The sequence below is a fragment of the Crocodylus siamensis genome, chromosome 3 (genome assembly GCF_052110815.1).
Source record: "Crocodylus siamensis isolate JL-2025a chromosome 3, ASM5211081v1, whole genome shotgun sequence".
NCBI lineage: Eukaryota > Metazoa > Chordata > Crocodylia > Crocodylidae > Crocodylus > Crocodylus siamensis.
In genome coordinates this window covers 27415937-27550577 of record NC_143397.1, presented here as the reverse complement: position 1 = coordinate 27550577, position 134641 = coordinate 27415937, and the positions used below count along the sequence as shown (strand labels likewise).

Below are 134641 nucleotides of genomic sequence, written 5' to 3'. Positions count from 1 at the left end.
CATGGAATATTTTTCTAAGGTGAAAAACTTAACTAAGAAGTGATTACATAATAAGGGGGTGCAATCTACGCCATCAACTGTAGCTTCCAGTAATGATGTTCTGTTGTTTCTTTACAGGATCACAGTGTACTTAATCTACCTTTTCCTGGATTTTGTTAATAAATTTAAAGATAGCAATGCTAATGTGTCATCATAATTTCCCTAAACCTTGCTAAAAAGCCCACTCCTTTTTGACAAACACAATGCAAATAACTATTACACAACCTCCTACATTTTAGACCAATGAAAATATGTGTATATGTATCCATGTACACATGTATTATTCTGTAGGCTGATTTTGGGTGGATTATATGTTTTTAAATAGCTAATTGTATACATAGGAATTACTAGCAGAAAACCAAGGTCATCTCAAAGGTTGTCATAGATATGCAAGTTTTTTGGAAAGATGCAATAGTAAAGCAGACCTTTGCATCTAAAATTAAACTTTAACTAAAATAAACAAAACCTCTGATCTTGTTTTAAAGGTCTGCTCGGAAATCACAGTGACTGCACAAGTGACTTTGCAACTAGCTATCTTATAATCATCTGGCAAGCCAACTATTTAGTTTTGCCATCAGTATATGTGATGCAGCACGGTAAGCTTTTGCTTCTTTTCAATTAATTAACCTGTATTCTGTGCCTAATTTGTATACTGCATTGAGAAATTTCACTATATATTTTTGGAGATATTCTAAGTGATATACTCTTGATATGTCACAGACTCTGGATAACAGATCAGAACTTCTACCTGCATACAAGTAAGGAATGAATCAAGTACCATGGGAAGAGTTTCCGGAGTGTTTTGTCTCTTTTTGAATTTAGCCTGGGATTAACAGCTCAAGAAAAGAAAGTAATTCTCGGCATTTCTCTGCTGCTAAGTACATGGCAAGATGCCTAATGCCTGTCCCCAATTTTTTACTCTGTCAAATCTGGATTATACATTTTTTTAAAAAATCCCTCCCATGGATGTTTAGTCATTGGAGCTTTGTATCCATTTTAATCTTATATCTGTACAAATAAATGTTTTTAAAAACCTAATTGAAAACATTTTTGTTTACATGGCAAAATGAAAATACCACCCCCCACAAATATTTTGGGTTGACTGCAATATTTTTTATCCAAAATGGAAAAAATAAAATTAATAAGAATAATTTTTCAGCCACAATTATTTGACAGAATTGACTCATTTGAAAATTATTTGTTTTGAATTTAAAAGGTAAATGAAAGGTCAATGAAAAATACAATTAATCTGAAATATTTTGTCCAGTTTAAGTAAATCGTATTTCCTCAAAACTAGTCTATAATATGATCATCCAGCAAGTCCATGTTGAGTAGTCTCCAGGGTTAGGGTTAGAAACAGCCAGCATTTTCCTGGGTTTTTTGGTAATAGTCCCATACAGCAATAGCCCCATACAGAAAAGTATACAAACACACAGTTAATTTAAGTGTAGTGTGTGAATAGTCTCACTGAAGTATTATGGTCAGAGTGTAGCTGATACTGGTTGGTTAATGATAATGTTCTATTGTTTTCATGCTTTAATTGAGCCAGACTTTGTCTGAGCTTGTCCTCCTTGACACAAAATTCCTATCAGGAACACCTCTAAATAAAGACACTAGAACCAAGTTGTTATTGATCAGGTATATAGATATTTAGAGGATATTTTCTTAATAAAAAAAAAATATGTGTGCTATTTTGGATTCAGTTCTGTTCCAATTCAAGTAAATGGCAACATTCAGATTGTTTTCCATAGTGCAAGTTTTGTCCCTAAATTTTGAACAAATATATCATATGCCCAGTAATGTATCTGGAATGTGTCCAGATAGTTCTGTTATGTTGTGGATCAAATTGTATTATTGCATTTTTCCAAATCAAAATAATTGTTCATACATTATTAAGAAGATGTGAACACAGGAGTATATACGTTATAATTTATGGTGGTCTTGTGCTACATATTAATTTTCTACAGCTGAACACTGTTAAACTATGGGAAGTACTATTTTAATCTACTTCATTCTGCTGTGCATTACAATTGAGAGCAGCCATGGATGCAACTGTGACCGTTATCCATGGAGCTCATGGTCCAGCTGTTCAAAAACTTGCAATTCTGGAACACAGAGCAGGCGTAGGTACGTGTGAAATGTCTCATTGCTTCTCCTTATTAATTTTTCTGTTACATATCAACTAGTAGAAAAGTACTACTTCAGGGTTGGGACATCTAAAAATACCTGAGGATTTCCAGTGCACAGTGTAAAAAGAATTGCTTCTTTTTTTGGAAGTTCTTGTTTCCATAATTTACAAGGAAAAAGAACAAATTCCCTCTAAGAATTCTTTTCCCTCTAAGAACATTTGGATAATGAATAAATTTGAAAAGTTGACAATCTTCCAAAAAGTGCATTAAAAAGACTCAGAAAAAAAAAATTAAAAAAGAATTAAGATGGCTCCAAATCAGGGGCAGGCAATTATTTTGGGCGGAGGGCTGCTTACTGAGTTTTGGCAAGCCATTGAGGGCCACGTGACAGGCAGCCAGGGGGAGATAAATAATCATTTTCTAATTTTTTTAGAGGACCTCCAGGCCAGATAGAATGGCCTGGCAGGCTGCATCTTGCCTGCAAGCTGCATTTTGCCCACCCTTATACTGGCAATGATGGGCTCAATCTATGTGCTGGTCCTGCAAGCAGTGTATATTTGCGTGATCCATCCATTCATACCGATTCAGGGGTGATGTGGTAAGCTCCATAGACCAGGACCCTCTATGCTGCTGTTAGGTCAGGGCAGTGCAGTGCCTCTGAAAAGTATAAGGAAGGCAAACTGGGCAGGTTCAGAATAAGTTCCTGCTGTAGCAGTGGTCTCCAACCTTTTTAAGTAGGATATCGCCTTTGGCATTAAAAGTAACCTGAGATCTACCATGCACCACCATGAGCCCCACCCCAGCCGCCCAGCAGCTAAATCTGTGGGGAGAGAAGGAAGGGGACAGACTGAGGCAGAGGGAGAAAAAATTATTTGGGGGTGTGCCTCCCCAGCAGGTAAGTCCCACCGGGCCAGGGGCCCACTCAATTTGGCCCTGCTCCTACCCCTGCAACACTGTCCCTCACTGTGGGGACCTCGATCTTGCCCCTGCTCCTTCCCTCCCCCACAGACAGACCTGCTGGGCTGGGGTGTGTGCATGCACGCAGGCACTTAGCCTCCCACCCCAGCCTCGGATCGACTCCAAGAGACTCCGAGATCTACCAGTGAATCGAGATCCACTGGTTGGTGACCACTGTACTATAGTGTATTCTACACCAGTGCTTTAAGGTAAATCTTTTTCAACATTGAGCAGCAAACAGCTGGGGCAGCATATCATAGAACAGGATTCTCTTCTTTCTTTATTTCCCAGAAGTTACGTTTTTTGATATAATGGTTTGAACCACAAAATCTCAGGCTGCTGAGAGACATTCATTTAAAGGTGTGATGGGATCTGATCCCTGAACCCAACAATTGCACCTCCTGCCATGCCACACAGTTCTGAGATGAGATCAGGTCCCAATTGCTCCATGCTTGCCAGTGCAAAGGGAGCCTAAAATCATGATCTACTGATCATCACTTGGATCTGGGCCCACTGGGGCTTGAACCAATCCTAGTGGGTCCCCAAAGCCTGCTGACAATCAATCAGTTGTTGGCTGGATCTGGGACTGCACTGGGGCTTCAAGTAGCCCCAGTATGGAACCTGCTGGCTAATGATCAGCTGATCATTGGCTAGCTCCAGGACAACACTGGGTCTCCAACCACTGATTGTTGGCCAGTGGGGTCTGCACTGGTGCCAATCTGAGCCCCTGGTGTGGTTCACCCTGCTACACACTCAGTTTAAGGTATGATGAAAACCAGCCAAAGAATTATTATGCATAATTTGTGGAATAATTTTGTGGCTTATTTCCTGTTTATTGCACCATTAAGTGTGTGGCTGGGTTACTATTTAAAATGCAATTAATTAGTTAATCACAACTGCCAGGGTTCTCGGATGGATGTGGCATTCAACCCAAATTTAAAGTAAGTTAACTCTAGGTCCCATCTTTGAAGCATGTGCCCATTTTTTCTCTGGCCTGTAAGTAACTTTCCCACTTTTATATTTTAGGCAACTAAATATGGATGAGTATTATAGAAAAAACTTTTGTGACCAATTATGTACAAAGGAAGAATCCCAGGCATGTAACCAGCAGGCATGTCCTGTCAACTGCCAGATTGGAGACTTCGGACCTTGGTCAGAATGTGACCCATGTGTTAAAAAACAAGTAGGTAGAAAATAAATTAGATGGGTGATTATAAGGAAATACTGAGGATGATTTATCTGTGGTTCAGATGATGAAACATGAGCACTGAACCAAAAGGAAATTGATTTGCATCAGGAGCAATCTTTTATAAATTAGCATTAGGGGAAGAATTGGAGAATACCAACTTAGAAAAATAGATCACAACAGAAAGAACAAATTTTTGGATACCACAAATCACGCTTACACTTTTCCTGTCTTTTGTATGAGCATATCTATGACATATGTATCAGCTTCCCTTGCCAAGGGACAGTACCACTATGAGAAATGAGTCTTCCATGGAGAAGGTCTTTTCAAGTTTACAGGTCCTTCTGGGTCCCCAAAAGTGACAGTACATCATATATATTCCACAGTAAGTTTCCCTACATTTGTAGGGCATACAAACCACATTATAACGATGGGCTCAGATCTCAGATTGTACTGGAAAGTTAAGAAGAGTCAAAATGAGTCCAAGTACTGCCATGGCTGGCAGGGAAAATTAAGATTGCTTATCTCAACATTAATTCTAACTCTACTTCCCTGACCAGAACTTGGGTATCTTGTGAATCCCATTATGCACTTGTCTGTATCTTTAGGTACTAAAACACCCCAAAAGTTTTGGCTTGCCTTGTCAGGAAGTGCTGCTAGAGTGGAGCAGGTGTGCACAAAGAAGCATGAGGTGGCTGGCTCATTTCATGGATACCACAGCCTACATGACATTTCTCTCCTGGGGGGCAGATTACTTATTTAGCTTTTAAGCTTTCCTTTAAAGCATGTGGTCTGATGGCTGCTTGGGACAGCATCTGGGACTTAAGTCTGATCTAGTATGGAAATTCTTATAGTCAAGGGAGGGTAAAATATCTCCATTCTTGGGTACTCATGTTTCCTGCTGCTCTTCAGCCTGCAAAATATTGCCTTCCAGTAGGATACACTGAGAAATGTCGGGAGTCAACCAGCATGGAACTTTCACAGGAAGACGATTTACTTCAAGTCTGGTCACCATTCCCATTTTTCTTCTCATCTGTACACTATTATACAGATAAGCAGTCTGCACAGTTATTGGTTCAGGAGTCCCCACACAATAAGCACAATGCCTCTTCAGATAAAAAATGGGAACATGGATGAAATCGTGTGTCTGGCTGGTCAGGCTGAAGCTCAGCTCATTGAAATCTGTTTGCGGAAGTTGCCATCAGATAACACTTTCTGGCCTCTAGCAGCTGGCAGAAAGAGGGGCTACAAAAACTGAAAACTGAGCAGAAAAGCACTGCAACAACCCACAAACAAACTGCAGGGATGTAAGTGAACACTTGCACATAGGTAAATTGTTGACCTCCTTTGTTTGCTCTTTTTCGCCATTAGATAGCTATCGATGAAATGCTCCTCCATTTTTACTAACTTCACATTTTATTGTGCCTAGTAAAAAAAAATTGCTTGCACTGATAATCTCCATGCTCCATGTTCCATCTCCATAAAAACTCCCCTTCAGCCTCATGTAAAGCTCTTTGTGGCTTTGGTGGAGTTGCTGTGGAAGGATGCAAGTGGATTCAGTTCAGCCGTTGACAGCAGGAAGAATAGTGGCAAACAAGCCGTGGGAGGAACATGGGAACAATCTACTTAAAAAAGGGACAGCTGAGTCATACAAAGATGTGATGCCTTTCCAAATTATTATGTTAGGAAGGGGGCTGTCATATATATATAGTCACTTTTATGTTGGACAGAGTGAGACTGGCACAGTCTGCCTTCATAAATCTGCATGCCAAGTTCTGAATTAGTGAGAAAGATCCAAGTAAATCCCAATTGTTTTCTGGAATCTCAACCTCTTCTTAAGTCTGTTCTCTGTCTAGTGACCTGAAGCTTTCAAGGTGAGGATCACCCGGTACTAAAAATGAACCAAAACATAAAATTTAGCTTTTGGGGGACATATGTGACACTGTGACAGACCTGTTAAAATTATATACATGTTCTAAGAGGTGAACAGAAGAGATCCCCTAACAGCAATGCACCTTGATTTGAGAATGGAAATAGATGCTGCCCTCATAATAGTTCGGGTAAAAGAAAAAAAAAACCAACCTGTTTTCAGAATGTTTTTGGCCCAGCCTACCAAATACACAAGGGAAGCATCGAGTAAAATACGCAAATGAACTTTTGGATCCTCATCTGATCCAGCTCAAATCACAAAATATCTTGAGGTTCTCCCCTCCCTGTACTCTGCACAATAGCTAAAAGCAAGGTGGTTTGAAATAGTATGGCTTGAGACAACTTTCATGGCCCTCATGGAAAGTATTTGTTCCTGATTTTGAACATCTGGAAGTATATTCAAGCCAATCTCAGAAACTCAGTTTTTTTGCCTTACCCCAGATCCAGGTTATGCTTTGACTAGAATTATTGGGGATTTACATCCTTATCCCTGGATTCTGTGGGAGCATCAGATGTTTAGCTGCACTCAGCTGTGTACGTCTCTTCCTGTTGCTCACTAGCGCCCCCCAGAACAAGTAGCACATAAATGCCCCCATTTTTGTCTGCTTTCAGTTTCGGACAAGGTCTCTGCTACGCCCATCTCAGTTTGGGGGCCAGCCCTGTATTGAGCAGTTGGTGGATTCCCGGAGATGCTTCCCAACTAAACTTTGCAACATTGAGGAAGTTGACTGCAGAAACAAGTTCCAGTGTGAAAACGGTAATATTCTTCTTAGCTCCATAACTTCGAATTTACACATACACCCAAAACATTAAACATTGAAAAATAACATTGATATACTCTGTGTACCCTATGTATTTATGTGTACCCTATGTATTTATGTATTTATTGGTGGAGGAGAGAAGGGAGAGAACAGCTCACCAAGCCATTTGTGTATAAAATAGAAACTTCAATGTCAGTGCATCTTCCACCTGTTTTCATTGTTGTTGCAATAAACTGCAAAAAGCCAGGGCACCTTTTGTCCCAGAATATCTGGTGTGATCTCTGTTTGTCTAATGAAGAACACAGTGCTCTAGAGTTTTGTGGATATAGAACACAAAGTCCTAGTAGGAGGAGTGTCTTTGTTCGAGCCTATATTTAAAGATTTAAGCTTTGTTTGAATATAATTTTGCTTCATTTTTACTAAACCTGTGCAAAGGGTTAAAGGTCGCTTATTTAGGTTGATGTTTAACTAAAATGAGCTCAATTGAAAGCAAAGTAAGTTCATCCACATAAGGTTTACCAAAATCTTAAATTAAACCAGTGCAACTGGGCATAAATACAAGCCACAAATATATAGTAAATGCATGAAAATGCTTGTTGCCATTTCTTTGAAACAGGTCGCTGCATTGTCAAAAGTCTAGAATGCAATGGAGAAAATGATTGCGGTGACAACTCAGATGAAAGGAACTGTAGGCGGATAAAGACTGTGTGCAACAGGAGATACGAGAGCATCCCCAGTGCGCAGTTAATGGGCAATGGGTACGCTGCTTTTGCTTGAGTTTTGTAGATTAGTTCTTTTTTATCTAATTAACTCTTATATAGCTGAGATAGCTACTAGTGATACACTAGTGATTCCAGCTGGATCAAATACGTGATGGCTTTTTTGTTAAAAGTTTAGAGAAATTATAAGAACTTGGCTGCTAAGGCATGCCTCTGCCCCTTATATAGAATAAAATAGAGAGCACTTCCAGAAGCCTTGGGCTTCCACCTGTCCCTTTCAGCAGTGAGAGCTCACACATCAGAAATTTGTCAGTTATATGATGTCTTGGCCATGCTTTGAGATGGAAAATGTCCCCAGAATTTATTGTTCTGCTTTACCTTTATATTTTTTTGGTTAGACTCCTATCCCACCTTAAATGTTTTAGGATTGTTTTTGTTAGCTACTGGGTATTCAGAAGTGTGAAACTCCACTTTTCTGCCATAAAGCACTTCTAAAACAAAATCAAATCAGAAGGCTGTGAATGTGTCAAAGGGAACATGTACAGCCTCTTCAGGTATTTTCAGCCTGAGGTATTCTGGCAACACCATGAAAAATGTTGCAAGATCCTGGATTGACAGGGATAGATAACCATGGGTGTTTATATATGTGCTCCGAGAGATTGGTGGGGTGTGGGGGGAGGGAGTACTTTAATTAAAGCAGCTCCAAGAGCTGCTCTAATTAAAGCGCCCCGAGCGTCATGTATATCAGCATCCCCACACTGAAAAATGGCAGGGATACTGATCAAATCAGCTTTAGTTAAAGCAGCCCTGCTGCCTTTTTTCAGCATGGGGACACTGATACACGTGACACTGGAGTCTGCTGGAGCATGGTAATTACCATGCCCAGTAAGCTCGGTTAATTCAGTCTGCTCCTATGTGATGTAATTACAATGCATCAGAGCAGCCTCACTCCACATCTGTAGGTGCCCCATAATAGTAAAACTGCATTTTGACATACATTCATGAATTAAGGGTTCCTTCAAAACAAGTAACATAAAATTGGGTCAGATCCTTAGCATAGACCTGTATTCAGGGGAGGTGTGACAGGCCAATGGCACATAGTGTTGTGTAACTCTAAGAGTTGCACAACTCCTGCCTCCTCTGATCCACTGGGAGGACTTCCCTACTGCTCACCTGTCATGCCTTGATGTTGTTCTAATCAAAGGGTTGGGAGGCTGCCCCAAGGCCCAGGGGGAGTCCAGTCCACTACCAGTCTGCCTTTATTCAATCCGTTGTGGCCTTTCTGGCTCTACTGGTGCCCTAGGACACCATATGCCTTATGGGCTGTCTTTTTGGCCTCTGCCTGCCCCTATAGCCATGCCTATGCCTTGTCGATGATACACAATACCTTGTCAGAGAGGTTACCCAACTCCACTGCAACAGTTGTCCTTCTCAGGCCTTAACACTTTTGCAGTGGCTTTGGCCTTCCTGACTTTGGCCCCTTGTTTTTCCTAGCAGTAGCCCTTTTAGCCTAGTACCTTGGCTTCTGGGCTGCAGCTCTAATCTCACCCCTTTTTGGGGCTCTGGGCCCAGGCCCTGCTTTCACTCCTCCTGGGCTTTGGGCCCCCTCTGGCCCTTTTTTCACCCTTCTCATGTTCTGGGTCCCCTTTATCCTCCCTCTTCATTCCTATCAGGCTCCAACTGTGGTCCTCCCAGATTCAGGCCACCTCTATTGCCCCTCTTGGACTTGAGCTTTGGCCCTCTTGGCCTCAAGCTTCTTATGCCTTGTGCCCTGTCCCTGGCAGGGCTCTAAACCTCAGGGTGCTCCTCAGTCACTCCCCTGTGGCCTCGTCTTCATCCCTTACAGCCACACCTATTCTGCTGGTTAAAAACTAGAAAAAAGAAGGCAAGCTAATGATTTAACAAAAACCTCCCCCACTCTGGGTAAACAAACATTTGAGTAGCTCTCGTCCCCTGGGGCTCTCGCCTCTCTGCCTTTGGAGTGCTTTGGGGGCTGCTGGAGGATTCTCATGCAGGTGCTCTCTCCAGAGACCTCAGCTCCTTGCAAGACGCCTTCCTCCTCCCATTTTCTCCCAGGCATTTGACTTTTCTGCCCCAGAAGCGCTGCCCTGCCTGAGTCAGGTGACTTACTAGCCCACACAGATGTTCCTCATTGTCTCTAATAGGTAACGTACCCTTGCACAGCATGCAGCCTGTGCCTCTGCTAGCCTGCTGTGTTTTCCCTTTTTTAGTAACAGGAGCCTTTGGCTCCCTGTTACAGGAGGATCTGGAGGGGGTTCAGTAGTATGGTCACACCCCCTCCCAAAGTTTAGGTCACCTGCCAGTAGCATTAGTTCCCTGCAGCCCTGACGCCTGGGTCTCCTCCAGAGTGTGACGTGGGGCTGGAGCCTTGCCTTGGCTTGGGACACCTGTGGGAAGCAAGTGAAGAAGTTGCGGGGGGGATCTGCTTACTGCTACTACTGATCTGGGGGTTGGGGAAACCCCAGGAATGCCCCTGCTCTCCTCCAGATGGGAGCTATGAGGAGCTGTTGCATGGGTTGCTGGGCTGGAGAAGCAGCAGTGGGAAGGTCCCTGTTCCCTCCTCTCCATTCCATGTTCTATGTTGTCCTAGTGACTCCAGTGGCAGGGAGCAGCTATGTGGGGTGCCAGCCAGGGATAGTGGTGGTGGTTAGTCTTTGCTTCCAGTATCTGCTCCTGGCCCGCAAGAGATATTTAGGTTGGGACTGGGTAGGGGGAAGGAGTGCCGGAAAGATGGAGAGGACCCATCTATCAGTCCACAAATCTGCATGCATAGCTGTCCCCGCCCAAGCCTGGCACCCCACTGCTGCTAATGGAAGCCCCCAGCTAGTGCAGGGCAGGAGATGGCATGGTACAGTCTGTCCAACTGGGTTTGTGGGAGGTGAAAGAGGGGGCTGCATCACCTCTACCATGCTGGTAACATGTCCCACACCCTCTTTTTGGGATTCCTAGATATGCCCAAACCTGCATTATCCTCAGTGCAGTTGTAAGTACTTAAATTAGGTAGAATCTCACACTGTATATTTTTTCTGTGACTGTTCGATTTATTTCTGGAATGTACTGTCTCTCTAGATATAACCTTTTGGCAGGAGAAAGCTGTGGAGAAGTCCTTGGTAACTCATTCTACGGGGGCAAATGCACTACAGTAAAAAGCAATGACACCAGGAAATTATTCCGTGTTCCTGCAAATATTGAGACTGTCAGCTTTCAGGTACTACATGAGTAGTAAAGCCATCAAACTGTGCCACTTACTTGAGACCTTCTTTCAATGGTCATAATCCATGTTATGCTCATGAGACTTTTAAACTCTGATGTGCTTTTTAGATCATGATGTAAAAAAAAGGAATTATATAATTGCCACATACATGTTTGAAGGGCCTTGTTGAACCCAATTGGAGCTCTGAAAACAGAAAAAGGACAAAGGCAAGATACCAAAGAGCTCAGTTCAGTGGATGAGATCTATTTTTGTCAAAAGTGCAGGGATGGGAGAAGGGGGGAGTTAGTAATGATATAAAAAGAGTGATTAATCCAAAAACAGACATCCAAGGGTGCTATGAAAATGGTTTAATTGTATTCACATTTAGATGATTTGTAGGTTGAGTGGCCCTCTGAGATCAAATGTAGAATAGGGGAAGCAATGTGGTTTGCTCCCTTTCTCTGCAAAGCTATCTTGATGACAAGGCTTTCATATGTACTTGATATCCACCAATAGAAGGGTAGAGCAGACTTCAGAAGGCCAGAGACATCTGCTAACTCAGGGGTGGACAATTATTTAGGCTGGCAGGCCCCTTAAGGAGTTTTGGTGAGCTCTTGAGGGCCAGGGGGAGAGAGCTGACCCGGTCTTGCCCCCCCCCATCATAGCTATTTATACCACCCAGTGCAGCAGGGGGATGGGGGTGAGGGGGAGGTGAGAGACACCAATTTATCCTATCTGGCCCCATTCACCCTACACCCACCACCAGGGGGGCCAGATGGAGTAGGTGGGCAGGATCTCCATGGAGAACAGACACTCCCTGCCTGCTCCATCTGGAGCACCCTTGGAAGCAGGTGGAGGCAGATAGACTGGGTTGCCTGGGCAGAAGGGCCAGGTCCAGTAGTAGCAGGAGATACATTGGCAGTGGCACCCAGACTGTGAGGACAAGAGTGAGCTCCTGACATGAGTGCTGCCAGGAAGCTGAGTCCAGCCACCATGCTGCCCCTGCCCCAGTCCTACACCACTCAGCCACAGACTACAGCTCCTGGCATGCATGAGAGATAGATGTTCATATTGAAGCTGACAAGACAGTGATATGTCCAATAGTTATCAAGTAGAACATCCTCCATTCTCTCTTCTGTGCTTTGAGGGCAAGACATTTTGCCTCAAAACTGGCTGCCGCTGGGTTGAGGTTGTGGCACTATTGGGGTTGCTTAGCAGCCAGCTCCTCCCAACCCTTGATGTTGGCCTCCATTTTCTTGAGGTTCAAAGTGTCCTTGTAGTGTTTCCTCTGTCCATCACAAGATCTCAGGCCGCTACTAAGCTGGCTCTAAGCACTGGCATCTCCTTGACTATTTTATGGTTAGAGCCAGTGATTGAATGGATATCCATATCACATGAGCTATGCAAGGAACTGATGACTACTGGACATACTGCTGTCTTGTCAGCTTCATTGTGAACATCTAGCTTCCTTCAAAACACCAAAAGCAGACAAAAACAATGTGAAGAACCCTCAACACCAAATCTCTTCAAGACTACAAAGTTCTGCAAGGATCTCCAACAGTGTAGCCTCTATCTTCTTCTCTCAGCTGGCTTGTATCCAGTCATATCTTGTCTTACTAAGAGCTGGAATGCTGATGTGTCTCACTAGCTCCCTGAAGATGATGGGAATTCTTCTTTCTGGTCATTCATTATCTTGGTTATCTATCAAGATGAAAAAATTCTATGTTGTGAAAATTATTGTTATCTTATGATGTCTTTGACTGAGAGAGACTGATCTCATTGGATGTGGGTATCCATCCAGGAGCATATAAGATAGCTGTGGTTTAGGGTACCTTTTCTAGCTCCTTCCCCACATAGGGTGAGCAGAGGGTAGCTTGAGTAAGACTGCTCAGTCAACCCAGGTGCAAGATGACCATCAGGCTACCACCACCTGCATGCAGATTTGTGTCTAGAGACTGCTGGATTCACTGGTCCCATCTCTGTCGCCACTGGTCCATTGCCGCAGGGCTTTTGGAGGTTGGTGCAGGAGAGTGTGTTGTTTCCTGTGGTAGAAGCTTGCATGTGACTTAGTTTACTTAATATGAGGAAGTTGCTATATGGAAACAATAACCTTGACAAAGTGGAGATCTGGGCACAGTAGCAAGGGATAAATTTAGGTGATGAGAGACCTCCATCTTGCTGCGGTTTTCTTCTGACTTGACAGTTGTTAAGATCCTAACATCATCATCCATCTGATCTGCAATTGAGGATTTGTGGTTGGACCATAGTTTGTCTGGAACCTCCCCTCAGGCCTCTTCACCATAGCTGACCCTGCCAGGAGTGTGAGACTCTGAGCAACATAGCTCTAAGGATCACTGGGAAAAACAAGTGTCTCCACCACTACAAGGTCTCAGTACACAGAGAGACACACATCCAAAAGTTCAGTAACATGTATAAGCATATGCAATCTTCTTTTTGTGTTTTGTTGATTGAAATACATTGGAGAGATTATGAAAGCAGCCTTGCTCTTAGTAATTCAATTTCCCCTTATGTTCCCAACTGAAATCCAAACCTGTGGTTGTGGGCAAAACTGGATGCAGACAAAAAAGAGGAGAAAAGCAAAGAAAACAACCACAATAAAAATGAACTGAACATTTTCAAATGTTCAAGGATGTTTTGTTTTGCCTATGCTTGACTTTTATTTGAAAAAGTGGGCTACTTTATGCAACCAGGTTGTCTTATGCTTGGTATGCACAAGGGAACACACAACTGCAAAAAGTTTGGGTATCCTTGAATACCAGTGATTTTGAAAAGCTGGTTGGAAATTGTAGCTGTAGTTCAGCCTTTTAAGTCTTTTCAAAGTGAATAATGCCCTTATCTTGAACAGCACCATTTCTCAACCTGTGGGTCATGACCCAAAAGTGGGTTGCAAACTTTAAAAATGGATTAACAAACTTTAAAAATGGATTCTCCTTTAAAAGAGAAAACCGTGGGAATCCATGACTTTTACCTTCCAGGCTGGCAGAGTTCCAGCCTGCAAGGAGTTGCTTGAGGCTCCCCCATGTCCCACACACAGCCATGCCCTACCCCACACTCTGGAGGATTGGGGCCTGGGGGAGGGGGCAGCAGGTCGGGAGTGAGGAGCACTGGGTTAGGACTGGCAATTGGTGTTTACAAGTGGGTCCTAGTACAAAAAAGGTTGAGAGCCCCTGTTCTACAGGACCCTTTTTCCCATTCACTGACACTGATATGAGCATACAAATGATACATTTTTTTTTCATAGGCATCTTAAGCACCATTCTTTAAAATGTGTCCCTTGTGAAGCAAATAATCAATTCACCATTTGTTAAATATGCATCCACATTGTTTCTGGAAAATTTCAGATCGTTGTTGCTTAATAGTTAGCTGTAACAACATCCCTTTTGAGTAATTTGTTTTTCCTTTCTGTAATTTTAGGTGGAAAATGAAGAAGATGATGTAAAATCAGATTTCTACAATGATTTAATTCCTCTGAACTCTGAGTCTGCTTCAGGTAGTTCATCCTCTTTCTCTGGTAGAAGCTCTTCTGGGATCCCATTTCTTTTCTCAAAAAAGAAAAAAGTAAAAGTTACATCATCTTCCTCCTTCAAAGAAGCTATTGAAGCATCCTATAAAAAGGTAGAATAAACAAGCCTCCTAATTTTGTCTTTTCCTTTTATCTCCATCTGTTTAGTTCAGAGAATGATGGATATGTAAAAGGTCACATTTCATCATCAAGGTAGCACAAAAACCCTTTTAATGACAAATTACTGGGCTTGTGATAAAGGCAGTTGATACACAAGGCTGACATGGCTATTAAACCAGAATATTGCTGAATTAAAGAACATTTATTTGAGGTTCTTAAAGATCCTAATTTTCAAAACATAGGTTATCACCATAAATGGTGATATATTATAAGAGGAGCTTTATTTTGTAGCCCAAAAATACACTGAATTTGCACACAAATACAAATTTCCCAGCTTTACTTAGTATTTTTGCCAAAAAAGAAGCCTCAAGGTAGATCTAATTGTACCTAAAGAAACACATAGCATAACAATGATCGAACACTATAAAAACCTTCTTGAGCTGAGAATAACCATTCAGGTAAAGCATTCCAACCTCAGCCTAAACCTGGCCTTTGGTTCAGAAACTCAGATACTATGGAAGAATAATTTAAAAGGTCTATTTTTTATTCTACACTGAAGGAATCAAAACTTGAATTTTTTTCATTAAACTGAATTTTTCTTTTCTGGCTAGCTCTACTTCTAACTTTTTGGTTTGAGTAATCTGACATATTTCCCCATCCTTTTATGTGTCCCATAGATTTACTCTAAGCTCTCCCCAATTAAATAATAAATAACCCTTTCATCATTCTCTTTACTAAATATAAGGAAATCTGGGGCAATGTCTAGTTTTGCAGGCAAAATTGGAATGTCTTGAAGGCCTTTCTCTGTAAATTAATTGGTTAACATTTGCATAGCCCATTACATGATTTAAACTGCTTGGTGTTAAATATTTCCATTATTTCTTATCACTCAGCTCCTGTTGAGCCTATCATAATCATATACCATTTGATTATATGGTCTGATGGAATGTGCTCAGAACATTTGGGGTCAGCAAATGCCTGATCCAAAATTCACTAAAGTCTATAGAAAGACTCATTTGGCTCTAGATCAGGCCCCCTAGAACCATTTGATCTGCCAGATTTTACTGGAATATCTGGCAAAAGTCAACTGGATAAGATAGTGTGTGAATTACTTAGTTCAAGAAACAATTCTTCACAAAGGCATTTGATGTGCAGCAATTTTTTTGCTGCTTCTTCCATAGGTGTCTGTTTCCAGAATGAATTAATAATATTCTAAAATGAAAAATGCCAACATTAGCATAAAAAATAAAACATGTGGCTTATGCTGGTTTTTTTAAAAATAAAATGCTTTGTCCTTAAAATGAAGTATATATTAATATATATTTTAATGTCTTCAATTAAGATAAAAGCTTCTTCCCTAAATGTTATTTTTTATACTTCATGAAAAGAACCTGAGCAAACTTGTAGGATCGTGATAAGAATGTATCTGCTTGGGATTTTACATTTATGAAGAGTAAACACATGCTTGCCAAAGGACTTACTATAATATTAGTTTATGAACTGCAGACAAGAAAGACAGAAACTGTCCCTAGGAGAGTATAAAATGTGTTTGTCTCCTTGGATAATCTATAAGGGACTAAACAATTGACAGTTATTCCACAAAATGTGTGTCACCGCTTTGTAAGTGCTTCCTATTATGCTTTTAATTGAATATATGGCCTGGAGTTCCTGGGGTTGAGAGCCCTGTCAGCTGATCAGAGCTCCCACCTGAGAGGTGGACTTGGGCCCCTCCTGAGTCTGGGAGCTCCCAGCTGATGCTGGCTTCCCATTGTGAGAGCATGGGAGTCTCATGGGGCTTCCCACTGTGGCTGGGAGTCCCATCAGTTGACAGGACTCCCAGCTGTAGGGATGCCCCAGCTGTAGCTGTGGCTTGGGAGACAGCAGCTGATGTGAAGTCCCAGCCGCAGGGGTGCTCCATGAATCCCCACAGATGTGGGACTGCAACTGAGTCAACTGACCACAACCAAGACACAGTGTCAGTTCTGGTCTCACAGCCCCTGGCTCATGAAGCATGCCTGCAGCATGGACATTGCATCAGTTGTGGTGTCCCAGCTGCAGCTATGTCAGTATGTCAGCTGTGGTCTCATAGCTTTCTCCACATCCTTTTTGAATTGCGTAGCCCAAAACTGGACACAGTACTCCAGCTGCAGCCTCACCAAAGCTGAGTACCGAGATTTGCTTGAGAAGCATCTATGGATGCAAGTCAGCGTTTTGCTCGCTTTACTAGCTGCAGCATCACACTGAAGGCTCATGTTCATCTTGTAGTCAATCATGACCCCCAAGTCCTTTTCATCTGTAGTGCTAACCAGCATAGCACTACTGAGCCTATAAGCATGGTGCAGGTTTTTCCTCCCAAGATGGAGAACCTTGCATTTTTCAGTGTTGAACACCATCAGGTTCTCGTCCGCCCATGTCATGAGTCTATCCAGATCTGCCTGGAGCACCCTCCTGTCCTCAGGTGTGGATGCTTTACCCCAGAGTTTGGTGTCATCGGTGAACTTGGCCAGTCTACTTCTGACACCAATGTCAACATCATTGATAAAAATGTTAAACAGTATAGGCCCTAGGACAGAGCCTTGTGGGACCCCCACTGGTCACAGTGCACCAAGATGATTGGTTAGCCCAGGTCAGCTAATGAGGCTCCCAGCCTCGGCCCCATCAGTTGAGAGGGCTCCCAGCCATGGCAGCTTGCTTCTTGTTGGGCTCCTCCTGCACTGGCAATAAGGTATGATGGGATCAAATTCACGATCCCAGGCATACTTCCTGCCATGCCTGTATGGCATGGCAGGAGGCCCAATCCTGTGGATCACACATTAGATCCCATTGTGCCTTTACCTGCCTGTGTAGAGGGGCCCTTAGTGTTTCTCAAATTAATACTTTCCCTGAAGCTCTCAGTGAAATCTGACATTCCCAGCATAGGAGTGGTGAAGCTGACGGGATATCAGTTTTGCTGAGTATCCTGGATTCCTTAGAGTTAGGACTTCCAGGTTTCCTGTTGCATAGCCCAATTTGTAGTATACAAATTATGATGAACACGTTCTCAGCTCTTCTACCTTTTGTCAGAAACTTAAGTGTAACATTGCAGATTAGATTTGGGCCTCCTAAGGTGTTATAGCCAAGAGCCTGGGAGTTCTGGCATAGCTTGCTCTTCTGGAGTTGAACACTTTGAAAATAATGTGTCCCTAGCCCTGGGACATTCCTTCTGGTTCCTTCTAAAGCTGCTAAGTGCAGAAGCATGGGTCCTCACATCTAGACAGTAGAATGTGAAAATAGCTGTGTACAAATGACAGCCTAGATACTTAAGTTGTTTATGTCCAGAGTGATAAATCACTTGTTTCTACACTGCTTGACTTCTTCCCAACCTTTTCCCTGTCTTGTCTATTTATTTTATACATTCTTAAGGGCAGAGACTGCCTCCTTCTGAACTATGTAATGCCTAGCACAGCTGATATCAGATGAAATTCCTGAAAGTAGGCACTGTCATGATACAAACAAATTAAAAATGAGAAGACAATTGCCCTATTGACACATTGTACAATGAGCCATATTCTATCAAATCTAACAATGTGCTTGTTGTCTCAAATGGATTAATCACTTGATTTTACTCAAGATTAAATCAAGTGAAATATACCAGCCCATTTTGCAGTATACAACCGAGTATGAACATATTATTAGCTCTTCTACCTTTTGCCGTGAATCAAAGTGTAAAAACATTCTATTTCTCTTTGTTTTTTATTTATAGAATTCTAACTTTATCAGGGTCCATAAAGTGATTGCAGTTTCAAACTTCACAATGAAGGAGTCAGATCTACAGCTCTCTGATGTCTTTCTAAAGGCACTTAACAATCTGCCTCTAGAGTATAACTATGCTTTATATAGCAGAATCTTTGATGACTTTGGAACTCATTACTATGCTTCTGGATCGATGGGTGGCACATATGACCTTCTTTATCAATACAGCTCTGAGGAATTGAAGAACTCAGGTATGTAACCTTTGGTGAGAAAAGTCCACATGACAGGCAACAATTTTTTCCTATCATTCTGCTAATACTGCCTCTGAGGAATGCGCTGCTCCATATTTTCTGAGTTAAGGCGCAATAGAATAATCCTTCATTTTTCTCAAAGTAAAAGGAATCTAACCCAGTAAACCATGGATGTCAAAGTTGCCTCAAGCCCTGAGCTGGATCTAAACTATGAAGCTCATCCTAGGCTTGAGCCACAGGGCTAGCTGCTGCAATGTGAGTCCATAGGCAATGGCAGGGGGTCTGGCATCACTGGGCCAAGTGGCAGTAACAGGGAACTGGCAATGGCAGGGCTGGGCAATGATGGGTCCTGACTCGCTCCCCTTCCTCTGGCAGTCATGTCCAGCAAGGCTTGGGGGCCTCAAACTCTGCAATAGTCCATGCTTCCTCATCATACCCCCAAGTGCTGGGTCCAGCCAACAAGCTTCATGCTTGACACCTCAGTTGTAACTATGTACATATTTCTAGAACTTAGAAGTGAAGTAATAGCTTTGGCATCTCTTGTGGTCTTCAGATCAAGACCAGATGCTTTTCTGGAAGAGACCCTTCTGTCAGGGTGGAGTTATATGTTACACTCAGACCATACTAAATCTGTAGAAATTTAAGTGGTATTAAGACAGAATGTGCTGTGAGAAATCACATGTTAGAGGTTAATACTGTTTCCTGCCTACACAGCTCTGACTTGCCACTAGAAGGTTGATGAGCAAGGACATGGCTAGGAGCCAGGATGCCTGGGCTGTGTCTCTGTTCTAGGTTGGCCACGGCTGAGAGTAATGAATCCTAAGATCCTGGAGAACTTCAAATTGCTTGTTTTATCTCCATGAAGCCAACTAAAGTTACCCTAACATGAGCTAGGTAGCACAGCCCAGAATTAACTCTTCTCTGAAGTGTTATAACTTTGAGATGCGCAGAAGACACTTAGAATGAATTAATGATCTTTAACTTATGGATGCTCACAATTTAAATCCCATTAGTATGGTCTGAGTGTAACGTGTAAGTTCAACCTCAGACACAAGTTGTTGATCCAAAAACAGGCATAACTAAGTAAAACCTTATGCTCTATATTATACCAGAGGTCATATGAAAGATTCTAGTGGTGCCTTCTACCCTTAAAACTGAAAGTGTAAGAGAATTATTAGAGATCACGGTTGCCAGCAAAATTCTTAGTAGGATAATCAAATCATTTAATAGGAAAGAACCATTCTACAAAAATGGAAACCTAAACCTATTTGGTTAAGAGCTGTCATTCACAGTTGTACTTGGATATTTTGTGGGTATTGTTTATTAGTATTGTGTAAACAGAAGGGTAAAGGTTGTATCCTCAGCATCAGTAGATCCTTAAAAGGATTTGGCAAATATGACTCTGTCCAGTGCTGTTGGTACATGGGGAATAGAGTGGGGTCCATTCTGGGCTGAAGGCAGTAACTCAACACCAAAGTATCCCATAGAACCTGAAGTATCCCATACAGCATTATATTGTGGGGATAGTAATATAGCAAAGGATGCTGCATCCTTCTATCAGCAATATCACTAGGGTACCATCACCGGTCACCCAAAACACACTATTATCCAGCAGATGACTTGTTGGCCAGGGCACAGTGTGATATGAACATAGCTATATTGCTTCCAGATCAGGAGCTGCCACAGACTGCAACTGCTCATGAGTCCTTACTCAGAAGAATTATAGCTGTATTTCCCTGATGCCAGGCAGCATCATGTTGTCTCACTTGCTAAATTCAACAGCAAACTCCTTGGCATCAGTTTTTTTCAGTTCCCGACATGTAGTCTTTCAGGATACCAAGACAGCTGTGATATTTGGGACTGCCCCTGAAAATTCAGGACAGTTGGTTGTTTTAACAATTATGCCCTATAGAACAGAAAGCTTTTGATAGGAGTAGATTTGGCCTACTATGCCTTGCAGAGGATTTGAATAAGTAAGCTGTCCTCTTGCATGCTAGTAGTTGGAGGGGAGAGGCCAAGGACATTATAAGGGATGGCATGGAAAAACTGCCCAAAAGCCATGGGAGAAGTATAGAAAGCGAGCTGAGGATGGGAGATTGTGAGAAGTGGGAGAGGAGGAGGAGGACCATGAAGGAAAAGCTATTGGCCGCAGCAAACTTTCAGAAGAAGGATGAGAAGGTTGAACCTGATGTGGAAGGTTGAAAGAAATGAATGAGATGTTTAACCTGAAGAATGCTATGACTTGCATGACTGCAATAGACTGGGTAGATGTATGTGTGTGTGTAGGGAGGGGATGATATGGATTCTGGTGATGCTGCTCAATGTTTTAATGTTTTTGCTATTTGATATTATCTAGGTTTGACAACACAACAATCAAATCAATGTGTTCGGACAGAAACAACTAGGCGTGTGTTTTTCAGAAAGAAAAAGAAAGTACATACTACCTGCACCACAAATAGACTGACTGAACGCCATGAAGGTGAATGTACAGTTAGGTACTGGTTGAGGTAGTGTCTATACCCTTAGCTGTCAGCAGTCAGGCATGCAGGGTGAAATCCTGGCTCTTCTGAATTCACTGGCAGAACTCCCAACAACTTGGGGAGGAAGCAGGGCAGGTTTTCACTTTTTATATTCTAAGTTAGGCCTTGAGTCCATTCTACAGAGTACACACACACACACAAAAATACTATAGCCCAAAAGCTCCTCCCTGCTTTACACTGGCCTATCTTCCCCTGGCAAGGAAGTGTGTGTAAAACTAGTATAACTATCTAACCACAAAGGATCTTCATGGTCAGCCCAGTTTCACGAAAGTCACATAAGTATCAGTCTGTCCACAAACTGATGTCCACATCAGTGAGGACAAACTTCCCACTGACAAGCCTCCCATTTCCAAGGAGAACAAAATGACTGACGGGTATAACTTCATCTCCCTGCAACATAACTTGGCATTTCTTTGCTACCAGGAAATCACGTTTTATCTTAGAAAGAAAAGCCTTGGTATTTATGAGCAATAGGAAAGTCGTGATTATGTTTGAAAAATCTTAATTGAAGCCCTATTTCAGGTTCTATGTTGCAGTCAGCTGAACGATCTATTTCACTAGTGAAAGGTGGCAGGACAGAATATGCGGCAGCTCTGGCTTGGGAGAAAAAGGGGTCTTTTCCAGAGCATATTGTATTCACAAACTGGTTGGAATCAACAAAGGACAATCCTGTTGTGGTTGATTTTGAGGTAAGAGTAGAGACAACCCCTGCATCTCCCATGATGCCACATGACTTCCTGATTTGTATTTACACCATCCTGCTGGATATGTCTTTAGGAATATATATATAAGGCCCTGAATTTATATATATTAGTCCCTAAGACTAGTTAAGATGACAGGATGATTATTGGTAATATAGATGAATGGATTTTTTCCTACCCCTCTGGCTCATGTTCAGCACTGTGCACCTAGAAAAGTAGTGCTCAATCTTTTTGCTCCACAGCCCAGTGTGTCTGCAGGCTGGATGTGGCTGGTGGACATGATCTGGTACATGGGGCAAACAGAGGAGGAAACCAATCCAACTGTTTGGAGCAGGGGGCAAGTGGTGCAGGGGACAAGAGCAGGCTCCCAGGCCCTGGCCCTGGCTCATCTTTGCATATGAGAAAGGGCTTGGCACAAGGGAGGAGGCATGGCTCAGCCCAGTCTAGCCACATGGATGGGGAGTGGGCATGGCCCAGCCCTGACCCTTCCCGGCAAGGATTGAGAATTTGGCAGCAAGGGGATGATGAGTGGCACTGCTAATTGCCACTGCTCCCCCGCCACCAAATTTCCCAAGCTGTGGGGAGCTCTGCAGGCCATGTGCCAGGGCTCTGTGGGATGGATTTGGCTTATGGGTCAGGGGTGGAGCACCCTAACCACAGAGTATAGTTATATAGGCCATGGTGTTTATAAAAATTTCTTTTGGTTATGTTGGGGCTGTGTAGCTGTCCATAGGAAGCAGTTAATACAGCTATACTGCAAGGAAATGCCCACTTCATCTTCTGTATTATGATCCCTTTCCATATCCTTTTCTTTTAGTTGTCTCCCATCCTGGACTTGGTAAAAAACTTCCCGTGTGCTGTTACTAAACGCCGCAACCTCTGGAGAGCCCTAATTGAATACATGGACCGATTTGACCCTTGTAAATGTGCTCCCTGTCCCAATAATGGCAAACCTGTGTTATCTGGAACAGAGTGTCTGTGTGTGTGTGAAGCTGGAACCTATGGGAATAACTGTGAGAAACGAGCACCAGATTACACATCAGGTATTTATGGGAATATTGTATCAATGCAAATCTGATCCTTTCTTAAACCCACACAACCATGAACAACTGGTGCCTCTGAGGACTGGGGTGGGACAGTGACGCCACACAGGCAGTAGCGGCGGCAGGGGTGGGCTCAGTGGGGACCACCCACAGGTGTCAGCAGTGATGTCGGGGGCAGAGGCAGGCCCAGCAGGGACCACCCACAGGCAGTGTCAGTGGCGTCAGCAGTGGGAGGGGGGAGGTAGCAAGTGATGACCCACAGGCAGTAGTGGTGGTGTTGGCAGTAGCCAAATTTGGGGGGGCACCAGCACTCTCGGAGGGCACATGCCCTCCCCCCACCCATGCACCCTCTACATGTTGCTTAGGCACATAACTGCTTTAATGTAAAAGCTGAAGAGCAGGTCTGACTGTGGTATCTTTATACTGTGAGAAGTGTCAATATTTTGATTTTTTTATATTGTTTTCATTCCACACAGTATGAAAAATTACAATTTCAGTATCCAACAGGTCAAGCTTCTTGAGTGTCATTTAAAAAATCAGACTAAAATTTTATTTTACACTTATGAAAATACTTAACTTCATAAGATCTGAATAATTTCATTGTGTTCATACTTTATCATAGAATCATAGAGAAGTAAGGCTGGAAGTGACATCCAGAGGTCATCTAAACTAGCCCCCCTATCTGAGGCAGCATCATCCCTGTCAAAACCACCCCATATAAATCCATCTTCTAACCTCTTAGCAAAATGTCAGTCCGCCCTGACATAAAACCAAAGGCACCAAAAACACTAACCTGCTACAGGTAAAGCAGGGGGACCATGGTGGTCAACATCCTGCTACTGCAAATGTTAATATATGCTTAAGAGATCCCAGGAAAAGGATCACACCCCTCAATACAGAGAAAGGCAAAAATCCCCACAGTCCATACCAGTCTGACCATGGGGTGAAATTCCTTCCTGACCCTAAATATAGTGAGTGATTGGTCTGACCCTGAGTTGAGCGCCAAGACCCTCTAGCCAGGAACCTCCAGATGTAAGTCCCACCAAGAACACTATCACCGTGTAGTCAAAATTCCTGTCTTTGGCTGCAGCCAACACCTAATACCTCTGAGGAAGGCTTTAAAATAATAATAGTAATAATAATAATAGTAATAATAATAATAATAAAAACAGACATGTAGTAGCAGAGGGGGGAAAAATCCCTCCAATCCCTATGTGGCAGCCAGCAAAGCCCAGAAGCATGTGAAATACCCATAGAAGAACACAGCTACTCCTAGATCATCCCTGACTGGGACTTTCCATCCTCTCTTGAACTCCAATGATGACACGTGGACAACTTCCCTAGGCAGCCTATTCTACTTCATTGTTCTAACAGTGAAGAAGTTTTTCCTGAGATCCTACTTTGCTGCATCTTCAAGCCATTATTCTACATCCTACACTCTGCAGCAGGAGAGAGAAGGTGCTTTTCCTCTTGTTGATGTATTTGAAAAATGCTATCATGTCCCCTCTTAGATGCTTTTGCTAAAAGATGAATGTGTCTAGTTCCTTCAACTTCTCCTTGTATGACATGCCTTCCAAGCCCTTTATCTTTTTTGTCACACATCTCTGGACCATCTATAACTTCTACATGTCCTTTTAAAAATGTGGAGCCCAAAACTGCATATAATATTCTAGATGAGTACTAAGTAGAGAGGCATTATCGCCTCCTATGTCTTTTATCTATACATCCCCAAAGTGCATTTGCCTTCTGTGTGGCTGAATCACACTGCAGACAGGTGTTGACTGTGTGATCTATGAAGATTCCCAGATCCTTCTCCATAGTTCTGCCATTCATCCAGAAGTCACATACTTTGTATTTTTATTTATGATTATTCTTCCCAAGGTATAGCACCTTGCATTTGTCAATTTTGAATTTCATTCTGTTAACTCCAACCTCACAGTCCAATCTGTCAAGATCCTTTTGAATCATGGTGCCATTCTGTAGTGTGTTTGCAACTCTACTTAGTTTCATATTATCTTCCAACTTGCTCAAGAATCTTTCTATGCCAGCATCCAAATCATTAATAAACATGTTAAACATTTCCTGGGCCCATAAACATGGGCCCAGGAATGACACCTGTGGGACTAACTTAAAAATCTCCTGCCATATGAACATTAATCCATTTATAATTGCCCTTTGCTTGCAGCTATTGAGCCAGTTAGTCTTTCCTCTTTATAGTAATTTTGTCCAGCCCACATTTCTTCAATTTGTTTATAAGAAGTTGTATGGGACTGTAGCAGGGCACTAAGGTGCCTGCCACCTGAAAAGCAGCAGAATGGGCTCAGGTGTTGGTTGCTAGGGGCAACCAGGAGGAGCTAAGGGCCCACACCTGGTCAGTCAGCTGACCGGAAGGGGCAGGGCCGACTACTATAAGACCCAGACTGGAGGCTGTGAGTGCTTTCTCTCGGCTGGCAGCCAGGAAGAAGGAGTACTGCCTGACTAAGGGAAAGAGATCGGCCCTGAATGTGGGAAAGAGAATAATGCCTGAATGTACCAGCTGCTAGTTACACGGCTGAGAGATGTGGTGTGGTTTGGAGAACTTTTAGTCAGGAGGTTTAGCTTTGTGTTATAGCCCAGGGGCTTGTGTTATTGTTTGTTGTTGTTGTTGTTGTTTTGACTGGAGGACCGGGTGAGGCTATTAGGGGTTGGAGGAGGCCTCATAGGGGCTACACGGTAGCGTGGGGACCCTGGTGCCAGAGAGGGCACAACATTCAGGGGTGCGCTGGCCCCAGCCCTGAGAAGGGGAATAGAGGATTGGGGGCCAGGTAAGGCCGAGGCCACCTGAGCCCCACAGGAGTTTTAAGACCCGAGGAGGGAATTTGGGGGCCAGGCAGGGCTACAGCCACCTGAGCCCCAGAGTGGGCCATTGCAAGAAGCCCTGGGTGGGAGCAGAGATTGACGAGTGCCAGAGAACACGGTTGCGAGGCAAGCCAGAAGCACCCATGGGGTGCGGAGAGTGAAATCAACCAAACAATGTCCAGTACATCTGCGAGGCTTGGGGCGTGGTACAGGGGTGGTTGGAGCCACGCATAGTCCATAAGGCTGGGGTGCACCAAGTCACCCAAGATAGAACAAAGACTGAGATACATCAGAGCACTGTGTCAGAGAGGACTAAGGGCAGCCTCCCTTATATATTGTAGACATCAAAGATGTGGCGGGTGAGATGTGAGGGTGCTTTTAATACCACATTGGCATGGGAGGGGGTGCTAGGGGAGTTCACAGCCACCCTTAGGACCCTGTGCTGCTACAGGGACCTTATCAAAAGCCTTGCTGAAGTCTGAATACACTATACCCATAGCATTCCTTTCATTCATCCAAATGGTTACTTTGTCAAAGACAGAGATTAAGTTTGTTTGATGCAATTTGTTCTTAGTAAATCCATGCTGAGTGCTTGTGATCAACCTTTCCTTCTCCAGATGCTTGCAAATAACCTTCCTTAGTATATGCTCCAGTAACTTCCTGGGTATTGAGGTGAGGCTAACCAGTTTGTAGTTTCCCAGTCCTCCTTTTAGGCTTTTTTAAAGAGGTGTATTACATTAGTCCTTCTTCAGTCCTCTGGTACCTTGCCCATCTCCCATGACTTCATAAAGATCATTGCCCAGGGCTTTGAGAGATGCCCTACCAGTTCCTTAAGTATCCTGAAATTCAGTTCATCTGGTTCTGCTGATCTGAATTCATTCAAACCCATCAAAAGCTCTCTGACTGTCTTTTTTGTTATTTCATCCCTCATCTTGTCCTCTTCTTTATCCAAATCTTTATTAGGCATATCTTTGCAGCTTATTTTTTTGTGAAAACTGAGGCAAAGTAGGTGTTGAGTAGCTCTGCCTTCTTTGTATCTTCTGTTAGGAGTTTCTGCTAGGCTTTTTTAACAGTGGACCCACAGCTTTCTTAGTCTTTCTTTTCAGACCAACACACTTTTAGAACCTCTGTTTGTTGTCTTTCACTTCCCTTGTTAGGCACAGTTCATTCTTTATCTTTGCCTTCCTGATTTTTGTCCCTGCAGGTTCTTGCTATTTTCTGGTACACTTTCTTGGTGACCTGGCTATTTTTCCAATGTCTGAAAGTTTTTTTTCCTTCTGCATTTGAGGTATCCTAGAAGCCCCTTGTGCAGCCACATCGGTCTATTGCCATTCTTTCTGAGCTTCCATCATGTCAAAATTGTTGGGCTTCTGATACTGTGCCCTTTAGAAGTTCCCAGCCCTCCTGGGTACCTTTATTCTTTCCATGACAATGTTAACTCCTTGAGTCAGTTGAAATTCAGCTTTTTGAAATCTAGAACCCTTATTTTGTTGACCTCATGCTTTCCCCAACTTAGGATCTGGAAGTCTATCATAATGTGATAACTTCTTCCTAAGTTCCTCATCACCTCTTACATCCTTCACCAATTGTACTGTCTTGGTTAGAACAAGATCTAAGATAGATGATCTCCTATTTGTGTCCTCAGCCTCTAGGAAGAAAGATAAAGTTTATGCCACACAGGTTAAAAACCAGCTCAGCATTTTATGTTTTCCTGTATTGTTCTTCCAGCAGATGTCTGGAAAGTTGAAGTCTCCCATCAGTACCATCTCATAGCTTTTGGATAATTTTGCCACCTCCTTCAAAAGTGCCTCATCCACCTCCTCTCCCTGATTTTGTGGCCTACAGTAAATTCACATGATTTTATCAGTGCTGCATCTTTCACCTTTGATTTCCACCCAGATGCATTCTGATCTACTACCTTCTTCTTTCTGAACCAGGGGAAAAAATGGGTTTTTTAACATGCAAGGCAACACCACCTCCATTCCTCTCAACCCTGTTCTTCTGAAACAAAATGTAACCTTCAATGTTGATATTCCAGTCATAAGAGCCATCCCACCATGTTTCTGTGATACCAGTTAGATCTTAATTTTATTCACAGGCTGCAACTTCTAGCTCATCTTTATTTCCCATTTTTCTTGTATTTGCATACATGGATCATATGTATTTTGTATTATAACCTATTCATTTCCCTTTTATACCACATATTGCTGTTCTGTGGCTCTCTAGCTCCTTCCCAGACTTGAGCTGCTTCCTCCAGTCCTTTCCCCACTGGATTGTTTGCTCTGTTGCTAGTGAGTTTTTTGTTCACCATCCTCCATGGAATCTAGTTTAAAGACCTCCTTACTAGTTTGGCCAGATGACACCCAAAGATGCTCTTTCCAGTTCTAGTCAGGTGGGTCCCCATCTCTTCATAGCAGTCCTCCTTCCCAGAACATCCCATTGCTGAAGAATCCAAAGCCTTCAGGCTGACACCCCTGTCTCAGCCGCACACTTACTTCCAGGATATGATGGTCCCTGCCTGATCTCTTGCTATCCATGAATAGGATCAGTGAGAGTGCCATGTGTGCTCCAAGCCCCTTAATCCTCCCTCTTAGTTACCTCTGGCCTCCTCAGGAGTATCATTGGTGCCTACATAGACAAACAGGAAAGGATAGTGGTCTGAAGGATGGTGAGCTTTGGTAGTCTCTCTACAGCATCCTGAATTCAGGCTGCAAGCAGACAGCACGCCCCCTAGGGACTCCAAATCTGTATGACAAACTGGTGCTTCTGTCCCTCACAGAAAGGATTCACCAACCACCACTACTCCTTCTCTTCCTTCTTCGTGCAGTAGTCCTAGAGCCCCCATCTGGGGACCCTGCATTCAGCTGTGTTATTTTGTTGTTATATCATGTAACGATTAGGCTATTGCATAATTTCTTGCAGCACGATAGGAATTTCCTGTTGTGTTTATATTATAAAAAAAAATTAAAACTATTTAAAATCTTTATTATACACATTACAATAGGAAAATCCATTTATAAGACCAGTTACTGACTACATTAATTGATTTGATTCCTATTTTGAAATTGTTTATGAAGAAAGATTGGCAGCCAACCAGCAGCCAGCTAGCTGGGGAGCCTGGGCAGCCAGGCAGTAAACCCAAGGGGCCTTGGGGGCTGGGTAGTTGGCCCAGGAGCATCTGCAGGCCAGAAGCTAGCCAGCTGGGGAAGGCTATCAAGTAGAGGGACTGCTTGCCTACCTACTGGCATGCTGATGAATAATCTGGTAGTAAACCAAGCAAACAGCCTTGATCACTATTGGCTGATAGAAAATGGTCAAATATTTCATGATAGAACCAGCTTTAGTTAAAAATTCTTCTAGAATTGCACTGAATTCATCAGATCCATATTTTGAAAATGTATTTAGGGAGTGAAATTCTATATAGTGAATGTATATTTAACTCTATGTATACACATGTACATTATGTATTTAATGTATACTAAGTATTAATCCAGGAATTTTAACCTTTGGTTTGTATGAATAGCATATTTACAAGGAAATGCTTTTTCACACCATGTTTCTTTAGTATCTATTGTAATAATTATAAAATGTGGGGACAGAATCAGTTTACTTATGTAGGGTTCATGCCAAAGGAAGAGGTCCAATTTGATTGGGTTTAGACATCCTGTTTCCCTTTTAGGCTATGGGATTCTTATTCACCTCTGAAGTGTGAACTAGAAATACAAGAGCCACCTAGAACTAGACAATAAATACTAATGTCATAGGTATGTCCAAATTGCAGCTCCTCCAGAATATCCACCCATTGTCGAAGAATCCAAAGCCTTCAGGTTGAGAGCCTCATAGTTGCCTTTGATCTTTCTGGAAGTATCATTGATGCCAACATAGGCAATCAGGAAAGGGTAGTGGTCTGAGGGATAGATGACCTTTGGCAGTCTCTCTATGACAGTTTAGGCATCTGACTCCAGTTGCACATTAGGGTGCTGACAAAAGTGAAAATTTTCCCTTGATTTGGCCACAGAAAGTGGCCTGTTACCATGACCAAACACAAGTGCATGGCTGGAAACCACTTCAAAAATGGCCAGTCAGGTGAAAATCTGAACCATATTGCATGAAAGTCCATATGAAGATGTTTCAAAACATAGGATCTTCTGTAACTTCTGTCTGAGCTGCCTGCCAGCCTGTCACTGTTTTTAGAATGGGAGTAGGAAAGGGAATGAAGGGAGTTCAGTCTGGGGGGTTTTCAGCCCTCACTGGAGGGTGGAGCAGATGTATTGGGCCCCCCCACTCTGAGGTCAGGGGGCTCCAATACATGCACCCCAGCCTCCACTGCTAGCTTTGGATTCCCTAGAATGAGTTCCCTTTCACATCTTGAAAACAGCATAGGCTGGGAGAGAGCAGGGGTATTGCCAGGGAAACTGGCTACAGGGTCCCAGTCAGCAGCTAGATTCCCCTCTCCCCTGGAACCAACAGTGAATTTCTGTTTGGTCTGGGGGATCTTGTAACTCAGAACACTTCCTACAAAGCATTTTCAGTTATAGCAGGAAGCTGCACTTTTGTCTGCACCCTTAGATGCCATTATTTAGTTGGGATCCAGAACACGTGCTCTTGCTACTGAAGGTAGGTGCCTTCCCAATACTGAGGCCTACCTTTGCACAGTAGTTTAATGATTAAATCAGTCACCCAAGATCTAGACCTGATGCTCTCCCACTTCTTAGATGAGTACTTAAACCAGGAAGCAACTGTGCAAAAAGTGAATAGCCCCACAACTGATGTGCTTGAGCAGAACTCAGTGATGTTGATGGGGGTTAAGTCTAAATCTAGGTGTCTAGGGAAACTCATAGTTAGGCAGCTACATAATTTGTGGGGTCTGCCCCCTCAATTCCGTAGTGTCAGTGTGGCCACAGTCGACATTTTTTGGCATGACAGCCTCCCCTCCCCCACCATACCTCTGGCCAAGGTGCCCCAGAAGTCCCACCCCTTGCTGGAGATTGACAGATGGCCATCTGTCAATCTCCAGCAAGGGGTGGGACTTCTGGGGGCCCTCAGCCAATCAGAGGCACGAGGTACTCTGTCACACTTCACCACGAAAATCATCCCATCCCTCCCTCCCTTTTCCCCCTGTGCTTCAGGACACCAGGCTTCCCATCTCTGTTTTCAGCTCCTCTTTTTTCCCTCCTGCTTGCTGGCCACTTTCCAGCTTTTCTGCAGTCCCTGCACTTTTTCATGGGGATCAGACTTTTTCACAGTTGACCCACCAAATTCACGGTTTCTGCAAAAATCACAAAATTGCGAATTTAGTAGGTAGCTGCTTATAGTAACATCTGAGTTTAAGTATCTATTCAATTTTGTGTCTGCTGGAGCAGGGATAATCTGGATTACACTTTGGAGTTTAGATGCCTAGTTCCTTTTTTAAGTACTTATTTGCTCAAAAGAGTTCTGATCTAGAATGTCTAGAAAATAGACACTTGGGCTGCCTGCAAAGGTGGGGAAAAAAAATCAAACAGTATTTTAGTTTAAACTGGTGTGCCCGGAAGAGACAGAACCTTAGTTGCACCCGGCTTTCTTAACATCTGTATAAACTGGGTGCTTTAGTGGGGCTATTTTGGTGCTTTTATTTAATAGCTGATTCAATCATCTATTAGATAAAAGCATCAAAAACCCTGCTGATGTATCCAATCTATACAGATGCTGCAGAGCTGGATTGAACTAATGTGCTACTGCTTCCAGTAAAGCACAGTTTTGTGTTTTCTTTTTCCATGTCTGTCAGCGCCCTTGGTTTTGAATGTGACCTGAAGCCAAATTGTAAGGGAAAGAATAGTCAGACTTCCCTGAGGTTCAAAGCAGTTCAGATTTGGTTTTGGCTCATCTCATCTTTAACTTTAATATTTTATAAACAATATGTTCCCCTGCCTGGTAAACCTCATAAATCCTCTGAAATAGTGACAATTAAGTGCTATCCAAACTACCTAGTTGGGCCAATACAAAAATATCACCCTAAAAAATTCTTGCCTCTCAATTAATTAAGCTGTTACATACAAAGTAAGGAAATACTGCAGATTCATTCATTTGCTAGAGTTTACATTCATCTGTTCCAGTTGCAGTAGATGGACACTGGAGTTGCTGGTCAGCATGGAGCCCATGTGATGGGTCTTTCAAGAGAAGAAGGACCCGTGTCTGTAACAACCCATCACCAATGAATGGAGGAAAGCCTTGTGAGGGTGAACATGAGCAAGAGGAGGACTGTTATGTTTCATTGTTTGTGGACAAGTAAGAAGATGATAGGTGGAAAATTCTACTTACTAGTGGGGTGCGGGTTAGAAAGCTTTCAAAACTTGACTAGGGATAAATTTCTTGTCTGGGTTTCTTTGGATGAGTCTGAAAAAAGGAAAATATCTGTAAATCTTTGCAATTTATTACAACTTTTGTTTTTGTTTGCATTTTCTTACCAGGGAATTCCAAAAGAAGTATCATATACTTACTTTAAAATATTTTGTATGGGTCTCTGACTGAGAATCTTCATTATTTTTTCTTCATCTTTATACAACTTCTTTTCCCACTTCTGAACCACATGAGTCTGAATATCAGTGCTTCCTTTCTATGTGCTTTAGGTTTGAATTTGAAATCTCAAAGATAACTCAGTTTTTGTCAGTGAATTTTTATTTGGTACTGCTTTGCAACACTGTGAAACAGAATGTTTAGAAGGTTTTAATGTAAAATGTTAACTCCAAGCCAAAACCACCCTCACTTTCTTATTTGAGGGTTGTGTGAAAATGATGAACATAGCCATAATTCATTACAGGGATAGCTCCTCTTGTGGCAAAAACAGTGGATAATATACAACTAGTCATTTTATTTCTGTTGTGATTCATATATAGCATATTCTTTTTGAGAGTCTTGGACATGAGCACTTTAGTTCTACATGGTGCTCTCCCTCCCTGACTAAGCACCACAACCTGTACAGCCCTACATCCATAACATACAGCGCACATTTAACCACTGCTGGTATTAACAGGCAAAAGTTAATCTATACAATACCTAACCTAACCAAACTGTGATGAACCCTAAATTCTGGCCGAACCACTTAAACTTACAGTCATTGCTAAAAAAAAGGCAGCCCAATGTACCATCTTTTTTGCCCCAACTCTTCTAATCTATTATGCCAAATTCTCTGGTGGTCTGAAGAACTTATGCCAATATAAAATCTTCTTTCCTATAATGCTCACTGTTGATCAGGCTCCTTTTGGTACATAGGTTAATGAAGAAGTTGACGGAAAAGGACCACAGTACTGCTCTAATTTTTTTGGTTTGGCTAATGCTGTGAGAGTTTACCCTCTTGTTTTTGAAACCAGTGCCTCATATGCATCCTATACTGCAAATTATTGTTTTTCAGAGGGGCTCCGTGTATAAATGATGATGAAGCAAGGAAGGAAGTGGATGTTTTCATTGGTGAACCTGAATCTGGATGTTCTAAGCCAGTCCCACCAGAAAATGGATTTATCAGGGTGAGAGGGCTGTACCATGTAAAATATGTGAATGATAGGGCATGTGGGAGCTCTGGGAACTTCCAAGATTACCAGTCTACAGAATTTCTGGTTTTGGATTTGCAAACCTAGTTCATCCACAGATTATACTCTGATTTCATCCATGTCATGACACCTCGCACCAACTAGAAAACACCATTCTGTCTTAATTAATGAAACTGTTTTCTAGATAGTCAGAAGCTAGAATTATTGCATGTCTGCAAGGGGCAAGCAGGGGAGTGTATGCTTAGGAGCAACCAACATGGGTTCGTTAGAGGCAGGTCCTGTCAGACCAACCCGGTGGCTTTCTATGGCCAGACCACAAAATCCTTGGATGCAGGTGTCGTGGTGGATGTAGTCTTTCTGGACCTTAGGAAGGCCTTTGACACTGTCTCTCACCCCATTCTCATTAAAAAATTTGTATCAGTGCCTACACAGTCAGATGGGTCACAAACTGTCTGGAGGGCAGCACCCAGAGAGTGGTGGTGGATGGGTCACTTTCAACCTGGAGGGATGTGGGCAGTGGGGTTCCCCGAGGCTCAGTCCTCGGGCCTGCGCTGTTCAATATCTTCATCAGTGACTTGGACGAGGGGATGAAAAGTACCTTGTTCAAATTCACAGATGACACCTAAGATGTGGGGAGAAGTGGGCATGCTAGAAGGGAGGAACAGGCTGCAATTGGCTCTGGACAGGTTACAGGGGTGGGCGGATGAGAACTGGATAGGATTCAATACTGAGAAGTGCAGGGCACTGCATCTAGGGAGGAAGAATCAGCAGCATACCGACAGGCCGGGGAACTCCCTTCCCATCACCACAGAGGCAGAAAAGGATCTTGGAGTCATTATAGACTCCAAGATGAACATGGGCCACCAATGTAGGGATGCAGTCAGGAAGGCCAACTGCACTTTGTCATGCATCCACAGATGCATCAGGTCCAAGGAGGTGAGCCTCCCCCTCTATGCAACACTAGTCAGGCCCAGCTGGAGTACTACGTCCAGTTCTGGGCGCCTCACTTCAAGAGGGATGTGGACAGTATGGAGAGAGTCCAGAGGAGGGCCAGTCGCATGATCAGGGGTCAGCAGGGCAGGCCCTACAAGGAGAGGCTATGAGACCTGAACCTGTTCAGACTCCACAAGAGAAGGCTGAGAGGGGATCTGGTGGCCATCTATAAACTTGCCAAGGGAGACCAGCAGGCAATTGGAGAGTCCCTGTTCCCCTGAGCACTACTGGGAATAAGTAGGAATAACAGTCACAAGCTGGCAGAGGGTAGATTCAGACTAGACATCAGGAGGCGCTGCTTCACTGTCAGGGCAGCTAGGATCTGGAACCAATTTCCAAGGGAAGTGGTGCTTTCTCCTACCCTGGGGGTCTTCAAAAGGAGGCTAGATAGACACCTTGCCAGGGTCGTTTGACCCCAGCTTCCTTTCTTGCCCAGGGCAGGGGGTTGGACTTGATGATCTACTCAAGTCCCTTCCGACCCTACCAACTATGAAACTATTTATTAGTGGTTGATAGCAGAAAGCTCCAAAATCTAAGTTGGCAACTCATGTTTTACATAGAGGTTTTTTCTTAGCTGAAAGGTGTCTTTCTTACTCCTTTTTTTCTCATATTCTTTTGTATATTTTCTTTTCCCCTGCCTTCCCCCCTTCCCCCCTATTTTCTTCAATGGCTATACTTCTGCCTGCTTCTAAATATTTCATAACTTCAATTTAAAAAAATGCATTGTGTTGGCTACACTAAGAAATAAGATAAGGGCAGCACACAATCATTTGTGTACTGGAGTGACTGGTGATATCTTAATATTTCTTCCAGTATCAAATTGTAACAGAAAAAGACTGAAAAAATAAATCTGCTGCAAAGGGGCTTACAGAGTGAATGATTTTAAAAGGATAAGACAGCACTCATTTTAAGATTCTGATGAATGTTCATTGTGTGTATATGAGTCCTGTGTCAGTAAAAAAAAAAAAATGAAGATGCAGTTGTATAAAACTTTTAATTTTGGGGAAATCAATATTTTTTATGTTGACCTGACAGTCTTTTACCAGCCCTTTCCTAGCATGCCAACAGAAAGCTAGATGTACTGCATACTATTGTATATAGACATACTATGAGACTTCCTCTTCCAGACAGCCATTCCCCATCATAGAGCTCTAACAGAGTAATAGTTTCATAGTTGTTAGGGGCTCAAAGGGACCTTACAGATCATCGGGTCCAGCCCCCCTGCACTTGGGCAGGAAAGACTGTTGGGATCAGATGACCCCAGCAAAATCCGCCAACTTCTAAAGGCAAGATAATGTGTATAGGTTCTGTTTCAGGCAGCATTTAATGGCCACTAATTTTGGGACCACCACATGATGGGGTAAACAAAATTAGAATATTAATAAATGGATAGACAAATTGTTATGACAACTGCAGTATGATGAAACTTTTAAAATGCTATTTTGACTATCTTTCTCTTGTGTCAGTGTCCATTCCACTTACCCAGAATATGGTTTAATTGTAGAATGAAAAAAATTATTATGCTGTGGGAGAAGAAGCTGAGATTGCCTGCATGACTGGATATGATCTCATTGGGTATCAGTTCCTTAGGTGTCTACCAGATCAAACCTGGATCCAGCAGCCCATTGAGTGCCAACGTAAGAAATTGGAGAACAGTTAGGCTTGGCAACAGGAACAAATATAGGAAATACAAATAGTTCAGGTTTTCCTAACAGAATCTGTTAGAAAGGCTTAAAAAGAAATTAATCCTTGTTTTATAAATGTTGGAAATGACAAAGTCCTCTTGGGTTGTCAGATTTGTTCTTTTACAGTCTATCAGTTGTTCCAACTTTGGCCGCTGACAGACACTAAATTAAAAGCTCAATAAGATCTGATACGTGATCCCAGCAGTTGTTTCTGCTGCCATGCCATACATGCTTGGCAAGAGGTACAATTGTGGGATCGGGATCAGATCCCAATTGCACCCTATTGTCAGTGCAAGGGGAGCCCAGGATCATAATCCTGGGCTCCCCGTGTACCGGGACATGACAAGCTTAGCTCCCCTGCTCTCCTGTGGCTGAGAGCCATAGTCGGCTGATCTGGGCTTCCAGTCATGGGAGTACAGGGGAGCCAGAGGCTCTGTGGGAACTTTTTTGCACATGCTCTGGGAGTGGGGGGAGCCGCTCTAATTAAAACACTACTGTATTTCCTGTATCAGCGTCCTGGTACTTAAAAATGGCAGCAGAGGTGCTTGAACTAAAGTTTGTTCAATGAGCTTTCGTTCAAGTGCCCCCACCGCCATATTTAAGTATGGAGACACTGATACACAAGACATAGGAGACTGCTGGAGTGCAGCAATTGCCACCTTCCACCAGACTTGATTAATCAAGTCTGCTCTCATGCACTGGAATTCCAGCATGTTGGAGCAGTCTTCACACTCATGTATAGGCACCCTATGTGCTCCCATGGCTGGAAGCTCCTGTCATCTAACTGGGGCTTCCAGCTGAAGGAACGTACAGGAGGTAAGGCAGGGGTAGTCAAAATACAGCCTGTGGGCCAAATCTGGCCTGCCAACTGATTGGTTTCAGCCCACAGGCAGGCTCCTGCCAGTTGATTGCATCTGGTCCATGGCTGTCCCTGTGGCACTCCACTTGGGGCTAAGCCTTGACTGCTCCTGCCCAGGGCAGCCTGAGCCATGATCCTCTCCATGCCCACCCATGGCCCTGGTCTCAGCAAGCATGCATAGCTTCCCAGCAGGGGTGCTCCCAGTGTGGCTGCAGCCTCCCACATACCGCTTGGCTCCCCCCACCTCCAGCAGCCCCTCCTGCCTCTGCTGCATTACTCCAGGCAGCAGATAGCACGGGGAAGTGATGGCAGCTGTAGGGATGTGTGACAGGCACCACATGCCCAGCCAAGTTGAGGGGGAAGTGGCAGCTGGGCAGCTCCTGCCTTAGTGTGCAGGGCCTCCAGCTCCAGCTCCTGGCCGCCTTCCACCCTCTCCAACTGTCCAGTGTGTTGAGTGGAAAACTATACGCTACTCAAAAAAATATAAATCAGGTGAAAAATTACTTCTGAAATAAGATTAAAATATGTTATAGTAGATGTTTGATTTTTAGTATATGATTAGTTTTTAATCTATATATTATTAAAATGATATCTTTTGAAAGATTTTGTGTGTGGCCCTCAACTCACCAAAACTCGGTAAGTGGCCTGCCAGCCAAAATAACTGTGCACCTCTGAGCTAAGGTCTCTGATTCACTGTCCTGGCTGGAAGCCCCAATCAGGTGACTGGGACTCAAGGGCTCTGGTGTGTTCCTAAGGTTGGGAGCACTGGCCATGTATTCAATTTAAGACATAGTGGGAACCAGCCACAAAGGGCATTTTTACACATGCAAGCACCACAGCATTTTGCCACTTAAAGAACTGCACATGACACAGTGCAGCACATGTCAGCTCGCATGCGGAGCAAACTCTGTTAATCAAGTCTGCTCTGAAGTGGCAGATCTTCAGCACATCGCGGAACCAAAAAGTATAAATGCCCAAAGTTATTACACATGTTTTGTGTGGCCACAGTACTTAAAACCTGATTAACCAGTTAACCATGTCTTTAGCATAACGTCTATCAGGATCTGTATGATCTATAAGTAACACTATACTGTTAGGTTATGTAGAAAATATAAGATAAGTATTTTCTAGAGCCTTTGCCAGTCTAAATTTAAATGTCATTGACAATAGGCCTTATTTTTCATTTCCAGACTTATCTTAATAGGGCTTACATTTTTAATAATTATATTGAACAGCATTCTCAGGAATGGACAGATACATAAGGCAATATAATGTGAATATTTTTAAAGTGTGTTTGGGGGACAAAACTCCTTTTTTTCCATTAATTTTAACTGCATATGTGTGTCTAAACCATCCATGGTGCTTTATAAACCTCAACCATGAGGTCCTTGTTTAGATGTGATTACAATTTAATCTAATTTAAAAAGAATTGCTCTCTCATTGTCAAATTTAGGATTTCCAATGTTTTGCAAGAACTCAAAGCAGCAATCTGGACTTGAATTTTAAGGTTGAACAGAGTGAACATCATGAATTTAAATTAAATATACATGAAATATTTCAACTGCCATTTACTTTAATTTTGACCTTTAACTTCATAGACAATTTGAAAATAAATCTGGCAAGTAGAATTTAATACCTGTAACATGTTGCAAAGAATGTCCTGTCAGGGGTCATTTTAAATTGTCAGTGCCAACATATGTCATATAACATTAGTAGAAAAATAGTATAATTTAATTATAAAATTAATAGAATTTCCATACAAGTCATCGATAGAGAAATATTTTATATATGAAATGTTGCCACTTGAGTGAGTTGAAAAACTTTAAAAAATCAAACATGACAAAAATGTGCAACTTCATTCACTTTATTTTCACCATAGATTTATAACTCACCCATTTATGACATGCTGTAAAGACCACGTTTATTACAACAACACAATATGTATTCAAATCTTATCTTCACTACAGCATTACTCTGCTCTAAGCCATCAGTATCCGATGTTGTTGCAATCTCCCCATTTAAACACGAATACAACATGGGTGAAACCATCCAGCTAAGATGCCCAGCTGGCTTTGTTATCACTGGACAACCATATTACACTTGTGGGAAAGACCTGTCTTGGATCCCTCCTATTTTGAGAACACTTACCTGTGAAAAAGGTTAGTACCCTGTTAAGCAATTAATACATCCCTGGAAGCAACTAGTAAAAATGTATCTCAAAATGCATTGGAACTATAACTCTCTAACTGAACGTACTACAGTGAGTGTTGGGTGGTACATTTGAAGGCCAAGAAAGACGATCAAATTCATCTGTTATATTAATCTGATTAGACTTCCTGCATGAGACAGTGCCACAGAATTTCATCCAGTAATCCTGTATTCATAGCATATCTTTGTTTAATATAAACTCTACCAACTGAACACTGTAAAAGCAGAAGAGGTATAGTGTTGAATGTTACCTGCATACTACTGAAATTTTAGCAGGGGTGCTCTTACCAACTTTCCCAGTAGTTTCATATAGTTTGATACACTCTTGTGGAACTCCACACAGAAGGCTTTGGAGATGACAAAACAGTTGTCCATCATGAGCCTCTGGTTTAGACTTGAACTGAAGGAACTGAACCACTTCAGTTACTGTTAATCTTTGAAGTTTCTTAGAGAATGAGTAAGATATAAGTTATTGGAAGCTGGCAGTTGGCAATAAAGAACAGGTTTGGCTAGTTTCTTGATTTGTGTCCTTAGAAATTGAGGTTAGAGGCTGCAGAATAGTTGGCATTATTAAATATTTTCAATAACATAAGCTGTTGTGTTTTGTATGCCTTCCTCCTGTCCCTCCCTGCAATAAATTATTTTGTCTCTCTGGTTACATCCAAACTACTCATTTTGTTTACGTACTCAACAACTTTTTTGTCAACCAGTCCAGTTTTTTGCTGTTTTTTTAGTACTTTCCAACAGGGTTTTTTTTACTGACTTATTTCAGGCCATTTTTTTCCCCTCCCTTAAAAAGGAATTGCCTGTTTTTTAAAACAGGAAATGACAGTTTCCCTCACTAAAGAGAGAGGTTCTTTTACAAACAACTCAGATCACATAGACTTTTTTCTTTATTAAAATAAGGAGCCTTGAACACCTTAATATTTAATAAGTATAGCTTTACCCTTAGGTGTCATATGAAATAATACTTAAAAGAGGATATTTTTTAAAAAAAGGAAAAAGTAAGATGTCTGATTATTATTTAAGTTATAGTCTTGAAAGTTAAGCTTTGGACTGGCTATCATGGTTCTACAAAAGAGGTAAAGAGTGATCTGCTTCATTTTGGAAAATGCCATGTGGCAATTTATATTCAAAGAATGGGAGCCATACTACGCATTATCATCTCTTTCCATTCCAATGAAAATGCAGCACTTAATTGTGCACATGTCTCCTGCTGCACAGATGCTGCTGCAAAAGATCTGGAAGTAAGTTTTTAATTAACTGGATCCTCAAGGTATCCCTTTACTGGTGAGTTCAGTCTTCATCTTCATATTTTGTGTACTACAGTATTCAGAAGAGCTTACCAGTACTCAGGTTGTGGAGCTCATACAAAGGACCTTTCAGTACCAATGACCAGTCCACAACTGCAACCTTTCCTATTTTGATATGAGGTTCACCATGGTTATCTAACCCAGGGATGGTTTGAGTATCTTGAGAAGAGTGTTTGAAACAACTCAGTACTTTTCCAAAAGGTAAACCAAGTCCGAGGTAAACCTCAGATTCACGCTTCTCCAAACCTGAGCAGTGTAATCCACTTTCTTTGGGGAGTTACCTCCAAGCCATTTGATAGCACCTTGAATTAGCACATAAATCTACCCTCCACCTCTTTAGTGATGCAGACAAGTGAAAATATGTGACAGCTTCATCCTTTAATCTTGAATTGGCCATCTCAGAAACTGCCTAGGCCCTTTCCTGACAGGCTGTATTGGAATGCCCTTTGCTGTCTGTCTCCAGGGCTGAACTGCAACTTATAGCTAGCATGATGGGCTAGTTAAGGGGAAGGCCTTTCATTTCAGAACTTGTTCTATTTTACATTCTATACAAGTAAGAATTTGAGGAGGTTTGTGAGGATTTTTCATTTTAATTTCTGTAATTATCAGAATATTACTGTGATGAACACAATGCAAACATAATAACAAAAAAAATAGCCATAAAGACAAAAAAAAAATCAGTTGGTAAGAGCATACAGCATCAAGACTGGCATCATTTTTCACTTTTGGAAATGCTTTGAAATTCTGTCTTTTATGTAATGCACTTTCTGTTTGTATTTACATTTTTAATGTTGCTTCTAAATATTGAGATTATACCTGATTCCTTGGTAAAATAAGGATTAGACCCATTGTCTGCTCTCATGGGAAACTAGGCTAAAGTCAAATAAATACCCTCTAGTTTTGACAGCAGCATTTTAAGATTCTGTTTATATATAATTTATTTATTTTTCAGATGAGCAAACTAAAGCTAGAGGTAATTGTAGCCCAGGACAAAAACAAGTTGGATCTCAGTGTGTTTGCATGTCACCCTCAGAGGACTGTGGGTAAGTTATATACTTAACACAGCTATTTGATTAATGGAACAGTAGTTTACTGTGATTGTAAAATAGCACAGAACAATAAGAACAACCTTAGGATAATCACAGTTTATACAGACTGAAATACAGCTACTATGCCTGTTGCATTAGCAATAAGGTTCTCCATGTTAAAATGCATGCAAGGTCAGCATGTTAAAATGTAGTCTTTCCATTCTATGCTCTAGCATCTGGCACTAAGGACTTACATTCCTTCCTTTCTTCCTTTTTCTTCTAATTTCACCTTTACAGACTTCTAAACATCCCACTCTTTAGTGGTCTTATTAACCTGAATTACATGTGTGAAATCTAACCAATCCTGGTCATACTATTTTCATTATACTTCCATGTATTTGGGATTTCTATCCTTTCATTGAGTAAATATGAATACAGTTTGTTTCCACCTCAGAGGTAGTCATTTTCATAACCATATCCTCATTTCTGTTTGGTACCCTATGTAGCAGGCACTGAGGTGCATGCTACTGGTGGAGCAGCAAGTAAGGAGACCAGCTGCGTGTTGCCAGGGTAACGGGTGGGAGTCAGCTGACCGGAAGGGGCAGGGCCTGGCTCCTGTATAACTCCCAGGCTGAGGCCAGGCAGGCAGTTCCCTGCCAGCAGCCATGAGGGTAGGAGCTCTGCCTGGGTGAGGAAAAGGAAGAGGCCTGAATGACTGAACAATGTGATACTGGTGAGAGGGGGAGAAGTCCTGGAGTGGCTTGAACATTGTTATAGCCAGATGGCTTAGGTTTATGTGATAGCCAAGGGGCTTGAATCTTCTTTTTACTACCGGTGGTTTGGGTGAGGCTATTAAGGGTTGGAGGAGGCCTCAGAGGGAACCCACGGTAGATTGGGGACTCTGGTGCCAAAGGACTCAGCATTTGGGGTGCACAGACCCCAGCCGCAGATAAGGGGTGGAGAGTTGGGGCTAGGCAGGGCTACGGCCACCTGAGCCTACCTAAGCGCGGGAAGCCCCAGAGAAAGAGGGCAGTGCAAGAAGCCAGGTAAGGCTGAAGCTGCCTGAGCCTTGCTATGGGTTTGAGACCCTGAGGAGGAGAGTGGGGGTGAGGCACGGCTATGGCCACCTGAGCCCACCTGAGTGCGAGAAGCCCCAGTGTAAGAGGGCAGCGTGAGAAGCCCCAGCCAAAGGGGGCAGCGATTGATGAGCGCCTGTGGGGCATAGTGGGAGATGAGGGGCTGCAGCTAAGACTGAACAACATCTGGTACATCTGGGAGGCTTAGGGCATGGGTACAGGGGTGGCTGGAGTCATGGATAGCCCATAAGACTGGTGTGCCTGGAACCCCAATATAGGAGCAACACATGGGGTAGCAGGAGCACCGTGACCAAGAGGATGGAAAGGCAGCCTCACTTTTAATATACACACATACACATATATATAGCCTTTCTATCCTCTTGGTCACAGTGCTCCTGCTACCCCACATGTTGCTCCTATAATGGGGTTCCAGGCACACCAGTCTTATATTCAGCTAAGCCTTTGGCCACTCCACTTTTTATTCCATCCTTGATGACTTGCTAAGTCTAGCTGGCATGTAAAACTAAAACTTTACACAACAGGTATTTGGTTACAAAAGATATTTACTCACTGCACCCATAATAAATTACTCTGAGCTTCACTGGTTTGGGTTTGGAATGAGCTACTTGTCCTCCCGTCCATATATAAATAAGATGAAATACCGTGGGCTTGTAAAGCCATCTGTAGGAAAAGATGAATGGGAGTAAGGAGCCTCTAGAAAACATCAAACAGGAATTATAAATCAGAGGATGGTGTGTCAAGCAAAGCACTACAGCTACTAAATGAAAAGATGGACTCCCTGGAATTGTAGAGCACTGGAATACCCACAAAAAACATTGAAATGAGCTCAAGAGTCCAAGTAAGACAAAGACCCCTGTCCTTTACTTTTCTTCTTTTTTTAGGAAACATTGTATACACAATATAGTGTGCAGTGGTCCCTAAGCCTTCCAGGAAACATGCTGTTACCTTGGAGAAATTTGGTGTCTTTTCTGTTGTGAGATGATAACTATTAGAGGTGTACAAAATGGGCCATATTCAATTTGGATTCAGATTTGGTCCAAATCGGGGACAGTGATTCTATTTGCTGATTTGGATCACTATCCCAATTCGATTAGGCCGAATCTAAATCTAAAGATTTGATGCTGTTTCTTTGAATCAGCAATTTGGCCACAGACACAGCTTTAAATGTTTTTTCTACATATCTTGAGGTACCAGGCATGACTCTTGAATGCTACGATGATGGGGCAGATGAAGCGTCCCACAGGAGCATGGGGCCCTTGCGTGCTTGGCAGTGAACCCAGAAGTAGAGCAGAAGTACTTTTGGTCCACTTCTGGGTCTGCCGCTGAGCATGCTGAGGGGGTGGGGAGCCATACCCCCTGGCTCAGCAGTCAGCTCCCAGGGGACCCAGGTCCCTCCCCCCCACCAGACCCAGGTGGCACCAGTCTCCAAGCTGAGGGGGAGGCATGGGGGTGCCCCACATGCTCCCTGGCAGACCCAGAAGGGGACCGGAAGTGCTTCTGGTCCACTTCTGTGTCTGCTGCTGAGCATGCTGGGGAATTCCCCCATGATCCTGTGGGACTCTCCATCTGCTCGAGCATCTCAGCATTCAGGAACCACCTGGTACCGTGAGCTGTGTCTATGTCTGAATCACTGAATCTTTATGAATCTCTCTGAACTGATTCAAAGAGTTTTGATTCAGTTCAGACAGATTAAAGATTCTCCTGATTCAATTCAGATTTGGAGATTTAGCTACCAAATTGGGCCAAATCTTTGCCCAGCTGAATCAGTGACCAAAGCTTTACACCATGCTAGTAACTATGGATGTGTGTGCTTGCTGTAGTGTTTGGTGCATGGCTATTCTGATATGTAGGAGTATCTCCTAGTTCAGTAGATCTTGATTCAAACCTTGGTCTACCACAACCATTTTGTCAGATTTGGGGAAATTATTCAGTCTCTCTGGGCATTTCTACACATGTGCTTTAATGTGCAAAAGCCTATTTTATTGCACAGTAGCGCACCATGGCAAAAACCATGCTAATACATTAACACACAGTAAAATTAGGCTACTGTGCATTCAATGTCACAAAAAAATATCCACTTTTACTACTGTACATTAGGGGAGGTGAATGCACACTTAGTTAGTACTAGGGCTGTGCAAAGCTTTGGGTGGTGATTTTGATTCAGAGGAGTTTTGGCCTAATTCAGTGGACAAATCTCTGAATCCAAATTGAATCAGGGCATCAATTTTTAAAGATCTGAATCAATTAAAAGCTCTCCAAATCTCTGGCAAAGATTCAGACTGCTCTGATGATTTGGGCAGTCCTCAGTGCAGCCACTCCATGCTGGTAAGTACTAGGAGTGGGGAAGAGGGGAGCTGGGGGAGGGGACCATGGGGGGATCCCTGCCAGCCCCCCCAGCCCTCACCCACTCCCCCTCCAATCTCTGTCCAATTCCCCTGCCCACCCTAGCTCCATACTTTAAAAAAAAAAAAAAAAAAGCCCCAGTGCTTATCAGGTGTTGCCAGGCAGGGGCAGCAATCCCCACTGCCCCATACTACATGGGGGGGGGCTCTGCACAAGCCCTCTCACTCCTCCCCCTGCTCCCCTGCCCCCCCCCCACCCCACAGCTGCCCTGCCTGCCAGGGCTCTGGCCCTTTAAGAAAAAAAAAAGCCAAGAAGAGCCCCAGGACTCACTACTTCTGGTGCAGCCTCCAGGCTTTGGGGGCTCCTGCAGAGCTCCCCACATGGCATGAGCAGCAGGGGGCAGCGGGGATTGCCCCTCCCAGCAGGAGTGGTGAGTCCCAGGGTTTCTTCAGGTTTTTTTTCTTAAAGGGCCTGAGCTGGTCTGTGTGATGGGTCTGGAGGCATGGGGGGGGGGAGGGTTCAGGGGCTCATACAGAGCCCCCCATGCAGCATGGGGCAGTGGGGATCAACCCCCCCACTCCCACCTGGCAGCACCTGCTAAGCCGGGGCTTTTTTTTTTTTCCCCAGGTGCTGGGAGCTGGGGCAGGTGGGACAGGGCTGGGGGAAGGGTGTGGGATGGGTCTGGCCTGGCTGATTCAGAAATTCAACTGCTGCTGTACCTCTGAAGTAGGTAACCGAATTGAATTGGGACAGTGATTCAAATCACCAAATTGAATTGCTGCTCCCAAATCAGCCAAATCCAAAGCGAATACTAGCTGCTTCACAAAGGCCTAGTTAGTACCTCCATAGGGTTTATCTACACATGCATCTACTCCAGTCTAGATTTACTGTAGAGTAGGCTACTGCACAGTAAAGGTTTTTGAGTAGATGTCTACACATATGGAAATTAGGGAGAAGATTTGTTCCCAGTTCCCTGAAGCCCTTCAGTGCACCCCCATGGCCACTGGGGAGAACTCCAGGCTCCCCCTGGGTGCTAGCCCAGAGGCTGGCAGGGAGCACCGGGCCAAGAGACATCTCACAGTGCTTGGTGGGGAACAAGCTCCCCAGGGAGCTCCCAGCATCAGCTCCATAATCACAGGGCTGCTGCTGAGAGATGCTTACTTCCCATCCTGAGTCCCATGGTCATGGGGCTTGGGCTAGAAGAACTTTATCTTGGGCTGGAAGACCAAGTATCTCCCAGCTCCCGTTCCACAATTGTGATCTGGGAGCAGGAGGCTTGAAGTTCCCGGCTGCTGGGGCAGGGGGACATAGTCCCCTCCTGGCCCCTGTGGCAGGGCCTGCCCAGCAGCAGGCAGCTCCTGGGGGCAGGGAGCTGTCTTCTGCCCCCTAGTAGACAGCTGACAAGGAGCAGATATGGGTCTCTCCCAGGTGTCTACATGAGCACGATAGCACCATTATTAATACCAGGTAAATTTGTTACTTGCATTAGCAAATAGCAAACTCACTCAGAATTAGGGAGATTTACTGTGAAATAAGCATGGGCACATGTAGACCTATGTGCTTACTTCACAATAAATTATTCTAATTTGCCATTAAGCATCCCATGTAGATGCACCCACATTAGAGGTACTAAATTTAACATGCAGTAGCAAAGGCACATTAATGAACATGTAGACACAACCTCTGTGTCTTGGATCCTTATTACTAAAGTGGAATAGTAATTACTATTACTTTCCTGCTTCAAATTGTGAGCATAACTTCATGAAAGTTGGCAAGAGGCAAGGATTCTTGTGGGTAATATTTTTTTTTTACTGAAAAGAGAAATTCCTAGGGGTAGCAGACAAGCAAATCATAGAAGAATGAATAGCTTGATTAGTGAAAAAATAAGATGTTTCAAAAGGAAAAAGTAGTTATCATGTGTAGCATGAAGAAAGATTATCCAGAGTCAAGTAGATTTATAGTATGCCATGCAGTCTGTGGCAGTGCATTTGCAGTGCCTGCCACATTAAGGGCTGAGTCAAGCAGTCAGTAGGTGCTTGATTGCAGCAGCCATTTTAAAACACTGGCTGCCTATATAAACACAGCAGTTGGCTGCTGGCAGCCAGACAGAAATGTCACCTGGCTGAAAGGCTGTATAAAACATCTCACAGGTAAGAGCAGGAGGCTCTTTGTCCTGGGCATGATCTAAAACTGCACCCTGCTGGGGATGGGTGGTCTGGTGGGGCTTTTAGTGGTGTGGGAGCCCTCAGGAAATGACAGGCCAGTTACCTCCCTGGTGAAAGGCGAGGAGGGGTGCCTTAATCCCAGCCCCCATTTTCGGGTGGGCTTTGGAGGCAGCTGTGGGAGTAGTGGGGCCAGGCATAGCAAGTGGAGTGCCACCTGAGCCCAGCAAGGATACAAGACCCCAGAGTGGGTAGCACCTCCACGTGGGAGTAGTGGGGGCCAGGTATGCTCATGTGTAGGAGTCCAGCAGAGATGTCAGAACTCAGAGACCCCAGAGGAGGTAGTGTGGGGAGCATAGAGTGTGACCTCACACAGAGTAGGGCTGAATGGGAGTAGGTCTGAAGGGCTGTGCATGATGGGGTCTGAGTAAGGATGAATGGGAGTAGGCTTGATGGGCAGTCCCAGGGGCATGTTGAGTGGGGCCAAACTGGGAGTAAAAGCCTGAAGGGCAGTGCAAGGGCCAGCCCCCGGAGTAGTTGATTGTGAGGAAGAGGAGAAGACCCCAAGGTTGGGGTGTGATGTAGAAGCCCTAGAGTGGGTGCAGGAGAAACCCCAGGAGTGGGGAGTAGGCCAAGGTATGTCTTAGATGCCTGAGGCTTTAGTTGAGCCAGAGGCTGAGTAGGGTGGCTCAACCAAAGAGTTAGAGGTGAGTCCTGACCCTGGTAAGTCCTCCACTGCAAGGAGGTTGAGTGTGGGTCAAAAGGAAGACCTAAAGGTTAAGCACAATGACCTGCTGCTCCAGGGAGGGAGTGAGCATTCCTTTTGAGGACCTGGAGCACCAGCCGTGGTGTACATTATGATTGCATAATGTGGATGCCATCTGCAAGGCATGGGCTGAAGTGTAGGGGAGGTTTGGAGCTGCAGATAGTGCCCCTCTGGCATCGGGGCATGTAATGGATAGTCTTCTACATTTTCCACCAGTTCACGGGAACAGCAATGTTATGGCAGGAGAGACTGGATGAACTGCCCCATAGACAGGTGGGTGGGCTGACATGAGGCCCGGACCAAGCATGCCCCCTATCACACAGTCTATATTAGTATCTAATCCTTGGTTCTTAGTGTCCAGCTAGCTTCCTTTTTTTTTTTTTTTGTTCTTAGGCTCAAAGATTATGATATACTGAGATGTTATGCTGATGAGGATTATATTCCTGAGGTAGATGTCTCTACAGAGACAGACATGTAGTTGTTTGTTATAAACGTGTCCATCAATGTTGATGGAATACTTAGAATTTGAAGTGCATCTTCTTTGCTTTTCTCATTATTTTTCTCTTCTGATAAAGGTTTTACTTTTGTCTTGTGGCAGCCGCTACTCAGAAGATGTCTGTGTATTAGATGCAGTTTTGGAACGTTCCTTGACGAAGCCCAGCTGTCAGTATTTAGCCGAAAAATGCCTCAAAGAACAACCACTCCATTTCTTGCATTCTGGCCCCTGCCGTGCTGACACTAACCTAAAATGGCCTATTGAGAGGACAAAACTTTCCACAAGTAGCTCAAAGAAATTGGCCTGTGGATATGACACGTGCTATGACTGGGAAACATGTTCAGGTATGACTTCTGCATGCTGTGATTTGCCTAGTCCTTAAACAGTAACAAGAAAATGCAGAGGCTGCTTCACCGTTCTTGGAGTGAGAATTATAGCCCTTTTGATTCGCATCTGAACTACCCTTAATGAAAAGAGGCAGGGGGAGTTTTCTTTACCCCTGGTGTGACTCGGGTCTGCATTTTACTGGGCATGTCTACACAATATGCTGACTGCATGGTAGCCAAATAATACTGTGCAGTAGCATATCACAGCACCACCAGTGCTAATATGCTACTGCACAGTATTATTCAGCTACTGAACAGTAGCATCACTTAAATGCAGTAGCACCAGCAAACACCTTTTTATTTAGGACTTGTATAATCAGGAGCTAAATAATCAAGTACTAAATAAATGCTCAGTAACCACTGCGTAGTAACGTCTTGTGTAGACACACCCACTGTCTTTCAGTTGCAAATGGTTTAGATCTGGCTACACCAGCTGTATTTCATATGGAAACCCTCTTAACAAGAGAATCAGTCAAATATCCAGTCTCTGTGCATTGTCATAGTTTCACAAGGGAGACAGACTTAAAGACAAAAGCAAATATTATCTAGTTGTGATTTCCCAGCGCCTTGTATCCAAAAATCACAAAGGGTGCATCCATACGAGTGCACACGTATGGGTTGCAGCATCTCAAAGTCCTTTGAGACCCTGCCAGAGGCACATGTGGGAACAAAAAAATTCTCCGCATGGCTAATTTGCAGTGTGGGGGGAGGGGGGAAGCGGAGCAGGGCACAGTCCCCAACTGTGCCCTGAGGCAACCGGAGGCTCAGTCCTCCATAGAGGTAGTGTGGCAGAGCATTGTTTGTGCCTACCACTTTAAGGGCCTGGCAGCTGCCAGCTCCAGGTGCCTCATGAGGGCAGCCATTTTGAATCTGGGGCTGCCCATATAAACAGGGCAGTTTGGCTGCTGGAAGCCAGGCAACAACACCGCCTGGACAGAGGGCTGCTGGTGTCATCTAGAGGTAAGGGAGGAGGTGTAGGAGATGGTAAGGAGGCTCCTGGTCCTGGGTACAACCTAAAACTGCACCCTGGTGGGAGTGGGTGGCCAGGTGGGGCTCCCAGTAGTGTGGGAGCCCCCAGGAAATGCCAGGCCACTTACTACCCTGGGGAAAGGTGGGTCTGGAAGGGGGACCCCAGGAAGAAGAGTGTGAGGCTATGGACTTGCGAACCTGTCTGACATTTCCCCCAACTGGTCAATGCTGGGGCCGGGACCGGAAGGGTCAAAGGGCCAAGGGGCCCACCGCAAGGAACACCCAAGAGCTGAGGGCCTCGGTTTCCAACCGGCCTGGAGGTGGGCCGGGGGGAGCAGCTCAGGGAGGTTGCCTGTTTGCTGAGGATGAAGGCGGAATAGGCCACCTGAAGAGAGGAATACAGGAGGGGTTCAATAGTAGGATTCTGGGGCCCAGCATGGTGATGATAAGAACATCTAGATGCCATCTGCGAGGCTTGGGCTGCAGTGTAGGGGATGAAAGGAGCTGCAGATAGCGCCCCCTGGCATTGGCGAAGGAAATGGGCAGCCTCCCACTTAATTACGTCATTTGACTAATTAACAACAGGGCATGGTGGGCAAGAAGGCAGGGGGTTAGCCCAGAAACAGGTGGGTGGGCCACTGTTAAATCAGCGCTGAGCAGGCCCCCAGTTACAGGTAGCCAGCCAGAGTGTCTCTATGGCTGGTCTTCACCCCGGTGCTTAAGCACACTGCCTGCCCGTGCAGTGGAGGCAATATGCCAGCTGCAGGGGGTGGACCTGGGCTTCTGATGGTAAGAAGTGGGTGGGGGCTGGAGGAGGGGACCAGGGACCATAAAGGGAGCCCTGCTGGCCCTACCTGCTTCCCCAGCCCCCAGATAGGGCCCTGCTTGGCCCTATCCCCCACCTGCCCCCCAAGCCCCCCATCACTGCCCTGCCTGCCTCAACTTCTGCCCACTCTGAGCCCCCCTGATAGCTGCCTCCCTGATGGCTGTCCTGCCCAGCCCTATTCCTTGCCTGTCCCCCCAGCCCCCCCCATCACTGCCTCACCTGGCCCCATCCCCCACCTGCTCCCTGAACCCTCCCCAATTGCTGTCCTGCCCATCTCCATCCCTTGCTCCCCAAGCCCTCCTCAGTCGCTGCCCCACATGGCCCCATCCCCTGCCTGCCCCCTGAGTCACTCCAATTGCTGTCCTACCTAATCCCAGGATCCTGGAAATTAAAGCCCTGCATTCACTGGCAGTAGCAGCTGCCATTGGGGTCACTGGGGCCTTGTGGCAGAGTGCCCCCCCCGTGCAACACGGGGCCTGGGTGACAACTGCAGTGGCCCTAGCTTCCTGACAGTGCATAGAGCTGTGCAGTACCCTGCTCACCCTGGATGCACCTGTGCAATTTGGCAGTGGCAGTGCAGTTGTTAGGCAGCCTGGGTTAGGCCCCACTGCCCCACACTGGGGTCTTGTGGCAGAAGCTGCCCCATACAGTGTCCCCATAGCAGCTGCTACTGCTGATGAGTGTGGGGCTTTTTTTTTTTTTTTTTTAAGTGCAAAGAGGGCTAGGGCTGAGGTGGCAGCCATTGGGGAACTGGGGGTGCAAGCAAGGGTTGGGGCTGAGTGGGGCAGCCATTGGGGGGGTCTGGGGGAGTGGGCAGGGGGTGGGGCAGCCATTGGGGCTGCAGGAGCCAGCAGGAGATGGGGCTAGGTGGAGCAGCAATCCAGGGGGCTGGGGGAGCAAGTGGGGTTGGGGCATGTGGGCCCTGCAGTGGGGGTGGTAGCTCCTGTGGGGGCCTGTGGTCACTGTGGGGGGGGAACTGTAGCCCTGTGGGGGCAGTCTGTGAGCTGTGCAGGGGGGTTGCACCCTGTGGGGGGCAGAGGACCTACCCCTCCTGAGCAGCACCCCTGCCCAGTCTCCCCACAATCCCCCTGCAGCCACCTACTTCCCCCCAGCACACACCCTGTGTGCCCATCTGCCAGACAGGATGAGGTGACTGGCAGGAGCTGTAGCTGCAGGGGTAGTTGTCCCCACAACCTGGCTAGTGAATGGGTCACAGGGAGCTCTAACTGCTCTACGTTAAGAAAACTAAAGGCAAACAGCAAAACATAGGTATTTAGAATTTATTTTATTATGATGAGAGAGACACTGGCAAGCATCCAAATTGCTTTAACACTGTAGATATAGCAATAAAATATTGCGCAACTGATCTCTATCTGTCTGTCTAGCGGTCTTTTGTTTTAATTGTGAAGGAACATGGATTTTGTGGTATTTTACAGAGTGACTTTAGGTTGTTTTTTTTTTTTTTATCGGAGATTTTTCAGTTTTCCAATAGGGAACATCAGACTGCTAGGGAGGCAAGTGGCAGGACCCAGTCAGGCGAGCCTGCTCAGAGCTGGCACCTTGGACTCAGCTGGAGGTGGCTGACTTCCTGGTCAATTGGGGCCAGGAGGACTTGCTTTGACAGCTCAAAGCAGTCACCACACTGGGAATATCTTCCAGACAATAGCTGCCCGGATGGCTTTGTGGGGGCACACATGGCAGCACTGCTGCACAGAGGCCAATCCTGCAACCATAGTCCACTGGCAGCTGGCCCAGAGAGGCAGATGCCTCTACTGGCTGTGCAGTCTCTGTCCGGGTCTGGCAGGTGCGCAGCAGGTCATAGTCAGGCAGCAGCCCCTACTGCCAGACTGCTGCAGTGGATAAAAGGTGCAGGGAACTCTCAGGGCTGCTTCAGCAGTCCAGCTGGCACAAGGGGTAGTGTCCCTGGGTACAATTGGCTGGGCCCCAGAAGCTCATGATGGGGAGTGGCCCTGAGGTACTTGCCAGGGCAGCTTTTTGTACTGATGGGGCCAGGACAGGACAGCTTTTTATACTGCTGGAGACAGCACAGTTTCTGGCCCTGAGCTCTAGCTCTCCCTGGCTGCAGATTCAGGAGGAGCCAGGCAGGATTAATTTGTCCCAAGTGGCACAATTTGCCCCACACCAAAGTGCATGTCCAAGCATGTGTGCTGACGCAAAAAGCCCTGGCTCAAATTTGCACCACTTCTATTTTATAGATTGATAAATGGAACCTCAACAGATCATCCACCTAGGGTTGGAAGGGACCTCAGCAGATCATCGAGTCCAACCCCCTGCCTAGGCAGGAAAGAGTGCTGGGGTCAGAATGCCAGCCAGATCCCTATCCAGCCTTCTCTTAAAGACCCCAAAGGTAGGGGAGAGCACCACCTCCCTTGGAAGCACATTCCAATTTTTGGCCACTTTTACAGTGAAGAAGTTTTTTCCTGATATCTAACCTAAATCTGCTCTCTGTCAGTTTGTGACTATTGTTCCTTTTCACCCCAAGAGGTGCCCTGGTGAACAGAGCATCTCCGATCCCTTGCTGTGTCCCCCTATTGATTTTTGTAGGCAGCCACAAATTCACCTCCTCAGCCTTCTCTTGCGGAGGCTGAGGAGGTCCAGGTCCCTCAGACCCTCGTCATAGGGCTTGTTCTGTAAGCTCCATACCATACGAGTGGCCCTCCTCTGGACCCTCTTGAGTCTATCTACATCCCTCTTGGAGTACTGCATCCAGTTTTGGGCACTGTACTTCAACTGTGGTAAGACCAATGCCACAGAGAGGGGAAGTATCACCTCCTTATCTGTTTGTCATTGTAGCAGGGCACTGAGGTGCCTGCTACTTGTGGAGCAATAAGTAAGGAATCCAGCTGCAGGTTGCCAGGGTAACTGGTGGGAGTCAACTGACTGGAAGGGGCAGGGCCTGGCTCCATATAACCCCAGGCTGAGACCGAGCAGGCAGTTCCCTGACAGCAGCCAAGGGAGAAGGAGCTCTGCCAGAGCAAAAAGAGGGGAGAAGCCTGACTGCACGAGCAGCTCCTGATTGCTGTTATGAGGTGGAGAATTCCCTGGTAGGGATTGAATGTTGTTTAGCCGGATGGCATAGATTTTATGTTATAGCCCAGGGGCTTGTGTTTTTTGTGTTTGCTGTTTACACTGGAGGACTGGGTGAGGCTATTAGGGGTTGAAGGAGGCCTCATAGGGGCTCCACGGTAATGTGGGGACCCTGGCGCCAGAGTGGGTGCTGCATTTGGGGTGCACTGACCCCAGCCCTGAGAAGAGGGAGTGAAGAATTGGAGGCCAGGTAAGGCCAAGGCCACCTGAGCCCAGTGGGGGTTCAAGACCCTGAGGAGGAGAGTTAGGGGCCAGGCACAGCAATGGCCACCTGAGCCCCAAGGCTGGGAGAAGCCCCAGAGCAGAGGGGGCGACGATTGACGAGTCCCAGAGACGGGCACAGTTGTGAGACAAGGCTGCAGAATGCCAGAGGGCATGGTGAGAGATGAGGGCTGTGGAGAGCCTGAGTGCCAGAGAGGGTGCAGAGAGCAAGACTGAACAATGTCCAGTACATCTGCAAGGCTTGGGCTGCAGTGGAACGGGAGGAAAGGAGCCACAGATAGCACCCCCTGGCATCAGGGCAGAAAATGGGCAGCCTCCCATTTAATTAACATCCTCTAATTAAGCAATTAACAACAAGGCATGGCAGGCAAGAAGGTCTGCCATGGCCCATAACAGGTGGGTGGCGTCACTAGTGGACAGACCCTGAAGAGGCACACCTGTCACAGTCATGCATCTTCTGATGCATGATAATGTGTGGTTAGCTTTGCTGATGAGCTGCTGCAAGCACATGTGCCTTGCATGTGTGGATGTGCCCAAACAGGTTAATGACCTGAGCCTTATTACGTGAGGAACACTGCAGCTGCTTACTCCAAAATTAAGCTTAGTCCCTGTTATTTTCTACATCCCTAGACTAAACATGAGCCAACATCTCCAGCAAATAAACTTTTTGCATCTTTCCATTGGTGGTCAGAGCACAGACCTGGATATTTAAGGTGAAACTCTCTCAACCTGCAGTTGATACAGTCACTTACAGTACAACAAAAAGAACCATTTCACTGGGTCTCTCTGATATGACTGTCATACTGCTGTGTATGGTAATTATAACACAGTTAAAAAGTATAAATAAAAATATACATAATCCTAATATAGAAATATAAATAACCCTAACATTTGTGGATCTCATATTGAAGTACATCATAAATACTCAGCAGTTATTTATGCTGGTGTAAAGCCAGAGTTTCTGCTTGAGCTTCATTTATCTTATTCCAAACTTCTATGGGTTGTTCATCAGTAAAGTTACTCTGGATTTAGATGTGTATAATTGGATCAAAATCTGGCCAACAATAATTTGTGCAAGCAAGGGTTTTTTTGTCTGCATCTCTCTATCACACAGTGAACTGAGATTACTACATTCATTTCATATTGATTACCAAAAAACCCCAAAACAAAAATCCCCAAAATGACCAAAGGAACTTGAACTTTTTAAAGCAATGACTGACTACCTATAACTTTGATAATGGAAGACAGAGAATGGTGGCACCTTAGAGATTGGTGCAGAGAGGCATAAGCTTTCATAGGCAACAACCTATTTTATCATGCTATAATGGACTTGTGGAAAACAGAGGTTTTAAAAAAAATGGAATTTGAAACTTGCTTTTTGCAAGTCCATTCATCACTTTTTGTCCATTCAGCACAAATGACAAAGTGCCACCCTGACCTTCCTTCTGCTTGATTTCAAAGTAGTACAGCTAACTCCCTTTCTTTGAGGGCAAAAATCCAGTTAGGAATCTGATCCTCTGCTCTCTGATGGAATAGCATATATCCTCTAATCCCATGCTTCATGCTTTAGTCTGTGCAGCATATCAAATATTCTGTAAGGTCTTTCAAAATTACTATGACAGTAAAGGATTAGGTAGCAATGCTTAATACATTTTCAGCATTATAATTTACAACTGGAACTGTATTCCAGGATGGCATGTGTTAAGAGACTTTTTTGTACTCTCCTAAGAGGATTAATGTATAAATGTTGTGCAATAACCTGCTGTTTACTGTGTCACCATTGGTTTTTCTGTAATCTTGAGAAATGTTTGTTGGCTGGCCCAGCACACGCACTGGCCTTGCTAGGACAGGGATAAGTGGCAGCTGTGTTTATTCTTTTCATTTTCAGGGAAAGATGGTACAATTTTCAACCTGACTCTAGCATTCTTATTACTGGCGAAAGACTAGAATGGTACACAGGAGACTTAAAACCCTCTATCTAGCTAAAGGATGATTTCACCAGAACAGGGTCTACAGTAGACCATGCAAGGCTGCCTAAAAAAGATCTGTTGTAAACTGTAGCAAATGTCTTGGCCTCAAGGGTGTTTGTGATGCCATCTGGTGGCCCAGTGACACCTGTCCTGCTCTGGCCCCTTCGGCTGTATCTTCCCTTTACTTACTCACATGTCACACCTTGGTGGAAATTATGGTATTGAAAGAGGTTACCCCAGAGTGAGCTTCAGTCCATCAATTGTCTTGTGTTCTATGTGCCCGCCTTGCCTTCAGGGACTAAATCACCTTAGGGGCATTAATCATGGCCTCTGTCCTCCCCTGTAACCATATCATGCTGCACAGATGGTACTTGGTATCACTTTGGAGGAGCCCCCTGGCCCCAACACAAAACTTGACTGCCTCAGCCCTCAAAACTTTGTTGTGGCTTCAGCCTTCCTGGCTTTGGCCCCTTTTCTCTGGCTCTGACCCATCAGCCTAGATGAACTGCCTCAGACTTTGACTTCTGGCCTCCAGTCCCATCTTGCTCTTCTCAGGGTGCTCAGCTCCCTGTGGTCCCTGACCCAGGCAAGTCTGCTATCTTGCATCCCATTCCACTGGGGTTCCTGACCCAAGCCGGGCCATTCTTGTGCCACTCAGGCCATCAAGGTCTCTGACCATTGCTGGGTACTATTCTGGTGGCTCTCAGATGCCCTGTGGCCTCCATAGCCACAACTCAGTCCTCTGGTCTTAAACATAATACAGATATAAGCAAACCACTTCCCTAACTGAACTTTACCCCCTGTCTAGGTCAATGTCCCATCACAAGCCGCACTTCCCCTTTAGCTGCTTTTTCTAGCTCCCCTGGGTAGCATAGGTGTCTGTGGGCCTGTTTCCTGAAGCCCTGTTTTCCCAGGATCTCCTTCCCCCAAAGCATGCAGGGCCGTACTACCTTGTTTTGTCTCAGGGCCCTAGGTTTTTATGCCTCTAAGCCCCTTCCCTTCTGGACATGCACAGAGGTTTCCACTTTTCTGAATGGCCAGCTTGTGCTCCCATGCTGCAGCCCCATGCAGCATTCTTGGCTTGCTCCACTCTTTACCTAAAGTGAGAGGTGCATTGGGCTCCCTGTCACATAGGATCTGCTGTAGGAGCTAAATTGTGAATGTCAGAGGTAGAGCATACATCACTGCAGTATTTAAGGCAGCCTGAGAAAATTTGACATTATTTAGGCAGCCCAAGTGTGTCCATGATTATCTGGAGGCCTCTCCTGTCCCCAAAACTTACTTGAAATGGGAGGGCACAAGAGTGGTATAACTTGGTCCACGTACGTGAGGCGATACTGCACAGTAGTGTTAGTGGGCACTAACCATGATGCGTTGCTACTACACAGTACTAACAAACTACTGTGCAGTAGCATCTGAAAAAAATGTGTGGGGATGGTACTGTGCAGTTTCACCAGTTACTGTGCAGTCATTTAGTACTTGCTTATGCAAGTTCTGAGTCATTGCTGTGCAGTCCACCGCTCAAATATATGTGACCACTATCACCTTTAACTCTGCCACAAGGTTGGCTAAGTTGAGAGTAATGAGTTGAGAGTAATATGTTGATTGTGAATAAAGCCCCAAGCTATTAAGAAATAGAAATTTTGATAAACTTTTGTATTTAAACATTTCCTAAACATATTGTTTCTGCAGGATTCAAACCAATGTGGGTTGGCTATGCAATACCTTACTAAGATAGATACTGTCCATTTGTCACTTGAAATCCATACAATCTAGTATCTTTTTAATAGTATCAGCAATTTAGCATTAATGATTCACACATTCTCCAAGGAATATAAAATAGGAGTTTAAAATATAATCGGAGCCAACCTTGATAGTCTTTAACAAGTGCTGGGAAACATTATACAGCAGGGGTGGGCAATTACTTCAGCTGGAGGGCTGCTTAATACATTCTGATGAACTGTCAAGGCCTGCATGAGTAGCCCTGCCCCTTGACAGTTGTCCTGCCCCTGGTCACTATAGTGGGACTGGAAGTTCCACTCCCTGACCTTTGCCACCAGAAGTACTCCTTTTGGGAGGGAGGGTGCTGCAATCTTTGAAATGAAAAAAAAACCAAAACAACACCAAATCATATACAAAAAATTAAAACATCTACCATAACTTATTTTAATTTTATTTTTAAATATTTTTGTACTGAGTTATGTGTATCAGTGATGTATATCTAGAGGCAATTGCATAATAGCTCAAAATACAGTCTTACTCTTGTGTGGGCAGTAAGTGGGTATATGTGGTAGGGTGTGGTTGGGGAGTGGGAGTCTGTGTGGGAGAGCGGTATATGAGGTGTAGGTGTGGAGGGGTAGGGGGTATGTGTTTAGGGTGGGGGATGTGGGAGGGTGTGGGGTTATGGTGGGTGGGGTAAGAGAGACAGAGAGAGAGATGAGGCCGGGCCACTGGCTCCATCACGTGCAGCTCTCTGCCTGCATGTGAGCCTCACGCAATGCAGCCAGGAAGACCCTGCATCCAGGCTCTGTGCTCCTGCCACCCTACCCTGGAACCCCACTGGCCTCAGAGCACCAGTATGACTCTGTGCTGCCAGCTGCCAGTCCACACCCCCACTGCCTCCACTTCCTATGCCCCACCCCACCCCACTGCCACTTCCTACTGCTCCCCTCGCTGCCACTGCTGCTTCTCACTCACCAGCCGCCAATCACTCTGGCTCCAGCCCACCCCAGCCAGCCCCATGCATTTCCCGGCTGTGTGGGCTGATCACAGCTGTTTTGCCCCCCACCTCTCTATCCAATCATATCTGACTTTCCACTCACACAGAGGGAGAGTGGGGAACAGCCAAAAAGTCATCATGGCTAAAAGCTGCAGAGGCTTCTGGTTAGGGGCTGGTTAGCGGGGTTGGGGGCCAGGTGGGCCTTGCTGCTCGGCCACTGTATCCTGCTGCTGGCTCACCTTGGGTCCTGCTGTCACTGGCACCTTGTCATGTTTGACAGGTAGTCACATGCAGATAATAATTAATTTTATAAAAACTTTTAGGGACCCTGTGGGCCAGATAGAATGGCCTGGTGGGCTGGATCTGGCCCATGGGCTGTATTTTGCCCACCCCTGTTATAGATACAAGGTATGGAAACACTATATAGGAACAAGTCATCTTGAATAAACACATTTACATCATTGTTAAGAAAAGGAAAAGAGAATACCAGGTGTTTGAACATACTCCTGTTTTAAAAAAGCAGAGGGGAGGGAGAGAAACAAATAATAAATAATATAACAAATACTAACAAGATTTACCACATGCTAGTACCAGAGAGCTTTAGGGGGTGCTTTAATTAAACCTGCTTCAAAAGCCACTCTAAAGTGCCTGGAGTGTCATGTGTATCAGTGCCCCCACTCTGAAAAATGGTGGCGGGGCACTTTAACTAAAGCTTGTCGAACAGAGGCTCGGAAAATGGAGGCTTAAAACTTTTTTTTGCTTCTGTTCCCATGTCATTAACATCCTGGGCTTTATAATACCATCATCCTGCAATATCAATATCCTTTTTTGGTTCTTTCAAATGTAACCAAATATTAAAATACACACACACGAAGCATTATATTTGTAACTAAATTTAAGCCTATCCTTCCACAGGGTCACAGTGCTTCTGCCTGATGCCAAACCAGTGTCCAGAGGCTCAGGAGCAGCTTTATTGTGTCCGAATGGAATCTACGGGTAGAAAGAGGACCTCCGGTCTGTGTGTGCTAGGAGCAATGAAGTGTGCTGAAATGAGAATAGAAGTATTGCATCCAGGAAAGTGTGTGGGCTAACAGAAAGATACCCAACCTCCTGGGCCAAGGACTAGGCAGCCATTCCAAATGAAAGGCTGACTAATTCAAGAAGGCCAAATAAATAAAAACCTAATAAGGGGGCGGGTGGGAGGGAACACAGCTGGAGCATTCTGAATAAGCGTTGCAGAGGTTCTCAGGGAAATGAGCCCTTCATCCCCCACACACTGCTACTCTCAGTATTACCTTTGTCCCTGTCTCCATCTCCCAGCAAGCATGCTGGGGCTGCTGAAAATATTGGAATCCTCCCAGAGTCTGAAATAGTTCCCACAGGTGGCTCTTGAGAAGGGAATGGAGGAAGAGGGGTGGCAACTATCTTGTTCTCTGGTTAAAAAATACTTCGAGTTTTGACCCTCATTCCTGTCCTTAACAGCTATGTATAAACCAGGGAGAAGACTGGCAGCTAGTGAACAGTTCTGTACCTTTTCTTCTCTAATGTAGAAGGATTCTGTGAGATGAATATATATATATATATATATATATATATATATATATATAAAAATCTTCATATCATATGTATGAGTCAGGTCCCAAAATTATGATTTAAAAAAACATATTGGGGCTTCTTTTGTTAGCCCTCTACCTTCTAAAGGCTTTAGGATTCACATATCCAAGGCTTTGTTTCTTGCTGGTTTTGCAGCCATTCAAGTAGATACTGTATTCAAAGCAAGCAAGCAATAATTCCAATAATCGCTTGGCCCCATGAACTGAGCTGTATAAATATAACAGCAAACAACACAAGGCTTGTGATAAAACTGCAAGAATTGTCAAATCCAATAAATCCTTACTCTCATAATTGGCAATTGGGCTGGGCAAAGCCCCAGACATCTTCCAGCAACAAGGGCATGCTCTAGTAGTTACTGAGACTTCACCAGTTTCACATGTGTATCCCAGAAGATATTAACCCAGTAGAGCAGGGCAGCAGCAGAATCTCTGAGAGTCAGTAACCACTGAATCACTGAGCCAGCATTGGCTGAAACAAAATTGGGGTAAGGAGGTCATTATGCTAAATGGTGCAAAAGTATGCTTTATGTTTCAAATGTATTATGAAGACAACAGTTAAAATAAACAATTAAGTATCTTACCTTCATAAGTTTCAAGTTTTTCGTATTCTCAAGGACATCCACAAATTTCCTATTATTATTACAAAGGCTGTTTTTTGTCCAGGAAGGATTACAGCATTCTCAAAATTATAGATTTTGTGTTAAACTTAGTGCCTTCTTGCTCCACAGACTCTTAATTCTATAGGGCTGCTTCTGTCTTTTTGGGTCTCCACATGGGGTGAAGACTCTGACCTGCTCTGATCTGCTGAGTCTCAAGCTTGGCCTTTTTTATATAATCCTGATCCATGATGTTTTAAAGAAATATTCTAACTTGTGATAATTTTTTATGTTTTCAGCTGCAACGAAAGCCTCAATTATTTGCTTGAATTTCTGAGCATCAGGGAGCTCATCAACTGCTACTCTTATCTAGCATCTTTTTTTCTCAGCATGTCAAAGTGCTTTGCAAACTGATACTTAAGCCTTTGAGATGTGCAGTTATCATTAGTTGTCATTAGTTGAATTAGTTTCTTTTTTGAGGTAGGAACATGAAAGCACAAAATTAAGAAACTTATCTATGGATGCAGATGTTATTACTGGAAGAACATGGACCAGAACCAGAAATTAAATTCTGACCCTACTGAAGTCAACAGAAATTCTGCCTTTGACTTCATCAGTCAGGATTTCACTCTATACGTCCAATGCTCTGCTTTGATCATAAGAGCATCTTTCCTTCATTTTTTTCCCCCAACAAATTCAATACAATCCTCAGCCCAGGTTTTAACACAGAATTCCAGGCCAAAATGGAGTCATTTTTTTTCTGGTCTGACCTTGGGCATAGCACATCCTGAAGAATTACACTCAGTAATTCCTGCATCAAACACATCCTTTTGTATTGAGTTAGAACCTGTTCTCTGGGAAATTGGCCGATCTCATGGTAAAGACTTTTTATAGCTGAAAATCTAGCACATATTCCCAGACAAATTATCCAAATGGTTACTTACCTTCTCCGTTAAAGGGTGGTGCCTTATTTCTAGGCTGAATTCTTTTGGCTTCAGTTTCCAGCCCTTTTTCTACTAAATAAAAGGCTCTCTACCTCTATAGGTACTTACTAGGCATTTGGGAAATGGCTAGTATTTACTTCAGATTTGGCCAACTTGGGGGACAGTGATTTGATTCAGTGATTTGAATCACTGTCCCAAATCAATACAGCCGAATCAGTTCAGCGATTCGGCTGCCGCTGAATCGGTCAAATCTCTAAATCAAACAAGCCTCATCTCCTGCCCACTCTTCCAGCCCCATCGATGGATGCCCTACCCAGTCCCAGCATCCTGGCACTTAGAAAAACAAAAACATAACCCCATTTCACCAGCTGCTGCCAGGCGGTGGAAAGGCAATCATCACAGCCCCACACCGTGTGGGGGGCTCTGCCATGAGCCCTCAGAGGCCCCAACAGCCACTGGAGCAGCCGGTGAGTGCGGGGGGGGGGGGGGGGGGGGTTGTTTTGTTTTTTTTAAGACCTGGGATGCTGAGGCCAGGCGGGGCAGCCATTGACACGGCTGGGAGAGTGGGTGGGGGATGGAGGCTAATGGGACAGCCCCCGACACAGCATGGGGCAGTGGGGATCATTCTCCACCTGGCAGTAGCCAGTAAGTGCAGGGCTTTTATTTATTTCTTTTCTTTTTTTAAAAAAAGAGCCAGGATACTGGAGCTGGGCAGGGCAGCTATTGACAGGGCTAGGAGAGTGGGCAGGGGTTGGAGGGGTGCTCAGCGGGGCTGGGGGAACAGTCAGGGGATGGGGTTTGGTGGGGGTCCACCCATAGTCACCTTCCCTCACCCCCTACTTACCAGCATGGAGTCTGGGTCCAGCTCCCTATGGCAGCAAGTGGGGACTACCTGATTCTTTCTGAAATGCTCTGAATCTTTTCCAAGTCAATTCGGAGAGCTTCAAATCAATTCAGACCTTTTTATTGGTCTCCCATTTGGATTCAGATTTGGAGATTCGGCTGCCAAATTGTGCTGAATCTCCTCCAAATTGAATCAGCACCCAAAGCTTTGTACAGCCCTAGTACTTACAGAATAATGTAGTTGAGAATGAAAATGCTGATCAAGCTGTAAATTTGTAAAGGAGCTTGAAAACCTCATGTTCTATTTATAATAATTGAATATGTATCCATTTCAGAAAATCTAATTGATCTAGCACACCCTGTCTCTCATGTGCATGCACACATACATGAACACACATTTGCTTTCAAATCTGTCCACTCACATGGAAGTGGCTTCTCTCCCTGCCAGTCTGAGTATCTCAGACAAGTAATATACAAATAGGCCATGAATAGATGAATAGCTACTACTAGATCTCCTTCCATATTAAAAAGAACAATACTGTAAATTGAATGACACCAGGACACACCACATTTACAAATACTTGCGCACATAACTTTGCCAAATATAGGCAAGAATAAGAAAGCTGCTGAATCAGTGGGCTCCCAGTACAAGATGATTAGATAACAAGGAAATGGCAAGCCGTGGAACAAAGAATATGACTTGCTATTTTGCTCTCCTTAGGACTGTTCTTTTACAAATAGGTGTGGCACCCCCACACATCTCTACAGTGCAGTCAAAGGTAAAAACTTGTTACCACTTGGTACCCAAGGAGCATAAAAGAACCAGAGAAAACAGTTGCTGCTAATATTCTTTGGAGCTTGCAACTACAAAGAAAAGGCCTCTCCAAGTCTGCTCTCATTAAGAGGGAGGAGAGGAAAGATCACAAGTCTTCTTTAAGAGTACTCAGACTACTGTAAGAAGGCAGAACAATACATGCTTTGCGGTAGAGGTAAGTTCATTTTAAATTTGATCCTGACCAGCTGCTGGGGAAGTTACTGGGAGGTACAAGTATAAATGAACAAGACAAAAAGCTTTGTTGAACTATATGACGTTTAAGGTGAAAAAACTGGGACAGAGGTAAGCAGTTTAAAAAGAATTGTGTATATATCTGCCTAGGCCTTTATATGATATGTTGTTTAGGGCAAAAACTTATTTGTCACTGAAGTGTTACCTTACAGAGCACAGGTACTTATAAACAATGAATAATAGTGTACCTGAATCTACCACACTCTCAAATGGAGAGATATACATAGCCATGTGTAACAGCTAAAAAGGAGTAATTTGCCCTTGGTCTGTTTGGGCCAGAGTCGCCTGTCACAATCTCCCCTGGTCCCTGCTCCACCTCCTTTTATTGCCTTGGTCTTAAAGTTTACATTTGGGAGGTGGGTAGTGGCACTGGGGTCATTTTCACTACATATTGTTCACAGCTGCATGTGTACATTTTTGTAAGGTGTAAATGTGTAAAACCAAAGGAGCATGATAATATTTCCTATTTAGCTGTTGTGGCAGCATGGGTAGCCTGTATGAACCCTGACTTCTTCTTCACCACTTTTCTGACCCATTCTGGAAGGGACCTGAGTCACAGGAGATAACTCCAGACTTACCAGAAAGGGAGCCCAGGCTGGAGCAACATAGGGGACAGCCACACCACTTTTTAAGCTCCCTCCGGGTCGGACTGGGCTGTGCACAGAAGATAATATCAGCCCAGCACACTGCTGTGGGAAGTTTAAAAGAAGAGGAGAAGGAAGGAGGAGAAAGAGAGGAAGGAGGAGAAAAAAATTTGCTCTGGGAGGCTAGAGCCCAGTCGGCAAGGGGAACTGCTGGAGAAGGGAGAACCCCAACTGGGGCTAACTAGAATAGAGCAGGGAGGGTTCTAGTTAGACCTGGCACTACCACTTATTCTTTTCTGTCATAGCAGCTCTGCTCTCTTGAGGTTTGACAGAGCGACTGAGTCAGACAATTAAGAAAAAGAGGGAGTCGTTGTAGATTTTGTTTGGTTTTATTATTGTATTCTGTTTTGAAGAAAAGGAGAAAAGAAAGAAAAGGAAGAGGAAAAAGATATAGTAGTGTAGATGGGCCAAGTGACCCTTTTAGTTCCGCCCCGAAGATGGGAGGTAACCTGGGAGACAAAGATATGTTGGAAGAGCAATGAAAGGACCTGGACTGAAGCTTAAAGTTTGTGGCAGAGGACAAGAGTCATAAGTCATCATCTGCAGTGGCTGGTGAGTGGATGGAGTGTAGGGAAGGCGAAGCCCCACGTCATCCTCAGTGGTACTGTGTGTAACCCTGGACGGGAGCCTAAACAAGATTTCATTGAACCCCTCCTTTAATGTAACATCAAGGCATGGCAGAAAAGTTGGGGAAGGGGCCTTATCAGGAGGTTTCATAGCAATCTATCATGCTAGCTGAAGCCTTGACAGCTGTTATTAGCACATAAGCATGAAATATAAAAACCTATTTTTTTTTTAAACTTAGCTATGCCCTTTATATGACTTGGGAGTACTTGACATGTCTACGGTTTCTGAATAGTTGTCTTGGATAGAATACAATGAATAATACTGCGTATAAAAGAAGTTTAACAGAATCATAGAAAATTAGAGTTTAAAGGGACCTCAGTAGGTCATCTAGTCCAACCTGCTGCTCAAAGCAGGACCATCCTCATCTAGATAATTCCAGCCAGGGCTTTGTCAAGCCAGGCCTTAAAAACCTCCAAGGATGGAGGTTCCACCACTTCTGTGGGTAACCTGTTCCAGTGCTTCACCACCCTCCTAGTGAGAGAGTTTTTCCTAATATCCAACTTAAACCTCCCTTTCTGCAGCCTGAGACTGTTTCTCCTTGTTCTATCATCTGCACCCCTGAGAGCAGTCTAGCTCCATCCTCTTTGGAACCCCCCGTCAGATAGCTAACGACTGCTATCAGATCCCCTCTCAGTCTTCTCTTCTTCAGACTAAATAAACCCAGTTACCACAGCCTCTCTTTATAAGTCATGTGACCTAGCCCCCAAATCATGTTTGTTGCTTTCCACTGGACTGTCTCCAACTTGTTCACATCTTTTCTATTGTGGGGGGTCCAAAACTGGTCACAGTACTCCAAATGCGGCTTGCCAGCGCAGAATAAAGTGGAATAATTTCTTCCCATGCTGGCAACACACCTACCAGCTCAGTATGCTGTTAGCTTTCTTGGCTAGAGACAGATATTACACACAAACCAGTTTAAGTGATCAGAAACTGGTTTAAACCTGTAACAGAATAGACATTCAGTCCACATAAACCAATTTGAAAATGACTGAAACTAGTTTGAGATAAACCTGGTTGAATGTAGTATCAGACTTAACTGATTTGGTTCAAACTAGTTGATGCAATGTCTGTCCCAGACCCCTTCCTGTTTAACCTAAACCAGAGTCCCTCACCATCCTGGCATTTTCTCTGGGCTAGATGGGCTATTCTCTCTGCTCCAGAGAGCTGGGCTGGCCCCTCCCCTCTGTTCTCTAGCTGGAGCAGGGGCAGGGTATGGCCAGCCCCTGGCCTGCTGTGGCCCCTGAGGCAAATTCCTCCCTCTGTCCCCTCTCCCTCTACTGACCCCTCCCTTTGCCAGCCCTAGCTATGCTTCCACGGCTTGCCTGCAGCCAGGCAGGGAGGGGGATAATTCCACAGTAGGTCCTGGAGGGCAGAGAAAGAGGCAAGCTAGTCCCCTGTGTGCAGATCCAAGCCCTGCACCTGTGAGCCCAGAGCTTCACCAAAGAATACAGAGAGCCACACTTACATTATAAAATAGAACCTGTAAAAAGGTGGAAATACCTAAAAAAAGTCTTTCTGAATGCCTGGCTGTAAAGAGACACTCTGCCCTCAGGGTCATGTAAGACTTATGCAAGGCTTTCTGTTGTCTTCCTAGTTTAGATTTTAAGTTAGACTAAGTTGTGTATGCTGTGTTTTACTGGGCTGTATCTTAGCATAGGAAAGATTTTTGGTAGTTCCCTGTTGTATGCTTTGCAAATTGCTGTGTTCAATATAAGCTTGCATCAGAGAAAGGACTTTTTCTCCATCCCTACTCCTCACTCTGCCAGCAGCTGCCCTTCCTCCCCTCCCCCCCGGCTGGTGGCTGGCATCCCTTGTGTCCTGCTAGCGCCAGCTGGTGCTTGGCCATGCCCCATCCACTACAGCAGGGAGGGGTGGGAGCCTTGGAGGGTGTCTCTCTTCCCTCCCTTTAGCAGTGGCTGGTAGGCATGCTTTAGTGCCCCCTCAGCTTCTGCTTCAGCCACTGCAGACATGTGGCTGCATTTCCTGATTTTACTGTGAATGTCAGGCTAGTTATTAATCAGCTTAAGCTGAGCAGCCTAGACTAACCTGCAAAGAGTGAATCAATTCAGGCTCAGGCTTTTTGAATGTCTGTCCCTAGCCCTTGGCAGCAAGAGCACACTGTTGGCTCGTATTCGGCCCCCAGCTCCTTTTCTATAGAGCTGCTGCCCAGCCAGTCAGCCCCAGCCTGTACTGGTGCGCAGGATTGTTCCAGCCTAAGTGCAGGATTTTGCACTTATCCTTGTTGAGCCTCATGAGATTTCTTTTGGCCCAATCCTCCAATTTGTTTAGGTCACTCTGAATCCTAGATCTACGCTCCAGTGTATATATTACACTCCGCAGCTTGGTGTCATCTGTGAACTTGCTGCAGCTGCACTCTATGCCATCTTCTAGATTGCTAATGAATATATTGAACAAAACGGGCCCCAAGACCAACCCTTGGGACACTTCACTCAATACCAGCTGCCAGCTAAACATTGAGCCATTGATTACTACTTGTTCAGCCCAACAGTCCAGACAGTTTTCTATCTACCGTATAGTCAATTATAAGGAATAAAATGTCATTCTGAAACTGCCAGATCCCCTGACTTTTCAGATTTGTTGAGGGGGAATTATTTTACTAAGGCTCTTTGCTCGTTTTTGGAAGCATTTGGTGTTAGGTCCCTGAGCCAGTATGTTAAAAGCTACACAAATCCTGAGTCTGAGGCTATATTGCAATTCCTAAATTCCTTGGAAAATAAGATATCTCTGCATCTGAGCCAGGGTCAAATATATTTTAATTTTTCAATTCAATCCTGAACTGACAAAAAAATTATTCTAATTAGAGACCTAATTGGAAACATGGGCAGTGAGCCAGCCTTGAGTTTTCATTGAAAGTGGATTTATTCCAGGTGCAGCCACAATTACCACTTTATCTCATCCATAGATGGACCTATATAGATAGGCAATATGTACAGTAATTGGTTAAGAAGTACCTACACAGTCTAAGTGTAATAACTCTTAAAATAAAAATGAAAATCGGAAAGAAATCCTGTGTCTGGTACTAGCTGTGTGACAGCTCATTCAAATCTGTTTGCAGAAGTTACTCTGCCATTAGATTACATTTTCTAACCCTTAGTAGCAGGCTGAGCTGGCATGAAGATGGAAAGCAAGAACTGAAAGCTGAGTGGAGAAGCATAACAGTAACTCATAAACAAGCTGCAGATACATTAGTGAGCAATTACTCACAGCTGGACTGAGTATTTTTGTAACTATTGGCCTCTTTTGTTTGCTTGTTCTTTGCTGTTAGAAATCTATACAGGAAATGGTGCTCCATTTTTACTTGCTTTAAATTTTCATGGTGTATGTTCTGCTGCTGCTAGCAAAAAAAAATGCTTGCACTGATAATCTGCTCCAACCCACGCTCCATCCATAAATTTCTTCCAAACTAGTCTAAATCTCTCTGGCATTTTTTTTTTTACTCTAGGATTTGAAAGAGGGGAGGGATTTGATTTCCAAAACACATACGGAATAAGCTAAATGCAAATGAATGGAAAGGTTGATGTAAATAGGCTCATGAACATGAAGAATGTAGAGATAAAGTTATGGACGGTGTTATGGATAGGCAATGAATTAAATTCTTCAGGAAAGCATAATCTTGATTACAGACAGATATACATAGTGGGTCTGATTTCTGACTTCAGTGGCATACCTGCTGGGTGGAGTAAGTCTGGATATGGGCTCAACAGCTGACAGCAGAAAGAATAGTGGCAAACAAATCTTAGGGGAAGCTGCATGTAAAATGTGGGAAAAGCTTACTTGGTTCAAAGAACATATCCATCATTTGAAGATGTATGGCTTGACTAGAAAAGGGTTCATAGTAAATTACAGCTGGAAAGTCTTCTAGTCCAGCCCCTGCACAAAGCAGAAACATCTCTCGCTAAACCATCCCAGAGAGAGGTAGTTAGCCATTTTAGTATGAAGTCAGGCAGAAGTCAGGGTAGATTTGCACCTTATAAGCTAAGTCAGAGCTTAAGCTTCTGTAAGCATAAGCTTCTGTAAAATGCTGTGAAGGGACTGCAGGAAACAGAGCTTCTAAACAGAAAAAAATTATATGAATACAAAGGGTAGGGAAGGGGGGAAGAAAGAGGAGGGAGGACTGCTAAGAGAGGCAAGATGGGTAGAAGAGGGAGAAACAAAGCATTTAACCCTTTGAGGGAATTAGGGGTTATAAAAGCTAATCCAGGTCATGGGATAAGAATTCATCGTCTTGGTTTAGGGATCCCTCACTGGCCAGCTGAGCGGGGTATAGGCCAGTCTGTGGGCTGGATCAATCCCACAAAGGCCCCATGTGCTAGATGCAGCACACAGGGGCAGACCAGTTTGGTCACCACATGTAGTGCATACCCTCAACCAGCCCCACATATCTATTGCAGCACATGCACTGGCTCCAACTGTGCATGGCACACACACCATGCATTTGCCCTAGCCCTAGCACACAACATGTGGGGCCAGTCCAGGGTGTGCACTGCATGTGGCACCTGTGATGGTGTTTGGGCCCGATCCAGACCAATCCCAGATCCAGCACATAGAGCTTGTCCAGTGTCAGCACTTCATGCAGCACATTCCCACGTGCCGGCTCCAACACACAGTGGGGCTGGACCAGCACACCAGTTGGAGACCCACAGACAACACTGTAGGCCAAATGATTGGGCTCCACCTGCTAAATCCAGCCTTACCTTTGACACTCCTGGTTTAGACCGCATTTAATACAATGCAGTCTGTGAATGACTTCTTGTTCCGCAATTTCCTGTTTATGTTTGTCTTTAAAGTTTTGCTGTCTAAGAACAGCCACTCTGAGGTCAGTGATTAAATGTCCAGAGAGGTTAAAGTGATGGGAAGTCTAGGCTTGTGTGTCTTTCTGGAATTGATGTTAGATCAGTCTTTACTCATTCTTACATATAGGGATCACCCTGTCTGCCCAGTGTAGACAGCAGAGGAGCACTGGAAGCAGATGAAGGCATATATGGCATCGGTAGAGGTCCAGGTAAAGGAACCTGAGATGTTATCATCTGGGTTTGTTGGTCCAGTGGTGTTATTGTCTGTGTTCTTGTTGGGGCCCAGCAGGCATCTGTATGTCAAGCAAGATCTGGTACCTTGATGGTAGTCTGTTGCTGAAGAGATGCTGTTTGAGGTTGTGGTGGCTGCCTGTAAGCCCAGAGAGGTTTGCCCCCCATGGCTACCTTGAGAGGGTCATCATTTTCCAGGAGGTGCTGGAGATCATTAATGATGTAGCTAAATTGTTTAAGTTGGGGCTTGTAGGCAACAATCAAAGGGATTCTGAGTGATTGTTGTTGAATACAGTTGTTTTTATTTCCCCTCCTACCTTGTGTTGTCTGATTATTACCAATTAATTCTTGATTGCTAAGTGGGGCTGGGCTGTAGGCCAATGCTTGCTGACAGTAAGCCCCCACATCATTCATTAATACCTATGGATGTGAGTGACTGGATTTGACAATGGGGCTTAATACCCAATGATTGGTAACACCTGTGAGGCTTGGGTGTGGCTAGAAGGGAGAATGAAGCCATGGAATTAGTTCTTAAGGTCTTGAGCAGTAATGCTTGTGTTCCTGAGTATCAGATCTCACTTGGGGAGCCCTGAGGCAGCTTCCCTTTTTCCTAAAAGCATAATTACATCAAGGCATGACAGGAAAATTGAAGAAGAGATTGCCCAAAGAAAAGGAAGATGACAAGTTCTGAGGAGGCTTCGGGGGTGTCACAGGGTGGGACCCCATTACATAAGGCCATTGCAAACTTTCACAGTTTGATGGAGGAGTGGAAGTTGTCAAAGTCCTGGCAGAATTCCTCTAGAGATTCTTTCCCATGCATCGATACAATGAAGTCATCAATGTACCTTAGGTATGCCAGGGGGATGGGAGGGCAACAGCAGAGGTAGCAGACTTCAAGGTCTGTCATAAATATATTTGCATATTGGGGGGCCATATGTGTGCCCATAGCAGTGTCATTCATTTGTGTGTATAGGGAGTCCCCAAACCTTAAGTGGTTATGTGTAAGGACAAAGTGGGAGAGTACAATGGAAACAGATGCCGCATCCTCATTGAGAATAATTCTCTTTATCCCTGCAATCCATTCTCATGGGGAGTGCTGATGTACAGAGACAGTAGCCAATATGGTGGTAATTAGAAGCTTGTCAATGGAAGTTAGTTTCTTTAGGAAATCAGAGGTATCTTTCAAATAGCTGGCAGCTTCTGTAGTCTCTGAAAATAAGGTTTAGTCAATGTAGCCAGAAACTCCCTTCATGACAGTGCCAATGTCAGAGTCAGTAAGATGCCCTGGTTTGCCAGGTTTGTAGATAGTATCATAGTGCTTAGGGTCAGAAGGGACCTAAACAGATCATCAAGTCTGACCCCCTGCCCCGGGGGCAGGAATGAGTGCTGGGGTGATAACACCCCAGCCAAATATCCATCCATCCTCCTCTTGAAGACCCCCAAGGTAGGAAAGAGCACCACCTCCCTTGGTAGTCCATTTCAGAGCCAGGCAGCCATAACCATAAAGTAATGCCTCCTGATGTCCAGCCTGAACCTCCTCTCTAACAATTTGTGGCCGTTATTCCTAGTAATCTCCAGTGGTGCCTGAGAGAATACAGCCTCACCCAATTTCTACTGGTCCCCGCCTGGTGAGTTTGTAAACAGCCACCAGATCCCCTCTCAGCCTTATCTTGTGAGGCTGAATAGATTCAGGCCCTTTATTCTCTCTTCATAGGGCCTGCCCCTTGACCATATGAGTGGTCCTCTTCTGGAACTTCTCAACACTAGCCACATCTCTCTTGAAGTGCGGCACCCAGAACTGGATGCAGGACTCCAACTGTGGCCTGACCAATGCTGCTTAGAGAGGAAGGATCACCTCTCTGGACCTACTTGTGATGCATCTGTAGATGTATGACAAAGTGTGGTTAGCTTCACTAACCAGTTCCTCACATTGGCGGCTCATGTTCATCCTGGAGTCAACAATGACTCCAAGATCCCTTTCTGCCATTGTGTTGACAAGAAGGGTGTTCCCCAGCCTATAGGTGTGTTGCTGGTTCCTTCTCCCTAGATGCAGCACCTTGTACTTGTCTGTGTTGAATTCCATCCTATTCTCATCTGCCCACCTCTGTAACCAGTCTAGATCTAGCTGGATTCTGTCCCTCCCCTCCAGCGTGCCCACCTTGCCCCACATCTTGGTGTTGTCAGCAAATCTGGACAGCATGCATTCCATACCCACATCCAGATCGCTGATAAAGATGTCGAACAGTACAGGCCCCAGGACCCCACTGCCCACATCCCTCCACGTTAAAAACAACCCGTGCACCACCACTTCCTGGGTGCAACCATCTAGCCAATTTGCTACCCATCTGACTATATAGGCATCAATGCTGCAGTCACCTAGTTTTTGAAGAGAATGTGGTGAGAAACGGTGTCAAAAGCCTTCTTAAAATCCAGGAAGATGACACCTCAATGCCCTCATCCAGGGACTTTGCAACCTTAAAGGAAACCAAGTTAGTCAGGAAGGATCTGCCCTCAATGAACCCATGTTGGTTGCCCCTGAGCATTACCTCCCCTTCTGGGCCCTTGCAGATGGGATCCTTGATAATTTTCTCAACGGTCTTCCCAAGGACCGAGGTAAGAGTGACTGGCCCATAATTGACCACACTGGTCCTTTACCAGTCCTCTGGTACCTGGCAAGAGCCCCACATGCGCTTATAATGCCATGCCAGGGGCTGCTCTATGACCGCCACCAATTCTCTCAGCACCCTCAGATGAAGAGTATCTGGACCTGCTGATTTAAACACATCCAGCCCCTCCAAAAGTTCCCTAACTAGGTTGTCCCTGACCCTAGGCACGGCAGTGCCTGCCCTGGATCCATCTGTAATCCTACTGGGGGAAATGTCCCTGTCCCTGTTCAGGAATATGGAGGCAAAGAATTTGTTAAAGAGGTCACCTTTTTCATTTGCTGCAGTCCTGTAGGGGCCCCACATTACCTGGTGCCACCTTCTTACTCCCTATGTATTTGAAAAAGGACTTTTTGTTATCCCTAATTCTGGTTACTAGCCCTAGCTCCATCTCTGCCTTAGCCTTCCTAACAGCCTCCCTGCAGTCACGAGCAATGGAGGTGTAATCCTCCTTGGTAATAGCCCCTTGCTTCCACTGTTTGAATGCCTCCTTTTTTGCTCTCAGGCATTCCTGGATGACTTTGCCGAGCCATGGGGGCTTCTTAGCACTCCTGCCCCCCTTGGGACACATTGGGACTGACTCCCTTTGAGAGGATTGTCTTCTTGAGGAACGACCACCCATCTTGGACTCCCATCTCATTGAAGCTCCAAGACCTCAATGCCTTTCCTCTAATCTTCTTAGCTCATTGAAGTCGGCCCTCTGGAAGTCAAGGACTTTTGCCTTACTGCTTGCTTTCTCCACCCTGCACTGGATAATAAATTTCAGCAGGTGATGATCACTGTCGTCCAGGTGATCAAGTACCTGCAGACCCCTCACCAGGTTGTTGCCTGTAGCAAGGGCCAAGTCCAGCAAAGCATTTCCCTTGGTGGGACTATGCACCTCCTGGGTTAGGTGGAGGTTCTATATCCCAGCTAGGAAACTACATGAATGGTTGGACCTGGCTGACTGCTCCTCCCAGCAGATGTCTGGGTAGTTTAGGTCACCCATGACAACCACATCACTTGACTTTACAGCCTCCGTGAGCTGACCTGAGAATTCCAGGTCCAGCTCGTCCTCCTGGTGAGGCAGTCTGTAGTAGACACCCACTATCAAGTCCCTTTCCCCATAACTCCCTTGCATTCTTACCCAGAGTGCCTCAGTTTGCCCCTCCTCTGACACCATCCTGATCATTGAGGATGTGTATTGCTCTTTTTCCCTGCTCTGTCTCACCTGTACAGTCTGTAGCTCTGGATGTCTTGGGTAATGAGTTAAACTTGCCTAAACTGGGCTCCTAGGAGGCGGAAGTATTAATCACTTCTAAGTTTTCAGGGGGAGCTTCTTTAAGAGTTTATCTAATTTCTTCTGGTGTTGTACAGTGGGTTCCTCAGTCAAGAGTTTGTACAGCTGTGTTGGAAAGTTGTCTTTTACACTTGTATTTTTGCTGTTTTGCCCATGACAACAGTGGTATGCCCCTTATCAGCCTATTGTATGATGATACCAGGGTATTTTAAAGGCTGAATATAGCTCTCTGTTTTGCAGGACTAAGGTTGTAATGTAAGATTTTTTTAAAACTAATCTCATGGTGGGTGCAGAGGAAGAAACAGTTTATGTACAGGTCTAGAGTAGGACTGGATCCAGGTGGAATCTAGGACCTGTCCTTCTTGTGCTGGGTATGGCTCAGGTATGTGGTGTGTTGATTATTGTCTGGCTTCTTGTCATGGAAATATTTCCTTAGTTTTAGGTGGCCAAAAAATGCCTCAGCCTCTGTACAGCTGCACCTTCTTGAACTGCGTAGTGGACAGAAAGAAAAACCACAGGATAGTACAGACAGCTTATTCAGGCTGAGGGTGTGGTTGGGTAGATTTATAATGTTACCATGGATTGAAGGGTTGCTGTTGAAGCATGTAAGTTTAGAGAGTTTTATTTCCCTCATCTTCTTTAAGGAGTGAAGGCATTTGTGATGAGCTTCTACAGAGATCAGTAAATGACTGTTATGTCCGGCTGTTACATCTGGTTTTGTATGCTATTTCAGTTCTGCAAGCCTGGTGTTGATCTGTGGCAGTCCCTGAAGAGGTAAGCCCTCTACTTATGAAAACTTATGCTACATATCTCTGATTTAGTCTATGTGGTGCAAATCTACCCTGCCTTCTGCCTGACTTTAGACTAACATCGTTAACTACCTCTCTCTAGAAATGGGTTTGCCACTTAAATGATTAGTTTATGCAAAACCTGACTGATGTTAAAGTACTGCAATATTTGGCTTCATAAATTTAAGTACAGAGTTTTCCATTGAGGTGAAAGAGAATACCATGAAATCATATGTGATCCTAATTTTCATTTAAACGGCTTTCATGTGGCTGTGTCTAACTGCTTAAAATTTACAAGTGAGTACCCAGCACTGAGCAATAAAAATTTAGCATTTTAAGAGGTAACATTTCAAGAACTGATAAACTGTAAGAGACTTACAGAAGAGATTTGAAAACCAGCAATATATACACTATTATCCCAATATTCCTGTATCAACAAAAATGTGAAGAACTAGGACAGTAGTTACCTTAGCAACCTCATTAGATTCAAGGCACACCTCAGAAAATGTCAGCTCTTAGCTTTTGCTCCTTATTTGACGATGAAAAAAATAATAGAGCAGTTCTTCTCCTGCAAAGAACTTGGAAAGACTAAGACAGGTGAGAATGATTTTGTCACTATGGGATCCTATTTGAAATCTGTGAGTTTGTGAATCATGTGTAGATGCTTACACACCTAACAGTGCTAATACTGTGTGGTAACCCTAACAGTATTTCATGGCACTCCACAGTGCTGCTGAGAATCACTCAAATTCTGGTTAAGAAATACTTGACTAGAAATTTCTCAAATAATCTGTTCTTACATTTCCTGCTCAGCCTTCTAAACTCAAGAGAATAATGTTTGGTGACATAAGACACAGATCTTCTGATCTTGCCCAAAGCATAATATTCATTGAGTTTCCCCATTACTATATGGAAACCCCGCTACTAGATGCTACACAGTAGTTAAAGTCAGGGTGGATTAAAACCCAGCAACTTACACTGTCCCCATGGAAAGCATTTGTTTTTGAATTAACAGTCAGTAGCATATTCCTTCCAGAGCATCATAGCTCTCAGACAAGACATGTAAAGAATCGTTATTTTGAACACTGGCATGATGAGAATCCAGTCACTGGAGGTAAATTTTGTTATTCCCTCCTGTCCCTTGTTTTGTGGTAGTAGCAACCTGTTCAGAAGCACTCGGTTGTGTGGATCTTTTCCAGCTATGCATGAAGGTGTCCTAGCTAGAGAATGAGTAACATTTGACTACCCACATTTTATCTGTTTCAAGTTTGCTTGAGGGCTAAAGGCAGAAATTACACATAAACTGGTATAAGTGACTGGAGACAGGTTCAAATCTGTAACACAAGTTCAGTGCACATAAACTGCTTTCAAAATTGCCCAAACCAGTTTAAGATAAACCTGGATGGATGTAGTACCAGACTTAACTATTTAGGTTAAATCAGTTTAGAGAACTTCTGTCCCAGATCCTCTGAAGATTCAAGTTAACTTACAGTCCCCCAGCAGCCCAGGATGCTTTGCACCTCCCAGCAAACCCTCCCTCACAAAGTGAGCAGAAGCTAGCTGTGGTTCAAGCTATCTATCTGTTCCAGCAGAGCACGGAGTCATGCTCTAGCACCACCCAGCTTCTGTTCACTTGCTTATCAGTTCAATCTACACAGCATAGACTAACCTGCAAAAATTAAATCAATATTTCCTGAGGCTTTTTGACTATCTGTACTTAGCCCAGGTCCCTACTACACCCACCTCAGTTAGAGTAGAGCCCTGTACTGAGCAGCATGTAGATTCCCAGTAGTACTTCTGTATTAAATTTTGCAACATAGAAGAAATTGATTGCAAAAATAAATTCCAGAGGGCAATGGTAAGAATACTATCCAATTCAATCCCTAACTGCTAGCAAGATGCTAAAGATAATAGGCTGCTTATTTGAAACAAATGGCACACTGTGTGCATTCTGCTTATCAAGGCATTTGGTACATAATTGGAGCTTCCTGTGCTTGTGACTCTTCCTCCTGTCTTTCTTGAAGCTAGGAGGAGTTTGAGCCAGATCAACTTTTTGCTCAAATATCTTGTGTGATTTCTGTTTGCTAAAGAACAGATTTGCTGGAGATACTGGTTGCACAATCTGCTATTTATGTATAAGCAAATTGTTAGAATTTTAGGCCCTAAGTGCAAATTTATATCAATTTTACCATAAAAATCCCTCTGCACATGCCTTTCTTTGTCTAAAGCTGGGATAGCTCATATAGATTTAACTTCAACCTGCTCCTCAAGTGAAATGAGCCAGGCTTATGTTTTATAAATATGTCCACATACTTTTCTGGTAAATTTTGAGTTAAACCAGTGCAATTCTGAAGTAAATCATTAGAGCAGAAGCTGAGATGTTTCCTACTGGAATATTTGAGGAATTACTATCCTATGCTAATTTATATTCTCTGTCTAGAAAAGGCAGACAATACTCTTTGGTTTCCCCTGTTTTCTGACAGAGAGAGCTATTGTAAGAAAAATGGGGTTTCTTGCTGCTGTTTCCCTGCAGCAGGTTGCCACATTGCCAGACATTTTTGGAATGTAATGGAGAAAATGACCAGGGGGACATGAGAGAAACTGTAAGCAGAGAAAGAACAGATGCAACAAAAGAACTTCCCTAGCCTTCAGTTAATGACCTATGAGTAGGCCACTTTTGCTTGCCTTCTTCATAGATAATGTTCTCATAAATTCTTATGTGCCAGGGTATGTGATTTAGGGCATATATCTCTGCTTTATTGTTCAAGGATCACTGAGAATTAAGGAGTCCGACAGAGATCTGAGCCACGGTGTTTTAACTCAGTCATTACCGTTGTGTAACATGAGTCTCCAAACAACACAACAGCTGGTTCCAACTGGCTTTTGGGAGAAGATTTGAAAGGTATATTCCCTTGCATCTTCCTTGCCCGGCCAAATATAACAACAATGACAAAATTAGCAATAACTCTCACCACAAACTACCTATTCAGTTAGTCTCTGAGGTTGCAAAGACCTGCAGATTTCCCCTGAGACATCACTCCACTGATGTCAGGTTGCAGTAAGTCCATTAGCTCTGGTTGTATCATATCCTTTGGTTTATCTCCATTTCTTGAGATTAAGATTCCTGCTGGTTTAAGACTTTCTCAAGTGAAATGACCAACTCAATGCCTTTTAGTGCCCTTTCTGCAGAAATGGGAGATACCACTTGCTTTTCTGGTATGTGTCACTCTGAGCTGACAATTTCATATGACCATGGGGCTGCTTTTATGACCTGGTCCCATGTGTGACCATTGTTTCCCTTTGTAAATATACAGAATATCGTTTTTATGAAATGTTGGCAGTTCCTAGGATCCAAATTCCTACTGAGATTTTTGTTTAGCTTTATCTGTTTTTTTAAATATACACAAGTCTCCAGTGACTCTGACATCAGTTTCTTGCAGTGGAGGCATTCTTGTTTTCAGTTTTCTGTTGAACAAAATCTCAGCAGATGGCAGATCTTGATTCAACATGTTCTTCTCCAAGTTAAAATGGTACAAAAGGTATCTAAGTCTGATTCTGCACTTTTATGCAAGTTTTTGTTAACCTGTTTGACTGGGGACTGAGGACTGTTGGTAAACCCACAATTCACCATAAATTCCTTTAATTTATGTCTTCTAAACTATGACCTGTTGTCACACATTGCTGTGGCAGGTATAACGTGTCTAGAGAAAGTATATTTGATGTACATGATCACCTATAGTGATTCTTTAGTAAGACTGTCTCAGGCAAGTAGGAACAACAGTATCAGACAAGAGCAGACTTTCCTTCCACTAATACAAACAAACTATATGCTGTACAGTTTTGTCTGTACAATCAGCATGGACTTCAAACATAGAGTCAGTTTAAATGGAGGTGCCAACCCCAAATTAAAAAAGAAATTAGAACTTGACCCATTTGGGGAGCAGAGGAAAGGTGCTTCAAATATTTAATAATACCAGCTACCTGAGACCAGAAGAGGTTCTGGCTTAAACCATCCTTTGGGAGTAAAGGCTAGAGATGCCACAGACGTCTTTACTGTGGCACTCACAAGTAGAAATGAGTAAACCTCAGCAGGTTTAGAGGTTGGTTTCAAACAGCCAATGGTGAACATATGTAATTTCTTCGGATTTGAAGTCTTCTTGGATCAGGCTTTTAGTGCTTTTTAGTTTGAGATTGGCTGGAGAGTCTGTGAGGAATATCTTAGCTGTGGTATTTCAGGTTTTTTCCCCTTCTACTCCAACTGAAGTACAAGGGTGCAGCAGTACACAAAAGAGACAAATGGAAATCCAATCCAATCACGGTTAACAGAAAGTTTTTAAACTTCCCACAAATATGTCTTTTAAGTCTTCTTCAGTTTGAGCATCTCTGAACACTGTTTTGTTGAAAGTTTAATGTTGAAAGTTGTAGCTGTAAGCTTGTAAGCCTTTTCAAAGGCAGCAACAGTGATTTATTTCTCAGGACCCATTTTCATATGAAAATACCTATTTGGGCATACAGCTTTCTAGCAGGCTCTAATACCTGTCCTTCATTAAATTATTTTTTTCTTATAATTTTGCTCTATGTTAAGCATTCAAGTGCATGGCTCCTGGAAAAATTCAGAACTTTATTTCTTAATAATAATAGGCTGTAATAGGCCAGCATCCCCTTTGGGTTAGTTTATTTTGCAATCCTGCCACTCTAGCTGTAAAATGAACAGAATGAGGAAGGATTCAATTTTCACAGCACTTTAATTCCTCTGCACTCTGATTCTGCTGCAAATACTTCATCCTCTCACTCTTGTAAAAGCTCTTTTGGGATCCCATTTTTCTTCTCGAAAAAAGAAAAGGGTAAAAGTCGCGTCATCTTCCTCCTTCATGGAAGCCATAAAAACCTCCCATAAAAAAATAAACTAACCACCTGGTTTTATTCTTTCCTTCACTCTCCAACTGTTCAGTTCACAGAATGGCAGATCTGCAAACTGTCACCTTTTATCATCAAGGTGGTGCAAAAACTTTTCTATGCTAAATTACCTGCCTTGTAATATTGAAAGCTTGGTATGTGGGGCTGACATGGCTATCAAACTAGTGTGGCTGAACTGAGGAACAAGCAATCCTGTTTGTTTAAGAAGAAAAACAATCCTGATTTTCATTACATAGGTTGTCATCTGTCCCTTTAAACGACTTACAGTAGTTAGAGCTAAATTTTATACTCAAAACAAACCAATGGGATTGCCTATATCTCATTTTACTGATTTTGGTGCCAGAACAAATAACTTGATGATAACATGCCCTAAACACTACAACTATACAGAAACATACCGTATCATAAAATACCTCTCATAAGAATTTCCTACAGTACAGATAGCGGGTCAGGTAAACCGGCATCTCCCGTCATGTGAGCCAGGCATTGGTTAGAAATATCAACCAGTTTGGCTAACATGTTGTTGTTATGCCCCACCACCCCAATAAAGGTCTGTTGTCTCCCAATCAAGCTCAAATATTACACCCCAGCCCATCCACATGGCAGATCAGTAGTCAAATCCTTTGAAAAAAGCTATAATCCTGATCAATAGTACAGTCAGAAAGATTGTGCAAGGTCCGCATACCTTACAAAATCAAAACAGTTCTCAGTCTGGTAGTCTGGACTGTAGTCCACCAGTCAAATTCACATGGAAAGTATTTTACAGTATTGAAGACATGGGACTGCTCATTTCGGATTCTAATAGAACTGCAGTCCATTATAACCTTATTAATGAGCTCTATGCATAGTAACTATACCAATTTATCCTGGAATGCTTATAGTTTGACGTGCACCCTCTTTGTTTTTCCCATTTTTTTTCCTCTCCTGATAAAGGTTTTATTTTTGTCTTGTGGCAGCCACTACTCAGAAGATGTCTGTGAACTGCGGGCAGTTTCTGAACATACTTTGACAAAGTTAGCTGTCACTAGCTAGCTAAAAAATGCCTCAAAAAGCAACCATTGCATTCCTTGTATGCTGGCTCCTGCTACTAACTTAAACTGGGCTACTGGAAGAACAAAACTTTCCATGGTAGTTTAAAGAAAGTGCCTGTGAATGTGCCACATGCTATGACTGGAAAGCAAGTTCAGGTATCGTTTCTACTGATGTGGTTTAAATTTTACACTCTGGAAAAAATACAAAAGCTGCTTCACTGCATAAGGAAGTTATGGCATGTGAGATTCTGTTCTACATCTTCCAATGTGTCCCAGCTTTCCTTTATGTAAAGAGTGGGCAGGTTTGGGAAGCTTTCTAGTCCTGGACATGAGATAGTGAGACCTAGACCCAAGGCTGCTCTGTCTCCCACTGTTGCAAGTGATACAGAGCTGCCATATGGGGACACTCTTGCAGAAGAGGACTCCCAAGCTGAGTCAGCTCTCTGTCCCCAGTGCATTGCCACAGTCTCAAAAAGAAGACAAAACAAGGAATAGGACTTGGTCCTGCTTAACTGAGGAACACACAACTTCTAGTATTATACTGGGTAAATCATAATGAACTGGAAATTTGAGCGGCAGTAAATTATCTAGGACAGCATACCCATTTATCTTGTGCTTTGGGCTTTAGTCTGAGACATATACAAAAAATTCTATGTGATGTAATTACTGCATTAAGTCAGACCACTGCTTAGTAGCACAGGTTTAGACAATAGTGCTTAATGAGCTTTTCATTATATAATTTACAAATAACCATAGAAAACCATGTTTATCAAGGGATTTAATGAACCAATTTTTTGTGCTATCCCTGAGAGGAGCATAGTATAAATGTTGTGCAACTCTGCTGTTTACTGTGTAACAGGGCAATAACAGCAGTGACTTTTCCCGTAAATTGGAGAAATGTTTGTTGGCTGGCTCAGCACATGCAGTGGCCTTGCCAAGCCAAAGATAAATGGTAGGACATATTCACTTTCGGATGTGGAGATTATGATATTCATCCCACCTGCCAGCCCCTTTGTGCTGGCTAAAAGAGATGGAGTGGAATAATCGTAGACCTATTATAAAGTCTAATTTAAGTGTATGTATAATAGGCATAGTTATAATAGTGGACCTTCAGGACAGCTGTAATCCTGCTTCATGACAAACCTTTTGCAAGCTCCATACTGGAGGCTTTATTATGTGTGATAGAGGCTGGATCACTGCATGTGGTGCTGCAGATTCCACATGGTATAATGGCCCTTAGGGCAGCCCCAAAGAAGAGTCTTTGATTTAGAGCCAGTCCTGTTTCTAAGGCAGCTTAGAAAGGGACAGATACAAAAGTGGCTGGAAGGCAAAACAGCATCTGTTCTTTCCCTTTTAGGCCTATAATTTGCATGCTGCACCTCTTAGGAACAACTTGGGAATTCTCATTCTAAGACAGAAAAGAAGGGCAAGGTGGAGAAAAGCTAATTTAAGTAAATATAATCCCATATTTTCAAATCTTACATACAGATTTATATCCTCTTCAGAAAATTGCTTCTCTATAAGCAAGAAGATAAATTAGTAGTAAAGTATTCCCTACACCTCATGAGTTTGAGGTCCCCTTTTTGAATGTGAACACATAAAGACTTCAGGTAGGTGGGAAATCAGGATCACATAAAGAAACAGAAATAGCCAAGAAACAGGAGCTATTGGGTCCAAATATGGTATTTGTTTTATGGCTGGTAGGGTCGGAAAGGACCTGAGCAGATCATCAAGTCTGACCCCCTACTATGGGAAGAAAAGGATAATGGGGTCAAACGAGCCCAACAAGGTGATTATCCAGCCTCCTGTTGAAGACCCCCAGGGTAGGAGTGGGCACCACTTCCCTTGGAAGTTGGTTCCAGATCCTAGCCGCCCTGACCGTGAAATAGTGCCTCCTTATGTCTAGCCTGAACCTACTCTCAGTCAACTTATGGTCGTTATTCCTTGTTATTCCCAGCAGTGCTCGGGAGAACGGGGACTCTCTGATTGCCTGCTGGTCCCCCTTGGCAAGTTTATAGATGGCCACCAGATCTCCCCTCAGCCTTCTCTTGTGGAGGCTGAACAGGTTCAGGTCTCATAGCCTCTCCTCATAGGGCCTGCCCTGCTGCCCCTGATCATGCAAGTGGCCCTCCTCTGGACCCTCTCCATGTTGTCCACATCCCTCTTGAAGTGCGGTGCCCAGAACTGGACACAGTACTGCGGCCTGACCAGTGCTGCATAGAGGGGGAGGATCACCTCCTTGGACCTGCTCATGATGCATCTGTGGATGCATGACAAGGTATGGTTGACCTTTCTGACTGCATCCCCACACTGCCAGCCCATGTTCATCTTGGAGTCTATAATGACTCTTTTCTGCCTCTGTGGTGATGAGAAGGGAGTTCCCCAGCCTGTAGGTATGCTGCCAGGTCTTCCTCCCTAGGTGTAGTACCTTGCACTTGTCAGTATTGAAACCCATCCTATTCTGATCTGCTAACCCCTGTAACCTGTCCAGATCTAGTTGTAGCCTGTCCCTCCCTTCTAGCATGCCCACTTCTCCGCACATCTTAGTGTCATCTGTGAATTTGAACAAGGTACTTTTCACCCCCTCGTCCAAGTCACTGATGAAGATATGGAATAGTGCGGGCCCGAGGACTGAGCCCTGGGGAATGCTACTGCCCACATCCCTCCAGGCTGAAAATGACCCGTCCACCACCACTCTCTGGGTGTGTCCCTCCAGCCAACTAGCGACCCATCTGACTGTGTAGGCATTGACACCACAGTTGCCTAATTTTTTAATGATAATGGGGTGAGAGACAGTGTCGAAGGCCTTCCTAAAGTCCAGAAAGACTACGTCCACCACAACACCTGTATCCAAGGATTTTGTGACCTGGTCATAGAAAGCAACCAGGTTGGTCTGACAGGACCTGCTTCTAATGAGCCCATGTTGGTTGCCCTAAGCATAATCTCCCCTGCTAGTCCCTCACAGATGTGCTCCTGGATAATTTTCTCAAAGAGTTTCCCCAGGACAGAGGTAAGACTAACGGGCCTATTCTTTCCTGGGTCCTCCTTCCTCCCTTTTTTGAAAATGGGGACCACATTGGTCCTTTTCCAGTTCTATGACACCTCACCGGAGCACCACGAGTGCTTGCAAAGTTGTATCAGGGGTCCCTCAATGACCACTGCCATTTTCCTTAGCACCCTGGGGTGGAGATTATCTGAACCTGATGATGTGAACACGTCCAGTCCCACCAGACGTTCTCTGACTAGGTCCTCACTGACCCTAGGCCTGGCTGTGCCTCCCCTAGGTCCGTCTTGAATCCTGGTGGGGGGGGATGTCCCGGTCCCTGCTCAGAAAAATGGAGGCAAAGAATTTGTTAAAGAGGTCAGCTTTATTGTCTGGTGTGACCACCAGTTTTCCAAGCGTGTCCTGCAGGGGCCCCACATTACCCAGTGCCTTTTTTTTACTCCCTATGTATTTAAAAAAGGACTTCTTGTTATCTTTGATCTGGGTCATTAGTCTCAGTTCTGTCTCCGCCTTAGCCTTCCTAACAGCCCCACTACAGTCTTGAGCAATGGAAGCATAATTCTCCTTGGTGATGGCTACTCCCTTCCATTGGGTGTATGCCTCCTTTTTAGCTTTCAGATGTTCCTGAATGCCTTTGGTGAGCCATGGGGGCTTTTGAGCACTCTTACCCACTTTGATTTGCAGTGGGACTGTCACCCTTTGGGCTCAGAGGATCATCTCCTTAAGGAAAGACCACTTATCTTGGACTCCCAACTCCCCTCCCCTCAAGGACCTCAGTGCCTCCCTGACTAATCTCCTTAACTCATTGAAATCAGCCCTCCTGAAGTCAAGGGCTGCTGCCTTGCTGAAGGCCTTTGAAACTCTGCGCTGGATGGTGAATTCCAGTAGGCGATGATCACTATTGCACAGGTGGTCAAGAACCCGCAGTCCCCTCACTAGGTCATAACTTGTGGCCAGCACCAGGTCCAGAAAGCCATTCCCCGTGGTGAACCCATGCACCTCCTGAGTTAGGTGGAGGTCCATATCTCAGCTAGGAACCTGTCTGAGTGGTCAGATCTGGCTGACTGGTCTACCCAGCAGATGTCCAGGTAGTTTAAGTCACCCATGATAACCACGTCCCTTTACTTAACTGCCTTCACGAGCTGACCTGAGACTTCCTAATCCAGTTCTTCCCCCTGGTTGGGTGGTCTGTAGTAGACCCCCACATTAAGTCCCTTTCCCCCCAACCCCCTTGTATTCTAACCCAGAACACTTCAGTCTGCCCCTCCTCTGACCCAGTGCTGTTTGTTGAGGACGTGTATTGCTCTTTGATGTAGAGCGCCCCACCCCCACCTTTCCTCCATGTTCTATCCCACCTGTACAGTCTATAGCCCTTGATGTTTACCACCCAATCATGCATTGAATCCCACCAAGTTTTAGTGAGCCCCACTATGTCCGGGTTTGTGTTAGCTAGCAGGACAGCAAGTTCCTCCTGCTTGTTCCCCATACTACAAGCATTAATGTAGAGGCATTTAAGGCCTCCTGAGGGCGTATGCATGCCCCCCGCCCAACCCAGGACTATCCAGACCCCTTTCTGTTACCTGGGTACTTCTTGTGCTCATTACCTGTCTTGGCTGGGACGTGTCGTCATGTCCCCCTGTGGCCCCATCCCGCAGCAAAGCTAGTTTAAAACACATCATACGAGATCAGTCAACCTGGAAGAAAAGACGCGCTTGCCTTTAGGGGAGAGGTGAAGCCCGTCCCACCTGAGCATGCCCCCTGTGCAAAAATTCAGGTTGTTGTCAAGGAATCTGAGGCCTGCCTGGTAGCACCAACTCCGAAGCTGCCTGCTGACCACTCCGATGCAGGCCTCATGGCGCTGTTCACGTCTACTTACTGGGAGAATACCAGCTGCACCTCTGTCTCCTTGAGCTTGGCTCCCAAGGCCTCGTAGTCCTTCATGATGCAGTCTGGACTGCTCCCCACCATGTCATTTGTTCCCACATGGATTAGGACCATGGGGTACTGGTCCAAGGGCTGAATGAGGTCTGGGATCATGCCTGAAACATCCTGAATCCGAGCCCCAGGCAGGCAGCAGACCTCACATGCCATGGGGTCAAGGTAGGCAGATGGGACCCTCCGTTCCCCTCAGGATGGAATCTCCGATGACATGGACTTGGTGTTTCTTTCTCATGGTGTTCTGTCTATGTTCAGACTGTGTCATGTGTAAAGTGCCACTGTCCCCCCCGCCCCCCCCGGAGGCATCTTCCTTGACTTTGACCCTTCTAAGGCTGCCAAGGCCTCAAATCTGTTCCCCTGTTGTACCGGGGGAGCCACCACCGTGCTAGCCCAAGCAGCCCTGGTTCTGGTGGCCACCTTCTTCCATTCCACAGCTGTGCATGTCTCCCAGGAGGTTTGTCTGTTGGAAGACTGATCCTGCAGAGAATGGAAATGTCTCAGTTTCATCCTCTGCAGCCCTGATCCCCTGTAGCCTGCTCACTTCAGCCTTGAGGTCCCTCACCTGCTCCTCCAGGGCCCAAAATCAGGCACAAGAGGGACAGGCAAGGGAGCCTCCAGACCCCTTTCCCACCACAGCCTCTGGGTCCCAGCCAGGCAGCCCCCCACAGGCAGGGGGGCAAGGCTATCCAGACCACCAGTATCTGGGGGAACGTTTGTTCACCAGAGCACCCAAAGGGATGACGAGGTTGAACGGTTATAAACTACTGCAAGATCATTTCAGGCTGGACATAAGGAAGAATTTCTTTACTGTCCAAGCCCCCAAGGTCTGGAACAGCCTGCCATCATAAGTGGTTCAAGCACCTACACTGAACACCTTCAAGAGCAAATTGGATGCTTATCTTGCTGGGATCCTATGACCCCAGCTGAGTTCCTGCCCGTTGGGCTGGGGGCTGGACTCGATGATCTTCCAAGGTCCCTTCCAGCCCTAATGTCTATAAAATCTATGAAAGGGGGCACCAGCATCACCATGGGCTCTGTCTGGGTGGAGGCCTCAGAGGAGCCTAGGGTAGGTGACACCACTGGAGCGGGATCCCTAGCGGCCGCCCTCCACAGCCTTACCACCAGGTCACGATCCCTAGCAGCCACTCCCCATGTTCTTACCATGTCCATGAAGCTGTGAGTCTTCTTCTCTTTCCTGCTGTGCAGACTCCTTCCTGGCTCCTTCTGCAAGCCTGCCTTGCATGAACACCAGCATGCCCTTTCAGAGAGTGCCTGTCTGCACACTCTGTTTGCATGCACTGCCTGTGCATGGCTCAGGAGTGCAGCTCCCTGCCAGCTCATTTAAGAGGGATCTGGGACGCTCCCCCTCTGGATCCTCTGCAGCTGTGCCAGCTCCCTTCACCCGCCTCACTTACCTTGTGGCATCAGCTGTGGCCTCTGTCACTGTTGCTGATGCCACCTCCACAGCCAGTAAGTGTGGGTAGGTGGGCACACGTGTGCTGGCTGCCCATGTGCTCCCCCTCAGCTCCCAAACCTCATTCTCCTGATGCATATACAGAATAATTTTCAATGTAGTTATTTAGGCTAAATACAGTCAAAAAAGCCTGTGGCTGAATCAAATCAATTTTCACAGGTTATTAAATATATTTCATAGACATTGGGGCTGGAAGGGACCTTGTGAGATCATCGAGTCCAGCCCCCTTGCCAGAGGCAAGGAGTCTTCAGGGATCAAATGATCCCAAAAAGATAAACATCCAAATGACTTCTGAATAACTCCAGAGGAGGTGCTTGCACCACCTCTGGGAGGAGTCTGTTCTAGACTTTGGACACTTGGAATGTAAAGAAGTTCTTCCTTATATCAAGTCTGAATCAGCCTTCTAGAAGTTTGTGGCCATTGGACCTAGTTATCCCTTGGGGAGCCCTGGGGAACAACTGTTCTCTCAGATCCTGATGTACCCCCCCTGTCCCTTATGTACTTATAGGCAGCCACCAAGTCCCCCCTGAGCCTTCTCTTTGCCAGGCTGAAGAATCCCATATTCCATAAGTATGATGCTGTTTTTTTCTCCCAAGGTGAAGTACCCTGCATTTCTCTATGTTGAATGTCATCAGGTTTAGGTCTGCCCATTTTGAAAGTGTGTCCAGGTCAGCCTGTATCCCCAGCCTGTTCTCTAGCATGGCCTCCTTCCCCAACCTTTTGTGCTGTCTGTGCACTTTGCCAATCCGCATCTGAGTGAATGGAGGGCGGATGGAAAACTGACTCAAAGTAATCGTTTAGGAGATTGGTCTTTTCAGACATCAGCTGCCCCATTTGATCTTGCATGGGGTGAATATTGCTTTTGTTCTTCCTCCAACTTCCCACATACCTGAAGAATGACTTTTTGTTACCCTTGATTCCAGTGGGTAGCCTGAATTTGGCTGCTGCCTTGGCTTTTCTGGACCGCTCCCTACTGGTACGGGCTAGTGCTGAGTAGTACTCCTTGGTGATGATTCCAGTTTTCTATCTGGTGTAGGCTTCTCTTTTTTTGTTTCAGGAAACCCACAAGTTCCCTGTTGAGCCAAGGAGGCTTCCCTGCCCTCTGATTGCATTTCCTGTGGGATGGGATGGACTTCCCTTGTGCTTTGAGGATTGAGTTCTTTAGGAACAACCATTCATAGACTCCACTTCCTAGGGGGCCATGGTCTCTTAGTTCCTGACTGACCAGTCTCCTGAGTTTGTGTAAATCAGCCTTCCCAAAGTTGAGGATTTCTGTTTTACTGAGGTATTTCCCCACCCTGCATTGGACAGAGAAAGCAATCAGGTTATGGTTGTTGTCACCAAGCTTACCCTCAATCCTCAGATCGCTTCCCAGATCATCCCCTTTGGCCAGAACCAGATCCAGCAGTGCCTCTCCCCTAGTTGGCCTGTAGACCTCTTGCATTAGCTACAGGTTATCAATGCAGGTGAGGAAGTTATGTGACCAGTCAGACCTGGCCATGTGCTCATCCCACAAGAGTCAGGGAGGTTGAAGTCTCTCATGACTATCATATATTAGGAATGTGCAGCCTCGGCCAGTTCGAGATCCAGTTCTTCTTCTTGGTTTGGAGGTCTGTAATAGACTCCTATGAGTATATACTCTTCTTTATGTTCCCCCCATATTTTAACCCAGAGGGTCCCAAGATGCCCTCCATGGTTAATGCATTCATAGTTTCATAGTTTCATAGTTTGTAGGGTCAGAAGGGACCTGAGCAGATCATCAAATCTGACCCCCTGCCTTGGAAGGAAAAAGTATTGGGGTCAAATGACCCCAGCAAGGTGTTCATCTAGCCTTGTCTTAAAGACCCCCAGGGTAGGAGCCAGCACCATTCCTCTTGGAAGTTGGTTCACAGAGGTAACTATGTGTAAAGACACTGAAAGACAAGAATCTCACAAAGCATAGACATTTTGGCCAACATTTGCTTGACTATACCACAGCCATGATAACAGCTACTTTATTAGTGTATAATAAATCTCTTACAGTAGGGGCTGATTCCTTTTGAACTCACTCAGCTTCTAAGGCAGAGGCCCGGTCTTGAACTCAAGAATCCCATCATTACTTTAAACAGGTCTTCATTTGCACTTGCTGTCCTCCTGGCAAAATTTAAGAAAGCAAAATGATTCCTCAATTTTTTTCAGCTCAGCAGGAATAGTTCTTGTATTCTGTAGGTCCCTGGGCAGCACACTTCTGTATTTGGCTGTAGCTGGCTTTAAAACCTTGTGACTTAGTGCTGACGGTTGACTTTGGTTTTGTAGATAGATAAAGAAGTTACAAATGAGATTAGGGTTCTGTTAAAATTTAACTAGATTAAACAAAAAATTCTCAATCTGAGGATCGGTATATTCCTTGTTTTAAGGGGACACACATAAACTATTCTCATAAATGTCTGGCTTACAGATATCTATGAAAGAAGATTCCATTTGTTTTGCAGACAGCCGTCTCCTTTCATAAATTATTACCAGATTTGGGATTTAGTGGTTTCCTCAGCTCTGTAAGACACACCAGGGTAAGTCTGCATATTTAAAAAATGTGATCATTCATGTTTATTGTGTGAACAAGTTAAAAGTATGGTGGATAGTTATGGATGGAATTTTCAAAGGCATCTAAGGGCATTAGGCAACTAAGTACCATCCCTTAGGCTCATTTAAAAATCTCATCCAAGAGAGTCTATTGCAACTACTGATCCTTTACTTATAACTGGACCAAACCTTAACATTTGGTAAAGAATCTGGCATGGCATTCTCTACCCTAAGTGCTAAATCTGCAGGGTAAGTCAGTGATTCAGTCAAATAGAAGGTAGGGTAGATTTGCACCTTATAGACTAACCAAAGTATATAGCACCATTTCAAAGCAGTCATGGGGAACAAACTGGTCCTGGCTTACAGACAACACCCAAACCTCAAATGGCATCTCTCAAGCAACAGGCTTCTTAGCTCCCAGTCTCACCAAGGCACCAGACCTTGCAATGTGCCCAGGTTTCTTCTGTGTCCCAACATCAGTACAGATCATGTCATCACTATAACATCCAAAGTTTGTTTACTTGCACCTCTACCAATGCAATTACCTACTTAGTGTGCCCCTCTGCTGTCTATGTTGGATAGACTGGGCAATCCCTACTTGTGAGAATGACTGAATACAACTTTGATATGAGTTACAGAGACACATGCAAACCTCTGGCAGAACACTTTAACCTCCCTTGAAACTATATCACTGCCCTGAGGGTTGCTGTTTTTAGACAGCAAACTTTTAAAAACCAATCTGAACAGGAAACTCTGGACCAAGAAGTTACTCACAGACTGAATAGTCAAATATAGTTTAAATAGGGATTATGGATTCTTATCCTGTTACCTGAGTTAGTTTTGTGACCCATTTGTTCCTATGACTTTACTGGTGGTTTTCTCATCTCTGCCAGCACTGTCTGTCTCATATTCTGATTTCTGTCTCCTTCTTATACTCTGCTTTTTGCACATAGTATCTGATGAAGTAAGCTTCAGCCTATGACATCTTGTGGTATATATACCTAAATAGCTACTTTATTTAGTCTATAAGATGAAAATCTAGCCTGCCTTTTGCGGTATATAGCACAGCCACCACAGTCACTTTCATTCAGAAAGGTTAGAGGAAGGAGAAGAAAAGGTAATGCTACTCTTTGAATAATAGTAGTGGTCAGCTCACTTACCAAGCAATACACAAAACTTGGGTTTTAGGCCTTTCTCAGCCTTGGAGGATTTAAATAATTATTTTCTACTTCCTACAACAGAGCCCTAACCACCTGATTATATAATGGTCTCCACAGTGGACATTTATCATCTCTCCTATTTAAGAGGCACAGCCATTTTACAAATAAGAATACAAGAATCATGGAGCCAGAGAAAGAAATAGAAATAGTTCAAGAATGAGCCTGACTCTGTACCCCAGTGATTAGGTCCTTAATTACAATGGTAAGAACTGCTGTGATAGAAGTTATTATTTCAGAAAGACTCCCTAGTTTAGACAAGTTGGGAATTGGGACATGGTCCCTCAGTTAGGTAGTAGCCACTTAGAGAGAGACAGAGGGTCTGCAGAATCTGGTGTACTGCATCATGGCTAAAGTGTGGTGCTTTGTTCTTTTCATTTATGTATGCCTAGATTCTGGGTGCTTCTGGTTGTCATCCAGTAACTGTTTAATGTGAAATGCACAAATTTTTTGTGGAGCAATGACCAGAACCTTCTGATTCCCCTTTTTGGTGACTGCTCTAACCACTATACCACTAGCTCCCTTTGTTTATTGTCCCCCTAGCCCCATGAATCCTGTATCCCTGATACCCAGGGAGCATAAAGCAACTACAGAGAATACTTGGTTCTTGGACAGCTGACCCATCTGTTGCACCCTCCAACCATGTTCCTGTTGATAGTGGGAAGATGGATGATCACAGAGCCTCCTTTAGGGATATTTAGCCTACAGTTTGGGAGAAATATAAACTCACTTCATAAAGACTCCTGTGCCCAATTCCCTGAATGGGAAGAGAGCTGAGAAGTTGATAGCACGAGTAAATCTCTTAACTTGTTCTACATCTCCATATGTATGTATGCATGCATGTGTACAAATTGCAGGCATGTATAAAGACAAGGGAGTGTGGTTAGCTGTTATTTAAGGTAAAGATTAAATGTAAAAAACTTCTTTTTTAACTAGTCCCTGATGTGACCCAGGGGCAGCTGACATAGTTAATGAATTCTGAGCATGTATTTGCCTGTGAGTAGAATACAATGAATAATACTTTTTTTTTTTTTTTACTGCAGCTGGACACCTTCCAGCTATGGACAAGACTATTTTAGTATTCTTCATTCTGCTGAGCACTGCAACTGAAAGCAGCCTGGGATGTAATTGTGAGCAATATGCATGGAGTTCTTGGTCCAGGTGTTCAAAAACATGCAATTATGGAATTCAGAGTAGAGACAGGTTGGCATAGATTACTAAGTTGCTTTAATGTATTGATTTTTTAGAGGTCTGTTTTGTTTTAAGTTTTCAGTCAGGAAGAGAATCACTGTGCTATAGGAAGACTTATAAACACCTAAGAGTTTACAGTAAAAAACATGTGCAAAAATTCTTATTTTGCCTTTGGAAGTGGCTGCTTCCACTGATTGCTAGGTCACGTGAATGATTCACTAATTACTATATTTATATGACAATTGAATTTTAAAATCTTCTATGAAGCATGCTAAACATTGCAGTTATTCAATATTAAGAATTAAAGTGGGACATAAAAGTATGTGCATAAGCCGACTTACTAACCTTTCCTGTACATGGGAACATGATTTTAAACATGTTTCATAAGATCTACGAGAATTTTTGTTTCAAGATGTTTCTCTTTGCCTTTTTCTTTCTCTCATTCTTTCCTGATTGTAAACTGCTGAAAACTAAAACTGATTTTCAAATCATGTGTCTTTTTATTTTTGGCTCCCCCTGTAAGTGTAGCAGAAATGTTATAATTGCACCATACCTCACTAATGGTAATCTTATTTTTCAGGCAAATAATATATGATACTTATTTTATAAAAAATTCCTGTGACAAACTTTGCACACTCTCAGAATCCCGGGCATGCAATGAACAGGCATGTCCTATCAACTGCCAGCTTGGAGATTTGGGTCCCTGGTCAGAATGTGATCCATGTGTTAAAAAACAAGTAGGTGGAAAATAAAACTGGTTTGAAGGGAGTGGGAAAACAGATGTTATGATCCACGTCATGAGAGGTGGTGTTAATTGTAGTGCAATAAACCAGCTACTGGCCTGCAGGGCATATGGTGCATATGGTCTGCAGGTCCCTGCAGCTGCCTCTCCCATTGCTGTGCTGTCAGAGAACCTGGGAGAAGGCTGCACACCCTTCTCCTTGCAGGGGAAAGGAGAGAAATCCTGGGGGAGGATGGAGGTGGGGGCTATGTTGTCATTAGTGCAGACCCCATGACAGGGCTGTGTGTACCACCAGTGCTGCCCATGCAGCAGGACTCAGGGGGATCCTGGGTGGCCACATGATGCTGCCTGAATAGCTGCGGGGGTGGAATCCCACAGCACATAGCTCACATGGCGTACCACTCAGGGGCCACATGCTGATGCTGCATGAGGCCCCCAGCCCCACTGAAGCTGGACAACTCTGCAATAAACCATTCCTCCATTTGTACATAGTCAGCAAGAACTGGCTGAAAACCACAAAGAATCAAAGAATGTTAGAGATGGTTTTCTTAATGAGGGTCTTGTTACATGTTAATTTTAGGTGGCTTCTGGAGCTCTTAACCCCTGGAGTGGCTACATGTTAGCACCCTTTAAGTGTCTTAAAGAACTCCTTATTCAGCTTTATGTTATGCCACTCCAGAGCAGGTTTATCTCTAATCTGCCTAATTTTGCTCCTGTTCCATTAACTTGTGGCCACTCTCCACAGCTTTTCTATCCATGCTGAAGTCCTTCAGCATCCCAGGAAGCAATGGGTGAGTGGAGATGCCAGGGCACAGCAGGGCCAGGCACAGTGCCTCACTCCCCAGGGAAGTGTGGCAGAGCAAACCCCACAGCCCTGGAGTGCCTCACACCACAACTCAGACTGGCTCTGCTCCTGGTGGGAGCAGAGCAGAGCAAGCCAGTCCAAACAGAAGAGGGAGAAGGGGGAGGGAGGGGACCACCTCCTCATCACGGCTCAAACCAGGAGGCACTGCAGCTGCCAAGTACCCCAGAACTGCAGCACTTGCTCTGCCCATTGGGCACAGCAAGTCTGTTTTTTCTCTAGCTCCTAGTTCTGCCCCTGCTCACCAAGCCTCTAGTGGTAAGTCACAGCTGTGTAGGGGAGATGCAGGCAGAGCAAGTTTTTCACCTCACTGTGCGACTGTTCCATGAAGCCAAACAATACTAAGCCAGTTGATATATGTTTAGCTTACAGCGTAAAGTCTGATAAGGCCCTTAATGTTGTAGTCAAGATTCATCATGTCAGCGAAAAGTTCCTCAAGAAAGTCAACAGTCTGAAAATTCCACCCAGTTCTGGAGTGCCACTTTTTCCTACAGTGCTCAAATCAAAAACCTGCAGCACCAAGCGTCTAGTTCAGTGACCACTTAAATTATCTTCTTCTCTTTAACTGAAGTTAGCGTATCACTATCATTTGAAATGGAGCAGAGTAATGAGGATAATCAGTTTTAATACAGCCACATGTAAAGTTATGCATCTAGGAACAAGTAGTAACTGAGGCGTACAGAATGGGAAAACGTATTCTGGAAATTAGTGACTGACTGGCATAGAAGGCATATAGAGGATGAGTAACTGAACATGAGCTTCCTGCATGAGAGTGAGACAAAATCAGTTAATGTGATACTTGAATGTGTAAATGGGGGAAAGGTAAGTAGGCTAAGGGAAGTGATACTACCTCTATATATAGCAAGGATGAGATCAGTATTAGAAATGCTCTATAAAATTCTTGTCGTCTTGCCCTCACTTTAAAAACAGTATTTGAAATTGAAGAAAGGGAAGAAAAGAACCAACAAAAATGATTTAGGCTTTGTACAGGATGCCCAATCTGGTAACCTTACCAGAAAGAATATCAAGAGATGACTTGTGTAAGTCCCTCCATTGGGTAACCTAGCACAGACACGTATGACAAGAACAAATAGTGGAAAGCTGAAAACATACCAGTTCAAATTAGCCAAACAAAGACAGGCTCCATGCTGCTGGATTACCATGGTTGCATCCCCTGGAGGCCCCCAGGACCCCAGGTAAGGCTGGGGCCAGCCTCCCCTCCCCTCCCCCACCCAGGGCGACGTGCCATACACCAGAGCGCATATCCACAGGCATTTCCCAGAGACAAGCAGCAGCAGCACATATTGAGCAATAGAACAAATACCTTCCCTGGGTGATTCTGAAGATTGTATTCTGATGAAAGGAGGCATGATGTTATGCACTACAGCAACATATGACATTTGTGCTACTATTAGGTAAAAATGACCAGGCTTATTGCATATTTATGAAAATGTAAGTTGTAAAAGGAACTATTTGGCCATATTGATATGTAATTGCTATAAAAATAATGTTGAATAAATCATTCAAATAGTTATATTTAAATAGGAAATGGTTAAGATTATACTGCCTTCTAGCTTAGATTTTAGAGGACAAATAAGGGAACTCTAAACTGTGGCTGATAAAGGTCCATCAGAATTACTGTATCAGAATTTAGTATTGAATGCAGCCAATTTGCTATCGCAGCTGTCTATTCTTATGAGATCTCCCTTCTAATTCTGCAGTTTAATGAGCATAATTTTGGGGAAATCATATGACTATGGTGGGGGAGTGGTCTCATCCACACCAACTAAAACTTCCAGCCTTTTAGAAGTGCATTGCTCAGTAGGATCTAAGAAAAAGGCTATATAAGAGCTATGTAGTTTTATTATCTCTTATTTCTAATATATATTGAACAGTTTATGTGGACTAGACAGAAAACTATCAAGAGCAAAGAACAATCTTGGGTTTTCTCCTCTGCTTCCTTTCAGTTTCGGAGCAGGTCTCTGCTACGCCCATCTCAGTTTGGGGGACAGCCCTGTTCTGAGCAGTTGGTGGATTCTCGAAGATGCTTCCCAACTAAACTTTGTAACATTGAAGAAGTTGACTGCAGGAACAAGTTCCAATGTGAAAATGGTAATCCTGATATTTAATCTACAACCTCTAATTTGAATTACTGTAAAAATTCAAACCATTTTGTAATGCCCCCTAGAACAAATGCCAGGACTTAATTTGGCCCATGTCATAAGCAAAACCAGCTCCTATCATCGCAGTCTTATCTAATTTATTTTAATTAAGTCTGTCTGGCAGTCCTCCATAAAAATTTCAGTGGACATTATGCATACTTACTCTGGGACAAAACTTGAAAAACAAATTCTTAAAAACACTACCTATTATTAAACAGATAGCTTACAATATTTTTTTTAATACAAAGAGGGTTGTGCAGAAGAAACATCCTCTTCTGCAATTTCCTTGATCACTCTGCCTGATACATTTACTCACCATTCAAGACAACAAGGTATAAACACTAGGTGGTGACATCGCTACAGACTGAGGTGGGGAAGAAGTCTGGTGTTAAAAGAGAAACAGTTCTTGATAAATTAACCCACCTTTAAATCACAGCAACTGGGAAATGTGATGTTTAATGAAGATCTTTGTAACCATCTTAATGAAGATTCTTGTAGATACAACACTATGGTCTGGATTTTTCACTCCTATGTTAAAAGCTGCAGGAGAGGATGGGCTTTATTTAGAAATAACCTAATTCTAGCCCACTCACACATTTCCTTAGTCTGAGGCTATGAGCACATATAACGTTTCTTCCAGGGAAAGCTTTTTGTCCCAGGAACCTACAAATATACACGTCCATTGTCTCACTTCAAATATTTGTTCAGTATGTGGGATGAAATGTGTTAATTCTTTTTTCCCTGGTACATTGTGGTGTGCCTATAGACTTGTCACGTTTCAGGCACAATCACGTCAGGATGTGTACTCTCACAGGCCACCTATTGGCAGAGGAGCACCAATGTAGTTTGGAAGAGCTATGCGTGTAAATGCCTGTGCTGCTCGTATTTTGATGCAGGTCAAAACCTGTGACTTTCAGGACTACCTCAATTGAGATGTCTTTGCAGCCTAAGATAATTTCCAAATGAAGCTATAAAAAAAAAAAAAACACAGCCAGAGCAGGCACAGATTTCTGTACTACTCCTGTAGTATCTTTAAAATCAGAAAGAGCAAATCTCCTCAGAAGAGACAACATAACAATGTGGATATTTAGACCAAGTCACTTGGAAGATATAATGATCTAAAAGGGGGGGGGAAGCAGGGGGGAAACATGGGTAACTGGTGCCTCCCGAGTCTGGGGGGGGCACCAGTGAGGCACAAAAGGATGGGGGGGTCCCCCAGTGGCCAGCTGGTGTCTGGGGGGGGGGGGAGTCCCCCTGTGGCCAGTCGCCAAGGATGTCAGCAGCATGGCGGCAGCGGAAGTGACAGCATTTCCACTACCAGCACTTGTGCCACCAATGTGCTGCCAGAGGAGCCAATTTTTTGAGGGGCACACTACCACTCTCTATGCCCCCCTACTGCCAGAGCACTTGCTCAGGGAGGGCACCAGTGCTCTTATGGGGGGCTTGTGTCCCCCCACCATGCCCTCCCTGTATGTCTCCTATGGGTGAAATTTCTCTAAAGTAAATGCCAAGGAGATCCCACACCCAAAATGCTCAGCTATAAGTAGACCATGCATAGAGCTCTGGGGAGGGCTGTGTAGGCAGTCTTTGCATTCCCCTATTACCATGACCCTGCTGTGTAGCCAGCAAGTGCCTGGTCTACTTAAAATCATACTATCCACTAGTGGTCCCCAGAGGACAATACAGCAGGCAGAGAAATCTTTAGGACAATAAGACATCCAGATGCACCTGTTCCCTGAAAAAACCTTCAATCTGATTAAACAACCACTCTGTGTAGGGGATTTCTATAGGACTGGCTGCAGGATCAGTCTCTAGGAGTTTTACACATCTTCACATTTTTTCCCATATTATTGACCAGAATTGCAGTTTTTTTAGCTCTGAAGGAAAATCATTGTACATATACTGTTTCTCTGAAACAGGTCGCTGCATCGCCAACAAGTTGGAATGCAATGGAGAAAATGACTGTGGGGACAACTCTGATGAAAGGAACTGTAGACAGAAAAAGTCTGTGTGCAACAGGATGTATGGAAGCATCCCTGGTGTGCAGTTAATGGGCCAGGGGTAAGTTGTTCCTGCTAACCTTTTCATGCGGACAGTCTTGTTATTGCATTCAGTTCTGCAGACAATGAAAGAAGGATGCATTTATTGCTTCCCATTGCACCAAGGGCAAAGCTATATCTTCAGAAATGTTTGTTAAGAGATGAGCTTTTATGGAATCATGCAAAGATGTCAATCACAAAAGCAGAGAGATTTTAAAAATGTAAATTATTTTGATATCTTTATATAATATCCATAAATCACATAAATATATAAATCATCCAAAACTATAATAAATACTGGTTTTAATATTATACTCATAAATATAAAAGGTGTTGAAAAATAATTAATTTTTATCGTCATTATAAGGGATCCAGGTTTTCCATTTCCCACAGAAAAACAGGAAAAACCTGCAGATTTTCCCTTTTAAAAGAGAGAAAAAAGAAGATTTTTCATTTTAACAGAGATACCCATGGATTTTCCACTTTTGCAAAGTGTTCTCTTCAGGCTGGCAGAGTTCCAGCCTGCAAGAGCTTCTTACAAAAAAGGCAGCAAACCCTAAGCCCTGTCCGAAGTGGGTACGTGAGGGGGAAGTGGTGGGGCCTGAGATTCAATGATGGAGGGCTTGTCTCAGGATTGCTTTCCCTCCTGGAGCCTTTGAGGCAAGTGGGGCTTGCAGGGGGCTGGTGGCCAGCTGGAGCCCCACCCCCCAGGAGGACTAGGGGGACTGCAGGTCAGGGATCAGGGGTATAGGCGGGGCTGGGGGGGCAGCCCTGTGAGGTGGATGACTGCCAGGGCTGGGTCAGGGGGGTTGGGAGCTGTGAGAAGAACAAGCAGGGTGGTTGGGGGGCAGCGTGGGGGTGTGTAAGTGGAGGCTGAGGAAGCAGAGAGGTGTCCATGGGAAGCCACATGTGGAGGGCCAGCTCAGCCCAATGGCGTGTGCACCAGGAGCTGTGCACCATCAGGCTGGGCAGGAAGCTGCATATGGAGGCATGGGGTCACACACCATCAGGCTGGGCAGGCTCGTGCTTGCCTCCATGGGTGGCTTCCTGCTCGAGTGCTGGAAACCCCATGTGGAGGCATGCATCCCGCCCAGCCTGATGGCACATGGATCCTAGTCCATGCACTATTGTGCTGGGTTGGTCAGCTCCGTGCCTTCACGTGGGGCTTCCAGCACTCCAGTAGGAAGCTGATGATGAAGACACAGAACCTACCCAGCCCAATGATGTGAGGCTCCTGCCTGCAGTGCTGTGATCTCCATATGCTGGCATAGAGCCAGCCTGGTCTGGTGTGAAGGTGTGCACCAGGAAGCCGTATCGGCTCCATGCCAGCACATGCATGCCCTGGGACTCAGCCAGAGGTGAACACCACTAGGGGCTCTGCCTGCTGCAGCCATGAGTGCCCCACAATCTGCTGCTGCTGAGCTGCTGGCATTGGGGCTGTGAACCACAAACCCACTACACTTTCCCATACCCCTTCACAATTCCCACAAACCCCACACCCACCCACAACCCCCCCAACACCTTCAGAATTCTCCACACACACAAACACCCCATACCCACCCCCTAACCATACAAGGTACCTGCATATATTTCTAAATAAGGGTCAAATTGTGTTATATTTCATTAAACTAATTAATTTTATATAATTTTTAATTTTCCTGCTTATGACTTTGAATTTTTAAGCACATAATTCCCTGGGGTGTACAGAGTGGTCTCAGCAGGAGCTCTGATTTTCCATGATGAAAAACCGTAAATCAAATGCCAAAATATATAGGTATTTAGAATTTGTTTTTTTATAATGATTGAGGCATTGGTAGGCTTCCAAATTGCTTTAAAACTGTAAATATATCAATAAAACATTGTGTTCAATTGATACCTATATATGATGGCCTTCATTTTAATCATGGATTCTGAAGTTTTAAACAGAAAAGTTGGAATTTTTTTTTTATCAGAGAAAACCAGGATCCCTGGTTGTTATCCTTTTGGCTGGGAGAAAAGGATAGGTGGCTCAGTTTCATCTATTGCATGCCAACTGTCATCTTACAGAGAGAGAATTAAAGTCTGTTCAGATATATCTCAGATTGCTGAACCTAAAAGAACATCAAGTGTTTATGAGGGGGTCAAAATAATGGAAAAATATTCTGTTCTTACTGCAAGAAATACCATATATAAACATAGTTTCATAATTCCCATGTCATATTAAGACATGGCTTTGTATAATGGAACAAGGATAGTTTGACTAATATATGAGTTTATTTATGCACTTGACATAAATCAGGACTTTAAATTTACAGTTGGCAGTTTTTGTTTCAAGAAATGTAGGGCAAAGGTCATTGACTGGAACTTGTTCAGGTTTGTAAGTCATATTTTATCCTTGGTTTCAGAAAGTTATGATTTCATGGCAATTATTGTACCAGGACTTAAAGTTCTTAATAAACCAACATAAAAATGACATCCTGTTCCAAACTCAGGGTTGGGGGGTGGGGAGGCTATATTAATGTAATCACTAAATTGGTATGTAAGCAGTGAAGCTTCTCCCACAAAATCAATGTATTATATAAGAATATTCTACCTCCTCAGTGCAGTTAATGTTTTTTACGCCATGTATTTGTACAGCACCTGGACCAATGGGGTTTCTGATCCTAGCTAGGACTGCATACACTACTGCAATAAAAATAAGTGTATTTCTAACATGTTCTTAATGAATTAGGAATTGTTATTGAAAGTCCTTTGAAAAGCCTATAAAATGTACATAGTTTCCTGCAGATAACTCCTGGATATTACTTTCCCCCTAGATTTAATCTTTTGGCAGGGAAAAGCTGTGGCGAGATTTTTGATAATACATTCAATGGAGGAAAATGCATAACAGTAAAGAACAATGAGACAAGAAAAATATTTCGTGTCCCTGCAAATCTTGAGACTGTCAGCTTTCAGGTAACATATCAGGACTTAAAATATCAAATACAGCACTTATCTAAAGGATCCTTATAATGATTCAATAGCATATGATGTGCCTGATTAGACAGTGATATACATTAACTCTTAGATTCTCTCTAGTTATGATTTGAAGGGAATTTCATCTAAACTCTTCTATCTTGTTATGCATCACTTTAGTGCAGATGGATTGTTTGTAGTATTCAGGTTTGATTTGACAGTAGCCCATATGAAATGGTGCCTTAAATGATCCTTGCCTCAAGCAGGAGTTCGGGCTAGATGACCTCTCAAGGTCCCTTCCAGCCCTACTTCTCTATGATTCTATAATATAAATAGATTTATTGGATGAGCACCATGTATATATTAGACACTGTAGGTACAGTCTTCAACAGTGTGCAAGGTCCTACCAGGCTATTATGGAAAAATTTTGGAACCTTCTTAAAATAGTTTGGCAAAGTCCAGCTGCTTTACAACCTCCAACTAAGAGAAGAGAGAGAGTAAATCAAGCCCCCATAAAGAAATCTAAGCAGTTTTTCTCACATCCCATACCAAGCTCTTTGATCATCACTATTATTAAAGAGAATACAACACTAGACCATTACAAATCGATTCCTAAGAAAAAGAGCCCAAACAGTTAGAATTGTTTGGTAATAAGGCATACTCAAGTCCATTCAAGTCAGGCTGAAGGTTGAGGGCTCAGTAGGAGGATCCAGCCAAGTTTATTCAATGCTGTATCTTGAACAAAAGACAGCATTAGAAGTGGCTATGCAGACAACATTTGAAAATTGGAAAACCAAAACTGCTCTTGATTTCCAGGACTATTATGATGATCTTGGCTCCCCTTTTAGTTTTTGGATACTCTTTGGGATCTGTGGGAATTAAGGGTGTGCCCTATTCAATTCAGATTTGGCTTTGGTCAGAATCGAGGACAGTGATTTGATTAGTTGATTCAGATCACTGTCCCTGATTCGATTTGACCGAATCCAAATCTGAAGATTCGATGCTGATTCAGCGATTCAGACATAGACACAACTTTAAATGTTTTTTCTACATACCTCAAGGTACCAGCATGGTTCATGAATGTTGTGGTGCTGGGGCAGATGGAGCATCCCACAGCCATGCAGGGGAACCCCCCTGCGTGCTCGATGGCAAATCTGGAAGTGGACCAGAAGAACTTCTGGTCCACTTTCGGGTCTGCCGGGGAACATGCTGGGAAGCCCCCACAAACACCCCCAGCTCAGCGATCAGCCATGGGGGAACCCTGCATGCCCCCCCAGACCCAGGAAGCAACAGTTGCTGAGCTTGGAGGGCGCAGGGGGGGCCCACCTGTTCCCCGCATAACCAGAAGTGAACCAGAAGTGCTTCTGGTCCACTTCCGGGTCTCCTGCCAAGTGCGCTGGGGACCCCTCCGCACTCCTGTGGGACACTCCATCTGCCTCAGCATCTCAGAATTCACAAGCTGCCTGGTACCTAGAGGTATGCAGAAGCTGTGTCTATTTCTGAATCACTGAATCTTTCTGAATTAATTCAAAGGGTTCTGATTTGATTCAGAGAGATTAAAGGGTCCTCTGAGTCGATTCAGATTTGGAGATTCAGCCACTGAATCGGGCTGAATTTCTGCCGAATCAAATCAGGGACCCAAGCTTTGCACAGCCCTATTGCGAATGATGAGGCCACATAGAGAAGTTCTGAATCCTCATAACAGGAATGCATCTATGAGAGAACCATGGAAAAAACTATAGAGCATCTATGACCAGCCGTGGAGCAAAACTTTTTGTTTTGTTTTATCTCAGAAAGTTCAAAAACCTATTTTTAAAAATAAATCTATGTTTCTTCAGGTGGAAAATTTAGAGGATGATTTGAAAACACAATTTTATAGTAAATTAACTACCATGGGAGAACGTGATTTTAAGTCTGGGAAACACTTCAGCTACAGTGGATCTTCTTCTGGGATCCCCTATCTTTGGGGTACAGATACACACACAAGTTCCTCATCATCTGCTGCCTTCAAAGAAATTATTGATGCCTCTCATAAAATGGTAAAATAATACATCTCTCTGTTATCCTTATAATACTTATGTGTCTTAAAGATTATAATGACAGGTATACTATGGGACAGTTTTATTTCTGACCACTTGAAAGTGACCTTCAAGATGACTTTGTAGTAAATGAAATGGGTCAGGTCTGATTTGATTCCAAAAAATGAACTGTAAATTCAAGAAATGTATATTACAAATTTTCTCCATTTCAATTTTGGTTTTTTAGAATTCCAACTTTGTTAGGATCTATAAAGTGATTGCAGTCTCAAACTTCACTCTGAAAAAGGAAGATTTGCTGCTTTCAGGCACATTTCTACAAGCACTTAATAACCTGCCCTTGGAGTACAACTATGAGCTTTATAGCAGAATATTTGATGATTTTGGAACTCATTACTACACTACTGGTTCGCTGGGTGGCACATATGACCTTCTTTATCAGTACAGTACAGAAGAACTGAAAAACTCAGGTATGTAATCTTTTCAGGGAAAAGAAAAAAATGCACGGCCAGTTTAACAGTAGTTAATGTAGTTTGGTTTACTGTATGCAGTACTATAATGCTGTGCTTCTGTCAACTAAATTGGCTATAATTTTTAATGGAATGGGATAGTTAAAACAGAATGTTTGTAGTAGACATTCAGGTCCTCCTTTCCCTTGTACGGGAAAGCAGAGTTTGAACCATCATCTGGAAGTGTGGAAAAGATGATATATCTAACACCATTCATTTGACAATTCACAAGCCTTTCTACAGCAAAGGCTGCATTCTGCCTGGCACTAAGGACAGCATATTTACCTTTGCTCATACTACTCCAGTTTTAAGAAGCAACTTAAAAAAACATTGCATGCAAGGGGAATTGCTTGACTAATATCTGTATGATCTCAGGTCACGCTTTCTGTGGAGCTGGTTGGCCACACAGATTCTCCATCAAGCCATTATGCTGTTGATAGGTACTGTTCTTATTCTGCTGGGAGGTGAAAGTTTGGCACCACAAGACTGAAAAGCTCTGTTCTGCTCATAGGGTATCTCTGCATTGCAGACTGCTTGTTTAGAGCAAGCTCAGGGACCAGAAGCAGTTTGGGCAAGGTAATTTACCCTGCATAGAAGTGTGGTAACCAATACATAGTTTTTATGTGGTCCAGTCTCTTGATGTTATTCAGAGCCTTAGCCTCTTGCTAAGTGATCAAGGATCACTTGCTTCTTTCTAGCCTTGAGTTCAATTGTTCTGCTACCCCGAAGGTCATCTAGTGTGCTAATGACCAGGATTTCTTCCTGTCTGCTTGCTCTGACATCACCCTGCTCTTTGCAACCCCCTCACTATAATAAAACACAGATTCTCTATCTTTGTCTTAAAAACCCTTTATCACTGAGAGCCACTCTGTTAGATCTATCATAACTCCTAATTTAGCAGACATTTCTCTCCCAGTTAAGGTAGCCTTCTTTGTCCACTTACCCATTTTTGTCTCAAACACATCTGTACTTTCTCTGACACAGTCCACCACGTGAGGAAAACAATCTCATTGTCAAAACCTGTAAGGCCATTAAATTATCTTTCCTTTCAAAATTTAACTCCTTGACAATGTATAAAGTAAAATGCACTTTGATAATGGCTAGGATGGTGGCAATTTGTGTTTCACTCAGAACTACATCCGTCTCATAATTTTTGTTACTTTCTTTTCCCACTGCTGCAGTGTTATTGTGTCTTACCTACCTATCCCACTTTGATTTGTATTTTAGCATGTAAACTCTGAGCAGGAACTGACTTTCATTTTCTATTATTTCAAGGGCTACCTTAATTCTGGCCTGTTCTACCATTCGCATGTGCATCTGTGTGTATACATTATTTAGATTTTTATCTTTTGTCTTGTGATTGGCTAAGCCTATCCTGGACCTAAAAAGCCTATCATATAACACACTGATCATATGACCCTTGCAGTCAACCCCAAAATATACTAGTGTCATTAAATCTCTGAACATTGAAATTCCTCCAGAAGCAGCAGAAAAGTTTTTTACTTTCCAGCTGATCTGCTGTTTGTATGCGAACATGAAACTACAAAAATTTGCTATTGCTTATGATTTCACAATGAAAGTTCCCAGCAACTTTCAGGCTGGGAGATTGTTCCCAGCTGCAGTTCCTTGATCATGGAGTGGGGGTTGGGGACTGGGAGCTCCCTGATGCCAGGGCAGAAGGAGATTGTCTCTGCTCAGGCTCCTGTGGTCGAGCGCACTCCAGCAGCAAGCAGCTCCTGGGAACAGGGAGAAATCTCCTGTCCCCTGTTGCCCAGCTGACTGGGAGCAAATTTGCTGTACTGGGCAGTAATGGGCACAGATGCTGTAATGGACAGTAGCAAATTAACTGCTTGGTAAGAATCAGCACATGTAGATGGTGACGCTTACTATGCAGTAATTAGCTCTACTGCAGAGTAAAGCATCTCGTATAAACATGCCCAGTGATTTCTAAGTGTGTCAGTCCTGTGCACTCCAGCACCTCTCTATTTGGTATTTTATCTTCCCACTTTATTTTCAGGATCTTACTCAGGCATCTTATGTGGTAGCTGTTCAGTCTCTTGATGTACCTAGTATGTGTTGTCCACGTCTCTGAACCATAAAGCAGGCATGACAGCATACAAGTTTCTTAAATTCGCATCTTCTCCTTAATTGATCATTTGCTGTTACTACATGAATGTTTCTACAATAGCTGAAAATTCTTGTCTAAGTTTCCAATTCTTAGTTCAGTCTGAAGGTCAAGATTCCTGCTGATCATAGAAACCAAGTAAAAGCTGTCAGCAATGCCAAAAGATTTACCCTTCAGAGTGATGTCAGGTGTTGGTTCTTCCACCTCTTGGTACATGATCACAGGCTTCTTGAGACTAACTGCCATCCTGAAGCTCTTGCATAACTCAGAAAATCTGTCCACAAAATTTTGTAGGGAAGATTCACTGTAGGCAACCAAGGCCACATCATCTGCAAACAGGAAATCACTCGGAACCAGCTCTTTCACCTTGGTTTTCTCTCTAAAACTTGAGATGTTAAACAAACCTTCATCTAGTCTGGTTCAAAGATAAATGCCATTGTTGCTGTCCTTGTTTTTGTTTTTGAAGGGGAGATCTGATGGGCACCTGATGTTCTCCTTTTATATTAAGGGGTGGGTGTTGGGCGTATTATGAAAAAGCAGGAATGAAAAGTAGATGTTAGAGAGCATGGGTGCTAAGACACACCCCTGTTTCACTCCATTGTCGCTGTCAAAGGCATTTCATTTTTTGTTTTCATACACTGCAGTTGCCTTCATACCTTGATGTAATGATGTAATGTGGTAAGCAAATGATATTCAGCAGTTTGGGGGAACAACCCAGTTTCTTCAGAACAGTAACAAAGCCCTGTCTGACTGTATCAAAGACCTTCATCAGATCAATTATAGCTATGTAGAGTGGTATTTGTTTTTCTGTACACGCCTCTTGCAATTGCTTGACCACAAATATCATATCAATGGTAGAGAGTCCTGACCAAAAATTGCATTGACTTTCAGGAGAGATTTTTTCACCTACAGATTGCAGGCAAGGGAGCATAATGCAAGTGACAACTTTCCAGACAATGTTCAATAAGGAGATACTGCTATAGTTGTCACAGGCACTTCTATCCCCCTTGTTTTTGTATAATTGTACAAATTGAGCATCCTCGAAATCTTGCCAGCACCACTTCCTCTTTCCAACAGAGCACTATAAATTCACAGAGCTTTTGACATACTTTGTTGTTGGCACATTTGTAGAGTTCAACCAGCAAGCAGTTGTTGCCAGATGCCTTGTTCCCAGGGATCAATTTACTGGCTTTCTGAAAATCTTCTAATATAGGTACATTGTCCAAATCTATCGTAACTTCCAACTGTGGTAACCCTTCAAGCTCTTCATGTTTGATTTCAGTCTCACTCAAATACAGGGAGTCCTCAGACTTATGACACAACTGGTTCCTGAAAACTGCGTCCTAAGTCGAAATGTTGTAACTTGGAACCAATTTTTCATAAGAAACAATGTTATAAATGGGAGATTGGTTCCTGAACCAAGGCCCGATACCCTATTTTCACCAAAAATACCCCAGAATTTTGTACTCGATCAATTATAGATGAGTAATATAGCTACATTAATGTATTTATATTATAAATAGCTATCATGTTGATTTGGAAGGACTTCTTTGAGGTGACTTTGCTGGACTTTTGAAAGGCTCTTGGCTGGACTTTTTGAAGGGTTGTTGGCTGGAGTCTTCTCAGGAGTCTTGGCTGCAGGTTTTTCTGGAGTCTTGTCTGCTTTCTTAAAGAAAGTGTCTGAGGAAGTTTGGACAGATGTTCTCCAGGAAGATGAGCGATGCGACGAACTTGGTCGCTGGTGTGGCGTCGCATCAGATCAAGCATTGTAAAGTTGAAACTGACGTCATAAAGTTGAAACAAGGTGTCAGTTTATAAATGTTGTAAGTGCGAAACATTGTAACTCGAAACGCTGTAAGTCGAGGACTGCCTGTATAGAATTCCATAGTCTTCAGTCTGATACTTGAGTTGTTTTTGTTAATCAGTGAAGACATTTCTGTTTAAGTCTTCCAGCAGAGCTGTTTTCTTCTTGACTGGACCACTTGCTTGTCTGATGCCTTTGCACATCCTGCAGCTATCACTTGTCTCAGCTGCTTTCTGAATACCATCACAAGTTTTAGCCAAATATCTTGGGTGTACTTCCTAGCCTCTTTTTTGCATTTCTATCTGAGCCTTTCTCAAATTTTCCAGGGTTAGAGTGTTGGGAGATTTCTTGTAGATGATTAAAACTGTCCTTTTGTTCTCACGCAGTGGTAGAAGGGTTTCAGAGTGCTTTTCAAACCAGTCTGCATTTTTCTTACATTTTTTTTGCTGAACGCTGTTACAGCAGCATTATACATGTTAATTTTAAGATTTCCCAAGCCTTGGTAGCTGAGTTGTTAAGTAAGCTTGCTTTCACAGCTTCTTCATTAAATAGTCTGCATCTTTCTATATCTTTAGTTTGGCTGATGTTATTCTGAGGATGACTGGTAATTTTGCTATGGTGGATCTTTTGGGCATTGATTCTGACTTTGCAGCAGACTAAGGCATGATCAGTATCATAATCAGCACTATAATAATACCTCATGTTCAAGATTTATTTCAGGTGGTTGCACTTGGTCAGGACTAGGTTTAAGTGGTACCAGTGCCCTGATCTTAGATGTTTCCATGATGTCTTGTATTTTCCCAGTGAAGTAGGTGTTGATATCATATAGATTTTGACTTGTCGAGTTCTAACACTCATTGGCCATTTTCATTCATATTACCAATTCCGTGTCTGCCCAGAATACCAAGCCAATTCTCAAAATTACATTCAGCTCTTGCATTGGAGTTGCTGAGTATTATTATGGTCTAATTTCTGTGAGTTTTCTGAATCTCTTCTTTGGGTTGTTGATAGAAAACATTGTTAACTTCATTGCTAGCTTGAAAGGTAGGTACATAAACACTAAACAATGTGATGAAGCCATTCTGTGTGTGTGCACTCTGAGTGTCATGAGTTGACTAGATACAGCAACTGGGCTTTCACAGGAAGATAGTAAGCTGTTTCTAACAGCAAAACATACTCCCTGCTCTCTCCTTTCTCCTGCTGGCTTCCATGCCAGAATATGGTTTTCTTTCAAGTCATTCTCTTGAATAGAACCTGTATCTGAGAGCTGAGTTTCTGATAATGCAGGAATGTTGATTCCAAGTCTGACCAGTTCATAGTTAGTGCTGTTTTCCATAAATCAGAGTCCAAATCAAGTCCAGCGCTCAGCATCTGAACCTTCCAACATGCAAGTCTCTTTATTTCATTTTGGCCTGCATAGATTGGATTGGGGCATGGGGGGTTTTTTTTGGCCTACCTTTTCTAGGGCCATCCTCAAAACAGACAAGTAGGACACCCCTGAATAGGGCTGCTTGGACACCTTGGTAGCTGCCTCAGGTTCCAAATGCCCCTTACAGAGTCCTGCAACCATCATACTGAGACCATGAATGTGTATGTCTAGGCAAAAGTATGGAGGAGTAGAGGCTGCTCTAAACCTGCTATCCTCCCTTTAGACCACTGAGATGAGTCTAAAGGCCATGCATTCGGTGCCTCAATGGTTGCAGCTTCTGCCAGAGAGCAACAGATTAGAGATTCTGCTGACTGCCTAATGCCTCAGCAAAGGCATGTTTCTATCAAGGGGGTGTCCCTTAGCCTTACTCCAACCAAGGAATACACACAAGGCAGTGGGGACTAGCATTTTGAGGAGCCCAAAACTCACCTCATTATGGAGGTTGTGCCATTTTGTGGGAGCTACCACAATGCATTGCCATCAGGCTCTCCAGGTGGATGCAATTTTTGGCCGTACCCAGGACCAGAACCTTCATTAAACCTTCATGGAACTGATTTTTTCAAAAACAGGCTAATTAGAAGCAACATGGTACAATGAGCTATTTAATTTTTACTTTCTTTTTATTTATAGTTTTATTTACTTTATTTTTATTTATGTCTTGTAAGCTTGCAGCAGTTTATTAGGAAAATGCCACATTTTGTAGGTATTTTTTTTATTGTCAGTATCTCTACAGTGCCTGTCATGAATATCTACTTGTCTAAAGCATAAGAGAAACCCATATATATATAGGGATGTAGTGTATATATATATATAAAGCTGATAACATATTTTGGACGGGCTGGATAAAATTCATAGTTTTGCTAGGAACTGAAGGTTCAGGGCAACCATGACTCAAATCCATTCCTTGTGCAAGTACACTAAAATAAATACATTTTCCAATTTTAAGTCTTGAATATTACATCTAGAACTGTTACTCACTTAAGAGGGTTTTCTTATCTGGAGTTATATGATGATTATGCAGTAATTCATGCCCTGTTTTAAGGTGTTCCCAGCATTTGGGGTATTGCATCTTACAGTTGTTTGTAAGATTTTGAAATGGAGATCTTGGGCATTCCTTGAGTAAGTGGTTACTTAAGAAAGCAGGGGATGGGACAGGATAACTGACCCAGGAGTCCCCTTCAGATCTGAAGAGTAGTTTCATTTTCTATTTTGCTGTTTAATATTTTTCTAGGTCTAACAGAGAGCACAATTATAAAGTGTGTCATGCAAGAAACAACACGTACCTACTTTTTCTTTGTGAAATTCACCGAGTATTTTCGTGAATGTTCCAACAACAGAATAACGGAACGCTATGAAGGTAACTGTGCCAAGCAATCCCAACTGAAGCTAAACCCATCCTGTGTGCTGTTACTGTGATGGATAACAGTCAATTTATACAACACTTTAAGTTTGTATAGCCCAGCATTTTTCTGATCCTTATTAGAAATTAACAATTAGAATAATTTAGTTTATTTAGTACCTACCTGTGGGGAAAAATTAAGCCTACCTATCACTCAGATAGCGCTTATAGAGGGAATATATGTACTGAAGCATTTTAAATTTAACAAAAAGTCTAAATAGAGATTTACTGAACCTAACTCCCATATTTATTCAAATACAAGATGAGGTGTTCTTCCCCCTCCTCTAGCCCCCTCTCCCTGCCCCCCAGTTAGCATGGCAGGGAAAGCCCTTGTCTAAGGTACGTGGCCAATATTGGGCAGACATGCTGATGGGAACCTTTTCGTTTGTTTGTTTTGGCCCTTAAAAATGGGTTGGTCTTCCTTTCAAAGGGTACTGGCATCAGGCCTGGTGACACTGCAACATCAGGCTGGCACCAGGAGGGCCAGAGCCAGCCCTGACACCCTCCCTTTGGTGCCAAAATACTTTAACTTAGCCAAAAGGCCAAGATGCCAATGGGAGCCCACCACAAGGATTAAGGTTTTTTGTTTGTTTGGGGGTTTTTTTGAAAAATGTATTTCTATAGACAGATAGACAACCAATCTTGCCAGTCTTCAAAGCCCAAAACACAGTTTCAGAAACGTATACCTGTTACATTACTCATTTCTATGCACCCACACACCCATTGCAATAGTCACACCTGCATACCTGTGTTCCTGTGCACCTGTCCTCATGCCACAATGATTACGTTAGTGCAGCCTATCTGAATGAGACTTATGGTAGTGCCCTGGTAGTGCCCATTAAGTGCAGTCCCTCTCACCGCTGACTCTTTAAAGTCATGTTAATCCACTACATTGCACATATTTTGACTTTCTCTTCACTCCCATAGCTGAGCTTTACCTTTCTTTCTGATTTAAAATGATTCCTGTTTCTTCACCACCTTAAATGGCTGGAAAATATTATCAAATGGCACTAAATAATTCACCCAGAAGCCCTTTGCTGGCCCCTCTCTTAGCTTGGTTTCCCTATGCATATAGAGAGGTTTCCCTATGCCTCATCTGCACATAACATTTTGGAAGAAAACACCATCTCCACTCATGAGTGGGGGCTGATTACCACATGGATCTTTTGTGGAAGCTCACTGGAGTACATACACATGCATAGTGAGCAATGCTGAGCTGTGGGGTCACCATGGCTTGAAATGCTGTTGACTCTGTTGGGGCCCAACCCAATGACATGTGGTAAATCATAAGCCTTTGGCTTTGGATTAATATCATGTATAGTTTGTATATGTAAGTGCCAAAGTGATATTTAAAAGTGCATTACTGGAGTACCTGTCCTAGACCTTACAGCAGTTTCCAAAAAGATAAAATGTATCATTTCTGGATGAACTAAGTCTATGGGTATCATATGCAAATTGTTACAGCTATGTTTATTTCAAGGTGTTTTTTTTCAGATTTGCTCCTCACTTCTATGTGCTCAGGGAGAGCAGATTCTGACAGTAAAGGGGGGAAAGGGGCTGCAGAGGGAAGAAGTTGTCGGGGGAGGGGGCATAGGAGCAACCTGATCCCCCCCAGATTTATTTTCCCTGTTGTAACAATAGGAGGGTATGAAAGGGTGCTTGACATGTACCTGTCACTTTATGAGGAGAGAGTGCTTGAAAAGCAGCCTGCAGGTGTGGCAGGGGTTGTTTGGGGAGTCACCTGAAACAGAAGGGGCCTAGGCTTGAGGCATATAAGCCCAGGGCATGAGCTGGTTAGACAGTCTAGCCCCAGGAGCCACAGGGAGATGAGCTCCTGGCAGTAGGGCTCCTAGCTGAACATCTGAGCTGGGGATAAGTTCTGGAGGTTGCAGGAGGGACTAAGGGATAGAGGAGGTCCCTAGGGGCCCAGTAAGGAGTCTGGGAGCCCAGAGACGGGCTGAATGTGGGACCAGGAGGTCCCAGAGGGACATCTGAGTGGAACGAACATCACTGAGTAATAACACTTGCAAGGCATGGGGCGTAGTGTAGGGATAGACAGAGCCACTCAATTAGCCCTTAAGGCAATGACAATGGGCACCTGGTGGTCATGAGGAGATCAGGTTTCAGAAACCCTGGGGAAGCTTCCTTTATCTAAAAGTGAAATGCATCAAGGCATGGTGGATGGATGAAGGGGTGACTGTCCACAGACAAAAGGGTGGATAAGGGCACTGCAGCCACCCCGGAAGGGAACCCTGTTACAGAGGGGAACACACCTCCAATAATTAGATTCTCTACCTGGAAAATTGTATGAAACTTATACATTTTACATATATAGAATCTAATTATTGGGGGTCATCTTATAATCAGGATCATCTTATATTTGAGCATATATGGTAATTAACATGATGGGCCTTTTTCAAATCTCTGTATTCAAATACCTTTAACTTTAGGAGGAGATTGAAATCTGAATTTCATATCTGCACTCTACTTTTGTAGGGAGCTGAATTATCACAATTATTGCTCCTAATGCTTATTATCCATCCACAGATTTCAGAGATTTGTAAAGATATAGGCATTTAATTGTGTCCTTATTATAACTGGGGAAACAGACACAGAAAGTCACAGCAACTTAAAGCATAGTAAAAGGAAAATGCTTTTCTCAAAACAACGTTAGGAATTCTCCAACACAATGGGAACCAATTAATTCTGAAGACAAATTCTGAGGGATAAATCCAAAATCAAATAAAACCCCTGGTGGTGGGCTCAAATGAGGAATTTTTCCAGGATTAACTTTTAGAAGTTCCTATCCAGTCCTGTTCTAGGGATGGGATTGGTTCCACAAGAGAAAGTGCTGGGACCCTATTTAAAATGCAGTTGAATGCTCAAGGAATCATGCAGGCCTATGGCTTATTGGATGATATCCATATTGGCTGAGTGCTCCTGATAGGTCTGCCCCCAGTGCCCAATTGTTTGCCCAGGATTCCTGTTATAAGGGAATAACTCCAGCCAGACAGGTTCTATACAAGCCCCTTTGTTCTGAAATCTGACAAGTATGTGGCTCTGGTTGAAGCCAGAGATGTCACTTGCATCTATGCTGTAGTAAGGTTGAAGTTATTCCTTGACTTACCTTAATCTAAATCCCATTTTAGGTTCAATATTGCAGTCAGCTGAACGCTCTTTTTCACTGGTGAAAGGTGGAAGGGCAGAGTATGCTGGAGCTCTGGCCTGGGAGAAAAAAGGGGCTTTTCCAGGGCAAAAAGTATTCACAGACTGGCTGGAATCAACAAAGGAGAATCCTGTTGTGATTGATTATGAGGTAAGAGTAAAAAACATTAGCAGGAAATAAGGAAAATTAATGTACCATTGAAGCAAATAGAAGGCCTTCCATTCTTAAGCCACTCCTGTGTATTAGGGTGCATACATTCTGGGAAGGTAGGGGAGGTTAGATCAAGTTAAAAATGGCCACCTACTCTAAGGTAAATTGGGATGAGGAGGCTACCGGGGGGCAGGGCGGGGCTTGGGGTGATTACAGGGGGCAAGCAGGTTTTGAGGGCATTGGGGAGGCTGGGGGAGAGGGGGCAAGCAGGGTCCACAAAAGGAATTGGGTAAGTCAAGGGGTCAGTTGAGGTCTGCAGGAGGGATTAGGGTTAAAAGGGGTCTGTAGGGGGATTGAGGGATTGGGGAGGTGGGCAGAGTCTGTGAGGGATAGGTGGGGTCCAGGTGGGTTTGTCAGTATGAGGGAGGTTGGTGAAGTCTATGGGGGGGGAAGGGGAAGGAGGCTTGGGGAGACAGGGGAGCTCTTTCCCTTATCCCCCTGGACCAGGGACTATTTTTAGGGACCAGTTGTCCCCCACCCCCCCCACCCACTCCCAGATGAACAACTCCCAGAAAACCAACCCCCTCCATTCCACCTGCCCTCTCCACACCCTGACCTACTTTCTCAGCTCCCAACAGTGGCAAATGCTGGTAAAACTGGCACCAGAAGTGGCTTGCAGGATATGGGGGTTTGGCAGGAGAGGGGCTAGTACCTAGACTGAGGTTGTCCATCTGGGCATGGGGAAAGGAGATGGAGGGCTAAAAATAACCCAGTGCAAGGGATGGGGTAGGAAAAGTGCAGCCTCGGGGCTGGAGCCAGCAGCTGGCCTTTTCCAACCCTGAGGCTGTATTGGGTACTGTACGGAAGATGAGTTTGTGGAAGGCATGCAGGTATGCAGAGGGCATCTTAGTATTGTGCAGGCTAACTCTGGAACAAGTAGCAGCATAGTTATTATATTAATGCAATGCTGCGTGCAGCTGCATTAGTGCAGGTGTGGTGAGAAGCTTATAGCTTCCGCGTAGTACCACACTAATATGGTTCTCCCCTTATGGCTCCAAACTGAGCTTGAATGATATGTGCCATAAAACTTACCCTTTCTTACTCTAGTCTTAGTCATTCTTCACTACATAGTAGCCTTGTAGGACCTGGCTACTTAAAATGTTCAGAAGTCTATATGAGACAATATCTCATTGTCTGTAAATAACCATAGCTCTATGAGAGTTGCATTGAAGTTAGGAGACCCATGTCCATACACATCAACTGAGGATCTGGTTCAATATTTTTAGCTGTGGAGAGGACACCCTTTCACTGTCTGTTGCATGGTATTAATTGACACCATTCTAGAGTTGTGCAACATGTTTATAGTGAACATAGTGCTCAGAATCAAGGAAACCTTTCACATTTCATTGGATCTTACAAGTAGTTCATTTTCCTCAGAAAGCTGCTACCATTCAGAATAAAGAAAAATGGGCCTAATTCCCAATCAGTTAAGGAGAATAGTCAGGGAAGCACTGAGGTCCCAAGGGGAGGGGAGCCAGGTGTCCAAGGAGAGTGGTCGCTCCTTAAGGAGACGATCCTCCAAGCCCAAAGGGAGGTAATCCCAATGTGGATCAAAGGGAGCAGGAGGGCACACAAGCCCCCATGGCTCACCAAAAGCATCTGGGAATGTCTCCTAGCTAAAAGGGAGGCGTACATCCAATGGAAGGGAGGGGCCATCACCAGGGATGGCTATACTGCAGTTGCTCGGTGATGTAGGGGGGCAGTCAGGAAGGCCAAGGCAGAGATGGAACTGGGACTAGCTTCCCAGATTAAGGACAATAAGAAGTCCTTCTTTAATTACATAGGGGGTAAAAAGAAGGTTCCACGTAATGTGGGGCCCCTGGAGGACATGTTAGGAAATGTGGTCGTCACACCAGATGACAAAGCCAACATATTTAACGATTTCTTTGCCTCCATTTTCCTAAGCAGGGACCGGAACAGTCACCCCCCTGCTGGGCCCCCCTCACCTAGGCCAAGGGTTAATGAGGAACTAGTTAGGGAACTTCTGGAGGGACTGGATGTATTCAAGTCAGCCGGTCCAGACGATCTCCACCCTAGAGTACTAAGGGGATTGGCCGAGGTCATTGCAGGACCCTTGGCATGGCTTTATGAGCACTCGTTGTGCTGGTGTGGTGCCAGGGGACTGGAAGAGGGCCAACGTGGTTCCCATCTTCAAAAAGGGGAAGAAGGAAGACCCGGGAAACTATAGGCCAGTTAGTCTTACCTCAATCCTGGGAAAGCTCTTTGAGAAAAGTATTCTGGCACATATCAATGAGGGGCCAGGAAGAGAGGTCATGTTTAGGGGCAACCAACATGGGTTCATTAGTGGCAGGTCCTGTCAGATAAACCTGGTGGTCTTCTATGATCAGATCACCAAATCATTAGATGCAGCGGTAGCAGTGGACATAGTCTTCCTAGACTTTTGGAAGGTCTTTGACACTGTCTCTCACCCTGTTCTCATTAAGAAACTGGGGGATGGTGGTGTTGACACCCACACAGTCAATTGGTTCACCAACGGGTTGGAGGACCGCACCCAGAGAGTGGTGGTGGATGGGTCGTTTTCGGCCTGGAGGGATGTGGGCAGTGGGGTTCTGCAGGGCTTGGTCCTCGGGCTTGCACCGTGCAACATCTTCATCAGCGACTTGGATGAAGGGCTAAATAGCACCCTGTTCAAATCTGCAGATGACACTAAGATGTGGGGGGATGTGGGCATCCTAGAAGGGAGAAATAGGCTACAATCAGACCTAGACAGGTTACAGGGGTGGGCAGATGAGAATAGGATGGGATTCAACACCGACAAGTCCAAAGTGATGCACCTGGGGAGGAACAACTGGCACCATACCTACAGGCTGGGGAACTCCCTTCTTGTCAGTACAGAGGCAGAAAAGGTTCTTCGAGTCATCACTGATGCCAAGATGAACATGGGCCGGCAGTGTGGGGAAGCAGTCAGGAAGGCCAACTGTACCTTGTCATGCATCCATAGATGCATCTCAAGCAGGTCCAGGGAGGTGATCCTCCCCCTCTATGTGGCACTGGTCAGGCCATAGCTGGAGTACTGTGTCCAGTTCTGGGCGCCGCACTTCAAGAGGGATGTGGACAACATGGAGAGGGTCCAGAGGAGGGCCACTCGCATGATCAGGGGGCAGCAGGGCAGGCCCTATGAGGAGAGGCTACGGGACTTGAACCTGTTCAGCCTCCACAAGAGAAGGCTGAGGGGGGATCTCGTGGCCTGTTACAAACTAGTCAGAGGGGACCAGCAGGCATTGGGGTGTCCCTGTTCCCCCGAGCACTGCCAGGAGTGACCAGGAATAATGGTCACAAGCTGGAAGAAGGCAGGTTTAGGCTAGATATCAGGAGGCGCTACTTCATAGTCAGGGTGGCTAGGATCTGGAACTAACTTCCAAGGTAAGTGGTGCTGGCTCCTACCCTGGGGGTCTTTAAGAGGAGGCTAGATGCACACCTTGCTGGGGTCGTTTGCCATGGCAGGGGGTCGGACTAGATGATCTACTCAGGTCCCTTCTGACCCTAGAAACTATGAAACTATGAAAACAGGCTTAGAAATTTTTCATTTCCAGACCTTGTTCACCTACATTGTCATGAATGTTTTCAACAGAAAAATAGCTAGTTCCTTGTAAATACTGACAAAGGAAAATCTGAAGGGAGGGAAAAGGGGTTGGTTGCAAAATTGAATCAGAAAATTTTCCCATGACTCCTGCAATAGAAAATTGTGCATTTCACAAACCTGTTATTCCTTTCAGAAAACCTCTACTTTATTTTCTATTCTCTGAGCTTTTCTTTCCTGCTTAGAATTGAAAACATTCCAAATAGATAATGCAGATGAAGGTCTTTATTTTTGTCTCTTAGCTTGCCCCAATTCTGGACATAGTGAAGAACTTTCCATGTGCTGTGACTAAACGCCGCAACCTCTGGAGAGCCCTAATTGAATACATGGACAAATTTGACCCTTGTAAATGTGCTCCCTGTCCCAATAATGGCAAACCTGTGTTATCTGGAACAGAGTGTCTGTGTGTGTGTCAAGCCGGAACCTATGGGGATAACTGTGAGAAACGAGCACCAGATTATACATCAGGTATTTATGGGAAATAATTATGTGATGTTGTGAACATGGACCTTTTATCTGTGATTTTCAAAGTCTTTGGATGGCCAGTTCCCATTAATATCAATGGAAATTAATATCAATGGACATCACGTTTACAAATCCCTTAGGTGGCTTTCAGTATTCTACTGTCCAGAAAAATATGTGTAAAAAATGAAAACTTTGCCAATGTTTTCCACATTTTTCCACAGAAAAACATAATGAACCTTCCTTCCTTCCTTCCTTTTTTCCTTCCTTGTACTTAGGAATATGAAGACCTTTGCTAAATCACTTCAGTTCTAACTTAAAATCCCTCAAGTATTCAGCCCTCCCCTTTTTTTAAGTGGAGTGTTCAGAAGCAGATGGTGCATAAATTCCTGGTGGCCTGGGCTAAAGTCACCCAATTAATTTTCACTAATTTAAGTATAATCTATTTTTAATTGTATTATTGGCTTTGGAATGTTCCATCAAAGAACTGCCCAGGCTCTGCTTTGCTTAGCTTGTATTGGGTACAGAATACTCCATGAATCCAGGAGTAAACATAGGATGCATAGATTAATTGAATGTTCATGTGTCTTTCCATCCATTCTAGTTGAAGTTGATGGCTATTGGAGTTGTTGGTCTTCATGGAGCCCATGTGATGCTTCTTTTAAGAGAAGAAGATCCCGTGAGTGTAATAACCCCTCACCACTGAATGGTGGAAAGCCATGCAAGGGCGAAAGTGAGCAAGAAGAAGACTGTTATGTCTCACTATTTGCTGATAAGTAAGTGATAAGCAAAACGGAATTCCACATCCTTGCACCACAGCAGGAAATGTTTTCACTATAGCTGAATGACCACCTAAAAATGTGCGCAAATATTTGCTTGAAAAGCAATATGAATTCTCTTCAGTGTTCAGACTCATCCTTTATTGCATATGCTTCCTCGCAGGACTCAGTGAACCTAACAGTAACAATTGCAGAAGTTTCCAACAGAGTAACCCAATATGAGAGTTAGAAATTAATAAAACATAGAAACATAGAAAATCAGGGTTGGAAGGGACCTCAGGAAGTCATTTAGTGCAACCCCCTGTTCAAAGCAGGACCATCCTCAATTGTATCATCCCAGCAAAGGCTTTATCTAGCCAGGTTTTAAAAATCTCCTCTCTGGGTAACCTGTTCCAGTGCTTTACTACCCTTCTTGTGGGAGAGTTTTTCCTAATATCTAACTTAAACTTCCCATGCTGCAACTTGAAACTTGAAACCATTGCTCTTTGTTCTGTTATATGTTACCACTGAGAACAGTCCAGCTCCATTTTCTTTGGAACCTCCTTCCAGTAGTTGAAGGCTGCTATTAAATCCCCTCTGAGCCTTGTCTTCTCTAGATTAAATAAGCCTGTTCCCTCAGCCTCTCCTCAGATATCATGTCTCCCAGCCCCTTCACCATTTTTGTTGCCCTCTGCTGGACTCTTTCCAATTTGTCCACATCCTTTCTGTAGTGGGGGCCACAAAACTGAACACAAGTACTCCAGATGTGGCCTCACTAGTACCGAATAGGTAGATAGGTTGAAACTCAGGGTGTGTAACATATAGTCATGCTAACATGTTGCCAATACTTGTCAGGGACACCACCTCCCAACTAAAAAGACAGAAGGCTACTCTTAGCCTTGCCCGGCATACCCGGGAGCATCTTATTCATGAAGTCCTGGAGCAACCAGAACACAGGGGGCTAAGGTCAAGAAACTCATTTAACTGGGAGGTGCAGGTACTGTTGCAACAGTTTAGAGGTGGGAACAGTGCCATATAGGCACTCAAACAACACCACAAAAAGTGGGATGAGACTGATTCTTGTCTCAAGTGCTTCATAAGCGGCCCAACATCATATCCACCAGGGTACATGCTCCCCTGCAGCTTATGAATTAAACTAAACAGGACTCGCTCTGGAGTTGGACACTTTAATGCCACACTCTATAAGATCATCTTAAAGGACAGTCCAATATGTGAGGGTGGTGATTAACCACAAACTGCTGACAACCTCCTCACGTGTGCAGCACACCTGTGCACCCAGGATGAAGACCTGGCAAGTGTCAGCAATAAAGCAGTGGTGTGGTTTTGCCACGTTAATGATATGTAGAAGGGGAAATGAAGTATACAAGAGAAGTAGTGCCAAACAGAGTGGAATAATCACTTCCCTCAATCTGCTATCAATGCTCCTACTAATGCAGCAGAAGTGTAAGGAGGCAAAAATTTTTCTACATTTTCTTCATAGGGCTCTAAGACTAAAAGGGACCTCTTGGTCCTCAAGCTCTGTCCTTTGATATTGCAGACAATCATGTCATTTATTCACAAACACATACTTGACAAGTTTCAGCTTAACAAATTAGTGTTTTTACTTCCCATGAAAGGCTGTTTCAGAACACCAGTCTGCTGCCCCTCCTTTATTTTTAGAGGGACATAAAGAAAGCCCACTGTGCTGCTCGTACCCTGAGAGTAACAGCCAGATATAGTCCTTCTAGTTTACTGGAAGCAATACAGAGCAGAGTTCACTGGGCTAAAGTCAAACTTCTAAGGGAACTTTGCCCTAGCTGAGAACCTTTACCCTGTCATCCCTCATAACACCAACAGCTGGATGAGGTACAAGCACTTCACTGTAAGCAAAAGGAAAATAAAAATAATATGTCCATCTCCAAATGCTTGCTAACCATTTTCCTCATGTTTAGATCCCGTATCAGAAAAATAGAGGCACAGATAAAGTAGTAATACTCTCAGAGGATGAAGAAAGATATTCACATCTCCTGTGTTCTAGGCTGCTTTATTCTCTGTGGAGTTGTTCATAATATGACCTATACACTTTTCCTGGGGAATGAGGGCACCTAAGGCTCCTCACAATGTGAAATGAGAAACAGACACTCTAAGGCTACTCCTCCCTCTTCTGAAGAGGTAGAGTAGATGGGTAGGAGTGGAAAGTGGGTAGACTCTTGGTTTCATTCTCCCAAAAGTATAGATCAGCACAACAAAGGTGACTCAAAGCAGGGAAATTAAATGGTTTTAAGGAAATGGTAAGCATAATTTATCTGCAGTAGAGACTGAGGGCAAAAACTTGAGCTGAACCTTGAGTCTCTGGGAGCTCCTGGGGTAGTATCCTTTACTTAGGGAAGATTGTAGGGCACCAGCTTAGTTCTATGCTCTGAAGATAGATTGAATTAAAATGTTAAGCCCAATGCTTCAAGTGAATTAGAGGGGGTTCCCAACAAGCCCATATAGTATGATCATAATTTTTATCATTTTTCAGGTATGTAAAATGGTGGTTGAGCCCCACAGATAGTATTTGCCAAACCAACATTTGTTAAGCTAGAATGGACCATTCTGAACCAGTCTGACCTCTTCCATAATGCCTAACTTTCCAGCTTTTCCCCTAAAGTCTTACTAGAAACAAATTGCTTCAGTGACTGTTCTTTGAGTTTGTATCCATGCCTATATGTATATGCAGGGGAGCCCCATGCATAAATGATGATGAAGAAAGGCGTGAGGTCGATATTTATGTTGCTGAACCTGAATCTGGATGCCTTGCACCAGTCCCACCAGCAAATGGCTTCATCAGGGTAAGAATATATAACTGGGCACGTGTTATGATGTTGGATCTAAATAACCTATATAAATGCACTTGGCCAGATCTCCAGCTAGTATAAATCCAAGTCACACTAACAAAATTAGTGGCATTTTGCCAATCAACATAAGCTGAGAAAGAGGCCTACAGGGCTTGATATTTAGTTTTCTGAAAATTAGGTAAGAAGATTCATTCCCAGCTGAAAATCTGTTCTTATTCCTTGAAAATTCACATAGGTTGCAGTGGGACCTTATTATGGCTGCCTTATAGAAATATATTAAGTGAAAGAAGAGTCCATCCACTCCTACCCTCAGTGATCTGACCAAGAGACTGCACTGTGCTGGGTTAGAAACATTAGTAACCTCAAAAGCAGGACGGTTGGAGGACTACACTAGCAGAGCTGGTTTCCAGAAGAAAGTCATGTCCTAATGCCCTCATTGAAGGACTGTTCTGATTCCTGCAGCAGCATTGCTGTTCTTGTGGCATATTGTTTCCCATTTCCCAATGCACTTCTCTCTCACAAAAGGCAAGATGTTTCTTGAGCACCCAAAATAGGCTAGCATTAAGCACACTTAGATTTTTATCTAGCCATTCAATTTTCCATTCAATTCAAATTAGCAAATTTCCATTGTGACAGCATTTTCTTTAATATCATATCCACCTGAGTATACCCTTGGGTCTCCATCTTTTTTCCTCTGATTTTCACAACTCTGAATAAAAGTATCACCCAAAAAATAATGTCATGATGAAGTCTATTGGACTTCAGGAAGGCCTTTGATACGGTATCCCACCCCATACTGGTGAACAAGTTAAGGGGCTGTGACTTGGATTACTGCACAGTCAGGTGGGTGGAGAATTGGCTGGAGGGTCGCACCCAGAGAGTTGTGGTGGATGGGTCGGTTTCGACCTGGAAGAGTGTGGGCAGTGGGGTCCCGCAGGGCTCGGTGCTTGGACCGATACTCTTTAATGTCTTCATCAGCGACTTGGACGAGGGGGTGAAATGTACTCTGTCCAAGTTTGCAGATGACACTAAGCTATGGGGCGAAGTGGACATGCCGGAGGGCAGGGAACAGCTGCAAGCAGACCTGGACAGGTTAGACAAGTGGGCAGAAAACAACAGAATGCAGTTCAACAAGGAGAAATGCAAAGTGCTGCATCTAGGGAGGAAAAATGTCCAGCACACCTACAGCCTAGGAAATGACCTGCTGGGTGGCACGGAAGTGGAAAGGGATCTTGGAGTCCTAGTAGACTCCAAGATGAACATGAGTCGGCAGTGTGACGAAACCATCAGAAAAGCCAATGGCACTTTATCGTGCATCAGCAGATGCATGACAAATAGGTCCAAGGAGGTGATACTTCCCCTCTATCGGGCGCTGGTCAGACCACAGCTGGAGTACTGCGTGCAATTCTGGGCGCCGCACTTCAAGAAGGATGCGGATAACCTGGAGAGGGTCCAGAGAAGGGCCACTCGTATGGTTAAGGGCCTGCAGGCCAAGCCCTACGAGGAGAGATTAGAGAAACTGGACCTTTTCAGCCTCCGCAAGAGAAGGTTGAGAGGCGACCTGGTGGCTGCCTATAAGTTCGTCAGGGGGGCACAGAAGGGAATTGGTGAGTATTTATTCACCAAGGCGCCCCCGGGGGTTACAAGAAATAATGGCCACAAGCTAGAGGAGAGCAGATTTAGATTGGATATTAGGAGGAACTTCTTCACAGTTCGAGTGGCCAAGGTCTGGAACGGGCTCCCAAGGGAGGTGGTGCTCTCCCCTACCCTGGGGGTATTCAAGAGAAGGTTGGATGTGTATCTAGCTGGGGTAATGTAGGCCCAGCACTCTTTCCTGCTTATGCAGGGGGTCGGACTCGATGATCTATTGAGGTCCCTTCCGACCCTAGCATCTATGAATCTATGAATCTATGCTGTAGGCAATTTGTGTCTGCTAGCATTAGAGCATAAAAGAAAACTTACGATAATTAGAGCCAGTGAAAAGGGAAACAAAACAAATGGCAAATGCTTTATGTGGCTTGAATGGACTAATCAGCAAAATAAAAGTTCACTGTAGAAGCAGGATGGCATTACTGATTAACTCAAGGGCATGACATATATTTATAGTTGTCTTGGTTATCAGGCCTTATATTTTGGTTGTAAGTCATTTTAGAGCCAAATGGAGCTTCCCACTAGACATTTCCATGATGGGGCCAGATTTTCAGAACTCTTCTGTGGACAGTGGCTTTGTCACCAAAAGGGCCTAATAACTTGCATCTTTAAAACGCTCCAGAGAAGGAGAGCAGGTACATCCTCAGGCTGCAGTGCTTTCTGCAACAGAAGCAAAAAATGGTTTTTGAAAAATCATTGAGGAACATTGTCTGCCCAGCTTTAAGTCACTCCTTAAAGTGCTATTGTGATCAGTGAGAGCTGCTGAATGTGAAAAACTAAAAATATGGCTACTTCAGCTATGTGTATACATGGCTCCTAAGTACTCATGAATATCTGACCCTGTGCAACTTACTGGCAAAACCCTCTATCAGACTTCACTGTCTGTGTTAGCAGATATAGTACATACAGTTGTATGTGGTGTTTAGTTTATGATTCCTAAGAAATCAGCCTATTCTCTGAATGATTAAGTATGTAGGTACTGTATGAAAGAATTCAAAAACACTTTGCTATCCTTAGGGGGAGCATTATATAACCTGCCACCTTGCAGGTATCACTACTTGAATAGACTTTAGGGCTTCGTAAAGGAGCAGAAATCTATCCATATTGTTATCCCTCCATGAGTAGAGCCTAAATTACTATATTTAGTAATTTGTACATCTTAGCAAACATTTGGGCAGAACTCACAAAGACATCTTTAGTGATTCCTACCTCTTTAGTGATTATTTTCAGCAAATATTGTAGCAAATAAGTTGAAGGTTAGAAATATTAAAACAGCATAGCAACTCTTAATTTATTTTTAGGAAGTAGTTATGAAGAGTGAACTTTAAACACGTGACTATGAATGTAGACCCCTGAAACCTGATAGTAAGATTTGTATTCATGCTGTCAGGATGCAGAAGAATACCATAACACACATATAGCCAAATAAACCTAACCTGCATGCTCAAAAATTATTAATGAATTAGGGGCTATACAGACATGGTTTCCAATTCCAGATTCTGGAAAACTCAGAACAGAAAAATGATTAGGCAAGTTGAATTAACACAAATTATGCCCTTAGGTAGTCATTTCCTATGTAGGCAAATAATCCATTTACTAATTGTTTCTTTTAATTGTAGAATGAGAAAAGCGATTACTTAGTTGGGGAAGAAGCTGAGGTTGCCTGCATGACTGGATATGACCTTGTGGGATATCAGTTCCTTCGGTGTTTACCAGATAAAACCTGGATACAAGAAAGCATCGAGTGCCTGCGTAAGAAACAAGAGAATTGTTAACTGGACATTCAGGAATAAGGCATTCAAAGGGAAAAATACATTAGAGTTCAGTTTTTCGTAAATGAATACATTTATTAAGAATTAATTAAATATAACAATAACCTTCAGATGATTGGTTTGGTCAGTAACCTATCATTGCACAATTGTCCCCCAAGATGTATGTTCCCGCGGTTTGCTCAATATAGTTGTATACGAGGCAATGGGACTCTCATACCTTTCCTCAGGAGACTTTCCTGTGACCCAAAAGATCATTGGTAGAGGGATACACCCTGTATTTAACTTAAGTTTTCCTTCCAATATCATCAGGCTATAACTTTACTTCTTGGCAAACAAAGGACAGAAGTTTGTGTCTTTCCACCTTGCTGTGATACCTGGCCCTTTAGAGTTTTACAAATCCCAGGTTAAATGTTTATCCAATAGTCAGTCCCAGTCTATCTTACGATGGTTTAAATTCTCAAGTTGCAAACTTGTTTGTTAATCACCCTCTCAGGTTTTCCCCTGGTATATTGACTCACTTTACCAAGACAGCGCTGCTCCCTACAATATTGAGTGTTGCCTGTGGCAGAGGGGATTTTGGGGTGCCATTATAGAAATGTAAGAACTGTATTTCTTGCCCATAACGTACTACAGTGTCATGGGAACCTTCAAAGCATAAGCCAAGAAGAGAAGGTAAATCCTTTTAGTAATCACACCCTTTACTGCCCTGGCTGCAACAGGGTGAGCTAGTCTTGTCAGGCTAGCAAAGGGATTCAGCAAGCCAATACAATCTGATTCCAGGCTTGCCAGAAGAAAAATCTAATCTCTGGTTTGGCCCTTCTGATATGCTATTTTAATTTTCAGGGAAAGGTCTGATCAGTAAAAGGTGCCTTGCCAAAGCCAAATTACCTAGAAAAAGAATAGAGCAAGAACAATTTTCTCTTAAAGAAAACGGCATCAACAGTCTTTTGATTTGTTGCTTCATTCTACATCGAGATGATCTACACCATCATCTCAAAATGAACTACAGAAGGCTTGAATATTAATTTCTGTCAACTTGGATATGTAGCAGCTGTTAGGTTTTTAAGCAGACAGCCGATGTGTATCTTCTTGGGTGGACCTAAGAGGCAGACGCAAGTAGTTTCAATAATATCTTAAAAGTAGTCCATAGGTTTTAGGAACTAAGATGCTACATTAAAGGACAGTGTTCAATGAATATGAAATATTTAGCCTATGGCTTTCAAAAGTGAATAATAATTTTGGGTACCCATATTTAGGAAGTGCTGAACATCCATCTGCTAAACATCAGGCACCTTTAAGATGTCTCAACTTGGACACCGAAAATGACTGATCAGTCTTGAAAACCATGGCCTAAGTAATTTGCAGATGGTAGAAAGAATCCTTTTAGAAGGTTTAGTGGATGATCCTTGGGTGCTGGTTTTTAAAATATATGTCATTCAATGTGATCTAAAAATGAGACATGATTTTTTAGAAAGCAAGTTCTCTTGAAGCCCTGATACTGGTAGTTGAAAGGACTTCTGCTCCTATTTCTAACTCCACTGACTTCACATGCTTATGCAGAGCTGCTTCCAGTACTAGAAAGTAGAGGTGTGCAAAGTAGGCCCTATTCAATTTGGACTCGACCTGAATCAGGGACAGTGATTCAATTATTTGATTTGGATTACTGTCCCTGATTCATAGTTTCTAGGGTTGGAAGGGACCTGAGCAAATCATCGAGTCCGACCCCCTGCCATGGCAGGAAAGAGCACTGGGGTCAAATGACCCCAGAAAGGTGTACATCTAGCCTCCTCTTAAAGACCCCAAGGGTAGGAGCCAGCACCACTTCTCTTGGAAGTTGGTTCCAGATCCTAGCTGCCCTGACCGTGAAGTTGCGCCTTCTGATGTCTAGCCTGAATCTACCCTCTGCCAGCTTGTGACCATTATTCCTGGTCACTCCTGGCGGTGCTCGGGGGAACAGGGACTTCCCCAGTGCCTGCTGGTCCCCTCTGACTAGTTTGTAACAGGCCACTAGATCCCCCCTCAGCCTTCTCTTGTGGAGGCTGAACAGGTTCAGGTCCCGTAGCCTCTCCTCATAGGGCCTGCCCTGCTGCCCCCGATCATGCGGGTGGCCCTCCTCTGGACCCTCTCCATGTTGTCCACATCCCTCTTGAAGTGCAGCACCCAGAACTGGATGTGTACGCTAGCTGTGGCCTGACCAGTGCTGCATAGAGGGGGAGGATCACCTCCTTGGACCTGCCTGAGATGTATCTGTGGATGCACGACAAGGTGCGGTTTGCCTTCCTGACCGCGTCCCCACACTGCTGGCCCATGTTCATCTTGGCATCAATGATGACTCGAAGAACCTTTTCTGCCTCTGTACTGACAAGAAGGGAGTTCCCCAGCCTGTAGGTATGGTGCCAGTTGTTCCTCCCCAGGTGCATCACCTTGCACTTGTCTGTGTTGTCGGCCAAATCTCAATCTGAAGATTCAGTGTTGATTCAGACATAGACACAGTTTTAAAAGTTTTTTTTTTTACATACCTAGAGGTAGCAGGTGCAGCTTGTGATCACTGCAATGCTAGGGCACATGGAGCGTCCCACAGGAGTTCGGGGGGGGGCCTCACATGCTTGGCAGTGAACCTGGAAGTGGACTGGAAGTCCACTTCTGGGTCTGCTGGGGAGCGCGTTGCCCCCTCCCCTGGCTCAGTGATCAGCTGCAGGGGGACCCCAGGTGTCCTTCCCAGATCCAGAAGGCACCAGTCACCAAGGCGGGGGTGGGGGGGGCAAAGGGGAGGGAGGATCTGTGTGTTCCCCAGTGGACCCAGAAGTGGACCAGAAGTGCTTCTGATCCACTTCTGGGTCTGCCGCCAAGTGCGCTAGGGAGTGCCCCGTGCTTCTCTGGGACACTCCACGCACCCCAGCCTCACAGCATTCACAAGCCTCTGCTACCTAGAGGTATGTAGAAAAAACATTTAAAGCTGTCTATGTCCCAATCTGAATCTTTCTGAATTGATTCAGAGAGATTAAAGCGTCCTTTGATTCCATTTGGATTCAGAGATTTGGCCACCGAATTGGAACGAATCTCCATCAAATTGAATCAGAGACCGAAGCTTCACACAGCCCTACTAGAAAGTGATATCAGAGGTCATTCAAGTCACTGTTGGTAGAATGTGTTTATAAAATAATGATACTTTTGTAAATCTTTGCTAGGTGCATTCTCTAAAATGAAACATCATAGTTTTTAACCAATCATTTCTCTTCACAACAGCTGCAGTCTGCCTTAGACCATTAACTTCTGATAGCATCTCAGTAGTCCCACTTAAAAAAGAGTATAAAGTGAATGAAACAATACAGTTAAGATGTCCTCCTGGCTTCATTGTTACTGGTCAAAAGCAATATACTTGTGGGAAAGAGATGTCCTGGATACCTCCTCTGGATACCTCCTCACTTACTTGTGAAAAAGGTTAGTGCCCCTGCAAGTAATTAGCACATTAGTATTTATAGCAATTAAGTTGTAAGATTGTGCATTGAACAGAGTGTACCCAACTGGTCCAGTAAAGGATACCTTTGAGTTGTGATCATTTCACTATTATGTTAAAACTTTTAACTTCTTAAGGGTAGATGTGCATGTAGTTTCCTGGAATCATAGAGCAGAAGGACCGGGAGGGACCTGTAAGTTCATCAGGTCTGGTCCCCTGCACAGGTAATTGGACTCAAACAAGCACAATGAGGTGCTTGTCCAGCCTCCTCTTGAACACCTCCAGGGATAATGACTGCACAACCTCTGCTGGGAGTGTGTTCCAGATTCTAGATGCCCTTACGGAAAAGAAGTTTTTCCTTATGTCTAGCCTAAATTTTTCCTCAACTAGCTTATGCCCATTGGTCCTTGTCCTCCCAAGGGATGCCTTTCTCAAGGGTTGCTCCTGTAGATCTTGGTATTTGCTCCTGACACACTTGTAGGTGGCTATCAAGTCACCTCTCAGTCTTCTGTTACTCAGACTAAACAAACCCAGTTCCCAGAGTCTCTCCTCAAAGGGCATAAGGTCTGAGATGACATGAGAATCCAATTTCCTCCCATAATAAGCTGTACAAGTGGAATATATCAAATTGCTAAATAAATAAAGCGGCTGTTTGAAAGTGTTGTGGAATTTAAGCCAAAATCATCAACTTTGTCAGCGTGACTCATCTTCTCTTCTACCTATGTAATTATTTACAATATGCCCTAACAAAGACATTCAGATTCATTGGTCATAAAGGCAATATATTTACCTAGTTAAATAGAGAGATTGTATCACTAGTTTGTAGGAACTACTCATTGAATGCTCTGTCAGCCGGTTAAAAAAGCATAGCATCTGCCAAGGTCTGAACTTGTTGAAGTCAGTTGAACTCATGTAAAGGTCTAGCTGCTTAGAGCTTCTTGGCACTTCTATGAATTACCTTCCAGTCCCTATTTGCTCTTTCAGATGAGCAAACAAGGACAAGAGGTCACTGCAAGCTAGGAGAAAAACAAGTTGGATCCCAATGCGTTTGCTTATCTCCAGATGAAGACTGTGGGTACGTAGAAATAAAGGCAGAACCACTCCTTGGGATTATTGCTGCTTGTACTAAAATGACTGCTACTCAAACTTCTCTTCTAACTGAAGAAGAGTTCTCTTCCCATTTGTTTGTGCTCTTTACAAATGGGAGCACATGTTGTTTTACACTGACAAAATGTGCAGAATTAAAATGGTATCTGGTGTTTGTAGCAGTGTAGACTGGATTATCACCTAGTAATCTGTATTTTATTCAGAATCTTCTCCAGACCTTTCAAAATATTTTTCTTTCCTTTTCTCAACCTCATTTAGCTCAGGCATACACTTCTCCTAATTGTAGCCTTCTTTTCTCCACATTTTCCTGTTTCTTTTCACCATCTTTTCTGTACCCTCTCACTTGTGCCTCTTGTATGTGATCTGGATCTGGTGACTGCTGTTGTACTACATCTACTGTTCTCCTGACCCCCAACACCTTCTCTCTGGAGGCTAAATCCCTCTACCTCTGCTGATCCCACCAAACCTTCTAAAAAGAAAAGAAACAAATCTCTCATATTTTCCTGAACTCCAGTCTACCTCAAAATGCATTGTATACCATTTTTTTCATAGAAGTCCTGGATTGTCTAAGTCTTGAATTCTGCAGTACTGATGATGGGTCTAGTTCATCAGTAGGATACACCAATATAAAAAAATCAGTGTAGTGAATCAAACTCAAGGACTGCTTTTTCAATAGCTACAGAGAGAATAACAGATATTTGACAGGCATCTAGAACTCCTGAGAGAGATTATATTAAGCAAGGAAGTCTAAGACAAAATTACCTATCATCTGGGGTGAAGATTGAGGTGTTCTTCGTTCTTCAGTTTTAACTTTTTTAACTTTACCTCCTGGCAGGCACGACTCTGAAGATATTTGCCTACTAAATGCAGATACCAAACAGAACTTTACAGAGCCCAGCTGTGAGTATTTAGCTGAAAGATGCCGGGGTGAACAACGGTTCCATTTCCTGCATTTGGGCCCCTGCGATGATAGTATTGACCCAAAGTGGGCCACAGAAAGGGTAAACCTTTCTACCAGCAGCATAAAGAAAGACCACTGTGGATATGACACATGTTATGACTGGGAAATGTGTACAGGTAAGACATAAAAATGCTGTGACTTACCTAGACCATATACTTTCAAGACAGATTTTAATGATTACTTCTTTGGACAGGGATTGAACTTTACAAACACTGTGGGCACATCTACACATGTATATTTACTGCGCAGTAACTGAAATTACTGCACTATACAGGTATGTGTCTACACCTGCATGTCCGTACTGCACAATAAATATAGCAACTTATGCTGATTTGTGTGTAAATTTGATACCTGCATCATGGAGGTATTAAATTTACGTCTGATTAGTTACTGCACAGTAATGCATGTGTAGACGCCTTACTGCACAGTAACACTGTATGTGTCGAATGACTTGGGACTAACTTTAATCTCAAGTCAGACCACACACAGTATTAATGTGCTTTAATGCCTGCATGTGTAGACACCAACCTATTCCTGCTATTCCAGTAAATTTAAGTCAGCTTAAATGCACGTGTAGACATGCCCTGTATGAATATTCATTATAAAGTTTCACATAATTTGCCAGTTGGTTGGTAGCCCTTCACCCTTCAGAATACTGAGCCTTGTGAGCAAGTATTTTTTGTATGTAACCTGAGTTGTGTAGAGTTCATTTGGGAATTACTATTCTTAGGAGAAGCAGTCTTCTGGGAATGAACATTAGCACTGGATGACAGTGAGCTGATGTTCCAGCATCATTTGAGGAGTGTTGTTTAACGAGGGTTGTGATTTTGTGAAGACAGTATGATACTTGTGTGCTTATAATTATAGCTGAAATATTTAAGGATAGTGCTGGTGTATTTTTAATTCCGTATCTTAAAACAGAAGTGGCATAAATACATTAATATTCCATGAATTATGGTCTTTGACAAATTATATATGCTCTCTCCTAGGATTTCATGTCCCACCTTCCTCTATTCAGATAACTCTGTCTATTTAAAAACTCCTTGGTAACAGAAACAGTACAAAACCTCAGAGTTCAGGTTCAAAAAAAGCATTCTAAGTGTAGCATATCTATGCTGATGAAATCTGTAAAACTGGAGAGAAAATGCTATGAGATTAGAGGCACCCTGTGATTTTTGCCACCTTAAGTTCTTTTCCTTAAACTCTATGTCAATTATGATGCTTACATTATGACTGCCTGATACTGGTTTAGGCAACTAGAAAACTAAGCCTTCCACATTTTGCTAAAATTTTCTCTGCAAATAGTATATTCACTCTAGATAAGCGGCATAAATATATCCAGGTGTTGTTGTTTTCTTTCAGACCTACCAAGTTAATTTATAGACCTGCCAAGTACAATATATTAAGGCTATATAGGCAGTCCTCAGACTTATGACACAATTGGTTCCTGAAAACTGCGTCTTAAGTCGAAACGTTGTAACTCGGAACCAATTTTCTCATAAGAAACAAATGTTATAAATGGGGGATTGGTTCCTGAACCAAGGCCAGATACCCTATTTTCACCAAAAATACCCCAGAATTTTGTACTCGATCAATTATAGATGAGTAATATAGCTACATTAATGTATTTATATTGTATATAGCAATCATATTGATTTGCAAGGACTCCTTTGAGGTGACTTTGCTGGACTTTTTGAAGGGCTCCTGGTTGGACTTTTTGAAGGGTTGTTGGCTGGAGTCTTCTCAGGAGTCTTGGCTGCAGGTTTTTCTGGAGTCTTGTCTGCTTTCTTAAAGAAAGTGTCTGAGGAAGTTTGGACAGATATTCTCCAAGAAGATGAGTGACACAGTGAATTTGTTCATTGGCACGGCATCGAATCGGATCAAGCATTGCAAAGTTGAAAATGAAGTCATAAAGTTGAAACAGGGTGTCAATTATAAACGTTGTAAGTGTGAAACATTGTAACTCGAAACATTGTAAGTTGAGGACTGCCTGTACCATGATTTATTCATGTCACTGTTGTTGTTCTACTCTGAGGGATATTATGCTTAAAATATTTGTCTAACTTTTGTGAAAATGTGTTTGTTTGCTAGCATCAGTGAATATACAGGATTTTCTGCTTGTGAAATATTTCTGAATATGTCAACACTCATTGTGCAACTTTCCTATTTACTCCATAACAGAGTGATAACAGCAGTAGGTTTTCCTGTAAATTTGTGAAATACATTTTGGCTTACAGTGCACAAAGTAGTTCTGCCAAAAAAAGATGGATAGCAGCCACATTCTTCCATGGCTCTGTGTGTGTGTATGTGTGTGTGTTTGTGGGGGGGGGAAGGGTTAGGTGTGTGTGCGCGTGTATGCACATATGCACACCTGTACACAGCTCTGAGAGCGTTCCTTTAAAAAGTGCCCCTCAATTTGAAAGTATATAGAGGTATTGCTTAACAACCTTTTCAGCTCAATGCTTTATGAGTCCAAAACCCAGCTCAAAACTACCCTCCATCTTTTTTAATATTTTACTTACTACTTTCTCACTGCTATTGACTATTCTTCCTAGTTAACTATGACTTTTTACAGTAACAAAAACAAAATCAAAATCATTCAAACCACTACTATGTACCTTATTTGTATTTACTGGGCTGAACATGAGTACCCTATAGCCTTTCAACACTACCTCTCAAAATACTTCCCCTTTTAGTATTCTTCTATCAATAGTATCACTGATGCTAGAGACAGCAGAATATGTTGTGTTAGGATATAGCTATATTTTTGTAACAAACATCTTTTTCTTAGCTGTCTAATACCAGTGAGCTGCCATGTAACCCAGTAAAGAGAACTGAGGTACATACTTTTACAAAACTAATTTTCAAATCACTTCTAAACCTTTTCATTCACAGAGTCACGGTGCCTCTGCCTCATGCCATACCAGTGTGTAAGGGGTGAGAACCAGCCTTATTGTGTCAGAATGGGATCTGCACGCAGAAAGAAGACATCCAACCTCTGTACACTGGGAGCAATGTTGTGTGCTAAAATGAAGATACAAATATTATATCCTGGGAAATGTGTGGATTAACATGTTGGAGGAGACAAATAACCTAATGAATGCTTGGAAGTTTCTAATCCTGCAACCCTCACTGAAACTGCCAAGCAAATTGACTTTTATTAGTAAATATTTAGGATTGTGAATCCAAAAAAGATGACAAAGCCGGTAGGGAAATACATATTGCCCCAGCAAGGGACTAACATTAGAGGAATGGGGGTGAGGAGGGGAATGCAACTAGGTTACATAAAATACAATGTTAGCCAACTAAACCTGGGGGTGGGGGAAGGGGAGAGAGGGGGTTCATGACGCTGAGCAAGGAAGAAGATAGATACACACAAACCTATTACAATGGTCTGCAATGATGAAGGAAGTGGTTCGAAGAAGGTGTCTCATGTCCAAACTACAGTGCTTGCATAACTATTCCATGGATATGACCTTTGACAATATTATGGTCAAGATTTTTAACAATGTTACAGTATCGAACTCCGAACATGTAGGAATCATGCATATTACCCTGAATGTTTTTTGTCTTTATGTGAATAAAGACTAATAGTATAAGAATATTGAGTCCTAATAATATCGATTGTTCAAGGACCTAATAATATAAACACATTGGCTGCATCCATAAGAGCACATCCATGTGGTATGTGGTGCCGCAAACACTTCTGTGATGCCACATACTGTATATTCAGATGCTCTCCATGCTGCAAGGGAATGCTGCCTGTTAGGGGTGTGCGAAGTGGGCCCTATTCAATTCGGATTCGGCACAAATCAGGGACAGTGGTTCAAATCACTGTTCCTGATTTGATTCAGCTGAATCTGAATCTGAAGATTCAATGCCAGTTCGGAGAATCAGCAATTCAGACATAGACACAGCTTTAAATGTTTTTTCTACATACCTTGCCATATCAGGTCTGGCTTGTGAACATTGCGATGCTGGGGCTCATGGAGCATCCCACAGGAGTGTGGGGGGACCTTCCACATGCTTGGCAGCAAATACAGAAGCGGACCAGAAGTATTCGATTGGTTGGGAGGCAGACCCAGGAGGCACTGCCTGCCGAGCAGGGTGGGGGGCCCCAGTGCGCTCCCCAGCGGACCTGCAAGTGGACCAGAAGTGCTTCTGGCCCACTTCTGGGTCTGCTGCCGAGCATGCTGGGGAGCCGCCCATGCTTCTGTGGGAGACTCCACACATCCCAGCATCACAAGCTGCCTGCTACCTAGAGGTATGTAGAAAAGACACAGCTGTGTCTATGTCTGAATTGCCAGATATTCCCGATTCAATTCAGAGTGATTAAAGGGTCCTCTGATTTGATTCGGATTCAGAGATTTGGCCACTGAATCAGACCAAATCTCCACCAAATTGAATCAGGGACTGAAGCGTTGCACAGCCCACTGCTTGTGTGTATGCTGCTCCATTTTTTTTCTGTGGGTTTTTTTGGGAAATGGAGTAAAAAAGACCTGAAGGGAAAAAAAGTGGTTGCAGAATTGCCATAGCTGCAGCCTCAGGAGGCCCCCAGGACCTCAGGTAAGGCTGCTGCACTCAGCACAGTGCTGGCCCCAGCCTCCCCTATGCTACCAGGGGTAACTTGTCACATGCCAAAGTGCGCACACCATGGGCATTCCCTAGGGACAAGTAGTGGTGCAAGGGGAACCAAACCTCCATGCTTGTGAATACGCACTTTGGTGTAAGGCAAGTTGTGCTGCTTGGGACAAACTGGTCCTGCCCAGCTCCTCCCAGATCTTCAAACATGGGGAGTTAGAGGCTGGGGCTAGCATTT

The 134641-nt window shown here is 43.9% G+C and overlaps 2 protein-coding genes across 8 annotated transcripts; both read left to right on the top strand.

Moving 5' to 3' along the window:
* The first annotated feature begins 523 nt into the window (after positions 1-523).
* LOC149868111 (complement component C6-like) lies at positions 524-59956 on the top strand. Of its 3 annotated transcripts, XM_090038000.1 has the most exons (19): positions 556-635; positions 760-797; positions 2007-2166; positions 4152-4308; positions 6853-6997; positions 7618-7759; positions 10811-10949; positions 14370-14570; positions 18320-18560; positions 20917-21039; positions 21623-21789; positions 22619-22844; positions 31778-31949; positions 33073-33184; positions 35706-35838; positions 38713-38904; positions 41219-41309; positions 48261-48502; positions 59274-59956. In XM_090038000.1, the coding sequence occupies exons 3-19, from the start codon at positions 2024-2026 to the stop codon at positions 59447-59449; spliced, it is 2802 nt and encodes a 933-aa protein (XP_089894126.1). In that variant the 5' UTR covers positions 556-635; positions 760-797; positions 2007-2023; the 3' UTR covers positions 59450-59956. The 3 variants fall into 3 exon arrangements, with proteins under 3 accessions (XP_089894125.1, XP_089894127.1, XP_089894126.1); XM_090037999.1 differs by lacking the exon at positions 760-797 and having other exon boundaries at positions 524-635; XM_090038001.1 differs by lacking the exons at positions 760-797; positions 59274-59956 and adding an exon at positions 52556-52690 and having other exon boundaries at positions 524-635.
* A 20304-nt stretch (positions 59957-80260) lies between these two features.
* On the top strand, positions 80261-133424 carry C6 (complement C6). 5 transcript variants are annotated; one of them, XM_090037996.1, is made up of 20 exons: positions 80261-80570; positions 89302-89376; positions 90631-90811; positions 91650-91809; positions 92378-92534; positions 95369-95513; positions 97483-97624; positions 100398-100536; positions 102375-102575; positions 102802-103042; positions 109671-109796; positions 112988-113154; positions 117058-117283; positions 117882-118053; positions 120758-120869; positions 124145-124277; positions 127544-127738; positions 128739-128829; positions 129697-129938; positions 132718-133424. In XM_090037996.1, exons 4-20 carry the CDS (start codon positions 91667-91669, stop codon positions 132891-132893), a joined length of 2808 nt encoding a protein of 935 aa, XP_089894122.1. In that variant the 5' UTR covers positions 80261-80570; positions 89302-89376; positions 90631-90811; positions 91650-91666; the 3' UTR covers positions 132894-133424. The 5 variants fall into 5 exon arrangements, with proteins under 5 accessions (XP_089894122.1, XP_089894123.1, XP_089894120.1 ...); XM_090037997.1 differs by lacking the exon at positions 90631-90811; XM_090037995.1 differs by lacking the exon at positions 80261-80570 and having other exon boundaries at positions 89244-89376.
* The last annotated feature ends 1217 nt before the right edge of the window (positions 133425-134641 follow it).

What these genes read in the sequence shown, in the direction of transcription:
- LOC149868111 (XM_090037999.1), top strand. Translation starts at nt 2,024, where the DNA reads ATGGGAAGTACTATTTTAATCTACTTCATTCTGCTGTGCATTACAATT. An exon ending in GGAACACAGAGCAGGCGTAG is followed by an intron (nt 2,167 to 4,151) that starts GTACGTGTGAAA and finishes TTTATATTTTAG; the next exon opens with GCAACTAAATATGGATGAGT. An exon ending in GTTTCATTGTTTGTGGACAA is followed by an intron (nt 31,950 to 33,072) that starts GTAAGAAGATGA and finishes ATTGTTTTTCAG; the next exon opens with AGGGGCTCCGTGTATAAATG.
- C6 (XM_090037997.1), top strand. Translation starts at nt 91,667, where the DNA reads ATGGACAAGACTATTTTAGTATTCTTCATTCTGCTGAGCACTGCAACT. An exon ending in AGAAGAACTGAAAAACTCAG is followed by an intron (nt 103,043 to 109,670) that starts GTATGTAATCTT and finishes ATATTTTTCTAG; the next exon opens with GTCTAACAGAGAGCACAATT. An exon ending in CTGTTGTGATTGATTATGAG is followed by an intron (nt 113,155 to 117,057) that starts GTAAGAGTAAAA and finishes TTTGTCTCTTAG; the next exon opens with CTTGCCCCAATTCTGGACAT.